The sequence below is a fragment of the Lycorma delicatula genome, chromosome 3 (genome assembly GCF_047948215.1).
Source record: "Lycorma delicatula isolate Av1 chromosome 3, ASM4794821v1, whole genome shotgun sequence".
Taxonomy (NCBI): Eukaryota; Metazoa; Arthropoda; class Insecta; order Hemiptera; family Fulgoridae; genus Lycorma; species Lycorma delicatula.
The window spans coordinates 113,376,349-113,520,527 of NC_134457.1; the positions used below are offsets into that span (position 1 = coordinate 113,376,349).

Here is a 144,179-nt window from a genome sequence, read left to right on the forward strand (position 1 = left end):
GAATAATAAATATATTTGTTCTAGAAAGTAAGTGTATTATTACACTTACTGAAATGCACTGAATTACTAGTGGTAGCAAATAGTAATGAATCACAGATAGACAAATAGTCATCAATGTACAATTTAAAAATTTCAATGAACAATATTGTAGTAATATCATTTTTAACCAATTTTAGTTTGTAATATTAAGCTGATAAATTACTGAAGCATTAATATTACATAAGTACATGTAACTTTAATATGATTTTATTATAAACCATTAATAAATAAGACAAAAATAACATTTTATTGTAATCAAGATTTCAGTTCTATTCATATATAATTATAGTAAAAACTACCCAAATATTAAGTCACAAATATAATATTAAAATAATTAAATAAATAAAAAATATATAAAATATATTTGGTTTAGTATAGAACTGTAGTGATCTGTGCTGCTTTCTAATATTGGAGAAACATTTCTTCTAAAGAAAGAGAGAATACAGTATTATAGAAAAGTTACTGAAGGTCATTATACTCTTACAGGATCTTCCTAATTTTTGGTTATAAAAAAAATATATTTTTTTAAATTTGTAATAAAAATAACAAAACATGTAAATTAAAATTACGAGATAACTAAATTAGTTTGCAGAATTCACATACTTTTTTGTATCAACAAAAAAAAAAAATATATTTCCTTATTTTAGGAAGAATAGTAAATATTTTAAGAGGTACACATCAATAGTCAATGACTGATAACATATGAACATAACACTTCATTATCATTCATAGAAATATCTCTATTAATTGTTTTTGAAATAAAAATTACAATATTTGTTGAACGCAAAATATTTATATGACATATGCACAAAGTAAAGTGAATTAACTATCCATATTAAATAATTATTTTATGCTTTTAGTAATTTAAATAATAATAGATTAAGATTAATTTTCTCACAAAGTTCATATCGCTAATAATTATGAAAATAATGAAGATAAAAACACGCATTTATGAAAAAATTAAAGAATTTTGTTGATCAACAAAGCTAGTTTACAAATAATTACACCAATTCCTAGTCCAGCTTGTTAATGAATAGATATTTTTATTATTTTTAACCTCATGTATAATAGTTCTACCATTACAGGTTGGTGACACATCAAATCATCAAATCATGAATTATTAATCAACTTATAACTATTATTTCATTTTACATATTTAACTCTGTAAACTGGTACTATTATCTCCCAAATATTAACCATTCCTCCTAAACTAACTGTATATATAAAACTTAAAAGCAAAATTAATTTTTTTCAAACCAAATTTATGGCAGCATTTCAGTTAAATCACCTCTTTCCTCAATGAATTCTTAAAATAATGGTACATATCAGGGTTTATAGTACTTATTAAAATTATTATTATATTAATATTATTATTTTTATATTAATTATTATTTTGTAAAGAACTACCTCAGTAGGCCAAGACTGGATAACATACATTTAATAGGCCTTGTATGTTTGAATCCATATAGTTGACATTACCTTGTAGTTCATAAATCATTATCTTACATGTGCATAATAACAATAATATTATGTATAATGGATTAAAACTGTGTTATGTATTTCTTATTTAAAGCTTTTTTATTGAAATTGTAGTACCGTATGCAGACATTATAATAATAAAATATGCATGAGTACCAAAGGTCACATCACAATGTTCATTTTTATACATCACTTATGAGCTTAAACAGTCATTTGAAACTTACGTATGCATTAGATTTGTCATTATCAGTTATCACATTTCTATTTAAATCCTTGATCCATCTTAAACCTTAATTAAAGTTCAAACTTTCTCAAATTTACGCAGATCTATACGATGAAATAACATCACAGCCAAGCTATTTGTTTAATAATACCAATTTTTTTTTCTTCTCGCGTGAACTTAATGGAATTATTAAAAATACATGCATGTGTACTTAACTCGATCTTCATGAAAATGTTTTGCATTTTCTTAAATTACTCACATTAATTAATAATTTCAATTTACAAATGTAATGGTTATTAGATTATTAATATTTATAACATTTTTTTTTATAATAATGAATAACCACTTCTTAGCATCATTTAAGATAAGGTTATGACTAGATATTTGTACATAATTTGGTCCAGTATAAAAGAGCAAGGAATTTTACAAACAGACTCTTTTATGCAAAAGAATGATGAATTAACATACATAAATATATAAGTGTGTTTGTGTGTCTGTGTGTATGTGTGTGTACTACATATTTATACATATATAAATAACTTTGTACAACTTGTAAGTAATTAAAAGACTATTAACATAATTTGGTAATCGAATAACATAATCTAAAAAACACTATTCTTTGTATTATTTTGGAAATAACTTACATCACAATATCAATATTTACTGAATTTCACGTTACAATAACTGTCTTTTCTGTACATGGAACATTAATTAATGCAGTTTTAATTTTATAAAACAACATAAACTCCAAAATAATTCATAAATTATTTTGGATATCACCCAACCAAATTATTATTATTTTCTTTAAAATAGTATAAAAATTAACAACTTATAGATAAACGTGTAATATAATATTTAATCATCTGTACAGATTAGAAACCAGTCCTCCTATCAAAGAGGTTGCTGACCTCTTGTAGTTTTAAAACTAATAATGGCTGGATGAAATTATTACACCGGAAGAAACTTAGTAGCACTGATCAACAGCTTGTGTCTTTCCTTGATAATCTACACAAGTCTTTCATTAATCACACTTTATGGATTCATTTCATCCAACCAAAAATATATATACATATATTATAAATAAAATACGTGCCACGATTTCTAATAAGTATTACCAACCTTTAAATATATAGATATATACATATTCTAAGGTCAGAATTTATACTTATCAAAAGATCATTATTAGTGGTGCAGTAACCACTGACATAGTTTGATGGGGCTAATGTTGATTATGCACTACTTTGTTTACGCGTTGTAGGTGTCGCTGCACCACTGTTAGCGCCACTGTTCCCATCTTCATTGTTGTTCAATTGGGCCAACTGCTTATATATAGATGAATTGACAAACCGTGGATAAGAGTCTCGATGCATCAGTGTGTAGATCTGTAGTTGAGCTTCATCAAACGTATGAGGTGTTGGTGCTACCATATTGCGGTTCACGATTTCTCGCACACGTGAATCAAGGCTTACCTAAAAAAACAAAAATAAAAAAATGAAGTACAAATTATATAATAAAATGTTTAATAATGCAAAATATAGAAACATTTTGTAAATTAACAGTGTATGAATTTGTTAAATATTGCCTAACAAAATCTGCAGAATCTACTTTGTTAAATTTCCCTAAGGTAAAGAAGTAAAATAAACGTTTGAAATAATTATAATTCAAAAATAAATGTGATTTCAATTTTTTTACATTTTGTTCTCAACTCAAGTCTTTTCAGATAAGACTACACCATTTACACTCATACATATCATTTTCATTCATCCTCTGAAGTATTACCTGAATCGTAATTACTGGAGACTAAACAGGAAAAAGAAAGGAGCAAATTTAAGAGAAAGAAAGTAGCAAAAAGCTAGCGTAGAGATGTCTCCCATACATTGTGACTGGATAACAGATTCATCAGTAATTTTTTTTTTTCAGTAGAACTTAAGAAAAAACACAGTACTACAGAAAAATAAGAAGTAAATTGTTTTTGTTTTGTTATGGAACCAATTTTTGCTGAATCATCATTTACAACAGTACATATTCAAACATCTGAGAACATTGAAAGTGACCATTATCAGCTATCATGCATTTGAAGATCAGAATTTCTTACCTATCAGATCTTAGCTTCTGGAACTGATGTAAAATAATGATATGAAATACAATAATATCTAGGATTTTACACATCTGTATTGAGCAGCAGGTTGCATTATCTATATGCCAGTCACATTTATCAGATAATTCATTATAGGATAGCTGCAGATTACAAGAATACATATCCTTGAGTAGAACACCATTATGCATGTAATGGATGTATATTCCATTACACAGAGGTTCATTTTTTTTAGATAAGGGGATCAAAGAGGAAATTTCACTACATCAGTAGTAATAAAAAAATGGAATAGTAACAATAAAATGGAATTAAAAGAATAAAATGAAATAAAAGAATTTTCTACTTATCTAACTTGCCTAGTTTATATTTAACAATTTTTTTTCAGTGCTGATAAGTTAATAAAATTATTCACAGCAACTTTAAGAAAAATAAATTAAGTAAATTAATTACTTTAATCATACCAAAAATTTGTCTCAAGTTTCAACATGTAGTAAATTTTATTTTTCATATACTTATAACTAATCTAATAAAAAAAATCAGTTAGATAAAAAAATTATACAACCTAATTTAAAAGATATCATTATCACGATGAAATTATCTAATTGCATACTTTATCATTTTTACTATAATAAATTTTTTTCTTCACTTGATGTTCTGAATGTATTTTACAAGCAAACAAATAAAAAATGTATCTTTACTTGACTAATTTGAAATACAAAGTTCACCATGAAAATTTTGCAATATGACTTAATTTTTTTATAATTTTTCAAAATAATTTCCACCACACATTATACACTTCTTCATCCTTCGAAACCAGTCTTCAAAGAAACCTTGCCATGTTTTGTTGGAAATCTGGGCACTCTCATTGTCCCAAGCCTTTAAGAGGTCATTATCAATCATAAAATGCCTCCCTTTCAGTCTGTTTTTCACCTGGGGGAACAGCACAAAATTGTGCAAAGTGAGGTCAGAACTGTAGGGAGGGTGCTCTAACAGTATTAATCCAGGGCTGGACAAATACTCAGAGTTGTGCTATGGAACATTATTATGGTGAAGAAACCATGTGTCTATCCTTGAGTTTGGGTGCAGCTTCTCGAGAGTTTCAACAGCTTTAGGCAGGCATTCCTCAGTGTACCACTTCCCTATAATTATTACTTCTCTATAAATACTTGTTCTAAAATTCCTCTCATACTAAAAAGTACAGCCACCATTCTCTTCTTCACTGTTCTGAATTTTTAAACAGCCACAATGTATTCTCATCTTCAAAACCCACAATTTGTTCTGTCACAGTTTGGTTACAATATCATAACAGTTCAGCCAAGCTTTGCCACCTGTCACAATACTGTTTACATAGGGAATTTTCCATTTTCAAACTTTTTCAGCATTTTACAGCACCATGAGACATGTGTGCCCCATCTGATCGTCGGTGAAGTTATGTGCAACCCAAAGAGTAGTAAGATTTCTAACTTGAAGTTGATATCACAGAAAAGCACAAGGAGCTGGTGAATTAATGCCCAAGGACACTTCTATTTGGTGATAGGTCACATGCTTCTCTTCTCAAGCACTTTTCATATTGCAATAATGTTTCCCTTTGTCACAGACAAAAACATTCAACCTGCACATGGGGCGTCCTCAAGGCATAAAAATCTTTCACTCTCTTATCACCTAAATGTCATTATACAATTAGAACAATCCTCTCCAAGCACAGGAGTCATTTCCTCTAAACACTTAACAATTAACCCACATGCGACATTACCTGGTATTCAGTTTTCAACCACGATGGCATCACAACTGCTTTTCATTAAAGCAACTAAAAATAAATGAAACTGAGACACTGATGAAAGTGGCTGCAGTGTAGGTTGGGTCTAAACATGCAGTCTAAACTTGTAATGACCTGTGATGATTTGTTCTGTCATATTGCAAAACTTTCCTAGTGACCTTTGTGTAATACAACACAATAAAAAGTTACTTCACTCAGTATGTGAAATAGTAGTTTCAAATCTGCTTTTACTTATTTCCATGGCACAATCATAATATCTACTGAATGCTCCTAGATGTGCATACCATGTAACAAGTGACATTGGTAAAAACCAAGATCGGTCTCATGTAGTTAGTAAAGTTTCTTAAAATATAGATTATTCATGACAACTTGCTGCAGAAATACCCCAATATGAGCCTTCCAGGGCACAGGATTAATAGAAATTAAAGAATATAACTTTATTTCTGCAGTTTACCTAGCTCTCTCAGACAAAATTTCATTATCTGAGTTTATTCTAATTCATAATTCAAGTGTTTGTAGCACACGATTCTTTAACAGACACAAAGACTTGTTCTTGCATTTTCTTTTGTACCTGATTATCTAAATGTGATTGGAGATCAAGATTCAAAAATTGTACCACCTGCATACAAAACTGAACATGGGGACACTTGAAAGGCAAAGTCATTCATATTATAAAAAGGAAGGACCATTATGTAAGGACACAAATCAATTGTGAACTATGTTATTACAGTTCCACTTTAACTATGGATTATTGAATACACTTTGTATTTCATAGTTGTATTTGTATTTTCTCTCTTTCACAGTTATAGCAATGACTTACAAATTAATTTTCATTCTCTTGAACAATGTTGTATCCAGCTAGCCACATTGTGAACAATGTATTTTTTTAAAATGCTGAACATATTATTCCAGTCTGCAGTATCGAATGCCTTTTCTAGGTCTATAAATGCCAAGTATGTTGGTTTGCTTTTCTTTAATCTTTTTTCTATTATTAATCTGAGGCCTAAAATTGCATCCCTTGTCCCTATACTTTTCCTGAAACCAAATTGGTCTCTCCTAACACTTCTTCCACTCTCCTCTCAATTCTTCTGTACAAAATTGTAATTAAGATTTTTGATGCATGGCTAGCTAAGCTAACTGTTTTGTATTCTTCATATTTATCTGCTCCTGCTTTCTTTGGTATGACTATAACATTCTTTTTGAAGTCTGATGGAACTTCCCCTTTTTCATAAATATTACACACCAGTTTGTATAATCTATTAATCGCTTCCTCACCTGCACTGCACAGTAATTCTACAGGTATTCCTTCTATTCCAGGAGCCTTTCTGCCATTCCAATCTTTTAATGCTCTCTTAAATTCAGATCTCAGTATTGTTTCTCCCATTTTATCATCTTCGACTTCCTCTTCTTCCTCTATAACACCATTTTCTAATTCATTTCCTCCATATAACTCTTCAATATATTCCACCCACCTATCGACTTTACCTTTCATATTATATATCAGTGTACCATCTTTGTTTAACACATTATTAGATTTTAATTTATGTACCCCAAAATTTTCCTTAACTTTCCTGTATGCTCCATCTATTTTACCAATGTTCATTTCTCTTTCCACTTCTGAACACTTTTCTTTAATCCACTCTTCTTTCACTAGTTTGCACTTTCTGTTTATAGTATTTCTTAATTGTCGAGAGTTCCTTTTACTTCTTCATCACTAGCATTCTTATATTTTCTACGGTCATTCATCAGCTGCAATATATTGTCTGAAATCCAAGGTTTTCTACCAATTCTCTTTATTCCATCTAAGTTCACTTCTGTTGATTTAAGAACTTCCTTTTTAACATTCTCCCATTCTTCCTCTACATTTTCTACCTTATCTTTTTTACTCAGACCTCTTGCGATATCCTCCTCAAAAATGTTCTTTACCTCTTCTTCCTCAAGCTTCTCTAAATTCTACTGATTTATCTGACATCTTTTCTTCAGGTTTTTAAACCCCAATCTACATTTCATTATCACTAAATTATGGTCGCTATCAATGTCTGCTCCAGGGTAAGTTTTGCAGTCTACCAGTTGATTTCTAAATCTTTGCTTAACCATGAACATTGCAGTACCACCTGGCTTTTTCCATGAGTATATTCTTCTATTACGATTTTTAAACTGGGTGTTGGCAATTACTAAATTATACTTCGTGCAAAACTCTATAAATCTGTCCCCTCTTTCGTTCCTTTTGCCTAGCTCATATTCGCCCACAATATTTCTTTCCTTGCCTTTTCCAATGCTTGTATTTCAATCTCCAACTATTATTAAATTTTGCTAGATTACAAATAAGGTACTTATACAACTGCACCAAACTTCAAAGAGCAGTATTATTTTTTTTACATAAATTTTAAGAAGTATTATCCTGTCATGGTTATCAACCAATAACAAATGGAAACATTATGGAATGAATTACATCCAGTAGAGTTTAACGTCAGTAATCTGTAAGAATTGACCCAATTTTTAGTTTCTAGGATACTGCTCTCTGAAATATTCCTAATGTAGAACTATTAAGTTGCGAGAAGTACAACTTTACTCTTTAACCCATGACCTAAGTATTATCATATTCATTTTGATTTTATCAATTACTACACATAAACTTTTCTAAAAAATAATATCTTTTGCAGTTAAGAATATTTTTATTTCTAATGATAATTAATTGTTCCAAATTATTAAAAGTTGTAAAAAATCATTAATACATAAAAAAAAAAATTTTTTTAAATAGACAAGTTATACTACAATAGGTAAAGAAAAACAGTAATAGAAAGTATGGACAGTGTTAAAAAATTAGACGCACCGGGTTGGTCTAGTGGTTAACGCGTTTTCCCAAATCAGATGATTTGGAAGCCAAGAGTTCCAGCGTTCAAGTCCTAGTAAAGCCAGTTATTTTTACACGGATTTGAATACTAGATCATGGATACCGGTGTTCTTTGGTGGTTGGGTTTCAATTAATCACACATCTCAGGAATAGTCGAACTGAGAATGTACAAGACTACACTTCATTTACACTCATACATATCATCCTCATTCATCCTCTGAAGTATTATCTAAACGGTAGTTACCGGAGGCTAAAAAGGAAAAAGAGAGAGAGTGTTAAAAAATTAATTAATTTTTATATTGTACATTTGAAACGTTTTTTCAACAAAATCATGATCTTTGTACAGATAAAATAAATTTTCCTCCATGTTTTTTTGTGATGTACCACATCTGTTCTCTTTTTTGACCTAATCAGCGTTTTCTTTAGGTATTCTTTCTGGTGGCATTAAATATTCATAATATCTACCTTGAAACCATGTTACTGTATTGCTGGTAGCTTTCCAAAGTAATTCAGTACTATTTTGCAAATAAAATTAAGACATACTGAGGAGGAGTGGCATATATACAAAAAAAATTAATTATTTTGCTTTTTATTGGATGATGTTCTAATTTATATTTGTGATACATTGAAAGGTATTCAACTGCTACAAAGCTGTTTAAAATTTATATAAAATTTTTTCTCAAAATATTTTATATCCAACAGCAATGATGAAGCCTCTAGTACTACATAAATTTAACTGAATTAACTTTTAACATATAAAATTAAGAAATATATTAAAAATTTTTGAGTAGTTATTTCTCAGTACAAGGAGACAAATAGACTGAAGATTGGTTCAAGTATAGGTATATTAACTGAAGACTGGTTACCCAGAACAACTGTACCAGAAGCCTACGATGAGGGATACAAATGTATTTATCAAGAAGGAAGATTGACTGTCTTATTAGGTGAATTTACATAAAAAAACAGCAGCAAAAAATAAAAACTTAACACAATTATAAACTGAACATTTTGATAAATGTTGTATTATCTTGGGAACTACTACTTTCAAAATCAAACGATGATTATTACTTAAAAAATCATAAGATAAACCTTCGTACCTTCTAAAATTAAAGTTTTTAATAGCGTATTAACATAAACACCAATGTAGAAGGTTTATAAATGCATTTATCCAATTCTACTATCTAGTAATAATATTTTTTGCTTATACATTAATCTTAATATGATTTATAAATAATATTAAGAATATATACCACTCATTTAAATATATTGTAAATAAACAACATGGTTTTACATAGTTTTTTTTTTTAATAATAAATACAGTATATGTACAAATAAATTGATATTTAATTATTTCTGGTTAAATTAAAAATGTTATATTTGAAAAAATTAAATCTTTGATATCTTGGTTGGCGTAATAGTGGTATATTTTCAATTGGTCCTCAAATTATTGCGTAAGCAATTGGATATTATTTCACCTACCATAGTATTCATTTTAGTTTTTTCATTAAAAAAGAAAATTTGCATAAGCATATCAGAGTTACAAAAAAAGGACAGATATGCTTATTATTAACAAGCATATATTTTCTAAAATATGTATGCTGTCCTAGTTTTTTCATGGCAATTCTACATTTCTATCTTCTATTTTTCTCCATGTCCCAAAAAAAATATTAACTACTACAATGTTGCAGTTTTCTTAAAAAGCACAATTACGTTTTTACATTTTTCTATAATGTGTAAGATTATTTTGAGTTCTCCACTGAACAGCTGGCCAAACTGATTAAAATTCTATTTTATTCATTCATTCATTTCAGACTTTTCATGTTTCAGTACTCTTTTGGTTTTGTTAATTTTTGTAACATTAAGTATCACAGAGTACCATTGTTCGTACTCAAACTTACCGTTAATAAAAATTAATTAAAATGTTACCTAAAAGGGAGGTAACAATGCTACCACTTGCGCCATGGAGGCCAGCAAGGCCTTCATGGCACGAGTGGTAGCGTTTCGACATTTCATCCAGAGGTCCAGGGTCAGAATCCCAGTTAGGCATGGCATTTTCACGCACACTACAAATCATTCATCTCATCCTCTGAAGCAATACCTAATGGTGGTCATGGAGGTTAAAATAAAATTGTTACTAATTAAAAGATAAACATTTTATAGTAAAATATCTAAGAAATAAAATAATGTTAAAATTATTTTATTTTAATAACTTCTTTTTAATTTATATGTATACTCATAAGTGCTTTAGTATCAATTGCTACTTCAAATAACCTTTGAATTTAATAAAAATAAAAAAAATTAAAAATTGTTAATTTTAAATTGGCAAGTTTTATAAAATAACTGAAAGTCAGGGATGTATTTTTCCTTTTTTTTAATTAATAATAGTTTTTAAAGTTTTTTTTTATTAATAAATACACCAAGTTATCTGATAAAATGGTGATTGCAAAAAATGTCCATGAGAATCCAAATGTATTAAAAAATAATACGAGTTACTATTAAACTAAAATAATTTTTTGAAATGAAACAGTATTCAAATTTAAATTCTATGCAAGAAGATAAATTGCAGCTATGATTAAAAAACTTTGTTAAAAGTTTTGATCCAAGATCATAATTAAAAAAAAAAAAATATTAATATTTTTTAATGAAAACAAATCTGAAATCAGAAATTTATTTATTAGCAAATGAAAGAGCTAAACATCTACAGACATTTAAAATTGTAATCTGATTTTAGGTATAAAAGTTATATTGTTAACGAGCAAAAATTACATTCAAACCTAATTATAAGAGTTTCATGACTTTTGTTAAAGAATTCTTTTTTTAATCATAACTCCATTTATGCATTTATTTGAAGATGTAGTTTCTCATCTAATAAAATTTATGTATCAGTATGTTTCATTCTCACAATCAAACTGTAATATCACATTTGTATTGATTACCAGGACAGACAGGCATTATTTCACATTTTTACTAACTGGAATTGCATAGATGGTTAAGGATTAATCTTCTGTACAGAAGATTAATAGGCCAGGAGCCAGCCAAACTAGTAATATTCTAATAATAATGGGGTCCTTGATACAGGTTTGATATGGCCTGGTTATCCATAGATTATATAATAATATAATTATAATATAATATAATTATATAATAATTATATTGTTCATTATATGAACAAGGAACTCATATCAACTGTTTAAGACTTCCATATCAAGAACGTTGCAGTAAATACTTGGAGATCTCCTGAATATCATTCAAATCAATACCAACCATTTCAAACTCACAATAAAGGACCCTTGTAATCATATTAAATGGAAACAACAATTTTATTAACTGCAATTTACATGCTATCTCATTCTTTTATATATGTAAAAAATTAATAATTTATCTTCACCTTCCATGTTAAAATTAAGTTAACTACAAATGAGAGTTCATAAAACTAGATTTTCTGTACTGCTCTACATTAAGAAGAAGACAAATTATATTAGATGACCTATTTCTAAATTTTATACATATTTAAAGAAATTTTGTAAGAATTACATTGAATTGTTTATTAAGTATTGCAAAATCTCTCATTTTTATATTGTGCAATGTGGTGAATAAGGAGATGTACAAATTGATTGCTAAATTAAAAATAGAAGAAACTAATATTAGAATGATAATCACTCTAAAGAAGTGCTTTTAATTGAGTTTTCACATGACAACACATTCTATCTATTAATTTTTATTTAGAATTATTAAAGTATTCTTATAATAGTTATAATAGAAAATGGAAACAGTGGATTATGAAACTGTGAAATCAATAAGCCATCCTCAACTACAAAATTCAGTAAAATATGTTTAATTTTCTTATACATGACATGAAATTTGAAAAGAAAAAAAAATTAGTAACTGCCAGAAAAATGTTTTGACAATTTTTAATTTTATAAACTAAACAACTATTATTGTAACTCACATTAAAAAAAATAACTTATATAAAATCCTGCAGCATGTACACTTTAAACACACACGCATGCACATGCAAACACACACACACACAAAAAATCCACATACCTCTTTGGGTGATAAAATTGAGATGTAGTCTTCATAGATAAACCTTGCTTTCTCTTCAACTACATCAGGATTCGTCTCCTTCTTTAGTTCCTCGCATGCTAACCAAAATAGTATATTCTCTTCACTATATTCACACCTTAGGAAGTCTCTGAACACTTTTCGACCCGCTGTAACAGTTGAAATATTAGACAGTTATTTATTATAATAAATGTATGGTAAATATTAATGTTAAATAACATCTTAAGTTTTCGTACGGCTATTCTTCTAAGGAATATACAAACAGATTATTGTAACCAATATTAGGCAACTTGCGCAGATTAACTGTCTTGCTTAAGACCAATAGGATCCTGGGCAAGACTGATATAATAAAGTATAGATTAGGAACTTTAAACATACAGGAAGTGAGATAAGGATAAATTTCCAGCACTTGAAGTCACATTCTTTGCTTACGGTAATTTCCTTGAGAGGGAGAGATTTTCAACTGCCATGTTTGATATACTGCTACATGTTTCAGATTATTACAAAAGAATATTAAAAATACCCAGAATTTCAAATTCAGCATTGCAACAAAAATTATTACCAATTACAAAAGATTAAATTACAAAAAAAAAAAACAAAAAAAAAACGATGAACTCTCAAAAACAATAACTATATCTAGAATTTTCTGTTTTCTGTAAGCATACATGAGTATAAAAAAAATGGATTTGGCTCAATCATTATTAAAAACATGATACAAAAGTTTATTAATACACAATTAAAAAAAACTAATAAAAAGTTATCCCTTGCACATTTTTGTTTTATACATAGATATTTGTATTTGGTTAATATTTAAAGACCTTTCCAATAATGGAATAATATCAACTCATAATAAATATCCTGTAAACATCATAATAAGGTATCCTTATCACAGGACAGCTATCTCAAATCTAACAATACACATATAATTATTATTTTACCACTTTATGTTGTTTATAATGATATAATGTTATCAAAATGTAAAATAATAATGGATTGTACAAAACTAACAATTTTTTTATTATTATTTATTTTTTCAGAGCTAATGAAGGTCACAAAAGCAACTAAAAATGTTACAGAAAAAAAATTGCATTTCTTTTGAAATAAAGTTAATATGTTGACATAAAAATTATGTATAATCTTTACTTTATTGAAAGATTTTTGTTTAAATATCTTTAAATTAATTTTTTTAAATGTAATTTTTGTTAACGTTAATGTATTAGAATATTATATTATACATTCCACTGCTTTGAGACCACAGCTTTTATGGATTATGTGTTAAATTTGCATTTTTATTGCCTATAAATTTGTGGTTAATTTCTTTATATGTAAGTTCTGTTTCTATATAAAATTTACAAAGGTAGATTTTGTTTTTGTATGTAGTGATTATTGGTGAACGGACATCCATTCTACTTAATATAGTACAGTCATTGTGACTTCATATGTGTAATCATGGGTTGCTGAGACTATCAGTGTATATTTTACTAGTTTATCATATGATTTTGAAAAGTTTTTTTTTTTTCAAAAGCATCTCATAACCTCCTGAAAATGTTGAATTCTGGTGTGTTAGTGTTATGTATTTGTCATTAGGTATTTATTTGATTTGCATTGCAATTTTAAGAAAAAAAAGATTTGTCTATGAGAGTGTATGAGTATCCGTTAATGTGAACTAGATATTTTATTGGACTGATTTTTTTTAACATAGCTATGTTCAATGTGGTTATTAATGTCATCCAATACAGCACATACAGGATGATGAACACTATATCTATGCAGTGTTGGATGATTATGTATGTCAGTTGTGGTGAGTGTTTTGTGAATTTCAAAATCATCCTTGTTATCTACTTTGAATGTGGAGAAATTGAAGGAAGTAGAGTGGTTTATTTTGTTACATTCTGCAGTGAACTACAAAAATGAAATGCAACTTGATGAGTTTAAAAAATATAAAACATTATCTTTGCTCAGGAGTATATTATCATCACAAACTGATGCCATTTTATCTTCTTTTTTTCCTCATTACGTTCTACAGATACATATTTGATGTTATATTAAAATATTTCAATTGGCAAATTAAAAGAGTCAAATCCAATATCAGGTCTGAATATATATGCAGTAGTGCTTTTTATGGGAAATAATTTTGCTCTGTTATAGTTTATGATTTCTCTTACTCGTTCTACTGGTGGGTTATAATTTTTTTAGAGATTCCTATAATAAGTTCTGTCACAGCTATATAAGTTCAGACAGACATCAGTCATTCCAAATTTTGTAATTATAAAGTTTTATGGGATGTGAACTTTCCAAACTACATTCATACTCACAACTACACTGAACTGATTCACAGATTCAACCTTTGATAATTGTATTTTAGAAATGAGGACGCATATAAATATGTCAAACATAAAATTTTGCACAAAGTGTATAAAACCCACACTGTGGGTTTTAAAATTCTAATATCATGGAACTTATATGATAAATTTGACAAAAACAGTATGTTATTACTTTATATGCTAATTGAACATGCTGGACACAGATCAAAAGTGCATTCTGAAGGGTTTTCATATTCACTTCAAGACAAGTACAAAGTGTTCCAAGAGTCCCACACCATTTTGCTCTTAATAATTTTGCTCTGTTTTCTAGTTGCAGGACTGAAAGATGTTGACCACTGAAGAGCGGGTAGAAATTATCCTCCTTTGTGGAAGAGAAGGATTCTCTCATAGACAAATTGCATATGAATTTAATGTGAGGCATCCTCAATGAGAGCCAGTGTCACACATAATGATTGGCAGTCTGCTAGCAAAGTTCAAGGCTACAGGTAGTGTTCCTGATGCTAACAGATCTGGACATTCGAGCACTTCAGAAAAGATAGTGGAAGGGGTTTTGGTAAAGTTATCTACAAGTCCGAAAAAATCAATTCCTGGAACAAGCTTGGAAATGGGCGTTTCTTGGTCAACAGTATGGAAGATCTTGCAAAAAAAACAAGAATCATCCATACAAGTTACAGTTACAAGTGTTACACCACATCTCAGAAGAAAATCCTGATCGCTGTATGGAAATATGAATTGATTTTTGACCCAGCTGGAGGAAGATCCACAGTTTTTGTCTAAAGTTATATACTCTGACAAAGCCAACTTTTATGTAAATGGTGAGGCAAACCAACAGTAACCATCACTGGCTTATTGACAGGAAGTTGATTGGGTCATGGTTTGATGCAGTTTGTGGAAAGACCGGATCATTGACCTCTGCTTGTTTGTTGGAACAGTTAACAGCAAAACTTACTTGGCAATGTTAGGAAATGAAATACTGCCAAATCTGAATTTGCTGGGTTCTGGAAAACCAGAATGGTTCATGCAGGACAGTGTATCGCCGCACTATGGTGCACAAGTTCATGAGTGGCTAAATGAACACTTTCCCCAGTGGATCGGTCATTAGGAATGAGTGGAATGGGCTCCATGATCGCCAGATTTAAACCCAATAGATAGTGTTGTGTGGGGATATGTAAAATCCCCACATAGTTTACATAGTCAAGATGAGAGAAAAAAACATCTGCAAGAGTGCATCACAACTGTGTGCCAATCTGTAACACCTGACTTCATGATCAACATTTTGCAGAGCACAGGAGACTGATTTCAATTATGTTTCGACTTACACGAAACCATACTGAACAGATATTATAAATATATTATATATATATATCCCTATGGTGGGACTTTTGGGACACTTTGTACAATTAACAACAGTACTAGGTACAACACCACTGAAGAATGGTCCGAACAACAAGTAAAAAAATTCATCTGGAAGCACAAATACATTTAGAAATGAGTTGCCTAAATCCATTTTAAAAAACTTTAATCATATTTCATCAAGGTGACTAGTGATAAAACTGCATTAACAAAAATTAAAAATAAGATATATATCCAATAAATATATGCAAGTGAATAATAACATCATTTTTAATAATGGTTATGTAAGAAGAAAAAAAAATTATATATATATAGTGCAAGGTTTATTTGAGCACTTTATAAGACTTAATATTAGTGAACAATAAAATTTCCTTTTTCTAGAATAAATAATTACATTTTATAGTTTCTGTTCCTTTGTGATATTTCTGAAAAAACTTAAATTGGTACCGATATAATTAATCTCATTTTAGATTAATGAGTACAGTACATATGAGTACATTATGACTACATTACATATACAGAATACAGTACATATGACTATACCTTATTACTGCTTTCTTTGACAATATCTGACAATATGATAATAAATAATCTTGTTTAAATCTGACTTTTTTACTATTTTAATATTTAGGCAGCTAAAGTAAATAAGCTTTAGGTGTATACTTTACCAGTAAAACTAAAATAAACCAGTTATCAATGAAAAGTATAGTATGAATTTCCCAAATAAACATTCTTCTTCTTATTATTATTATTACTGTTCTCTCAATTATTAATTCATTTCTTACAAAAATATTATCTCTATCTTTTACTTATGCAACATATGCTAAGTTATTATAATTTATTTATCTCATGTTTTGGAAGTTTTATGGCATATATATGTATATATATATATATATATATTTTATTTATTATTTTTTTTCAGTTATTAAAGTTAGTTTTCCTGCCATTTTGGGTGTCACACTTGATTTACAAAATTGATACTTATATTTTCTGCATTTTAGTAAACCTTACATTAATGTGTTTGAACCAAATTGGTAGCTTACACCGTTATTGAGTAATGATTATTACAAAATTTTAATTTTGGTGGCCATTTTTGAAGAGAACCCAAAGAACAGAATCATGAACATTTGTATATTTTTATAATCATCTATGATGCTTAATCTAAATCCGAAATCAAAACAAAAAAAAGAGACAAAAAGTGTTTGTAAACACAGATACATATTGAATCCAATAATGAACTATTCATTTGTTGGAAAGTATTTTTACAAAGTTATCAAAATACTGTCAAAAACACATTTATTGTGGGTTTACCTTCATCAGAGACACAACTGCAAATAACATTAAAAAAAAAATTAAGAAGAAAAAAGTGTTTCTCTTCCTTCTGAGAGTTTAAATCTGAATACTGCAATTCAGATTTAAACTAAAATAAATAGCTGCATTTATTTTATTGTAGATAATAACAGCAGTTTTAATTATAGTATCTTTAAACTGGAATTATACAATCACAGTATTATTTTTGTTTAAATGAAAATAAATGGGAGGTAATTCCAGTTTTTTTTTTCAATTTGATATTTATTTTTATATTACATTTTTCTGTTACTTTTAAGTCATTTTTCATATTTCTAAATTTATGTTTCTTTCTTTATATTTTGTAATAAATATTTGTTTATTGAAACGCAGAATTTTATGATAGTTTCAATTTACAATTTATTATAGTTTCTGTTACCAAATTTTAATTTATATTCACCTTTATTTGGAAACTTTTATTTTATTAAATTCACATAAATTTATTATTGGTTTTACTTTGCACAAAACAAAACTAAATTTAACAGTAAAATATAAAAACAGACAAATGGGCTAACAATTATAACCTCTTAAAGTAGTATTTTATGTTAAATATAAACAGAACATTTGGAAGATGTAATATTACACTCTATACTTCACACAAGTAATATTAAAACACAGTATAAATATTTTTATGAGACAAATTTGAACAACAGTATAATAATGAACACATTATTGTGTTAAATTCATTTAAAAGAAAACTAAACAACACTGTAGAAATAGAAAAAAAAAAATTGTTGAATAAATTTCATGGACGCCGGAGGAAAAAAATCAGTTAAGCATATTTATAAAAGGCATTTACAATCTATCAATGCAACCAATAAAAATATCATCTCATCTACATCAAAACAAGATAGCATATTTTAGGATTACATAAAAACTATTTAATTATGTAAATGACAGTCATTTACTGAAATGTGAAACAAATATAATAAAACATGCAACTCTAAAAAAATGGTTAAAAAGAGATAATAAAATTAAAAATAAAGTTAAATTTAAAATAAATTCACAGTGTACAACAAAGAATAATATTTAATAGTCTAAATGATGACATAAAAGCTATCAGTAATTGCAGTAACACAGAATAAAACTATTAATAATAAAATAATTAATAACAATTTTTTAAATTACTTCAAACTAGAATAGAAAAACAATATAAAAGAATGAATAACACAGATTAACAATACAAATCTAAAAATAATGTATTTAAAATTAAATGAAGTAACTAAAACTGTGATAAATTTTGTTTTCAGTATAAGAAATATGAAACAGAAAAGCTACTGCCATTTTTATGTAGCTTTCAATTAACCCTGTAATAATTAATTCACACTATGTAGTACAGCCACGTTGTAGAAAACAAAAATAATAAATTTTTTAAGATAAAATGTGAAATGAATTGTTCATTTAAGAAAGTTTCTGTTAAAATCAATCATTTATAGGTTACATCCAAAAAATTATAATGTTCAAAATATCCAACCTATTGACAAAATGTTAGCTAAACTCTTTAAAATCCTATTTTTTTTTGGGGATATGCATACATATAACATCCTCTCAGAACATGTTTTAGGTTCTATTCTGCAGCTCCTTTCATCAATAGTGTTGTTGATAGCACTGACCACAACACCTTTGACTTGTGTTTTGTTAATTCATTTAATGTGTCCTTCCATCAAACTCAATAATGTGTCAGTTAGATTTGTTATTGTTTGATTATATACAGCTTATGGCTTTTTATGTATTGCATATAAAATGAGTATATTGTGGTTAATATCACTAAAGAGTGTTATATTTTTGCGAGGTGGTTTACTAAGGTTGAGTCTACTATATTTAGTTCTTGTATTTGTGGATGAAAAGTCTGTCCTCCATTACTGAATCTGTCTATGCATTTTAATGTTTATTCCTGGGCTATGTAGATTGTTAGCCAGGCAATCATATGATTTGATAAGACATCTTCAGAGATGAAGGCATTATTCCTAAAATATATGCAGGATGCAAGAGAAGGATTGTCAGTTAGCATTATTGATGTATCCATAAGACTGGGGAAAATTGATTATTATTCTGATCATTATATTCTGATATTGAAATTACAAAATTTATTCTGATTTTGAATTATTTCTGACTTTTTTTTATTTTTTATTCTGATTTTTTGGGGCGAAATATACTGCCATAATCAATGAGGAATAATATAGCTATATACTGTCAGAAAGATTTATTTAAGAATTTCATAAGAAATTTTTTAATAAATAAATTTTATAAACAATTTTTAAAAATAAGAAGAGGGGCTTATGACATTTTTTAAATTTTATTTATCAGTTTCATAAACTATAAAATTTTCACAAGCTTATGTAATGAATTAATCATCAAACAAAAAAATAGAAAGAAATAATATTGCAACGTTAAACATGTTACACACAAATATTAATAAAAAGGTTGAAATAGAAAAAATCGTATGAGTCAGATCCTTGCCAAGAACTGAATTCCAGACCAGCAACCCAGCACCCATGATCTCATACTTATGCTTAGAAAAATGCATGGTAATGTTTTTTTTAAATTTAAAAAAATGTTTAATACTTTCTGGACTTGGGTAAACCTTTTGATAAGTTGCTTAGAGAGGCACTATGAAAGAAAAATACAGAAAATGACAAACATCTCAATTTAATCCATGCAGTTAAAATTTTATATTTCAATACCAGAAACCATATAAGGGTAGAAAATGCTCAGTCAGGAGACTTTTACAGTACCATAGGAATTTACCAAGCAAAGATGACTCAACATTTATTCATCATTCCTTTAGATTTTATTATAAGAAAGTGCCATTGTACTGTGCTCCACTTATGTTCATAAAATTGAAACCCAATTTACATCTTGAAATTATACAATGTTGATATTGTTATTATATTAGCTTCTGGGAATCAACTTTTGAGGAATTTTGATGTTTGATAGAAAAGTCTAGTAGTAAAAAATTGTAAAAATAAGAATTAAACAAATAACTAAAGATGCAGAATGTAAGAGGTACCTTGACTTTAAATTAAAAGATAGCTACCAAAATCAGAATCGCATAAAGAAAGTTACAAAAACTGAGAAACAACTGAAAACCTTTTATTTTTGTAACTTCTTATTTTTAGTTATAAAAAGATATCTTATTATATTTATGTTCGAAGAAGATTCCTGTTAGAGGTATTTTTTAATTTACTGGCGCAATTCATGATATTAGGACAGTAGGCAATGAAACTAATCAGTCTGATCTGCAATTTAGCAAAGAGAAGATAAAATTTAAGTGCAGAAATGAAAATTATTAGAAACACAAACAATTCACAAAAACAAAAAAAGATGCAGATATAACATTTTAGCAAAAATATTTAGGGTAATCTTACAATCTTTTTTGTATTTGGAAAAATACAGTTTTAGGTACATAACAGTGTTTTCTTATTTTTTAATAATTACATAAATTTAATTACTGTTATTAATATAACGTAGTAATCATTACATATTATAAGTCCTTATTATGTCCCAATAAGTTCTTACAATTTTAATAAAATACTATTCTTATGTATTTTTCAACATAATAGTTATGACCCCTGGAACACAATTTTACTCTGTTAAAGATTGCATCTAAGCTCTATGACATTTTAATTACCTTGATGATAATAAAAATACTGATTAAAAATATCATTGTTTTGACAATTCTAACAATAATTGTGGTCCTTAACATTTAAACACTAACATTAACCAACATACTTCATATTTCACCAAATTCTAAGAAAAAAAAACCAGTTATGTTTATTAAAACTGTTTATTTTCTTTTTGTTACTTTAATTTCTGTTGTAAAATATTTTCCTGGTAAATTATTATTCTAAGATAAAAATACACGTTCATAAAATATTAGTTTGTTTTATGAAAAATCTTAATAAACTGAACTCATAAAAGAAATATAACAACGCATAAATTTCTTTTAAGGGTGACAAATTATTATTTTTTTTATTGCCAGCATACAAAATGATGGCTTGTGGATCAAATAAAATTACAAAATGAAGTCAAAAGAATGTATTTGTTGAATGCCTAACATAAATTAATCAGTATTGTTGAATTTTGTATAATGGTTTAGTAGATAAATTTCAAATTCTCTAATTCATGTTTACCTATTATTTTATTCTGAAATATTACAAAAAAGTATTAATGATATTAAGTATTATGATATTAAAATTTGATGAAATTCAAAGCTATACTGGATAATGTCAATGTTTAAAGGGTAACAACAACAGCCACCATTATGATTAAAATTCAATGATCACTATTTTTGTTTCATCAAAGTAATTAAAATGATGTAAAACAAAGTCAGAGTTCCCATTTAAAATATATTAGTTACCCTGTGTACTCTAAGTGGGATTTAGCTGTCTCCCATTTTTAATACTTTAAATAGATGTAGGAATTTAATTTTTTTAAATAAGTATATATATATATATATATATCTGTCATCAAGTTAGATTTGACTGAAGTTTTATATAAGCACATAATTTTTTTTTCCAACTGTTTAGTGTAGAGTCTTTTTTTGTAAAGTATTTTTCAGTCACAGAATCCTGAACGCTACGGTCTCTGATTCTCCTATGAAGGTTAATATTATGATGTGAACTTGATAGATCAGTGCTATTCAAATATCATTAACAGTGTCCTCAAGCAGTCTTTTTTTTTACTAAAATTGTATGGTTTGCTAAAAATAAAATGTGTGGTGTAATTGAAGGTTACAACACCAATAAGGAAATTAGTAATCATTGAAATCACAGGTTACAATTCTCTTTTGTATAGAGTGATGTTCACAGAAACTTTAAGAACAGTGTATAAATAATGAAATGAAGTTGTAATTATATGACAGAAATACCAGATTACATTATGAATCAGTTTCTGAATCTAGAAACAAAGGCTAAGAGGCTAAACATAACACTAATCACCAACCAACCTGCTGATTTTTATGTAATGCAAATCTGTTACAAAAAAAGGGCATTAAACAAATGAAAATGTGGTAAAAGTCATAAATTTCACACATAATGGTATAATATGGTAAAACAAAATTTCACACATCAGAATTGGTTTTTCCTTGTCTAAAACATAAATCAGACACAATATACAAGACATATTTGATTATACACAAGACATGACTCAACCACTTTAAAACTAATGGGATTAACAGCAGTAAATGGGACTATTGCAATATAATAAAGAACAGAACTGGATTAAATTCCTGAAAAGATTTTCTAGAAGCTTAGACTTAAAAATAGCAGTTTTTTTTTATTTTATGAAATAAAATAAAAATTATTTATTAAAAATCATTTATTTTGATTTTCACAGATAGGAACTCCTTTTTATGATAACAATCTTAATGGTAACATTTTTTAAAAATTTTACATTAAAAATCTTTCCTTAATTTCACATAACACATAAAAATCAGACTAAGTTTCATTATTCTGGAAAAAAAAAACAGTCTAATTGCTTGCTTTGTTCAAAAATATTGGAACAAGCACTTACTTTAATGGAGATATAATAAAAATCATAGGCACAATGTTTTTAATACATTATAACTGCTAAAAAAGAAAATAATTATTCATATTAACAATATTAAATTATTTTTATTTCAGAATTATACTTTCTCATTAAGTAAAAAAGTCACAATAACAATTTATCAGTTTGTCTAGTCTGGTATCAGGCTAACCAGTTTTATCCAGTGCAAAACCAAAGTATGATGATCACTTACCCATTCAAATCTAATTAAAAATAATTTTAAATGAGATTTGAACTTAAGACTTTCAGCACTACAGAACACTATCATGACATTCAGCAAGCTACTACTCACCTAGCCTGTGCTGCGCTAGGTTAATAATAAATAAATATTAGATTTTTTCCAATTTCTGAACTTCTGCTTAAACATGTTATGGCAATAGAAAAATATATAAAATGAATTGAAATTTATGAGCTGATATGAAAAAACTATCTATCGTATAAGTTTATAATGTTCAATAAACCAATAGTTGTAGGTTATCTGACATTATTCCAACTTACTCTTGAAAATGGACATACACTCTCAAAAATAACATTCCTAGTCACCTTTACCAATGAAAGTGAGAAGTAAGTATTTCTTTCTTCAACTCGTTACTCATCAAAATGCCAAGCCTGTGAAAACTCAGGTTAGATAATCAATCCTACAAATGTTTACTTCACCTGTTCACCTTACATTCAATTATTTACAGTAACACCATTACTTTGAGAGGAACTCTTATAGGCGCCTGTTGTTCCTCTGGTGCTTTAAAGCATTACAATTGTGAAACAAACATTTTGTAAGTTGCATCTACTTTGTAAAAAAAATTTTGTTTATAATTTGTTAAACTAGACTAAATTATATCATTCACATAAAAACATGGAAAAAATTTAAGAATTGGATTTTTGAAGGGTAAATGTTTGCGAACTAGTTAAGCTTTACAGGATGATTCCAAAATAACTATTTGATTATCAGGCTAAAATATCTCAGATTTTTTCCCCTAAATATTAAAAGTAAGACTACACTACCAATGAATTATGAGGTAATAATTACTGTATAATAAAATACTGTATGATAAAAATGTCAATTATAAGTAAGTAATGAGGACATTTTTCTATTGATTTTTTCAGTGTATTATATTAAAAAAAATTGTTTACCTCCTTTCTTTACTTTTCACTATTTCTTAGCCTGTTTTAAGAGTAAATTGTAGAAAGAACAAAGTAAAACACAAAGTAAATTATATTTTTTTAATTTCACATAAATGCATGATATTTAAAGACAAAACCTGCCTAGATGTATCTTTAAAAATCATGACTCGTAACCTTAAAAAAACAGAAACATTATTTTATATCAAAATCAGGATAGTTAGACAATATGTTATAAGCTAACAACACAAAGTTATGAATGTAAAGCTGTAAATTTTTTAAAATGAAAATTGTGTACTGATTAGAACACTTAACTGCCCATTGGTTTTCTACAGTTTTCATTTATGAAAGGTAAATCTTACTTCCCACCATAATTTATTTTAGGAATCAGTAGTTATTCACTATTAAAAGAAACTATAATATCCACCTCCATCAAACCAGACAGCAGAACTACTTTCATGTGATACCTCACAATAATTCAGCATACTATGGCCTTATAATGCTTCTAGTGCAACTTTACATTGCCTTATGTACGTGTTTAAAAGATCTTCCACCTTTACTTAAAATAAAACTAACAGGTTTTCTTTTATATAATGATTTACTACTCTGTTGATTTGTTTTTAAATAATGTTTTTTTTTAATCTGACTTTTTTTTCTTCCTCATTTAATTTGTACTAATAATGCACTCAAATAATTTCCATTAATTCCTTCTAGGTAAAAATTATTTACATTAAATATAAATAATAATAATAATAATAATAATAATAATAATAATAATAATAATAATAATAATAATAATAATAATAATAGTAACAACAATAATGAAAAATATTTATAATGTATTAAGTATACAAAATCAATCTAAATATTTGTTTATGCCCAATAATTTATGGACTACTCTTATGACACATCAGAACAAAATTATTTTATACCTCAATAATACAACTTCTTTAAATATAATAAAAACAAAATTCAGGAGATAAAACATTAGTTGTAAAAGTACTAAAAAGGATATAGAATGAAGGGATAAACAACCTCCATTTAATTATCAGATCAATAAGACCAGAGTAAAAAAATTTCATAGATCCTGAAAAAAGCTAATACTTTAATGTCTATATTACCTGAGCTTCTCATGAGTTTATCAAATGATTTGCCCCAACAACGAATTTCCTCCAAAGACGGCCTGTAAAGAAAACAAAACCATTGAATTATAAAAAATAAGATGATATGAAAAATAACAATAATTTTCCTCTTCTACAAACAAGGTTGAACAAAATTATAAATAGCATGATCTAAGGTTGATTGAGGTTTCCTATTGTTTACTTACAATTAATATTGTTTGCAGTCTCTTTCATATTGTTTACTTTAAAACTTAATTGATTAATATCCTGTTGTTAACATTAAAATTGGCATTCTATTCTGTTTTTTTAATCTGCATCGTTGGTTATGGTTTCACATAAATTTCTCTGAAGTTCCAGCTCTCGATTCACTTGTCTCATCACTCAGTTACAGCCATGCAATTTTCAAATAGAAGATTCCAGTACAATAGAACTTCAGTATTTTAAAACAAATCTACTATGAAGACCAGCTATTAAAATAACTATTATAATTAATAAAATAATTGATTAGTTATAAAATAATTGGTGTAGTGAAAAAACTTAAATATTCTGTACATGGAGGACCAAACATAACTTCTTAGCACAGTATTTTTCTTCAGAAATTTAATTTCAATACTATTTTAATCTTTAATATGGTTTTTTCATTAAATAAATTTTTATAAAATATTACTCAGAGTAAAAGACCATAAAAATAAAGCAAAAATGTTAATGATACATTGCAATTTAGATATACATTCTACTGAAAGTAATTTTAGATATCTTGTAAACATATTATATATATATATATTTTTTTATTTGTGTTGATGCATGCATAAATTAGTAATTTCATTCTGCTCTCGACCAAATAAAGTTTTATCATGATAAATGGGAAAAAAGATTTCCATGAGTTTGTATATTTTGATAAGTTATGTGCGTACAAACGTAAAATAAGCCCTTGCAGAGTGCAGAGAAGTAATTATTGTTTGAACAGAGGGACTTGCAGTAATTCAGAAGAGTGAGTGGTATTTTCCAATATTGGATTGGTTGGAGTTGCTGCCCAGGAATCCAATGGGGGTAGCCACCCTCAACACAGCACTATTCCATTTCAAATGTGACCTGTTCGTTATTCTGCCCATTCTCTACTACATTCCTTTTCATTACTTCTCTCCCTTATGCTCTCATATTTTTCAACCTATAGTTCTTGATAATGTATTTTATTTTTTATCATTATATTACAGTTTTTATTAAAGAACATTTTATATACATTTAAATACACAAATATTAAATTAAAAAATGTTGTACTAGAGTACAATAAATAAATTCATTTGAAGTAGACAGAAGATAAATAAATACAATCAAAAACTGATGTCAATTATAACTGCATAAATTAAATTTCTTATTTATATTAAATTCACAGTTACTTATATATTAAAAAAAAATCACCATGTAAATACATTTATAAAAAAAAATTATTAATATTGTTAGGAGCAAGTTACAATTGAAATGTAAAAGAAAAATCTTATCAAATATTTAAAAAATTCATATATATAGCTAGTATATATATGAATTGTATATATCTTGTATATATCAATCTATGCAATATGTAACGTTTATTTTTCTATAATTTTTTTTCTGTCTACGTTCAAGACTTACTCTTCACTAAATAAATTCCAGTTAATTTCTGTTTATATCATGGAAAAGCTTCCTCTGATGACAAGTTTTTGAATTTAGTTTCTCACAGATAGGTAAAGTGAAGATGTTTTAAGTGAAAAATTAAATTGTCTATATATCTGATCTAATGATTTTTATTGTTTGTTGTTATAATTGCTTAGAATTGGATTATTGTATAATAATGATATACATTCTGATATTTAAGCACTTTCAACTAAAAGTTAAAAAAAAAAAGACTGGTTAGAAAATTTACATCAGTGATCTACATAGACAAAATTTAGATTTAAAATCAAATTAAAATCTTTGACAAAAGGGCAGGTGATCAGCTAACAAAAACAAACAATAGCCAAAATTTAAGATTGCATTATCTTAAAAAAACTTAAATTTAGTCTTAACAACTGATTCTTTCTTAATGTTAACTTTCTTTAGACGGTAATTTTTATAGCCAGCTATAGCATAAGCATATTTAAATTAGATCCACCAAAGCATCCTAGAGTAATTCATATCCTTCAAGGTATGTCCACAGATGCTGTGAAAAACGACTATGGTATTTTCATTGTATTATGCATTACGATATTGTATTTTAGTTATGATATTGTATTCACTTAAAATATTTTATTTGAAAATAAAAGAAGTAATTAAAGAATCAGTGACGAAACATAATGCATGTTATGTTTTGTAAGGCTATGAATAACAACTCTTAATACCATCATAAAAAAATATAATTTATTAGAAAAACACTGAACTTTTTCATGTTGTCATTAATAAAAAAAAAAATTAAAATTCATAACCTTGATATACAATAAATAGCCATCCTATAAAGAGGAAAAAAAATTAAAAAAGTATTTTAATGAAGTAAGCCCTAGGAATAATAATAGATCATTTAAAATTTGCTATCATACAAGTATCTCTTAATACCTCATAATGAAACTGAACATAATGAAATTATAAGAATTTTTACAAAAATGTTTGTAACTAAAAGGTAATATTAAAACTGTATATTCGTATTTAAATTATGTAGAACATACAAAAGCAGATAAGCATAATGCAGACTGAATGTCTGTGAAAATTCTGAAATTCTGTATAAATATAATGACAATAAAAGAAATCACATATTGCAAAAATTACATAATTAAGAAAATAAAATTAAAAATGTTACACAAGCAGATTGAACTTTTGGAAGAGATTTTTTTAACTCTATCGTTGCCTCTGTAACGAACAAATTTAAGTTTTAATTATACAGTTCAGCTACAACTACAAAATCATACACTCTACTTTATATAATATTGTGACGAGTTTTTACCCAATATTTTAAGTAAATATCATATTGAACTGGTAATTAGCACAAAAAAGGAGTTTTTACTATATTGCATATTATTACGAATTGCAAATGGAATTTTTAAAATTATAATTATATGAATAATTCATAGTTTTTACAAATAATGGGGTGTATGGGTTGCATGGAGGGATAGCGATAGCACCTTTCCTATGCATGATGACCACATCTCAAGATGGTCATGCAAGACTGGCTCCTACATGCAGACAACTCAACTCCCACTTTTGGCTCCAAGAAGGCTAAAGGATTGTAGCTGGCCACATCCTGGTAAACCATGTTGGTCCATGGGCTAAATATAGTGAGGGTCTCCAGTGATTGCTATTTGCTCACTGGTAAGGCAGCATCTGTTCTCCAGTTTAGGGGCGACTGTGAAAGGCGTCTGTTCCCCATGATAGGGGCGGCCTATTAATATGGTTGGACAACCGTACACCTAGGTGTAAAGCAACAGGAAACTACCACCTTATCCCCAGGAATACAAATGATGGTCCTCAATGTTAAAGAATCCAGAGTTAAAGCTTCCCCTCAATCGGTTCTCCGGGAGGGGGAAACATCAAGTGCAGATAAAATTATAATTGGAACTTGGAATGTTTTGATGTTACTTAAAGCAGGAAAGCTAGAGAATACAAAAAGAGAAATGGAAAAGAATAGGCTGGATGTGCTGGGTTTGAGTAAAGTGAGGTGGGATGGAAGGGAGGAGTTACAGAATGGAGGGTACAAAATCTTTTATTCTGGCAGAGAAAGGAGTGGTGAATATGAAATGGGAATTTTACTGAGCCCACAGATGAGAGACAGTATAGAAAGAGTATGTCGCTGAAAGAATATTTTTGTTGAAATTGAAGGGCAAAGGAAAAGATCTAGTGATAATACAAGTGTATATGCCAACAAGCCAACATCAAGAATATCCTAGAAGAGGTATTCTTCTGGTTCTTCAAGTGCCCGTCCTGCATATTTCTATCCATCCCACCACCCTCCGGAGAGTATCAATTGTCGACCTCCCCTAATAAAGCCGTATTGGTCTGGTGAAAAATCCCCTTAAGTCTCCAATCCTGTACAAATCCTCTCCGCTAGCATGCGTTCATATAGTTTACCGAGGGAAGTCAATAAACAAATCAGCCGATAAGCCACTGCTCAGCTAACAGGAGATGGTTTAGGAAGAAGCAGAAGCCTGCCTCGCTTCTATGGCATGGGGAAACTATCCACACAAAGCCTTGTTCAGAGCCTCTAGAACACGCCAAGGGTGTGTACCAGCCAGTCCTTTCAGCAGTGTGCCAGTTACGCCTCCGAGCCCGGACTCTTCTTGGTGATGATCCGTAAAACCGCCCACTGGAGTTCATCAATTCTGAACCGTCTCATCTTATTGCAGACTACCTCGATATGATCCGATCCGTCGATCAGAAAGAGACCCAAAATTTCCCGTAATGTCTGCCCTCTGGATAGTAAAGGGAGAGGCGTACCAAAACTCTTCATCAGCACTTGGTATGCCCTCTCCCACGGGTTATCATTTAGATCTTCAACCAGCCTCTTCCAGGCCTTCCGTTAAGCTGTTTTAATTACCTCAGAAAGGTTATTACGAGCGCTTCGGTATAAGGACTCCATCACCATAACCTCTCCAGGGCGATCTCTCTGTGCACGCTGTAGCCTACGTATTGCTGCAAGGGCCGCGATCCGTATGGCGGCGATGTCCCTAGACTACCAATAAGCTTTCCGCCTTACCCAGCCTAGCTGCGGTCTCATCCTATCACTCTTCTCCTGCGTGATCCTTGCGTAGTCCTAAGGGCTCCAGGTCTGAAGGCTCTCTATCCGCCGACCAACCACTGAGTTAGATAATAGCAAGGTTTGCGCAGTCCCCTATCATCAGCGATGTCGTCTAACCTGGTGCACCAGGCTCTCAAACGCAAAGCCAAATAGGATCGCCTGGTGATCGCTTAAAAATTCACCTTCAAGTACTTGTCATGAAGTCAGCCGTGATAGAAGCCCGTCCGGAATCGCCGTAATATCTATTATCTAGCCTGACCCCCTACCAACAAACGTACGGACCGCAGGAGCATTCAGAACCACCATGTCAAGCAAATCCAGCAATGCAGATAATAAATATCCCCTGCTTGTCGACCTTGTCTCGCCCAGCTTACACACTCGGCGTTGTGGTCGTCCCCAAGGACCACCGGACGCTCCGCCACCCGCAGTAAGTCGTCCAGGTCCGCCAAAAACTCCTCAAATCTATCGTCACCGCTATTAAGTGAAATATAACAAGATACAAGAATACAGAGTGCCAGCCCCACAGCCACAAACCACCACAGCCAACCACCACATCCACAACAGCAAATCGGTTAGAAACATTTATTACTGCAGCGTCTCCTTCTCTGTCCATCTGACAAACCTCAGAGGAGACTACACTGGTATTTGGCTTTGCAATTAAAAAGAAGTCATCATCAGCATCCACAGCCACAGTTCACACTAAGTCGTGGGTCACCGTTCTCCTGTTTATATTCACTTGCAAACATTTCATGGTCAGTGCTGGCTACAATATAAACCCGGCCTCCGGTCCGTGTCCTCTCATTCCGCAATCGAGAAAATTCCTGGGCTCACTGCACTCACCCATCCTGTGACCCACACCTTCACATTTAAGCATAAGTTGGAGCAATTGGGCCCACAACAATCCACCGCCTTGTGATCAAACCTCCAGCAACTATAGCATTTAATCTCTTCAGTGCGAAGCTTAATGTTGCAGGAGTGCCAGCCGACCCTCACTCTATACGTAACCGCCTACATCTTGGCTCCCCGGGCTGGGAGAACCATAGCCTTCTGAGTATTACCAAACGCCAGCTACAATGATGACACACGAACCAGCATATCAGCTCTCACTTCCCACTTAATTGCCACCAAGACCTTCTTTGAGGTTGCGTCTAAATTCAGTCCTTTTACATTGTACACAACCATACGTACATCCTGGGACCTCTCACCCACCATAGCATCCTTTTCATTTGTGAGCCAAGATGCCTGACCACGTCTTTCCACTTATTGGAGGAGTCCCTGACCTGGATCTCCATTGTTTCAGCACATCCCTTCCTCACAGAGAGGGTATCATCTGCCAGGTCCTCCCCTGGGCCTCCCTTCACTTTGTATCAGCAGCTCAGTATAACTAACTCCTATCTTTTCGCTGTTGGCAGCCAGAAAGCCCCACAATACTACCTTCTTAAACACATCCTTCATCCAGCAAGCCACGACAACCTCCAACACTTATTTTAAATTATCTTACATATGTGTGTTATTATTATTAAAGATTAGCATCTCATTTAACTTTATTTAAAGACATTAGTGTATTAATGAAATATATTATTATATTTTTACTATGACAATAAGAATGATGTAGTATTATTAAAAAATAAAAATAGAAAATTAAAGCCATAATTGCAATATAAAGATACAATGAGTTAATAATATTGAGTATTGTAATTTAAAAATATTAATAGCAGACACGAAGGCATTATAATTCTCCCCTTGCCTACATTTGCATTGTTTTTGTCAACTATCTTATTATAAATTATTTTAAATAATTATATTATAGTGGATTATAATCATGAACACTAATAATGTTACAATGGATATACTAAACATATAAAAAATTAACATAGTTTCTATTATTATTATTATTGTTTACTGTAACGCACAGTGGGGATTAAAATGTTGGTAGTCAGATATTTGAAATACTGCATTCAATTAATAATCGATTATAGTAGTCCTTTTTTAAATAGGATTAACTTGAATTATTTTCATAAAATTACTAGAAAACCATTTTTAAATTATAATTTTTTAAATAAGATAAAAATAATCAGTAATAACATAATAATATCATACAATAAATAATGAGACCTTTAATAATTTTTTTTTTGGATAAGATAAAAAATTGCATGATCTAAAATGTAATTTGGGTCCTGGATAAACTGCATTTTTAATTCTAATCATTTGATAGTTCTGCAACAAATGAAATTTTTCATGGAAATTTTTTGGTTAAATGTAAAATTTGTTTTAAAAACTAAGAGTAAGAATAAATGTGAGAAGGGCATTTCGTTTAACCCATCAGGTCGGTATAGTGGTGAACACGTCTTACCAAATCAGCTGATGTGGAAGTCGAGAGTTCCAGCGTTCAAGTCCTAGTAAAGGCAGTTACTTTTACATGAATTTGAATACTAGATTCTTAGTGTTCTTTGGTGCTTGGGTTCAATTAACCACACACCTCAGGAATGATCGAACTGAGACTGTACAAGACTACACTTCATTTACACTCATACATATCATCCTCAATCATCCACTGAAGTAATACCTGAATGGTAATTCGCAGAGGCTAAACAGGAAAAAAGAAAGAAAGGGCACTTCATTTAGTAAACAGTGATTTTCATTGATTACTAAATTAAAAAATATTAAATAAGTTTCAAAGCCTACTGTTCCTGGTTTACGAGGCTTAACTGATGACAATTTATAAAAGATGCAATAGGTTACAATTACCTAACATACATCACACATTAACTTTAACTGAAAATTTCAATCAATATCTTAAATTAGATTATATAAATAAGAAAATTTTACATATTTTACATCGTAGCATAAAGATGCTACGATTTGCTGATGATATAGTAATTCTAGTCGAGAGTAAAAAGGATTTAGAAGAAACAATGAACGGCATAGATGAAGTCCTACGCAAGAACTATCGCATGAAAATAAACAAGAACAAAACAAAAGTAATGAAATGTAGTAGAAATAACAAAGATGGACCACTGAATGTGAAAATAGGAGGAGAAAAGATTATGGAGGTAGAAGAATTTTGTTATTTGGGAAGCAGAATTACTAAAGATGGACGAAGCAGGAGCAATATAAAATGCCGAATAGCACAAGCAAAACGAGCCTTCAGTAAGAAATATAATTTGTTTACATCAAAAATTAATTTAAATGTCAGGAAAAGATTTTTGAAAGTATATGTTTGGAGTGTTGCTTTATATGGAAGTGAAACTTGGACGATCGGAGTATCTGAGAAGAAAAGATTAGAAGCTTTTGAAATGTGGTGCTATAGGAGAATGTTAAAAATCAGATGGGTGGATAAAGTAACAAATGAAGAGGTATTGCGGCAAATAGATGAAGAAAGAAGCATTTGGAAAAATATAGTTAAAAGAAGAGACAGACTTATAGGTCACATACTAAGGCATCCTGGAATAGTCACTTTAATATTGGAAGGACAGGTAGAAGGAAAAAATTGTGTAGGCAGGCCACGTTTGGAATATGTAAAACAAATTGTTGGGGATGTAGGATGTAGAGGGTATACTGAAATGAAATGACTAGCACTAGATAGGGAATCTTGGAGAGATGCATCAAACCAGTCAAATGACTGAAGACAAAAAAAAACACATATATAATTAAATAAAATGATCAACATTGACAGGATTTTTATAGAAAATGTGCTTATTAATAATTGAATCAGTAACATGTAACACTCCACTTAGTGTTGTTTGAATTCAGTAATATATGGAAAACTGTTATTAAACGTGTCTTCAACTATTGGGATTTTACCCTTATTTCACACACTTTTTTTTCAGTGTACTATTACCTGAAATATTGTATATCTAAAGCAGCCAAAAGAGAGCATTTTATAATTGGCTATTGATAATCATAAAAATACACTTTTTTGATCAGTTATGAACATATAAATTTGTCAATATGGTACATTTAGTATCAAAGGTTTCCTTATAACCAAATGGGGTAAAAATTTTAAACTTGATACCACGTTTTAAATCACTATAAAATAATAAAGAAAGAGAGAATTATTCTAAACAGTTATTGAATAAATTAAAAAATAGAAATGTTCAGAGATATTTTATTGAAAACAACAATAAGATCGCAACTTCAGTTGTTAAACAATCATTATCTATTTGTATATTCTGGAGAATTAGAAAAAGGACAGTACAGAACTAATGGCAAGCAGTGATTGACAGTCTATGTTGGGTGTTTAAACGCTTAGACTCAGATGTCTTAAAATACTCAGATAATCAAGTAACACCTAATGAGATCTCACCCAAAATTTTCCTTAACTCTGAGTCGAACATTGGTTCTCCCTATAGTATGACAGGGTAAGAAAGGCGCTGAAATGCTGGCTATGAAGCCTGGGGCACAGCTTCCTAATCTATTGATGATGGTTGTTTTTTAAAACCGTAAGTAACCTATATACTCGTATAAATACAATATATAGTATATGTATATATATAATTTTCTTTAATGGTTTCTCATCTTTCTTTAATTATTTTTAAAATATGTTTTGAAACCTCAAATATTTTTCTAACAACTTGAAGTTTTAATCTATTGCCTTATTAAAAAATGTGTTACAGAAAAATATGAATGCATTGTTAAAAAATTAACAGAAAAACCTGACAATGCAAATCCCTACATTATCGTTGATCAGATATAATTTGTCAAAATCAGTGATAATTTATTATATGCTATTAACATAGTATATACGAGTAAAATGTATTATTTTCTGATATATTACTTTAAAATTTTGTAATTTTATTTACATTGTTTTGGTAATTACATCAGTAACATGATCTTAAATTCGTTAACATTAATATTTATATTTAACATCTCTATCACAAACAAACAGAGAGTTCTCTAACATTAGGTGCTAATATATTAGGTGTTAATTAGTCAAGTACACTTCAAATGTTTTACCAAATTACACCTTAGCAGTAGAATATTATGTTGTTGAAATAATTATGTGTTTTTATATATAAGTGTTTTAAATATAAGTATATCTGTACTCAATATTAATATATATCTCATATTTTAGTAACTTGGTGTATCACATGTTGACTTCTTTTAATTGCTTTGCAAAAAATAAAATATGAAATGGTTTTTAAAAATAATCTTATAATTAAAAAAAAAAAATATTTTCAAGATTATTTCTTATAAATGAAAAACAAGGTTTTAACTTTTTATAATTGCCTTTCATACGTAATACTATTACAGAACTAGGTTTTCAAGAAATATTATTTAATAAATATTTGGCAAGTTGCAAAAGTTTTAATATTTTGACTTGGAGCAGTTACAGTCTGACAATGTTTCCAGTTAAGCTGGATTCATGAGATTCAAATAAACCTTTTGATATGTAAATAATGAAATTCAGTCTGTTGCTAAATAACATAAAAAATCAAAAATGAAAAATTCTCCTACTTGTATACGTCAGTCAACAATGAATCGTTGTTTTAAACACAATAGATTTATATTATTTGTACTGTTATCGTAACACTATCAACTTGTTTCAAAAAGTATCATTTCATTAAAGGTTAACTGTCTATATATCATTAGACTTACACTTCAAAAAAAAATTATTTTATTCATTGTTTTTTATACTATTTATTTACATCATCACTAATCTCATCTACAGTCATGATCCTATATGTTTTTAATGTTACTAGTCATAATGCTTTTCTTTAATTTTCATAAGATTGAATAAATAAACTAATGCTAATTTTATTAATTATTCTAAAAAATAATTTAAATCAAATGTTAAGTATCAATTATTATTATTAAATAAACAGTAAAGAAAAGTTTTAAGAATAGAATTTTTAGTAATTTTTTTATAAAATTGTAATTTTGAGTATTATCAATTAACTTTAAGAACATGAAAGAAGAACAAATGTTGAAGGATATTTCTGGAGTAAATAAATAAATTTCTACCAGCTACCTCTTGTAATTAAAAAATTCCATGTAATAGGCAAAAATAGAAAAATTTCTTACAAAACTCTTACCGCCTCGATTTTATTTATATGTAATACATATAACGGTTACAAAAATAATGCAATTCTAATGACTATTCGTTGTTAGGTAGATTTCATAAGAAAGCTACCTATTGTAATGAGTGCCATAATTCGACTTCCAGAAAATTTCGACATATCTTCGCGTTTCACATCTTCCAGACCCCAAACCCACCGTCAGTTCAAAAGTTTATGTACTCATTTACATATATTTCACTTTGTTGTCAACACGATAACTGCCGTAATTTTTCGCCAATCACTTCCAAATTGATACATAAAATATCGGTCGGCAAAAACTCGGACCATGGAGGTGGAAATGGGAGGGGCTTTTTCGAAAAAATAAAATATCTCTATAACTTTCTTATTAAGTAAAATGTCGAATTCGTTTAAAGTTCGTTCTATTCTTTGGATAAGGGCCTAAAACTTATATCACCAACCGTTGGCCGAAGGGGTGGAAAAATTGGGTTTCGAAGACAAAAAAAAACATACCTCCCATAATAGGCGTAGTATCGAATCGTTTTAAAGTAGTCCGTTAGTCCTCCAAACATTACCTAAAACTTTTGTCTGAAACAATTGTTGATATAACCAACCCTTACGGCAAGGGATGACCAAACGTTTTCTGGAATTGTAAGAACATGGGGCTTGTAAGAAGATGTGAAACTTTTTTTCACATGCAACCATTGTCGTATTGAGAAAATTTTAAGTTTTTCTTAACTTTAAGTGGAAATCTATTTTACCTTCTACTTAGCACCGGTGAAATTTACCTCTGCCTTCCGGCGTCCCGAAAGGAGTTTTTTAATAAATGAAATGTAACAAATTTTTCTATTTTTTGCTTATTATACGAAACGCTTAAACATTGCTTATCATCTATTACTGCACATCTATTGTCTATTACATATATTTAACAAGTATTTTTTTTAAACAAAATTCTAAATTAATTACAAATTTTGATAATAGAAATGTAGTGTCTTTTTTTATTATTTTGTTAAAAACAGTTTTATTTATATTACAGAAATTTTTGTTTTTTGAGCTTATATTTTTTATTTATTTATTTTTTAAAAGAAAATTTAAAAAATAAATAAAAAATAGAAGTTATATACACTTTTAATTAGTATAGGAGAGAGCAATGTCTTGTTGAGTCCCAACTAACTCTGTGCAAAACAACTGATTTGCAATATTGAAGTTATCATACCGAGTTTTTTTTATTGATTTGATGTAATAGAAATGTAGTGTCTTATCTTTTTTGATATCAGTATCATTTTCTTAAAAACAGTTTTATTTATATTACAGAAATTTTGGTTTTCAGTGAAAGAAATGATATCTGCAAGACTCTTACCGTACGGTTTACAATTTCACTGTAATTATTTGGATATCACTACGTTTTATTAGATTCTTCTTCTTTTTTTTATTTATGAATACTGATTGTTCTTATGTATTCATTATTGAAATTTATTACCTTTCTAGAACAAACAAATATACATTTTTTGAATTTCTCGGCCGATTTTTTTAATAATTTTTTGTTAGTCATATATTACATAAGTAATATATGCATATCAAACATTGATCCCTTCAGATCATATTTTTTCTTTTTTAATAAAACTAGTATAACAACCTTCACGAATCGATTCGTGATGTAATATTGCGCTTATTACTTTGTAAGTGTAACCCTCAATTTTTATCGTATCCGTGGACACACTTTTTATATTATTATTAAATGATTTCTTTTTTTATTTCTTCATCAATTACTTCAAATATTTCTAAATGTAGAATAAAAATTTTACCAATTGAATTTATTTCCGTTTTAAGTAACAAATCTTTGTTGCCACATTTGCAACACTTTCCTGCTGTTCGTGATTTTTGTGTTTTATTAGCGTCGTGGTAGTGTTTATTAGTGTTGTAGTGTTTTATTAATCTCTTGTAAACTAATGCTTTTATTTATTTTTTAAGCGGCGGAAATTAAAAAAACTGTTTCATCTTCAGTACTTTCATTTGCATAAGAGCATTTACTATTAAAACAAGGCGTAGTATATTTTCTTTTAAATTTTTTTTATTTCAAGTACATTATCATGTTTTTGTACGAAATCATTCGTAAATTCAAACAAAGGCGCCTGCTACCCAGTGGCGAGATTCTTAATCCCACCTTTTTCAGGAAAAGGTGACATATTTTAGTCCCGCGGTTTATCAAATGGAAGAAAAACCTTATCTAACAAAATTCGAGGTATTTTTTGAAAGTATTCTTTTTATAAATCTAACTTAACTGAAGTTTCCATACATTATTAATAAGTATGTTTCCATACTTATATTTTTTATTTTTACCACATTTAAAATTTCACTTTTAGGTTAGGTCATGCTTAGAAGTGTAAACATAGTTCGTTGACTTCGCCGTGTTGTCCAGTTCTACGGACTCTTACCGGCGAAGTTCTAACGAACTTCTTGATTAGTTTTTTTTATTTACTTGCTTTTTTGATAATATATTGCTCCTTTGGTGGCTGGTTCTTTTTATTGAGCTTAAGGCCAATTTAGGCCTAGTTATATGCAATTAAATTGAAACTAATTATTCAGAACTTTTTATATATTCTTGTAGCATTTATGAACAACTTAAAGGAGGAAATATCTTTCAAAATATTAATCTGATTAATTGCAGATGAATCTCTGAGATATTTTAAACTTTTGATAGAGTTCAACATTTATGAACCTACCATCAACTGGGTATCAAGCTGAAAGATGTTGGAAACTAATCTACTTTACTGTATTTTTTAATTTAAAAAAGCCTAAAGTAAAATAAAAAACATATACTGGTAAATTTATTTAAAAATTATTTTATTAAAATTAATGTTTGGAATACAACCATTTTAAAAATCAATGATAATTTTATTTCAGTGACTGAAGTAAAACTTTATCTGTATAATTTTAAAGTTTTTCTGAAGAAGTAGTTATCTCTGCAAAAATACTCAACAAAAATTATAAAAAGGGAAAAGCAGCAAATGAAAAATGAAACATTATTTTTAACAACATAATTCTAATTCGCTGCTAGAGATAATTTGTTAAATTATTTAGAAATATACTAACAATAAACACAGCACAAAAGTTTCCAAAAAAATACTTTAAAAAAGTCAATGTGATACTTTTTCATTTAGAACAACTTATTGATCATGCACTGGATTATTAACCGTGCTATATGTATAAACAATAATGGATTTAATTGTTTTTTTTTAAATATGACTCATTATTAATGTTCATGATTAACTTCATTCAAGCTGTTTTTACAACTTATAAGATACAGGCTTATGTGATTTAGTTTATGAATGATTTCAAACCATTCCATAAAACTGAGGTTTTTCAATTAAGACCAATCTATGAATTTTTTTCTTTCACATTTAAATTACTATACTAGTAATATTAAGAACTAATTAAAATGCAATTGTTTTAATTATTGATGAATGAATTAAAAGATTGATGATGAATTGTCTAAAGATGATCATCCTGTACGAGACGGCATGTTTTTAATTTGGTTCATATGCACGATTCATGTGTACCAGAAAGCTGGGAAAAATATGCAGCAACTAGTGTAAAATGTAAAGAAAGGTAAATAATATGTATAAATACTCACCTACTTAATTCAAGCTGTACTCAGTTTACTGAATTTCATAGATTTAGACTGTTTTATTCATACATTTTCCCAATATTCTGAATTATATTTTTTATATTCTATATAAACTTTTAAACAACAGTTGAAAATCAAAAACTCTAAGTTGTTAAAATCAACTTATGACTAAAATATTATTAGTCTGACTAATATGTAATTAGTTAGTAGTAAAATAAGTATTTGAAGTAATTTAATCAATTTTCTTTTAAATGAATTAAAAATTATTAGACAGAAAAAATTACTCAATTTTATAATAAATATTTTTATATATTTTTTTTAATCTAAATAAATTAATTTTACAAATTTATATTATGTTTAAAATATTGAGATAACGGTTTAGGTATTTCTAAAAAAAAAAAAGTTGTCTTTAGCCTAAAATTAATGGTTTGCTTGACTGATCAATTATAACAAAACCATTTTTTGTGGCAAAAGTGCAAATTGTCAATTCTGAATTAGATTTTTCCAAAACCTTCTGTTTTAAAATTTCAGTTTGTTTAGGAAAATTCTATAAATTTTTCTTTTAAAGGTTCTTTAAGATAACAAAGTTTAAAAGCATGTCTCCTTCTGGTTTTACTATAGAATTAACATTTGTTTCCGTTGTTTATCAAGAAACCATACAAATTGAATTTGGAATGTAAAATTAATTCCTTCCATTGTATTTGGAAATGCATTCTAAATTTTTAAATATTTTTCTCTTATCTTTAAAGCTTCTTTAACTTGTTCTAAAAACATTGTTGTTTTAATTTCATATTTCTTTTTCCTTAATAAAAATTATTCTTCTTCCGCTTCTTGTTTTCTTTTCTTTAAACAAAATATTTTAGGTTCGACAAGTGGAGTCATATCTTGCAGGTTGTAACTACTTAAATTGCTGTTTTTTTTTGTGTTAATAAATTAAATGTATTCTTCTGTATTTATTAAACCTCTTTCTGCTAAATCTACATCTTCTAATATAAAAGTTAACTATCTTGTAGAAATATAAAAATATGTTTTATCGGATTTAATGCATGCTCTGTGTGCAAGTTCTAGTTTCTTTCTACCTTTTGGCTTCTCTAAAATTTCTAGATAATTCATTTGTAAAAGATTAAAACTAAATGCATTAATGAAAAAAATAGATTATTTTTTTCTTTTTTGTGTTTTTCTGGAAGCTTACTGCTGTAACCAATAATTTTAGTCATTAAACTGTTAACCCAGTGTGCATAATTTAATAGTTTTATAAACAGTACAACAGTTTCTCGCCATTTTTAAAAATTATTTTTGTGGTGTTATTATGCAGCTCATCCCCAGCTATATAAAAAATTTAATCTCTGCATAAATTTGTTTCCATTTCTATTTTATTAAATATCCCTGTAAAATCCAGAGTAACATCCAAATTCAAAAGAAAACAATTGTCTCTTCTAATTTTTAAAATTCCAGATAAATTTTTCTAAAAGCTGTTCTATTTTAATGTTTGCAAGTTCCACTTTGTAAGTAGTTATTTTAAATTAATTTTATTATCAATCATGGCCCATTGGTATTGCTATAAATTAATTATATAATAATTTCCACTTATCAACTATTTTTATTATTATGTCCGAGCACTTTAGGGATATTAATCCATCATCAGAAACATTTTTGTGTTGTGGATCATAATTATTTCCTTCACAAATTAATATATTAGATGAATTTTGAATTTTTTAAAAACAAAAATTATAAATACAATAACTGATCGTCATAATGTAAAAGTGATGTTGACATTGTCCATCATGTCAGTATGAAGCTCTCAATTGTTATAAATAAAATTTACAGTAAGGTTTAGATTTTTTTAGCCTTTATTCATGTCCCGCTAACTTGTACTTGGAAAATTGACCTCATAAATAAGTTTTACAAGATGCACAAATTTCTTTTTTAACCATTAGTATGTTGTTATTAAGTTCTCCATCCTTTGCAACTAAAATTTTTAAAATCATTATGTTGTCACAAAAAGGATCTGTTAACGATTTAAACAATCCTTCTTGTTTACGGTAGTTTTCAATATAATTTACATCCACTACATCTGTACCAAGATGTCCAATATTTTCTGTAAAAAGTCTGTTAATTATTTCAGCATAGGTTTTTTTAACCCACTTCTTTTCTTTTCCACTGAAAATTTACTTTAGGTTTTTAGGACATCATTACTTTTGTTTTGAAGGATTTAGCCATATGATTATTCTTAATATTATTTTTTTATTATTGCCCTACTTTTAGTTTTGTACTAACGTACTGTTCAGATCAATATGACCCGATGTGTATTTTATATTATATTATGTAGCTTTACCCACTGTGGATGAGGTGGGTTAGGGATATTGTGGTTGTGTATACAGTATAATGTCCCTGTTTGGATGGAAGTTTAATATGCCCAAACTTGTATGTATTATATCATCATCAATTATGAAATACTACTCAAATAAAACAAATGATTCATAAAATAATGAGCATTATGTAATTGAGTATGTTCACAAATTTTACTTGACTGTTGTAATGAAGCATGTCTCAACATGAGTTTTTGTCATGTCACTTGCACACATAACAGGCATGATTCTATTAATATAGATTAGAAAAATTCAGTGTATTTAGTCATGTTTCACTAGTTTATATAGTACAATATGAGTATGGCAAATCAAATAGAACTGAGTGAAGATCAAGAAAACATTGCAGTTTTGGACAGTGAAGAACTGTTAGAGATTGAAAATTATGTAAGTATCGGGAGTGATAGTGATAATGATGACTCTAATGTGAATAGTGGAGCAATGCAAAGAAATTCTGCAGCAAGCACAAGTATACTTTCTAAGGATAGAGAGATTCAGTGGAAGGTAGAGCCTACACAGCAACACAACAACACGACAAGCTGCCTAAAACATTATCAAAAATGCACCCAATGTCACTAGGTATGCATCTTCCAGGATAACAAACTTGATGAGTTCTTTTCGTCTTATTTTCAGTTCTATAAAAAATGAAGTGATAGAAATGACTAATATTGAGTGGTCTCAAGTGTATGGAGAAAAATGGGTGAATTTAGATCACATCCCAATGCAAGCATACTGTGGATTATTGTTACTGAAGGGCTTTTATAATTTTCTTGGGGAATCAACAAAAAAACTTATGGGATTCAGATACTACTACTTGTCCCATATTACAAACAACTATACCTGTTGAAATGTTTTGTTCAATATCTCAAGTTTTATATTTTGATAATACAGTGACATGTCAAGAATGAAGGCATACAGTTAAATTAGCTCCTGTGCATGAAGTTTGAGAAAAGTGGGTAAAGTTCTACCAAAATTATATTCTCCTGATGAAAATGTACAATTGATGAACAATTAGTTGGATTTTGTGGCTATTACCCTCTCAAACAATATATTCCCAAAGTATGAAGTAAAGAAATGGAAATTATGTTATAGTAGTACTTCTTACATACAAAAATTACAGGTGGCCAGCCAGAGAAGAATCAGGTAAAAAGACTTGTATGTGATTTTACTAGTGACTCAGAGATCACAATGTTACAATAGATCATTTTTTTACATTTTATAATTTATGGCAGTTTCTCTAAGACATAAAATAACTATGCTCAGTTTTGTAAGAAAAAAAAAGAAAGAACTGCTGTTGCAAATGATGAATAAGAATGTTCACAGTTCATCCTTCTTTTTTGCTAATAACATAACAGCAGTGAACTATGTTCCAAAAAAGAACAAAAGTGTTGTTTTTATGAGCACTTTACATACTGAAGTAGAAACAAGCCCGAGCACTGACAAAAAAACCACATATCATTTTAGATTATAATGCTAGTAATAGTGCTGTAGATTTTCTTGACCAACTCGGCCACAACAGTAGCAAACATAAAACTAACCAGTGGCCAGTGATAATTCTTTAGAACATGCTTGACATATCTGCATACAATTCAAATGTTCTTTGGATATCATTCAATCCAAACTACATTAAAAGTTCACTAACCAAAAGAAAATTTTATTTACAAGGTTTGGGAAAATCACTAATTATACCATATATAAAATCAAGAAAATATATGCCTAGAACATTGAATTTTCTAAACATTGTGAATAGTAATGCAAGGACAAGTTAAAATTTTGCCTCTTCCAGGAACTTCTAACGGGGAAGTTATAGGGACAAAATGTATATGGTGTAATTTTTCAATAAAAATGTCAATAAAATGAACATTTATTTGTTTTAAATGTAGCAAAAATTTATGCAAACTTCTGATTTTTTTAATTGTTATTATTGAATTATTATTGAGGCATTATATAAGGCTAATTTTTTACTTATCTGAACAGTTTAGGGGGTCAGTTTAGACACAAAATAAATATGAATCAAATTTTATACGTATGTGTTACATGGGCATTTTATAATATATTTTTAGATTATAGACTTTTTCTTTCTTTTTCCTGTTTAGCCTCTGGTAATTACTATTCAGATAATACTTCAGAGGATGAATGAGGATGATATGTATGAGTGTAAATGAAGTGTAGTCTTGTATAGTCTCAGTTCGACCATTCTCGAGATCTGTGGTTAATTAAAACCCAACCACCAAAGAACACCGGTATCCACGATCTAGTATTCAAATTAGATTTTAGGCTGGACAAAACTAACTTGACTGACAACCAGCTTGGACCAAACCAACTGATGATATAGTACAGATAACATGCAACTTGAAAGATTACTTTATAGAAGACCTGAAAATTATTAATGTTTATAGCTGCTTTCACAACAGCTAATGAAAGATTGAGATTGTACAATCTCATATGTTGGATAGACTTAGTGATAATATAGTGTACTATTATAAACATTCAATCAACAAAAGAATCCTTTTTTTCTTGTTTAGCCTCCGAGAATTACAGCTCAGGTATTACTTCAGAGGATGAATGAAGATGATAGGTATGAATGTAAATGAAGTGTTGAGTAAATGAACTGTTGTACAGTTTCAGGTCAACCATTCCTGAGATGTATGGTTAATTGAAACCCAAACAGAAGAATTAGGAGGTGACAATTATATAATGAATTTGTTTCAACAGGTCCTAATAGTTATTCTTACACAACTTTAAAAGGGAAGTATGTGACCTAAGATGCTTTACTTTGAACTATGTAAATTCAAAAGAGTCTGATATGAATGTTAAGCATAAAATGGTTGAAAAAGAAACTGAATCTATAGATGTAACTTAAAATTAAATAACAAGAAAAGTAATGACTAAATATCTTGTAAATAAAAAGATCAGAAAGAAGTTTCAATTTGATTATAATAAATGATTGATACTAAAAGAAAAATATGAAATAATTGATATTTTATGTTTTATCTTTGAGATACTAATTGTACATTAGGATGAAGGTGTAACTAAAATTGAATTTGCATGATTTGAGGAAAGGATTCTAAAGGCTGTGGACCATTAAATATAAAGTCAAGATTATTATAAGAGAAATCGAAGTTAAGTTATATTACGGGAAACTTAGGTAGACAAAGGTACCTCCCAGAATGGGTTCATTCTTAATTGGTGGTATGGTTCCAGGAGGCAGGATTAAAAAAAAGGGAAAGTTAGATGGAAATTTTTTAAGAGAATTCAAAGTCAAAATTATTTTAAGAGATCATGTGGAAATTATTTTTCACTTGAAACTCTCTTGTTGCTCCAAATCATCAGTATTAACTGCATCCACGCAGTAAGGCGCACACACGCGTGCGTATCACACACATAATATTCTTTTTTATGTATTAAATGTAGCTTTTTATTACGTTCAATATTCATTTCTGTTTTTCTATAGTTTCACTTATTTATTCTTTTTAGATAATTGAAGATTTCAATATTTATTTCTGCAATGCTGTTGAAGTTGTTATTAAAATATTGTTGTAATATTGCAATTCTCTTCTTAACAAATATGGAGCCTACGGAAATCAGGACTAAGATTTATTGAGCAATATTAACAGATAGATATTGGCTATTATTTACTTTTTATTAATCAACATTATGATTTATATCAATGAATATATTCAGTTTATTAAAATAATAAGTGTTTAATAATAATCAATAATAAATAAATAATAATAATCAATTTAATTAATTCGTTTTTACTACCTTTAAATTAGTGTCATGGGCCATTAAAAATATTCTTGTATTATAATAGAATTAATAAATAATTATATCGGATTACAATAGTTTCCTCAAGTAATAGAAATCAAACTGGCGATCTTGAGAACTAAACGAATAACTTCGAGTTGCAGAAGTTTTGTAAGGGTTTAATAAATACTTTTATGACTTCAAAAAAAAAACCAATATTGTTTTTCATCAACATAATTTAAAAAGTAAAATTATAACAAAAAATGTTATACAATCTTTCTTACTTATGTTTTACAAAGATAAATGTCATTGTATACAAGCGCAATTCGAATATAAGTGAGACTTAAATCGATTGCAGCTGTCGGCTTCACTACCCGTGTAAATGTTTTCGTTCATAGTTCCATTGTCTGATCGCATCCATTATAGTTAGCGCCCCACGAAGCATACAGTGCGTGACAGCCACATATATATCATAACAAACAAAGACATCCTGCACTGAACCTACGCAAATGTTTATTCAAATTTTCTCTTTTCTCATTCCACTGACTTCTGAGAATAAAATAATCTCATTTGAACGCAAACAACTTATTAAAACAAACTCAAACACAAGGTACCACAACTCATTTCAAACATAATAAGCACATTAATTATTATTACAAAACGAAATTAATATTAGTCAAAGAAAGAAAGAACTTCACTAACATGAGCAGAATCGAGCCTATAATAATATTTAAATTAACGCGTTTCATTTTAAAAAATTATCTCAAAATGTAATAAACTTTCAAAATCCATTTTTTTGGATCTTTTACATTACGGCAGGTTGTATAGAATCATCAAATAAAAGTGTCTATTTATTTATGACAACGTGCGTGCTTACGTTGCTTGAAACACGGAAAACTGTTTTGATGTATTGGACTGTGCTCTGAACGGTCCGAATCGACGCCACCTGATTTTCATTTTTTCCTTTAATCTAAGGCAACCTTTAAATGGAAAATGCATGCAGAACGATGAGTAAGTCCACCATATCGTCACCAATCTGTTTAAAGGAAAACGCGGTGGAATTCTTCAATTAGGGCATCGCCAAGCTCGTCTCCCGACCTCAAAACTCCAAAAAATCAACAGTAATTATGTTCAGAAATGGTTTTAATATATGTTTTCATAGTAAGTACAAGGATTTTGAGTTACAGTAAATTGTTGTCAGTTTATAACAAAACGAATCTTTTTTAAAATCTTACTTTTGTACTTTTGATTCCAAAACAATAAATATTTACTACCTTACAGTCTCCCTATTTTTCTTCCAGTTCACCATCAATACAGAAGAAGTTATTGATAACATATAAGAGAGAAACATGGTCACAATCAAATACGATGACACTATAACATACACTGACAAAGATAAGTTGACTAAATTAAAATGAGATAGTTGATAATAATATGCGTAACCAAAACGCATTGATTATACAAAATTAATATTGCTGAATATGAACAAATGTCTTCATTTGTTCATATTATTAGACTTATTCTTATAAGTCTTGCATTTACTGTCATTAAAAGTAGCTATAAAAATTTTCATATGTTTTGCGGTCAAATGTCACCAAAATACTATTTAATAAGGTACAGTGGTTTTTTTTTCTGGAGGACACAAAATGTATAAAATAAATTCGTTGATTCATTCTTTTAGAACATTTAAACATCTGAAAGCCAAGATAACTGATTAAATAAAAATGCATCATGCAGTGAATTCTAATCAGGGGCCTCATTCTTAAGAATGTCAGGTTTAACGTAGAGCTCTACAATTTATTTAAAAAGAATAAAAAATTGAAGGAAGCTATTTACAAAAGTTAAAATACATATATAAATTATATTGAGACATTAATATAAACATGTTTGCGCAAACAAATGTAGGAAACTTTTATTAAATTATTCTTTCTGGTAATTCTCTTAAAATAGAGAAAGACTGGCGTTTGTGTTCATGATATAGAAATTTAGTCTGCCGCTGAAAGATTAACAAAACACCTGGATGTTTCTTGCTGTTGTTTTAACAGCAATCATCATATATCGAAAGCGTTTATAAAAACATCGTTTATGGCGTTTTCATAAAAGACGCAGCCTTACAAATCGAAAATTACGAGGAATATCGTTATTTGCTGATTTTGAAAATGGAAGTTAACCATTCTGGGAAAATTTAAACCCATTTAAAGAATCAGGATTAATGTTAACTTAGCTTTATAATGCGAATAAATTTTCTCTACAAGTCTTTATTAAAAAAACAACCACGAAGAAGAGAATTACCAGGAAAAAAGTTAAATAAAAGATTTTTGTATTTGTTGTGCAAACACGGACCAGATTAAGGTTCCTGTGATCAGAAAATTCAAACAACCACAAGCTGTAAAAGATATTATGAATTACGTACATGCTACATCCTACAGCTCAAACTTTAACCTTGTATTTTCCCTTATTTATCTTAAATTAAGTAAGTCGATCTGGATAATTTTTTTACTGCCTTGTACGAAGTATTGTGATCGCGAAAAATTTCGATTTTCAGATTTCAACGGACCACACTTACGTACGTATGTATCTAGCATAACCAAAAAAACGATTAACCGTAGAATTTTGAAATTTTAGATTTAGGACTTTTGTAACATCTAGTTGTGCACTTCCCCTTTTGCTTGCAATCGACCCGACCAAAGGTGTCCAAAAAAGCCCAAAATCCAAAAAATTTGGATTTGGACTTTTTCTTAACTGCAGTAATAAGCCATCATTGGGAGATTTTCAACGATATATCATAAGTGGACTTATTTTCATTTGTTTCAGAGTTATAGCAAAATAAAATTTTAATTAATGAAATAATTAGCTCTTACAAGGGGAGGGCACATCGGTTCAAATCCAACTTCATTTCCTTTTTTTTTATTTAAATATTATTAAATAAATTTAAAAATAATTAATTTCCGATTGAAAAAAATATGAAAAAAATCAGAAGTTATTAGTGAAATAAAATTTTTATGTACTTTTCATTTTAATTCAAACATTTTTGCAGAGGTCAATAATTATTAATAAATCAATATATATATATATATGAAGATTCGAACTGATGTTTGTATGGTTACGGATCCCACTTACTCTCACATACACCACATAACTACTTGAGCGATGTGAAACAAAATTAATATATAAACTAATGTAAAATATTGATACGGACTCCAGAAAAAAAATGTGATGCAATGTAGTGTCCACCACTGCAGTTGTGTAACTATCCATTTTGTTAAAGAATTGGAGAATCGTATCTCACTTCAAATGAAATAAATTTAAATGAAGTTCAGCAAGAAAAATGTAAACATGTAGTTTAATAGGCGGAGAAGAAAGTCATGTGGTGTCCACATCAGATTTTTTTTTAAAAATAGAAACTTACACTGAATCAGTTTGTTAAAAATTTAAAAATATATCTTGACGATAAAAATGTTTAGTACCCGATTTAATATTTACTACCCGTAGTAGGTTTTTAGCCAAGTAATAGATTTCTCAATAAAACTACCGGATTTAATTTAAAAAAACTTTGCAATTTTTTGCGTATAATAATATGATTGATTGCAATTATATATTAAAAAAGCGTCGGCAGAACACTTAACTTTAACAATTTTACATGCCACCGGCTTTTTTTTTATGGATATCTTCAATAACATCTGAGAATAACTGCGATAATCTCTCGAATTCGCCATCGAATCTCTCCTTTAATCTTATAATTAGTTTTCTGAATTCTTAGCGTTTGACTTACTTTTCAAGTAAACTCCAAAAAAATAATCCATATGCATTAAACCTCATGATTTTGAAGGTCAGTTGACATGACCGATTCATGAAAGAATTCTTACAAATGGTGATCGTTTCGTTAGCTGTTTAATTAGTCTTGTCATACAATAAGTATGACATCTTGTCATAGTACGTTTGGAACCACATATCATCTAAATCAATCAATTTAGGCTACAAAAAATAATTTATTATTGTAAACTATTCACCCTAAGTCCTTGGTTGTCCATTTTTTTTTTTAAAGTTCACTTATACGAAAATATTCTTAGCTATTAAAAATCATTATAACAGCTTTGTTTTCAAGTAATCAATCAAAAAATGTATCACACCTTATAGTCAACCGGCTTCATTTCTGTAACAACTGAATTTTAAATCCACGTTAAGCATAATTCCTAATTTACTTTTAATCATTCTTAAAATTCTCCATGGTAAATTAAAAAGATAAGTCAGAAACATCTGTCAATTTACCTTTATTTAAAATGGTTTGGTGTTTTGCCTTTTCATTTCAAAACGACCAAAAATTTAAAAATAATTATTCAACATTAAAATCAATTTTTGCATTTTTGGCATTGGGAATGCACGACTGCTATGAACGGCTTGGAATTAAACCCTTTAATCTTCAGCAAACTTTCAATAACTGCGGTTCAGCTGAACCAGAACGCTTATGCGTTTGTATACCATGCACAGACCAAGTTCCTTCAAATTCATACTCTGTATTAAAAATTATTTTATCTGTTTTAATTAAAGAAAAAAATAATAATGAAAAAAATCCGATTGGAGTAGTAATACTTTCTTCTGATATATGATCAGAAAAAAGATGACATAATTGAATAATTAAGTAGAATCAAATGAGATACTTACGGAGGTTCTCCATCGCAGTTGAGCGAGTCTAAATTTGAGTCCTTGTTTTTGGACCCGTTGTCTTGGCTGCCTTTCACTGCCAAACTGGAAAAGAAAAAGAAATATTGACAGAAGGTATAAAAAAAGCCAGTATACTAAACATAATAAATTAAAAACCAATACAATAATATATAATTTTACGTATAATATATAAAATTTGTATCGGTAGATTGTTTACGGCACAACTATAGATTGGTTGTACGTGATTTCATTTGCTGACAAAAATTACATCTAAAAATTGCACAGCCATTCTAAAAAACATCATATGTAAGGCTTACTAAGGAGCTGACGTGCTCCTCACTATTTTCTTCATTGAACCGAATATATTGGTGCATGTCAGCATATTAAGCCCACCGAAGTGCAGGTAATAATATTCAGTCCTACTAGTACAAATTAAATTTTCAATCTGTTCACCTCAGCGAACGACTGCATGCAGAACACAACTTTTTTTTACAAAGAGAACAGCTTTTAATGGTTTGTACCTAAAAAAAATTAATATATGTCGCTACCATAAGAAACACGTAAAATAATTAATTAAATTACAACTACTCGTAATCAAAAAGATATCTCAATTCAATACTTTCAATGTAAAATATTATCACCACCTGCAATGAAATAACTGTTGTCAGAAATTTTTTCAATTTTTCAAGTTGCTTTTTACATAGATTTATGTAAAATTAAATAGTTTTAAAAATATTTTATTTTGAAAGTTCTTATTATAAATATGCTCGTACATGTAAAACGTACATTTATAAAATGGTCAAGACACAATAATGTTTGGAATTTTTAATTTAATATGGATATATCGAGTTAAAGTCTCATGGTGGAACTCTGACCTTTTTTTTTATCCATTCTTTACAACTGGAATTAATGTAGGCACTAGAAGAGCTGAATGAAGTTCAAATGTTTAATATTAATTTGTAACAATTAAGATAAGGAATCGCTATCAAATATCAAAAAATAAGTTCATAGGTTTCACCTAACTTGCAATGATATTGTATACCTATTTGCATTGAAGAATCCATCTAACTACATCAGCCAAAGACGTCAAACCAAACAGATCCTTATACTTTCTATCAGAATTTAAAACCCAACATCAAAATTTTAAATAAAATGATATATTTTGAAAATATTTAGATAATCGGTGGAGGAAACCGTTACTTGATGAAAATCCATATTAGGAAAAGAAAGTAAACAGATATGTTATTTGATTTTACTAAAATTATTTTAAAAAAAAAATATATATATATGTATACATAAATTCTGCCTCTAATACACGAAGAAGATATTGTGTAGCAAAACAGCTATTGTTGGATTTAAAAAAAATAATAATTTTGAGAAAATCAAATAACAAATTTGTTTATTTTCTTTTCTTAATATTTCAAAGTGGTTGCAAGTTTGCAAATTCTAAATCGCTAGGAAAAGTGTCATAAACGGGTATTTTTTTTATAACAAATATTAAAGCAAAGAACCAATAAGGATCATAACGTTATCTGCTCTGAGGTAAGTCCTTTCTATTTTTAGTTGAATATTTGAGCTCTTGATAATTCTCATTTTCTATTACGTAATAACTTATCAATATCAAATTTCACACAAATTCACTAGCTTACATTTTATGAGAAAAAAAATTCAATTTTACACTAAATAAGGAATTTTAATCACGTTAACACATATTTAGCTACATTCGGGTAGCATTCAGACACCGATATTGCTGTTGTGTTATAATTCTTGTTGACATCACTGCAGGCGGTTATATTTTTCAACTGAAATATATATTTATATATTTAAAATATTGTCGTAAAACTGATATGATCTCAGTTGCGGTCCGTTTGTTTATTAGGCTTTTCTTTTTCGTGTTTAGCCTCCGGGAATTACCGTTCAGGTATTACTTCAGCGGATAAATGAGGATGATATGCATGAGTGTAAATAAAGTCTAGTCTTTACAGTCTCAGTTCGACCATTCCTGAGATGTGTGGTTAATTGAAACCCAACCACCAAAGAACACCGGTATCCTTGATCTAGTATTCAAATCCGTATAACAGTTACTGCCTTTACTAGTACTTGAACGTTGGAACTCTCGACTTCCAAACCAGCTGATTTGGAACGACGCGTTCACCACTAGACCAGGCCGGTGGGTTTCGTTTATTAGGCTAGATAAAGTAGATATGATTGGAGTATAACTGAAATTTTCTATCACGTTAGGAATCTATTACTGTACTGTATAAAGACATATTAAATCGGTTTGTATTTAAATCGTTTTGAGTATTTTTACTTCCTTTACTTCGTATAAGGAAGTAAAGGAAGTATTGTGATCGCGAAAAATTTCGGTTTTCAAATTTCAACGGAAACATCCATTTTGACTAGTTTCGGCGTGATTTCTGTACGTAGTACGTATCTCGCGTAGCTCGATTAGCCGTAGAAAGTTGAAATTTTTGATTTAGGACTGTTGTAACATCTAGTTGTGCACCTCCCCTTTTGATTGCAATCGACTGGACAAGAAGTGTCCAAAAAAGCCCAAAATCCAAAGAATTTGGATTTTGGTCTTTTTCTTAACTGCATAAATAAGCCCTCATTCAGAGATTTTCAACGATATATCAGAAGTGGTACTTATTTTCATTGGTTCCAAACTTATAGCCAAATAAAATTTTTAATAATGAAATATTTGGACCCCAGAGGTTCGAATCCGATCTCCATTTTTAATTTTATTTTTTTATTTTGTTTAATTTAATTGATTTTTATTGATTTATTAACCTCATATTGTAAAAAAATACAATAAATAACAATTCAATAATAACAAAAAAAATGAAAAAAATATCAGAAGTTATTAATGAAATAAAATTTTACGTACTTTAAATGTAAAAAAAGTGTGTTTATGTAATTTAATAAGCGTACAAGCAAGTCATGTGGTGTCCATATAAGATTTTTTATATGTAGTTTGTTTAAACTTGTCATGTAGAATATTATTTTTATATATAAAAACTTGTTTGCTGTATATCAAGAAATAGTACCAAAATATAACGAGGATTTGGAAATTATTATTATTTAAAAATATAAAACGTAATGTTTAAACAAATAAAAATTATAGTGCTTTACTATAACATTCTCTTTTTATCATCTTTTTAACCTAGTCTTCCTGAGTTTAGGTGGAATATTTTTTTTAGATTGAATCCTCTTGTAAAAACTTACCTACAAGAAAATGGCGACAGCATATGATGTAAATGAACGATAATCCATTTTTTGTATGCTGTAGCAAAATCTTCAGTTTAGGGAATAAAAAAAAATGTTTTATTTACACCGCTATACGTAATTCTATCGGTAATACCCTTATATTGTATAGAAAAACAAATAATAACTTAAATTAGAAATATCAGAACAACAGGTACAGTGTAAGGATTTTTAGATGCAAGCCTAGTTCAAGATTCGGGTAGGTATAAGCAATTAAAATTCTAAATTCATACATTAAAGAATCTAAAATGGTTTTCCTATCATTTTAATTTGAAATGAACTTGTTTTTATCAAAATATAGATTAAAACTGACATATACTTATAACAATAAATTTAACTATTTAGTACACATTATACTATTAGTACTATTCAATATTATACTATAGTAGTATAATATAGCAATTTAGTATTCTAAATACTATTGCTATAGCTTTAGAAAATTTCAATAAATCAGAAGTCCAATAATCCACACGGAGTATCATAAATAATTATTGGTTGTAAAGAAAAGTACGGAAGTAGGGACAAGTGATATATTCTGAGATATTACAAAAGGAAACAATTAAGTTTATGACTGCAGTACATTATAGCAGTAGTTTTCAAATACTCAAAAATTTAATAATTGAGTGATTGAAGTGAGGAGCTGCTTCAACTCTTATCTTTGAGCATGGGTTTGTTATGAAGTTATAGCCAAACGCAGTTTCTAATTTTTTTGAAAATTTTCATTAAGACTTTTTCTATTAAGGAAAACGACGAAATTGTAACGATTTTTCATACAAGTATTCATATAAGTTTCATACTGTATCGGCCTGCCTTTTTGGAAGTCAGACATGGAAATTAACTAGTGCTCATAATTCAAGGGTAGGGAACTTGATATGTATAAATTTTGCTCACTAGCGTGCTACACGAAGACAAAAGGTACTATCGAGTTAGGCGTGGCAGCACATTTTAGCTAAAACCCCCCTCTACAAACCTGCGATAATGCGTTGAAATCCGTTTACCGGTTTGTTTTCAGTAGCAGTTGAAATGGAGTCGAGTACGGCCAACATATCAACACGGTTAAAGCAGCGCGCAGAATTAATAACAGCAGAAAATGTGAATCCTACGAATATTTTTCTTCTTTTAAAAGCGATTTATGTTAGTGAAATTGTTGACAGGAGTACTGTGAATAGGTGGGCATTGAAATTGTTTTTGGTGAATGTGAAGTTGATAAAGCGACAATTGAGGACGCATCTCGTAGCGGACGCCAGTTTCTGTGACTGACGTGAAACATCGAAAGTAGGTGAACGATTTGCTTCAAAGTGACCGGCGAACCACCCAGCAATGCATTGCTATTCAGTTAGGCATATCTAAAGGACGAGTAAGCCATATTATCGAATAACTGAGTTACCGTAAAATCTGTGCACGATGGGTACCGCGCAAACTCTCTGAAGGCTTTCCATAAGGTAAGGTTTGAGCCCATTCGGCGTCCGTCATACTCGCCAGATTTGGCTCCGTGAGATTTCCACGTCTTCCCTTATCTCAAGAGGGATCTCAAAGGTAATCATTACACCACCGACGATGAGATGAAGGAAGCTGTGGCCACTTGGATCCGAGAAAAACCACCAGAATTCTTCAGTGACGAAAAGAAAAAACTTGTCACACGTTGGGAAAAGTGTATCAGTTTAAACGAGGATTATATTAAAAATAAATACTGAACTTTGTGGGTGAGGTATTGTACTTTTATTCATTTTTTATTTAACTCCAATATATCTTTTTATTCCCATGCTACGCTTATATGTTGAAAATTTATCAGCCGAGTCTCGTATCTAGAATTCTAAGAAAGTTGGCTAAAGAGGAGATGGATGGATCAGTACAGATAGGATATATAATAGGCAATTTCCTAAATAAGCGAAGGGAAAGAAGAAGTCCGCAGTAGTAGATAAAATAATAATAAATTAAATTCGTGATGATACTAAATAAAAAAAATTGTAACAAAAATAAAATAAGTTAAAAGTAGAATAAAGTAATAGAAGAATTAACAGTAATAAAATTAATTAATTAGCATAATTTAATAGAATAAATTACACAGCAGGCGGTAATGAAAATAACTTGAACACAGATTTATATAAACGCTAAACTGAGCCATAAGTAATTCAATATTGTTTTTTTTTTCTATATTAATATTGTTTAAAAGTATTTGACAGAGTAATATTGTTTCTGTAAAAGTGATATATTTAATTGTTTCTGTAAAAGTGTATATTTTAAATGCATTGGTAGGCAGATATTATAAGTAAAGTATTTACAACTGTGGTTTATAAATGTTGTACAAACGAATTTTTTAATTAAATAGGTTTTGAAAAGCTCTAAAATGTAAGAAGAGTGTTGTTCGTTAATTATAATAAACATATAGTTGGTTATGTTAAGATAAAGAAAAATAAATTTAATAATAATAATATTACAATGTTCTTAATTAGATTGTATTTTATTCAAAGAACAATAAAAGACTTAAAGATAGAAACTTACGAATGACATATTGAGAGGTAGCTGATCGTATCTGAAATCGATCTATATCTCATTACAAAATCAGTTTGACATTATGGGTGTATGTTGATCAATTTAGATACAGTAAACAGCTAAATAATTATTATTAACAACAGTGATTATCTTTACATTGGTGCGAGTTGATTTGTCTGGAGATTGGGATTAACCCCTTTGTTGTGTCGAGTCGGGTGCTTCTGATACGACATGAATTCAATACCTATCTGTAACGTAAACTATTAATCCTTATAAATTTACATATTTTATTAATTATTCACAAAAAAATAGTAACAGGTGAAATATAATAAACCAAACAACTTCATAAGTAGTTTACTAGAGGCCTATCTATTATAAAAATATAAACTTTTACCTTATATTAATTAGAAAAAAAATATTATTCTCCGAGAAGGCCTCATACGCAGGAGTAATACGCAAGAGGATAAATACTTTTTAAAATAAACTAATTAAATGATTTTATTTAAAGCATTTTTAAGAGAAAAGTACTGAAATTACTAACAAAAAAAAAAATGTAAACGAATTGACAAGAAACGCTACGGGGTGTGAAGCAATTAATTAGTATTGCTGATAAATTCTACATAGCATGAATATACTCAGCATAAACTCATCTACGGACGTATTAATCCGTATGTAATAGATGTAGTAGAGACATACGTGATACATTTTGGGTCCAGGTAACCGACCTCCGCGGCGCGAGTGGTAGCGTCTCGGCCTTTCATTCGGAGGTCCCCCGGGTTCGAATCACGGTCAGGCATGGCATTTTCACACGGTACTTGTCATTCAACTCATTCTCTGAAGCAATACCTAACGGTGGGCCCGGAGGTTAAAAAAAAGTAACCGACTAACACTGTTTATTAAAATCGGGGACCTACTACGTATTTACAACGAAACGCCATTCTTTTGGAGTACCTGAATACAAGACCTTATTGAAGTTTAAAACTTGCACCACGTTTTTGAACACTTTTGGTTCAATCGATTGTAATCAAAAGGGGAGGTGCACTACTAGATGTTACAACAGTCTTAAATACAAAATTTCAGCATCCTACTGTTAATCGTTTTTGAGCTATGTGAGATAAGTACGTCCGTACGTAAGTACAGACGTCACGCCGAAAATAGTCAAAATTGATTCAGGAATGGTCAAAATGAATATTTCCGTTGAAATCTGAAAACCGGAATTTTTCGCGATTAGAATACTTCCTTGTACTTTGTAAAAGGAAGAATAGAAGAGAAGAATTTGGTAAGTTAAGAGTTATTTACGGATAACACAAGTATAAATACGCAATGAATTCTATAAAACTAACTTGATTATTTGTAAGATACATCGGTTTACCTTCTCCTAGATATTTTTATCTTGAGTATTAGGAGATAGGGTTTTACGTAACAAAAATAATAAAATTATACATTTCAGATTACAAGGGGCTAATGATAAAAGGTTATTAAAAGAAAAATTAACGTAAAAAAATTCTTTAAAAAACAATTATAATCAAGTTTTTAAATAACAACAGATAATTAGTTACAACAGCGATAATCATTAACAAATAACCTAATATCAGTTATCTAATAACTGTTAAAATGTATTGTTTGATCAAATGGCAAAAATAGTTTTAACTGTAATTACTCATTTACTTTCATGTCAAAACTGTCTAAAATATCTACTAAAAATATAATTGATAGCGACATAAAAACCGAAACATAAATAAGTTATTATTATTTTTTTTTTTGTGTGTAAGTTAAAAGATTGTGCTGAGTTATGTGAATTATTAAGTTAGTAACCCCAATCGCATTCGGTGAACATCATGATAATACATCATTCTGCCGTTACTTTGGCTGTAGCGGACGGTTTTTATAATGGTTGTGGAATATACAACGGAAGACCAAAAATATTAATGAAAGAATACAATAAAAAATAAAAGTATCTTAAAATCCCATTGTTGCCAAGAAAAAGTGACGTTCACTTTCATGATTAACGATTCGACTTAAAATAACAATGACAGAAAATAGCAAAGCCGGAAATAAAACAGTGAAATACGAGATATTAAAATGGTTTTATATAAATATAAATACAAACTACAAGAAATAACCGAATTAAAACACTTTTTTTCATACCGTAAATAAATCATTTTAATAGTTTATCATAAACTACAGACGTTGACTATATATATGTAGTAGCCGATCAGAGCTCGCTTCGTTCGCCCATCGCGTCTAACTAGGAGGCTCCGCCCCCTGGAATCCATTGTTTTCATTACCCCCATTCATGTAAGAATAATACTGTTAAATAACAATCAAAACCTGTTCAATTTATAAAAACTATCAGTGTACTGTAATTTCTTCAGAGCAATAATTAGGTCAGCTCGTGACTCGAAACATTCTGAAATATGCTGTTTTCAGAATAGTCGGCCTCCATCTTAAAAATAATAGTAATATCTGTTTACCCATCCTTCGTACGGGTAAAAAGGTATTTTGCACAGTTATTAGCGTTTCCCAACAAATACCAGGAAGTGGTGACCGTACATCAATTCTATTTTTTTTGTTTTTTATGGTTTTAACCTTTTTTCTGTTTTCTGGAACAGTTTGAACAAAATAACCTAAAGAATCAATTTGTACACAATATTTACAGCTTTTATCTCTAGAGTGTATATATAAAGATTGTTCCCACAGGAGACTTATTTTATTGTAATCGAAAAAGCAACTTTAAGTGGAAACTGGAAGGACTTGAACGTGAAGGGCAAGGTCTTAAGGAATGTACCCCGTACACCGTCGCACCCGTAAAGTTATTTTTCTCAAAACCAAAGGAGATATTGAAAAATACAGGACAAACCATTTTTGTTGAAAAATGTAATTTCAAATTATAACACAAGTATAAATACGCAATGAATTCTATAAAACTAACTTGATTATTTGTAAGATACATCGGTTTACCTTCTCCTAGATATTTTTATACTAAAATAGGGCTATCTAAATCACTTTGAAGTTTTCTGAACATATTTTCATTTCCCTTTCTCTTCATACCACTAAAATTACTTTTAGTGTTACCAGCAGTATAACAAACCAACTTTTCTTCAAGTTTGTATTTTTTCATACACTGCAAAAGATACAGAGTCAAATGGTTGCTGAATTCGATTTCATCAACTATTTGACGATAGTAAAGTTGAATATCGGCAAAGAACATAATTGACCCACCGGTTGGTCTAGTGGTGAACGCGTCTTCCCAAATCAGCTGATTTAGAAAACGACAGTTCCAGCGTTCAAGTCCTAGTAAAGTCAGTTATTTATACACGAATTTGAATACTAGATCATGGATACCGGTGTTCTTTGGTGGTTGGGTTTCAATTAATCACACATCTCAGGAATGGTCGAACTGAGACTGTAGAAGACTACACCTTCATTTACACTCATACATATCATCCTCATTTATCCTCTGAAGTATTACCTGAAAGGTGATTAGCGGAGGCTTAACAGGAAAAAGAAAGAAAGGAACATAATTCGGTTATTACCGCAAGCCATTAAAACGGCCATCATCTTGAAACAGTGAAATAATTTCGTAACAGCAATAGTTATACTAAATTTCAGCTCAATCAGTTCAGTAGTTTTTGTGTGAAAGAGTAACAGACGCACAGAAACCACCAGATTCTTTATATCTAATAATAATAATTATTTATATATATATCCGATAATATAAAGATTTACATCTATAAATCATATTCAGATTTAGATTATTGCTTCTTATTCAACAATTTATTGATTAGGCATTATACCTATTCCAGCTTCACACTATCTTTTTCTAGCTTCCCGAAACTCCTTTTACACACTAGGCGATATCAAAAAGACTTTAATGGAATATTGTCCCTCGGAATTCTCTTAATGTATTGAAGCCATCTACATTTATAACTCTTTTAAGTTTCATTTGTTATTAGGATTTAAGTTCTTTGAATTCGAACTATTAAAACACATGTTTTAACTTGTGACAAAAATCTCAGCATTCTACATTCGTTAATTATTGTGTCCTAAATACCTACTACTCATCTCTAAACATGAGTAGTAATAAGTATTTTACAGAGGACGTACCTCTAATTGACTCGTTATCTTTTTTCCAGATAACATCAGATGAAAAATTTTTAAACGAAAAATTAATTGTTTACATAAAAGATTAGAAAATATTTACTTACGTTTTGTTATCCTAGCTTTGAATTGGATTCTTATAAAGATATTTATGCTGAAGTTATTAAATTTATTATCACTCCAAACGTCAAGAAAATTAGTTTGAAAACTATAGATGTAAAACTAATACATATATCCCATACATATATAAACTAATACATATATGCCATACAGCCTTTATTTATGCTTCGTAATAGTCACTTTCAATTGACATTTTTCCTTTTTTTAAGAGGAAATTTCTCGTCTTTGTTTCTTGCAAACGAATTTTTAGACCTATCTAAAAAAAAAAGTCGGCGCCAAATTAAGTAGTAGTAGGTTGCTGGAGGAAGTTGTTTTTTAATTTCATGCCAACTTCAAAAAGTTGTAATTCTTAAAATATTATATTTTACTTTTTAGTGTTTTAGATTTTTTTTTTCATTTATTATATTTTAAGACTATTTTACAGTAAAATATTCTATAAACGTGTATTAATACTTCATCAATAAAAGACCTACTTGTTAGAATGGAACAAACGTAAAGGTTTTATCTTGTACGGAGATCAGCAGATTGAATTCCAGCTGTTACAGTAAACGTTTACTTTTTTAATTTCTCAGTAAAAAATGAAGATATATACTTGACTTTTTTGTGTGTATTATCTTCATGTAAATAACTAAAAACCAATTTCTAGATTTTTTAAATTCGACCTTGAAGTGGTGAAGAAAGGTAAAAAAAATTTCGAACGATTGAAAATTGTTCCCTTTTCCGACTATACTAAACGTAATATTCACTCGATTTGGGCTTGCAAATACTCTTAAAAAAATATCTAAAAACAATTTTCAGGTTTTTTAATTTTAATAATTTAAGAGATAAAAAAAACAGATTTTTATATTTTTGTCTTTTTATGATGCTACCGCTATTATTAAATGAATCTATATGAAATTTTGTAACATTGTAATGATAATTTATGTTTGCAAATCTGATTATGTATTTTGCAAGCGAATTATGTATTTCTGTAGCTACGGGAAATCCAGTTAATGGGTTCTGTACTGACCAAACTGTTGCTCTGAAGAAATTACAATACACAATTATTTTTTGTAAATTGAACTGGCTGTAATTTTTATTTATCATTGTTATTCTCTAATAATGCATAAAGGCTAAACGGGAAAGAGCAGTTAAACATATACACGGACTAAACTATGACAGGGATGCTAGTGAAAGGAAATTAGCGTGAAAAGAATAAAAAATTTACAAATAATAATAGGTAAATTCAAAACTAGAAAACAATTAAAAGAAATTGAAATCTAAAACTCGGTGGATGTTTATATCTGTACTGTTAAACATTTATCAATAAATAATGAGGAATTTGTATTAAAAAAAAATCTTAATGTTTAAAGGTAAATGAATAAAAGAAAAATTGACAAAGAAGAAATTAATCAAATCGTAATTAAAGAAAACTTACGAAAATATCGAGTATTTCTAAAATATCTTTTACCTATATTTAAGGTCTGTAGAATAAAACAACTATGGACTAAAAATTGTGAGGTTTAGCTTTAAACAGTCACAATGAAAAGTGTAAGGGTTACGAGAAAAACAGTCTAAAACATTGAAACTGCAAACTAAAATTGACACTCCCGATTCAGTTTAACTCGACCTCGGATAGACAGAGTTCGTTCGAGTTTTCAGTGTTCAAACTGTTACTCTAACTTTACTGTCTGAAACTATAGTACATAATTTTTGGTCAATAATTTTTGTTTATTTTTGTTCTATAAACATAAGTACAAATTATAATCTCGCAGCTATCAGTATATATTATTTTATTTATTATTATCATTACTTTTTCATTACCATATTTTTAAATTTATTTTTTAAGCGCTTAGTTTCTATTTTAACGTAGTAATTTCCCAATGTTTATTGAATTACACTTTTTAAAAATTTAAATGTTTTAGATTTCACTAGAAGTGAGTTTTTATCTCGGGTTGTAATAATGTTGGTACACCTTATTTTAAAAGGTTTCCTAAAACAGCTGTGAATGAGTTGTAAAATAATTTCAGTTTAGCGAGTATACCTCAGATCGGTCTCGTAACCAATGTTAATTTTTAATTTTCAGATTAATATACCGACAGATTTTTTGTCAGCAGCCAAAACATAGTTGGCTGCTAATATAACAGGTTGCTGGAACTGTTAAAATAGTAATTATTTTTTTTTTAAAGGTAGGTTACTCGGCTCCTGCAGATATACTGCTTATTTTATCATTTCATTTAAGTATAATATTTCATATTTAGGTAATGTGATAATTATAATAAAGTAAAATGAAATGTACGTGTTATATTGCTTTATAAATGTTCGATGTAACAGAATAATAAGCTTTTTTGTAAAGCGTAATGTAAAAAATAATTGTTAAGAGTTACCAACTTTCGAAATGGTATATTTTAGTAAAAAGTATAATCAATTATTGCTAATAGGTTTTCCTTCTAAAAACTTAATGAATAACGTACACATGTGGTTTTCGTTTGTCTTTTTCCAGTGTCATGGTATTGGAAAAGATTTTTTGTAGAGATTTAAGTAACTAAAAATTTATTAACCTATAAAAGGATTATAGATTGACGTAGTATCATGTAAACTTTATTTACAATACTTCAAAGTTCATGTTTAAGGATAAATAAATAACAAATGAAGGATAATAAATAAAGTCTAATTCCACAATTTTGTTTTAAAAGGAGTATACTCTGGGATCCGACAGATATATTACAGTTTATTTCGTGATATCGCTGGAATGGTTAATAAAATATTAATTAAATTCTAAAAATAAAAAATATATTAAATCAAAGTGCAAAGAAGGAAGACAGCGATTTGATATAAAAATGCAAGTTAAAACTGTGATGTTTGCGGTTCACTGGTTACGTAAACTCCTAATTGCATATAGAGTGTAGTATTAACTGCTACAATCAGTAAGTTGTAATAATTAACTTTTATACTCAAGGCTTAACAGCTCTGAAGGCGGACTTGACATTCAACCGATTTACCGCTATTTGATATCTGCGGTGTAGTTTCATGGTACTGCGCTGATAACGGTTATTTTCTTTCACACTGAACGCTCCGGTAGAGTTTTGCTAACTTAATTTCCTATATTAATAGATTTTATTAACCGTACTTCAATGAAAAATACGGTCCAAGTTCCGTGATTATGCAAGCATTGCTGCATAAGATGATAACATTCGAATATCTTTACACTCGCAACTGAAAGTAAAGATATTGAATGATTAACGCGTGTAAGTACTCTGTTTTACCATTTTTTTTGTTTTACTCCCCTCCTCCTAAGAGATATTTATATGGGGTAAAAAGATTCGGGCTTGTACAAGAGAACAACATTTTTCTGGGTACATTTTGATCTATTTTTCAACATATTCACGATTAAGTTTCTTTAAACTTCTAAACACAGCGTTCCACAACAGCGCTTATGCTGTTCGGTAGATGGATTTATCCAACACCTTAAAATAGCCATCTAGTCGGCAGTAAACTTTTATAATTATAATTTTCGACTTCATTTTTAGTCGAAAATCTCTTCCCTCAAAGTCATTTTTTTAGGTTAGGAAACAAATGATAGTCACTGGGGGGAGCCAGATCAGGCTCATCAACCGTCACAAATCGACGTAAAACTTCCTCTGGATTGCGCAGAAAGAGTTCGAGACAATCACTTGAAATATTTTTTCCGCGTGCGAAATGTGTTTTTGAATGAGCGTGAGCAAACACGGCACTCATTTAGTGCACAGTTTGTTCCGTGCCGAAATATTCGTGCAAAATATTGCACATACGTTCTGTTGACATGCCTATAGACTCTGCTAACTCATTCACTTTCAGTCGTCGATCTGCCAAAACGATTTTATGTACTTTTATTATCATTTGTGGCGTAGTCACTTCAAAAGGTCGTCCACTGCGTGGTTCACAGCTTGTGAACCACGCACAATTTAACTCAATTTGACTCAATTTAACATCTGTAACCTAGCGATTAACAGTTGTATTTGGTGGAGTGTCTCCCAAAGTCGTATCAAGCTCTTCTTTAATTTCATTTACACTTGATCATTTTAGAAAAAAGAATTTAATCACTGCAGGAATTTCCAGTTTTTCCATTTTCCACAAAAAACCCTAATTTTCCACTTTGTGATGCAGCGACTTGAATAGACTTGAATATATTAAACTAATAAAGAATAGTAAACTAATGAAGAATAGAATCATGTAATGTCAGAAAAATTAAGCGTACTAACACCATCTCTGTGTAAGGCCTGGAACTTTTCACTCCGCTTAATGTCCGTTCGTCATTGAGGAGAACTATATTCTGCCAGACATTACATTTACATTGAAAAACCAGAGAATGAACACAAACCAAATTCAAGAATATTTTTTACTTTACATATACATGTTATTAAAATATGTGAAATATTACTAATATCATATTATTTTAGGAGTTCAATAAATAATAATAGTTGTATTTGAGTGAAATATTAAACAGAACCTACGACCAGACTATAACATATCATACAAAATAATTATTCATAAATGATATTTTTTTTACGTTTTATTTAAACGTAAGTCATTATTTAATACTGTTTGTTAGAATGATAATCTTAACTACTTTCTTTTTTTTTCTTTTTCCTGTTTAGCCTCCGGTAACTACCGTTTAGATAATACTTCAGAGGATGAATAAGGATGATATGTATGAATGTAAATGAAGTGTAGTCTTGTACAGTCTCAGTTCGACCATTCTTGAGATGTGTGGTTAATTGAAACCCAACCACCTAAGAACACCGGTATCCACTATCTAGTATTCAAATCCGTATAAAAGTAATTTATTACTTTTAACTGCCTTAACTGCCTTAACTAGGATTTGAACATTAGAACTCTCGACTTCAAAATCAGCTGGATATTGATCCTACCAATATTTAACATGTAGTTTCTGTATCGCTATCGATTATGTCTCAACAATCCTGACTTTTATTTAACATGTAAATTTTTTAAAACCATCTTTTCTAATAAAATAATTTTGTGACAAATTTCCAGGGAATACTGGGCTAAAGTCCATTTAATAACCGAGTGTAAATGAAGTGTAGTCTTGTACATTCTCAGTTCGACCATTCCTGAGATGTGTGGTTAATTGAAACCCAACCCCACCAAAGAACACCGGTATCCACGATCTAGTATTCAAATCCGTGTAAAAATAACTGGTTTTACTAGGACTTGAACGCTGGAACTCTCGACTTCCAAATCAGCTGATTTGGGAAGACGCGTTCACCATTAGACCAACCCGGTGGGTTTATTCTTTTATATTTAATACGAGGCAAATGCACATTGCCTCGATAGTTTCTATCTTTCTTTTAGTTTACCCTACATATCCTAAATTGCAGTTACTGACTTTATACATTTATTTATGAATTATAAATAATATACGTTAATTATAAATATACGTTAATATCTCTTTCGATACGTTTAGACTTATCTTTAACGTTTCCAAGGACAGAAGCCAGTTTTCTAGACATAATCCGTAGTAAGATTAAAGTTGTGATTACTTTTTAATGAAATTGTATAGTGTACGAATGATGCCATATCTGACCAGGGTTCGTACCCGGAACCCCAGGATGAAAGCCGAGACGCTACCACTTCACCATAGAGATCAGCGATTTAAAAAAAAATATATTTTATGCCATACTGCTGTACGGAGTGCAACGCGTAATTAATATCCATGCTTTTTCCAGTCCTTTTTATCTGTTTTTAGATAAAATCATTTGCCTTATTTGTTCAATTTTTACTAATTCTCTCCTGTGTGCTTTCAATAGACTTTCTAGTCAAACCATTTTAATCCATACCAAGAATTATACTCTAGGTTAATTTTGAGAAAGCACAGAAATCAGGGTAAAGTTTTTCGCCAGCCGACACTCGCTAACGAAACGTTCCTGAACCTATGTTTGTATGAACTTTATTTTCACCAGTAGAACATACACTGAAAGTCACTGAATCACTCTGCATAATATGAATTATATATATATATATATATATTACGTGTATGTGTGTGTATTCATCATAAAAATATTTTCTTGTCAAAATCCAGATCATGAATACCTTAAACCAATCAACAGTAAATATACCTTAATATAGTGCTATTATTCGATACTTAAAAATTTGTTTGATTTGCGCTCGATATATCAAATACATATTTTATTTATATGAGAGTATAACAACGTATTGAATAGAAAGAAAACACAATACTGGTCAGTATTATAAAGATGATCAATAATAAAACTGGAAAATCCTAGCAGATTGAAACCGGCTATAACAATAACTAGGTTAGTGTACTCATATTGTACATTTATATTTTACAATTTCGTGAGAGTTTTTACAGTCATGCAACCTACTAATTTTCGTTTAAACATGAAGATAGGATCCGTTTTGAATCGTATATTAATAAAACACATTAAAAACAAAGTTAAAAATCAACGAAAATTGATAAACCAAAGAAAGAAAGAGAATTATAAAACAACCGAAAAATGTGTATGTTCGTGTAACAAAGGAGAGCTATTATGTAAATAGTTTGCAGATGTTTTTTTTAACGGAATTACTAGATTTACTGGTATCATTACGAAATTTACTTTCATAATATTGTTTTTTTCAAAATAATAAGATTGCTGACGTATTTATAAGTAATGATTATAATTTTACATTTTTTATCAAGAGCTGAAAAGTATAAAAGAGGTATTTAGCATATTTTTATTTCTTATTGATACGTTAATGACTGTAAGTCAATACTGTCTAACAGCATATTCAAATACAATATACAATGACAAGAAGGGAATTAAATTTCAACTAAAAATAGCTCGAACTGTACAAATCTAACTGGCCTTGAACTTGGATCTTTCAGATAGTAGAATAGCATTCAGCAGATAGGTGATAATCTTATTCGTTTGCCAAACCGATGATTTTTTATTCCATTTCATAAATATATTTAAATCATGCACGGCTTTTCTAGTGTTTTGCTACTACTTATTTAACTTAGTACAAACCTTGGGACTTTTTACATAATATCTATTTAATAAATAAACATACATACAAACTCTGTACAGGGTTTACACGGTGAAGATATTATTATTTTATCAGCAAGTTTTCTTTACCTTCTGACCAACTGCCAAAAAGTCACTTTATTATCGTAGTTGGATGATTTGTAATGTATTTTTCTTACATAATAATTAAACCCTTCTAATCATTTCGTGAAGAATTTTATTTTTAAGTGCTTCTTCATTCTTGTTGATTTTTTTATTTTTATTTACTTCGTATACTTCACAAACATTAATACATACGCACACAATACAATTAACACAAGCAAGAAAACTTAGTCGTTTATACTGGTCTACCAATAAAAGCAACTGTTCGAAAATTATAAATTAATCAGAAAACCTAAAACGTTAAATTACGAATATCTAAACATTTATGGATTAGAAATTCCTTCATGTAATCTTTATATAATTACAGCCAACAGTAACATCATCTTTATAAATGAGAAGAAAGTTTATTAAAATGCGAGCCACTGGGAAAGTTTTTTTAGCCAGACAAAGTAAATACAAGATTTTTCCGGAATTTTTTTCCGACTTTTCGGTCGCAAGGTGGAAGAGGGGTGAAAATGAATTTTCTTTACGTGTTGAGGTAAAAGGAGTACGAAAATATTATTCATGTATAAAATTTAGTGGCTCGAAAATCTATATAAATTTATATATGCTGTAATAGTGTGTTTTAAGTTGTACATGTGAAAATTTGATGTACTTGATGAAGTCGTTCTTGAGGTACGCTTAATTTAAGATCAAAAAAAATTTGAGCGAGACCAGCTACAAGAGTGTTTTTCGTTATGTTGCTGCATGTTGGAAGGTTAACGTTTATTTATCTGCGGTATTTATTGTTAGCCATGTTAAGCCAAATTAAAAAAATATTAAAATATTAAAACCAGATTAAATTAACGAAAAGTTGATCTTCTTGCGCAGTTCTGCCAATTTTTTTTTAATATTTCAATGTAACACTTCAAATTGATATATTTAAACCGACTACTTTCCACTTTTTAATATCCTCAGTGTACTGCGATTTGACCCACTTTTCAAAGTAAGCGGCTGTCTCAGCTTTGAACTCATCATATGAAAAGAATCTTTATCCATTGAATAATTTTTCTAGGCTTGGGAAACGTTATGTAATCACCGGGATCTAAATACAGCGCATATGGGAGCACTACGAAGTGTAATTTGTAGAATTTTACAGCAATAAAACGAGACGTATGTGCAGTCACATTATTGTAGTGAAAGAGCACTTTCATTTTTATCAGATATTAGCCTAAATAGCACTCTAATCGATCCAGTCGTAAAGCATAATACTCTTTGATGATAGGCCTGGTTTTTCCAGGTAGTTTATGATCATCATACCACGAGAATTCCAAAAAAAAACAGTAGTAGTAGCTTTTCCTACAAATGGAATCGTTTTTGCTTTCTTTGGCGCATTTTCACCTACTCCCTATCCATTAATTGATCCTGGTGTGTAATAGTGAATCCATTTTATATCCCTTGTTATAAAACGTCGAAGAAACTCAGCGAAAAAACGTTTAAATAAATCTAAACACCCTTGAAAAAGGTTCAGTCGGATGGGAATTAGGTTGACTGATAACAACGCGGCACCCACGTTTTTGATTTTTGATTTTTCGTACTCAAAACATCTAAATGTACTATAAACGATCTATCGAGAGGAATGCGATGTTGGAAAGCTCGTTTACCTTCAGTAGAAATATTTAATACAGTATTATGCATTTTTGTGACGACATCGTCGGTCGAAACAGTTTTTGGAATCCGGAATGTTTATCTTAAATGGATGTACAACAACTCTTAAATTTGGCCGCCCACTACTATACCGTCAAAAAGCGAAGAGTAAGAGTCTTTTACAGTTGAATGAAATTCTTTTTGTATTTTCGTCAGGGTTAACCCTTTAAAAACAAAGTACTTTATAATTATAAATTCAATTTCATTCATTTTTCGGAAAATTTCAAAACTTGTGTGCTGTACTCGATCGTTAAAAACAAGTAATTGAACGCACGCATATGATATATCTGCGCACGCTATCTAAAGGAACATACTTAACAAATATCATAGTTATTTGTTCATACCTGCGCCAACTTTGTGTCAGGCTGAGAAGCTTCAGAACGACCTAGTACAGATAGGGTCTGAATCAGTGTTTACAAAGTTGTTTTTTATTATACACCAATAATTAAGTATCTGTCCGGGCATTTGCATTGTTGACATACTGACAGAGGCCAAATTGATGACGGAGATGTAATCAAGTCATCTTGACCCGGGGGTCAAGATGACCTCCCGGTAAAGCCCATCAGGGGTAGGAACAGAGAGAGCGGTGTGGCGACCGGAATCGTCTTCAAGAAGGGTGTTTTCCCTTACAGAGTCAGGATGTCCTGGTACTGTGATCATCAATATTTATTTACATTTAACCGGAAGTTAACTCCATATTTCCTACTCCAAAAAAAGTAGTAATTCAAATATATACAGAAAATAAACTGTTAATTATAAACCATTTTTCTTACAAAAAAAAAACCTTTACAGTTCCATTATATGTAATTTGAAGGTAATTCTAATAACAGTTTTTCATATGTAAATGTATATTTTCCTTGATCTACACTGATGATGACGTAATAAAAGTAATGTTACATTTAGAATTACTTCACATCTAAAATCAGATCTATTATCTAGTTATGGTTTTCATTGTATGAAAACTCTTGAGCATTTCCTTTGCAATTTTATTCTTTTATAAAACTACTGTAAAAAATACAATGGTATATTATTACTGCTATATTATTAAAGTATAATTTTTATTAAGATCATACATCAACAAAAACTATGTTACAATTAAATATTTAGGTTTCATAGAATATTTAAATATTACGGTAATAAAATCATTAAAAATTGCATCAGTAGATATTAAGCAGTAAACTGTTTAATAATAAATAAAAGTTGTGTCTACCTATTACACAAAAATTACATTCTTTCCCCTACCATCAATGAATCAGAAGAAAATGTTTGCACACACTTAAATAAAATACTGTAGTGCGTAACCCCCAAAAAAACGTGCTTGCTTGTCTGGCTATTGATGAAAGAAATTGCAATCTATCCTCGTCAGTTTTAGGCTAAGCAAGGAAGGGATTAGTCTACGAAATACAAACTACGTGGTTGAATTATCAACAGGACAACGGCTAAAGCTGCATTGATCCCCTCTACATAAGTACTCACTCCCACATACAGCTTACGTTCCTGGTCGTATAACTAAACCTGCAAGAACGTTTAACTCTCCTTCTAAAACGAAAAAATTAGGTCTGTCACTGAAGCTTTATCTCATCACTGAGAGAACATAAAAAAGCGATTCTTAGCTCATTTTAAACCTCCTTCTTTTCCTAATTATATGTTACCTTAATTTTAGTACGGTTTTGTAAATTTTCAGCCTTCAAAAAATTGAAATAATTATTACTTTTATACTTATCTAATTCCAAAATCTCGTGCTCTAGAGGATAGTAACTTTTATCTACTAGATTATCTTTTTTTCAAAGGACTTTTTACATGATCCTTAATTACATGATCCTTAATTTAATATATAAGGAAAACTAGAAAAACAAATCTAGTATTTTTTAAATTATTATATTAGCAGGAAAGCGGCCTGATTTTATTTGTTTCGGATGCGACATAAAATTGTTAAAACCAAAGAAAAAGTTTTAAAACGACCAATGAACCAGATTTCTTACTCAATGATGAAACAACACCTAGCATGAGAGATGGGATATAATCTTCATATTACGAAATGTAGTCGTTTTAGACTATACATGCCATGTATATACATATATATATATATATATATGTACATATATGTACATGTATATATGTACATATATGTACATGTATATATGTACATATATGTACATGTATATATGTACATATATGTACATGTATATATGTACATATATGTACATGTATATATGTACATATAATACCTCGTGAATATAAATTTCACGAGTAATACGATTTTTTTATTATTAAAAAGGTGTGGTATGTATAATAATGTAGTAAGTAGTATTAGGTATATATAATAATAAAAAAAATCGTAATACTCGTGAAATTTATATTATTTCCATCAATTAACTTATCTCAAGTGCATACTCAAGGTATATTTACTCTTTAATGATTAACTTTCAAACACATCATAACCATTTGACTGAACAAAGTATATTATTTATGATTTTTCTTTGCATAAGAAAGGATCCGCTGAATGTTTTTTTCTTTTCGCAATGTATTATTAAATAAACAAAACGATTAAAGTGATACCTTACTGGAATATTCCTCGAAAGTGAAAAAGTATGCGTAGTTTTCATTCGTTCCTATTCCTAATTGTTTGTTGCCTAGAGATTATAAACGCATCAAACTTTTCAAACGGTATTTCTGGAATAAAGTTCAAAAAAATAGTAATTTTGGTAGAAGAAATTGCTTGAAATCTCAGCGAAAACACCGAAAACATTAAGAAAAAATTAAAAATTTATTAAGGATAAAAATGATTACAATTATAATAACACAATATTATTAATATAATACAATTATATAATTATTATTATTAGTTATTATTTCGACAGGACGTTTTAATAATAATAGAGTTAGTTCAAATAAATATATTAAATTATTTAATTTAATTAAGATTTTATACCTAGTAAATACATATTTAATTTTATTATTCTTTTTAAAAAGGCGCTATTATGTAAGTCTTCTGTGTTAGTATTATATTTAAAAATATAAATATATATAAATTTATAAATTATAAATATATATATAAATGAAATATATATATATATATATATAGTAAATGTAATATATATATAAATATATATATAATAAATGAAAGAAACATCATTATAAACAAGCTAAATAATTTTATTTAAACTCACTTCTGCTTACAACCATTAGTTCTGAGTGAAATTTTCCTCAAAAAGATGGACATTTTATAGCTAATAACGTAAACTCAACCGGATGCAAACACGCCCCTTAAACTTTATTTCTTCCCAAATAAATAAACACTATAGTTCTTCTGATATAACTGTCAATAAATTGAAAGATATTATTTTAGAAAGCAAGCAAGAGACAAACGTTCATAATAATCTCAGTCCTGACACCTCTAATGATAAAACTGAATTTATAAAGATACAAAAGAACGTAATCTGGATATTAATTTTTTTAATAGGCTTAAAATAAATTGAGGAGAGATTCTTATTGTGCCTTGTTTAATTTTTTTATGTTATGATGAAGCCGTACATTTCACCAAGTGAACCGATACGATGATTCCTTTCTATTTATTTATTTGTCTAAAGTAAACCTTCTGGAAGAAGATTTACTTTATGATATCTTGAAAATACTTACTACGGTAGACCCGTAGTAAGTACTAAGTATTTTCAAGACAACATAAATTATGGCTTTTTTACTAAAAAAAAGTACATGGTCTAAATCACAAACGATTTGAATTTCTTTCGTTCCATTATTATAACTGAATTGTTAAAATAATATTTTGTAACAACCTGGTATATTCCTGATATTCAAAATATTTTCATGAAAAACGTTATGAATTCAGATTTTCTACTAAAATCTTATGACATTCTCTACATTTAAAGGAGATTTGATAAACTTTTATGTTTTCATCCTCATACGATATTTGATAGATATTTCGTTACTTATTTGAATGAGAAAAGAAAAAACCAACAAAAAATCAAAATTATAAGTATTAAAAAAAAAGAAGACATTTATCCAGCCAAAATGACGCTGTAGTATCTGATCGTAATAAAAAAAAAGTAATAACAGCCAAAAGATGTCAAAAAACTGTAACAGATGTGTTGAAATAAGCAAGCATCTAACTCCTAGTTGCAATTTTTTTCTTGAAAAGGAACCATATTTTTGCAACAAAAAATCAATAAACTGTAAAGAAAAACGTTATAATGAGTAGTTTTTGCAGTTTTATATTGTTGCAAGAATGTTAATGATCAATCTGACAAAATTTGGGAAAGATAAGTGTGTTGTAAAAGTTTCAATTTTCTAATTTTTAAATCATAGTATTTTACTAAATATTAGGTATCCTACAAAAAAATCTAAATAAGTTATTAAATTTAGATTGTAGCAAGCAAAATAATGTAAATAAAAAATATATATATTTTTTAAATGTAATATAGTAGCCTACACTAAATTCATAAATAATGAGTACAAAAAAAATGTGAAAATTATTTTAAAATAACACATGATACAAATAAACCACTCAAAAAATGGTCTAGATGGTTTTAGACCATTTTTTGAATGGTATATTATTATTGTTGAGTGGTTTAGTGTGATTTATTATTAATATTTTTTTATTGGTTTAATAACAACAACTAAGTAATTGTTATCAAGTTTTTTTGGTTGTAGACCGCTATCAAACAAAGAAAGAAAACTAAAAAATCTCTGATAGGATGTAGATCTGGAAACTTTTATTCAAACCATGCTAATCACTTCTTAAAGAAGAACTTTTTATTTGGAACTTTTAAGACATGATAAATTAATACAAAGAGCTGCAGAACTTTACCAACTTTAATCAACATTAAATGGTATCAATGAACCATATTAAGAAGTAATAATACAAAATTTTATAAAAATCCGTTTATCCAGTTGAAGTTATCAAGAAAAATAATAACTATCGAAAAAAACAAAAATATTAGGCTTATTAACCCCCCCCCCCCCCACACCAGACACAGAATGAAATTGTTCAAGTACACAACCAAAATGACATATTGATGTAATAGATTATCTAATTAGTAGTAAAATTTCGATAAACGCAAACCAGAAGGTCTTTGTGTTTCCCTACTCCTGTGATCGATTGTGACCCAAATTAATTGGCATCAATTCCTCATATACAGAAATCTTCGTGCTAAACTTCATCCAAACTGATTCAGTTTAGTGATACCAAGCAAAAAACAGACCAACAACATATGTACATACAGGTACATCCTTCCTGAAATTTTCAATAAAAAGATTATATTTTTTGGTTTGTGAGGGATCATGAAATATTAGGATCTGTAAAAACTCCGACACGCAGAATTTATTTGATTAGCAATCATTATCTATCAGATTAGCAGTAGTAATCATGTAAGCTTTGGAAAAAATAAATATCTTATTTATAATAATACTATCCAATTGAAATGGAAAAAATCGGTATGTTTTAATATTATATATTTATTTTAATTTTGTGTTTTTAAATTACCTTTAATAAAGTACTTTGTAAATGTTTAAATAATATTACGAATAATTCTTTAAACGGAAGATTAAAATAAACATTTTTTTTTAAATTGTTACTTCGCACAACTCTTTTTCACCTTGGTGTCGTTAACTTACATTATTACTTACGATCAAAAAAAGAACGCGCGCGCGCACACATATATATATGTGTATGTATCTCTTCTACATATAAAATAATATGTTCTGACTGATTGATTCATCAACGCCCAAATATTACTGAAGACAAATTGATAAAAATTTGTATATAACTCTTCTTACGGTGTAAGTTGGCGTTAAGAAAGGATTTTTTGAAATTATGAGTTTAAACGGTTAAAATGGAGTAATAATGATATTTATTATTCTTTTAATTTCTCGGTAACAAATAAAGATATCAAATTGAACTTTGGAGTGTGTAATCATCATATAAATATTTAAAAACTTGTTTCTAAATTTCTTTGAAATTCCGAATTTCAAGGGTTAAAATGGATTTTGAATCTTTTTTGAAATACAGCTATTTTTATTTTTATTTTCTCAGTAACAAATGAAGACCTCAGCTTGATTTTTGGTATCTATAATTTTCATATAAACACCTAAAAATCAATTTCTATATTTTTCGAAATTCAACCTTGAAAGGGGTGAAGAAAGGTAAAAATATTTGAACAATTCTTGCAAATTTTCCCCGTTTCTGACTATGCTAAACAGGATATTCACTACACTGGGGCTTGCAATTACTCTTCAGAAAAATCATTTTCGGTTTTTTTTTAATTTCGTGTTTTAAGGGATGCGACGTTGTACGGTGCTGCGGCTCAACCAACAGAGCCGCTGTTACTGTATTTACGACGCGACTGGCCGCATTTTCCACCGGTTACTTGACTAAAAAACATAAAATAAAAGTAATTAAAAAAAAAAAAAATGAGAAACGAAGTACGGTCACTTCCTAGTGGTGTTTGCCGGGTAACGCTAAGAACCGGGAAAAATACATTTATACCCGTTCTTCGTACAGGTAACCAGTTCCTAATTAATATTACACAACCCACACAGGTTCTTAGGTTACTCAAAGTTAAGGCCTGTACTGACCAACTGTTGCTGTGAAGAAGTTACAGTAGACTGATAGTTCCTACAGATTAGACAGACTCTAATTTTAATTTATTTATTTTTGTTTTTATTATTTATTTATTTTTTTAATTATTTTTATTTATTATTATTATTCTTATCAGCATGTATTTGATGAACACTGAGGGTTCCAGGGAGCAGAGCCCTCTGGCTAGACGGGAAGGGTGAGGGAAGCAAGCTCTGAGCGGCTAAACAATCCCTGATCGCGACAGGAAACGCAAGTAACCATACAGCACGGGCTAAGACGCGACGGGTCTGCTAGTAAATATCATATCATTGGTTATATTCATAATCGACGGGTCTGCTGGTGATATATATATATATATATATATATATGTATGTATGTGACGTAATATATATATATATATATATATATATATATATATATATCACGTCATTGGTTATATTCATAATCAATGTCCAGCAAAAACTACGGAAGATAAATTAATGAAAATTTGTATGCACGTTCATTTTACGTGTAAAAGCAAAAAAAGAAAGAATTATTTGAAATTCCGAATTTAAAGGTTTAACATGAAATAATAATGAAATTTTATTATTTATCTGTAACAAATTAAGATATTAACTTTGATTTTAGGTGTGTGTAATCTATACGTGAATATTTAATAACCAATTTCAAAATTTTTCGAAATTCCAAATTTAATGAGTTAAATTGAATTTTTAATTATTTTTGAAACCTGGCTATCTTTTTTAATTTCTCCGTAATAAATGAAGATATTAACTTGATGTATGTAATCTTCATGTGAATCAATTTCTAACATTTTTTTCAAAATTTGACATTGAAAGAGGTGAAGAAAGGTAAAGAAATTTTGAACAATGACCGCAAATTTTTCCCATTTCCGACTAAATTAAAAGATATATTCAGTAGATTTAAGCTTGCAATTACTCTTCAGATAAATATATAAAAACCATTGTCGGTTGTTTTTTAATTTTGATTTTTTTAAAAGGTGTGACGGTGTACAACGTGGTGGGTTAACCAACACAACCACTGCCACCGTTACTGCACGTGTGATGCGACTGGCTACAACTGCCACGGTTACTTGACTGAAAAACATAAAATTAAAAAAACTGACCGCGACGGAAAACGCAAGTAACCAAATACCGCGGACGAGCCGTGACGGGGACGGTTTAATTTTTTAATATATATATATATATATATTATATACATTTACTCATATAATATATTAATTTGTAAACTACTATCTTCAATAGCTTCTTATACATTTTTCTTTTTCGTGTTTAGTCTCCCGTAATTACCTTTCAGATAATACTTCAAAGGATGAATGAGGGGATATGTATGCGAGTGCAAATGAAGTTTAGTCTTGTACAGTCTCAGTTCAACCATTCCTGAGATGTGTGGTTAATCGAAACCCAGCCACCAAACAGATATCCACGATCTAGTATTCAAATCCGTTTAAAAATAACAAACTTTACTAGGACTTGAACGCTGGAACTATCGACTTCCAAATCAGCTGAATTGGGAAGACGCGTTCACCACTAGACCAAACGGTGGGTTAGCTTTTTCTACGCTTGTTTCTCTATATCTCACACGAAGATTTGGAAGCTTAATTAACTCTCTTAATAATAACAATAAACAGTCTGGAGCGGCTTATTTTATTCTCAAACTCCTTTTCAACTACTATTTGTGAAATTTTAATTTCACTACTGGAAAATGTAGAAAAAATAAAAATGATTCCCAATAGATATTTCTTGAAAAATTACTAATTATAAGAAAACAATTTATTGATAGTTAGTCTAATTGAGAAAGGATTAAAAACGAATAATTGTTGGGAAATATGATTAAGATTTTTTTTGAACGCTTAAAACTGGTGTGAAGTTTGAAAATAGAAAAAGAGGACTATTTCGTATTTCTTTGGTTATATCTTTTTTAATTATTGGTTATTTGATGTTAAAAGTTTTTTTCAGCTAGTCCTATTTTTGGTTTACAGTTTACTTAACTGTCTAGATTCAGTACTATGTAAAAAATAAATATTATTTACGATTTTATCTTGTTAATATGTTTATTTTAATAGTTAAAATATTTAGTATATTTTTATCTTAATGTTACTGTTTTTTTTCTTTTTTAAATAATAAGTAAGCAAATGCTTTTGCTTGTGAAGTTAATCAGTTTTCAAACAAAAGTAATGTTTGTAGTTATTACAGACACATGATTCATTAGAACATACGAAACAGATGTTTAGGTATTCATGTTAATATGATGTAATAATTTTATTTGGAAATGCATCTTAAATATTTTAAATATTAGTGAGAAATAGTTTACGGTTCTGACAAAATAAAAATAATAATTATTTTTAATTACAAACTAATAGAAAAAAAACATTTAGGATAATTTCAAACTGCTTTATTACACAGTGTGGCGGGGCAGTCAGAAAGCATACCACGTAACAGCTAAATTACTGTTACGATTAAAAATAGGTAATCGTGATTTCAAAACTGTAAATATATTACGTTAATAAATAAATAAATACGAACATTAATTTTTAAGTTGCTTACCAAAGAGAATTTACTGAGTGAAAATGTACGAAAACAATATAAAAGTATCCGCTGATGTATATTCTATGGTGATAAACTTTAATTGAGCCACTCTTATCAGAAATGGATGTATTAATAAATAATAAATAACTTTTGTTAATAAAATGTTGCCTTTTTTTTCTTTTAAGGAAACTGTGATAATTTATTTGAATAATTTTTTTTTATTACTTATAAATTCTAGACTTTATTATTCCGACTACAGTCTTAATAATCTTTTCAAGAAAAATAACAATATTTTTTCTGTTTTATAATAGAAATTATAATTGCAATTAAAAGTAATATTTTGTTATGAAATTTATAATAATTAATTAAAATTATAATTGTTATTTTTGAAAATTATGATGAAAAAATAACAATCTTTTATATAGCTAAAATAATTTCTATCCATTTACAACTATCGTTTTCCAACTAACGATGATTAGAAATTAAGGAAGAATAAGAAACTTTACCAGGAATTAGATAGAATCATAAAACTGGCATTCTACGTACATCTGATAAGACTGGATTCAAACAGGCTTACGAAGAAAATTTTTGATAAGTGAAATGGTGAAAAGACAAACGTTAAATGGTTCAAGCAAGTTAAAGAGGATTTAAAGATATCAAATATAAACGTGGCGGATTTAAAAGACAGATAACTTATTATTAAATTTAGATTGTAGCAAACAAAATAATGTAAATAAAAATTATATATATTTTTTTAATATAATATAGTAGCCTACACTAAATTCATAAATAATGAGTATAAAAAAATGTAAAAATTATTTTAAAATAACACATGATACAAATAACAACCCACTCAAAAAATGGTCTAGATGGTTTTAGACCATTTTTTGAGTGGTATATTATTGCTTAGGAAAAAAAATCTTATTCAAAGATATCCAGAAGGAGAAGAAAGAATGCGCTAACCTAAAGTATTCGGAAAAAAGAAGAAAGCGGCACAGTTAAATAATGAAGGAGTACTGGAGAGTTAAAAAAGTAGCCAGAAGTTAACAATAGTGTAGTCCTATAGTAACCGGTGTGGAAAAAATAATTTAGAAATTGGAAAATTAGTTAAAATTATTTTCTACGAAGAATGCCAACATTAAACACAATTTGAGTTGGAAGTTCTGGAAAATATCACGGTTTATCACAAGGAGGCGGAGAGATTATACAGAATAGAATTGTATAGAATCATGTTATATTTGAATGGCCTCTTTATTATAGAATATTAATTTGACGTAATATTACATATTATTTACTTTTTTTTTCTACTTATTCCTTATTTAAAAGAAAATTTATATTAAATAAAAATACAATAATAAAAGAACAAATATACTATTAAACAAAATCAAATTAGAAGACATGAATTACTTCCGTAAATGGGAATAGCCCCCACCCCGAACGCTTAGGAAAGGATTCAAACCAGTTACATTAAATGATACTTCGTTATGATAATATTAATGCCTATAAGATTTTACAAAAATGAAATCTATACACCATAGAAATTAACAAATAGTTATTCTTCCAATTAATTTCACCTTCGTAACGTTTTTTGTTAGCTTATAAATTGATACCGCTATCTGAACTGATACATACTGATGTTATTTGTAGGGTACCCCACCCATTGATGTAACCCGCTTTGTGGGTTAAAAAAAAGATTATGAAAAACTATCAATTTTTAACGAGTTACGTAATTTTCATAAGCAGAAATTCGATCAAGTACGAACTGTAGCAAAAATAAAATGCATTAATAAGTTATTTATAATGGTTTAACAACTGAAATTTATACAAAACCACTTCTTTAGTACATATTTTATTTATTGTAATAAATATATCAACGTTATCATTGTAAAATATACGTAAATAGAATAAAATTTTCGTTTCATTTATAGTATTACGTATAAAATGTAATTCTGCTTTAAGTGTGGTTTAACAGTTTTCAAAAACGTGTAATGTTTAACAGCAAAAAAAAACCATATAATTATTTAATTATTTCATAATAATTTGATTAGATCTCTGTTTTAGCAGTTTAATATTTGAAGTTAATTTTTAAAAAAATTACACATTCTTTAGAACTTACTAAATACATATAATTAAATAAACAACTACAAAAGAAAATAATCCTTTTCGACACTTCGGAAGGCTGAGGTAGATTTCACCGGTGCTAAGTAGAGTCTCCTCGATGAGGGTTAGAGGCAGGCATAAAGTAAAAGATCCAACCGGCGGGCCGACCTGCCTTGCTAGATTTTCAGCTGGTGAACGGGAGGGCCCGTTAGAGTTAAAGGACACTCCCTTGGACTGCGTTATACTATGAGTCCGGCTCTGGGGATGGGATATAAACCAAATAAAAATAAAAAAAATAATAAAAAAAGTAGGGAATAAAAAAGATTTCCACCTTAAAGTTATGAAAAATTTCAAATTTACTCAATACAATGGTTGCATGTGAAAAAAAAGCTTCACATATTTAGCATACGACAAGCCCCATCTTAAAATTTCAGCAACATTTTGGTCATTCCTTGCGTAAGGGTTGGTCATATCAAAAGTTTTTTCAGACAAAAGTTTTAGACAATGTTTAAGGACTAACGACAACTTTAAGCCAATTCTATATTGTGTCTATTTAAGGGAGATATGATTGTTTGTTGTCTTCGAAACCCCATTTTTACAACCCCCTGGACCAATGGTTGGTGACATAAAAAAAATTTACTTATATAAGTTTTAGGCACTTATCCAAAGAATAGCAAGAACCTTAATCGAATTCGATATTTTACTTAATAAAAAAGTTACAGCGATATTTTGTTTTTTTTCGAAAAAGCTCCTCCATTTCTACCCTCACGGTCCAATTTTAGCCGTTAACGAACTCGACCGAGATTTTGGGACAAGTTATTTTTAAGGAAAAATTTGAAAGTAACTGGAAAAAAATTACGGCAGTTTATCGCGTCCACAAGAAAGTGAAATATATATATATATATATATATATATATATATATATATATATATTTTTCCCTACTCTCCCCGACCGGATATCCATATATATATATTTATAAATGTATATATAGACTTTTGAGCTGACGGTGGTTTTGGGGTCTGCGGGATGTGAAACGCGAAGATGTATCGAAATTTTCTGGAAGTCGAATCATGGTACCCGTTACAATAGGTAGCTTTCTTATGAAATCTACCTAAAAAGCATTGTAACAAAGTAACAGTAATGATGATAATATAATAAGAAGATAGTATAATACAGAAAGAGTTCTATGGAACTACGAGAGTAATCTTTAAGAGAGAATCGATTTGGCATAAACTTAAAATGATTTATGTAACTTAAAATCCTTGTTTCTTGAATGAAGATATATCACAAATTATTTTTCACTATAATCCTCGTAAACATTTTGGAGATCAGGTGGAGAACTTAATAATTTCCTCGTTGAAAAACTCTGCCGCTTGTTTTTTGAACCAGTCGATGAGAATTTAATCAACGTCTTCATCGAACTACGCTGTTGTCAGCTGAGAAGTTCCTTAAATTTCAGGAAAAGAAGAAAGAAAGATGGATTCAGATGTAAACTATACAGAGCATGGTCTTGTAGCTCCAACCGAAACTTTTGCTGCTGTTCTACCATGGTTTGACCAACGTGACGATGCTTTTTCTCGTGGAACATCTCCTTAGTGAATAGGCCATCCGAGAATTGTGAATAGTGTGCCGTAACCGTTTATGAGGTTTCGTAATATCTTTGACTGTGTGGTAGTTCTATTTGCGTTGACGGTTTCTCCCTGAGGTAATTAATTATTTAGAAGCATACCTTTTAAAATAGCAGCTAAGCGTCCAGATCTTCATGAAGCATTTATTTTCCCTTTTCGTCGAATAAGCGACACCATTTCAGTACATTTGTCTAGTTCATCATTCCTTTCCCAAACAATTAAATTCAAGCTGTTGAGTAAATTTTTTACTTAGATAGGTGCACAATAATGCGTTAAATGAATCACAACAGAAATGGGTGGTTATAAAACGAGTAAAAAAAATTATCTGCCGCTTTTACCTGGATCGATCAAGGTCGATGATAGAACTTTGATCACAGCAGCATAACAAATTCAAAATAAATTATAAAATAAAAAGCAGGACTCATTTGTGTCCATATTAATATTTAAAATTCAAATATAAGAAAAAATATTAAAGTTAATAAATATGGGAAGTTACTAAATGTATAAGTAGTATTTCACTGAAAAAAGCTACCGAACGCACTTCGAAATCGACCTGATTGACGATTGACATGATACAAAAATGTACAAATTGACGAATAATACTAATGTGTAATTTAAAAGAGCATAGTTATCAATGTTATAAATTAATTTATCAACTAGATAATAACACTGAATTATCAGGTGATTTAATCGTTAACTGAAAATGATGCCGGCTCTGTTAAATAAATTTGTATTATATTCGATTTGCATTTGAGGAAGTTGATTATTCGCCAAAAAACATCTGTGTAAAAAAATATTTCGAAAATAATAATCAACAACTTATCAAAGGAAAAGAGTACTATTTTTCTGTTCTATCTTCTATTACGCATTTTAAATGTTTAAATATATGAACGAGGCTACTGAAACTGAAATATAATTGAACAGCATACGGAAAGTATATTGGCTTCATTCGTTGTTCATACCCCGCAATTTCTAATTAAAACTGGAAATTCGCATTTTAATCTTTAACAAACTATTTAATCACTCTAATTTAAATGTTTAATCTTTTAAGAGAAATCAATTAAATCTTACTAAATGCCTGATCATGTATTAAAATCTTACGAAAAAGAAAACATTTTTAGATAAAAGTTTCAGTCAAAAAATGGTAATTACCAACGAAAATCTTTTCCGTAAGAAAGAAATTCTAAAAGGAATAATTTTTTTTATACTAAAAAAAAAAATCAGACCAAAACACTAGTGATAGATCAAATGAAAGATATTTAAAAAAGTTGATTCATAATAACTGTTAATTATTAAATTATATAAATATATATTTGTAGTGTATACTGTAACGATTGCATTGCACTATATGTTTTAATGATAAACGACAATAATAATTTTTGTTTTGATTTTTGCCCCATAATTTTTCTATCAAACCCAGGAAATTCATTTCCCACATACTCCTGTAATCGATAACCAAATGTATCTCAAAAGTAGGTAATCAGAATTCTAGTGTAACTCGCACATTATTTATAACTCTCGACCGGTAGTGATGTCGCATTGTGTTTGGCAGACTTGAAATCACTTTATAGGGAGCAGGTGTGTAACGATCGGCATATGTGTTCCCCAACTACTTAAATTTGTGGTGTTCAACCCATAAATTTATTTCATTGAACAGAAATATTTATAAATAATCTCCAGTATTTCATTAAAACTTCTAAACTTGAAACCTAAACAAATTGATGTAAATATTCTATAATTTTTGAATCGCAATAGAATGAATTTGCAGTAATTAAATAACATTAAAAGGCGTATTTGCATTTGTTTTTTTTTTTTTTTTTGTTAGTATAATATCGTCGCTGAAGTATTATTTTATTGTTGAGTGCAAGATTAACTGTGTACAATATTTAGCAGCTGAGTGTACAATATTTGCAAAGATAAAGTCGTAAAGAAAACTATAGGAATATTTTGAGTACAGTAAAATCAAAGCAGTAAACATTAAATAAAAAATAGGATAATCAATGTTTCAAAAAGATTTTTTTTAAATACAGAAAAATTATAAATAACTTCGATAGACATTTTTTGGATAAACAAATGATATACGATTACATCACATTTCTTGTACAATAGTAAGTTTTATTTTATTGAGATTCCAGAATATTTTCCCTGAAAAGAAAAATGACCCATCTGTTGGACATTTACAAGTGGTAGGAGATCTGGAAATCTTGTTTAGTAATAATCAATCATTAAAGCACAGTCACGCTTAGTACTTGATGAAAGTGACATCGGCTCCGTTCCGTCAGCGAGTTATTTAACGACTGTAACAACGAACAGTTTATCATTTTCCTTTAATGTGTCTAGTAGTTTAGTGAGCTTTGTCGTTATTAAATATCGTTTATTTTATAAATTATCTATCATTTTCATACCACTCCAAGGGATTGTTGCAGCCCTAGAATTTATCCTTATGCAGTCCACTATTTCCAAATTAACATATTACCTACATGGTATCATCCTACCTATCATTTCTTTGATTTTCCTAATTGGGCCGAATATGAAAACTTTCGTTATGAACTTGTGTGACTTTCCGAACACTTATGTGTACGTTTGGTAATTACCGTCCGGACTTTTTTATTGTTATCTTTTCGGACTGAAAGCTAACGTCAAAATCGCAATACGCGATTAAAATTTTAAAAAAACTTACATGTAACTTTACATTTAAAAAAAAAATTGTCATGAACTTTACTTAATTTTTTTTTTTTTTTAATATCTTTGTGTATTTTATATAACTATTATGGTTTTAACAATATGTAATTCTGTTGTAGTTTAGCTTTATTTCTTTTGTTTAATTTAATTACTTTATTTGTTTCTTCGTAGTTTTCATGTTTAGTTAATTAAAAAATAATTTAACTAGTTTGAATAATTACTGTATGTAAAATTAAACTAAGTTAGGTAATCCTTCATCTGCCTTAACTGCAACACATGTAATCACAAATCTTTTATTATCACAAATCTAATCCGCTTATCCGCAGCATCTAATCGTCCCACACAGTGCAAATACTCAACCATCTATACATATTACAGCGCCAAATGTTCATGCTCATACCCTTGTAATTGATAACTATGCTCGAAATATAATAAAATATCTAATATAGGTTATACACTAGAATTCATAAACCACAAGCTACAATAAGAGTCAGAAAAAAACAAAAACACACCTGGGTGAGAAGGAAATACATAAAGTTCTAATACATCAGATAAAGATAACAAAAAATTTCGTCAAACAAGCGCAAAAAAGTAATAAAGTTCATACAACAAACTACTGAAACATACACAGTTAAATACCAAACCTCTGAATTCTACAAACTATATAATAATTAGACCGTATTAAATGTAAAAGGACACTCATTTAGTCACAGATGTTTATAAAACACGCACAAGGATCACAAACAACAGAATAATTTTAATAATCAAATAATTTTCAAAGTTATTCTGTTGTTTGTGATCCTTGTGCGTGTTTTATAAACATCTGTGACTAAATGAGTGTCCTTTTACATTTAAATTTGATAAATGGCATGACACACAAAAAGACATTAAACATAACATGCAAATATTACATATAGCATATAAAAATCAATGTCTAAACATATTGAACAATATTAAATTGTAAAGAAATCTTCATCACGTTTTCTTTTTGTTCGTTTAACAATTCTTTTGTAGTTATTGAACGTCGTTAACATTTTCATATTTTTCATGTAATTAATCGATTCAGTGTTTGCTCTCTATTCTTTTAAAACAAAGATTAAAATTAAAAAGATTTTATCGAGGAATAATTCCCAGAGAGAAGAAGACGAAGATTAATTATCAGCAATTTTATCTCAAAAATTCTCGTTTAAGTAATAAATACAAACAAAAAACGTGTTACAATTCCTTTTAGATTTTATACACCAATATCGCCATCTTCCAGAGTGCGACCAAAATTTGTTTAAAAAAATTTTTAATAAATATTTTTTTTAAATTTTAATCATAAAAATACCTAAAGGACCATAATTAATGTATAAAACAGTGTTATAAAATGAAAGAAAATAAACAACGACGAAATATAATTTTTATCCATTAATTGCAGCGGACAAAAAAACAAAAAGTTACGTTTTTAAGAAAGGATGGAAGTGTTAAATAAGATGCCAAACCTGATCTTACTCCTTTCCATTATAGCCAAGCAGTAAAATTTCAAACTTTATTAAAAAAATCCTTTTTTATTTACTTTTCTTTATATCTCAAGTTGGGAGTTGGTTTTTCAAGTTTCGAATTTATTTTTAGATTTCAGATGAAATCGCGGTATTCTCCTAAAATCATAAAGGTACATCCCAACCACGTAGAGGGAAGACACCCACCTTGTGATGTTACCGGTCACCACACCACCCCCTCCGTTCCAAGCCCTGAGGGCTTTACCGGAGTTCGTCTATAGACCCTCTAACTGATATATATCTCAGTCATCAGCCAGGCCTCGGCATTTACATCGGTAGATGTCTCGGCAGACATTTGCATCAGTAAATACATATCAAATTTCGCCTTAACGGCCTCAAACGGATATCTTCACATCCAACCTAACATGATTCCCTCAAACTAATTAACCGAAACCGCGGAAACGCGGACCCCACGCCTAGTAGAGATTTGACAACACCGTTCGTGACTGTGAATGCCTAAGAAAACGAACGATTTTAAGGTTAAATCAGTGCTACACTCATACCAATCAAGATTGTGTTTTACGCAACCAAATAAGTCGACCTGTTTAGGTCACCTAACAACAAGGGGAATGCAACCTCATACCGGTCCGCGCAGGAACCGGGGACAAACCCTGCACCTTCACCCGGTCCCATCAAAGTGTCTCGCGTGGCACTACCAAGTCACGATCAGGACCGCTACCGGTGGAGGGAAGCCACGTCCCCGGTCGCACGGGCTACCATACCCCGGCAGCGCAGTCACCCCCACCAGCGAGAGCCATCGAATCAGCCCGATTAACAATTAAAAAAAACTGACGATTCAATATTATTTTTTTTTAATACATGCTTCTGGAGCCGGACATACAATTAAGCATAAACTAGGCTCCGGGAGGTAACTTCACCTCAAACTACCTCGGAAGGACGCAAGGCCCCACCCACACAGCGGGGACTCGGTCTTTTTGCATGCCATGCCTCAAATGCCTCAAATCGGGTTCCCACCCGATCATTGAAGGTGGAAGACCGAAGCCTCCTATCCCTCCCGAGTGGAGCTGTCCCTCAAAGAAAACATGACGTCACTGTGAAGACACATCTACTGATGTAGATGGACTCATGTTGCATCCTAGACCTCCGGGCGCATGTACATACAACTTGCAGGATGTACATCGAGGCTCCTGCTTACAATCTTTACGTATATATCCGGTAAGGCCGGCCATATACGTAACAATGGCCACTTCTATCTGCGTTTAGAACTTGGCCCTATGGCCTGGAGTCCAGCACCTAAAGCAGAGTTTGTCGGAGCCACGCCGCGTCACCCGACAGGTCACCTACCCAATGCGAACACGCCCATCAGACAGCAGTTTGTCCGCAAGGAGAAGCGGCACAGCTAATGTTACTACTTGCGTCGAGCCGTAAGCCGGCCGCATTGATAAAACATCTATAGTGACCGACTCACTAGTTATTTTACGAATTTCCCTGAGAAACTCATCCTGCGTCGTGAGAGCATCCACGTCCTTAACAAGAATGTGGACCCACCTACCTTCCCTTCCAGCCAACACAGTTGTAGGACTTTCCAGTCACGCAGCTTTTTTCTGATGCACGGCTTACGCACACATACACACAACTTAAAATATTCATCATTTTATTTAAATACTATCTGCAGGGCGTGCCTACGGAACGCCTCCACAGCTAGGCCCTCCGGGCGGGCGGCGTCTCGGAATGGAAATATTAGGTTTAAAACTGATAACCTCTTGTGTAAAAATATTTTTCTTTTGAATGATGAAAATTGATATAACGAAAGTTAATTTGAATGAATTTGACAATTTTAAGAATGGATTTGTAAACAAGCTTTCATGGTGATATGTAAATTTATGTGAAAGTCTTAGCTTCAAATAAAATAACGTTTTTTTTTGCCGGTTTTTTCTTTTGCGTGATGAATGGCCTAAAGAGTGGGGTGCAGACACGCATAAGAAAAAATTGGCAAAAACATCAAATTTTTAATTTGAAGCTAAGACTTTCACATAAATTTACATATTACCACCATAGCTTGTTGTCAAATCCATTCTGAGATACCGTCCAAAAATTATTTTTTATAGTGCATTTAAGCTAAGAGTGGTTTTTAAAATTTTTTTTATATATTTTTTTTATTTTCTACGTTTTAGTCTTCATAAGTTTATACTTTACAGCTGCGCTAGCGGACACGTTTGAGCGTATTTAGCGAAAGATCGGATCGGTACGATTTACAGTGGGTGACTGCTATCAAAACTCCGGATAAACAAGATCCGATCGATCATGAGTGTATCCAATACGTTAAAATTAGTGCTCAACCTACTGATTCATAGGCCGTTTGAATCGTGAAAATCGGACGAGTGGTTGCCGAGATATTACGGTGGCACCCCATCGCACCCCCTCCACAATTTCCTAACGGTCTCCCAGGGGCACTGAAAATATTATCATGCGACGGGTATCACTGGGAGCGGATGGGGTTACCTTCACGGGTGGGGTCAAAAAAATTGATCAGAGTACTACGGCCGACCGTTTTCGTGATATTTCCGATTTTCGTCCGAAAATTCGGATGCGGTTAAAAAGCACTAAATTTTCCCAAAACTATATATTTAAATATATATAAACAAGTATACACCTGACCACCACGAGACGTGTACTAACAAATCGAGATTTTCCAAAGAGAGATGCACACACAGAAACACATACAGATGCCGTTCAGTAGGGTAATATCTTTTTGTTTATTTAGTTCAATGATTCTAATTAAAGCGCGCATTATATACGATTTTAATATGTAACTTTAGTAATGTATAATACAATAATATGTCCTACCTACGCTTAAGTTTACGATACCTTATGGAAAGGAAGATCGACAACGAGTAAATAGTAGAAAAAGTAAAACTGTACTCAAATTTCTGGTGCGCAATTTGCATATACGATTCAATCACACTTTTTTATTGAAAACAGCCAAAATCTGAGTTACTTATCCGATTAGTTAAAAAATAATCTGCATCCATGACCAACTATTAATATCATTGTACAATCATAATACGAAAATCTTCCGCCTTCACTTTATCCTTTTCGATACGTAAGTGTTATTAAATTACATTTCTATTTATATTGCATTCAACCTGCGCTGAGATACAAATAAACGTTTGCTGATAACTGTTTTAAAACCCGTAACATTTAGCAACTAAATATAATGACTTCGCATTTTAATTTTTTAAATATAACGGTAGAACAGTCTTTACTGATACTATTTAAAATTCATAAAATATTATACTTCGAAAAAATACTTCTAGCCTATTATAAATTCAAATGAATGAGAAATGGTCGAAGAGTATTGACACTGAAGGCATTCGTTATAAAATAACCACAGCAGCACAAATAAGCGAAAGTACGTTTATTCTAAAAATAATAATGTAATTGTTGCTCGCTGTAATTAAACCTGTTAGAAAAAAATGAACTTGCTACTTACTTTTATCTTATTTAAAAAAATAAATAAATAAAGGCATTTTTAAATAAATTAGAAAGGCATTCTAATAAATTCTCAAACAGACCTGCAGGCTTTATTTTTTACATTAATAGTAATTTGTTTTTTAATTTAGTAGTTCTCATGATTTTAGTATCCATAAAACCACCGACCACCGAGCGGAGTAGTAGCGTCTGTCATTCACTTAAAAGTTACTGGGTTCGAATTGCAATCAGGCCTGACATTTTTATTCGTTACGAAAATTAATCTACATCAGTAACGGTAACATCTACTATTAAAATGAATGAATAAATGTCAATTATATTAGTATTCGTATTTATGTGGATATCAAAGAAACAAAATACAATGAGAATTTAATTTAAAAACAAAAATTGTTTAATTAGGAAATAACATATCAAAACAAATACTTGATTGTAACAAATGACACATTTGTAACGTTATAGCTAAACTATTTCCCTCATTTCATGTTTCGTATAAACGTAAGTAATGTGTTACAAAAGACACGTCGCTCGTCAACATTTTATCAGCTGCCTACATTTCCTTATTGAACAATGCCAAAGGAAATATTGCGCCAGAATAACAATATCGCATTTGAATATAACATTATTCATACAGGTATATACATCTGATTTAAAAACATAATTTTACAGATAAAAGAAAAATTTTGTTTTACATTCATTTTAAAAACAATTTTAATATTTTACATTTAAACGCTTACATATTTGCACGCACGCATACATACACTCAGACACACACAAACATTTCTTTAACATTATATAAAATGTTTCAATGTGATATTTTGCATTTGACTTATCTACATTTTTCAACATCCCAGAACCCTTTAAATCAAATCAAAAGATTATCTGCACGTATAACATGATTTAATTTTACCTAATTTACTATTATATATAAATAAATAAAACACTAACAGATTGTTTTTCAATCTACTGATTAATTTTTATTGAAATTTTCTGAAATAAGACTTAAGATTTTTATATTAAAAATGTTCCTTGTAAAAAAATTAACCAATCGATTGTTAATGAACTTTTTTTTACATATACTCAGAAAACTAGGTAATACATTTTTATTAAGACTATGTTTTTACTAAAGAAAATATAAAAACTTAATCTATAATGTAGTTAAGAAAAAATTGAGAAAGAAATGATTTAATCATCATTTGGAACATTTTAGGAGCACGTTTTATTGATCCTATCAAACTTTTTAGTTGTTTAAATAATATTCTTAAAAGCCTCTTCATTTAATTTAAGCACTGAAAAAAGTACTAAGACAAATAGAAATTTTTTCCCAGGTCATATGCATAAATTGATGAAACTCAATTATTTCTTTGTAATAATACCATTTTTTAATGATTTTATTAAAATATTTAAGGAAACAAGTAACTAAACTGATAGAAATTCTACCTCAAAAATAAGAGGATTTCTAAATCCTTTTAAAAAATAAAAATTTATTTTTACGTAATTAAAAGTGCTTTAATAAAAACAGTGAAAAACTTTGGGCAAATTAACGGTGTACCGCCATATTATCATTAAAAAATAAGTAGATATTGCGAAATATGGTTAAATTTCAATAATGACAAAACGTTTTACACTTTTTTATATAAGTGGAAGTTGTGGAGAAAGCTGTAAATGAAAACAAAAGTTCTAATATATTTAATAATATAAAAATTTCCGATTGATTCAGTTACAAGTTGTATAACACTCTCTAAATACAAAAGAGTAACGATTGTCCACGTGCCCCCTGCGATGGCAAGCATGTAGCAATGGTGCCCATGTATGCCGGTGCATGGGAGCTCTGAAAGCTTCGGTGAGCAGAAGCCTGGAGTCAGTGCAGAGACTGCGCATCCGCTCTGCCAGAATATATGCCGGTTCCACCGGCGTACCGGATCGGACATCCAAGATTAGTAGCCCTGGAGTGGGGGTGTACCCCGGCGGCTAGCCTTTCTACAGAAGGGATTAACACAATGAACATACTTGAACAAACAACATACGAGGGTGTTTACGTACGTAAACACCCTCGTTTAGAAACCTCCGATTCGCCACATGCGAAGAGGAAAAAAGTAAGGAATTTGATAAGATAAAGAAAGATGCTGATAGAATCAGTAAAGACTTACGGAAAAGCTTATTTGGTTATAGTGTACCTAAGCCAAGATTTTTAATTGTTACCAAGGAGAATGGAAACTTTCAAAAAGTTAGTCCATTCTTAATCGTTAGAGAAATTACTAATTCTGCTGGTGATCCTGTTAAAGAAATCCGGAAGAATCAACGACATGCAAAGCCAGAAAGTTCAAGCGTTGAAGAAGATCGGTGAATTTGCGGTATCTGTGCAACCGCTTAGCACCCTTAATACATCAAGAGAAGTTGTTTGTCGCGATCTTCTAAATTGTACAGAAAAATTGTACAAGAAATGTCGAGTCAGGGAGTGATTCAGTGTCGCAGACTAACTATGCGAAGAAATGGTGAAGTTCTTCCTTCGGCCTTGCATGTTTTAACATTTAATAGGCCGAATCTTCATGAAAAGGTGCGAGCTGGCATCCATCGGCTTGATGTACGGGCATTCATACCGCAGCCGATGAGATGTTTTAAGTGTCAACGATTCGGACACACAGCAGCTAGATGTGAAGCACAGGAAATATGTATATGTGGAGTGAAAACACATGAGGGTGACCCATGTAAAGACCCTCCAATCTGCGTTAACTGTAAAGGGCACCACAACTCTCATTCAAGGAACTGCCCTATATATAAATTAGAAACGGCGATTCAGGAAGTTAAAACCCTTCAAATGGTCAGTTATCCTGAAGAAAATTGTTAATCAGCGTACACTTCGATCATCGACTTCTTATGCAGAAGCAGCGGCTGTCCCTTCCACATCTAAAATTAACGTGGAGCAGTTGCTTAACACGATGGCACCAAGTCTTGCGACAATGATTGAAAGAATCATTGATTCAAAGATTGAATCGACTCATCGGATAGAACAAACTAAACATGAGAAGGCTCACTCTCCGTCTGACGCGGTTGACATAAGAGACGCACCAGCGCAGTTTAAAAAACCAGCCAAACCTGCGATTATAAAGCCACCAACTGACTTAAAAATAAAAAATCTTGACTTATCCAGCAAAGAGAAACAGATCACTCCGTCGTCTAGTCACAAGCCTGGCAACGGAAATGGAGGTGCAAGTCATTATTGAGAAAGCACCAGACGTAGAGGATATACAACCTGTACCAATAGAGCCTCCAAAAGCGCAAAGAACAGCTTCGGTGAGACCATCTATTTCAGCAGGACCCAGCACTGCAGTAGAGATAGAATCCAGCTCATCAGCCGCGGAAAGTGCATCGCTTGCTAGATTCCATAGCAACGATGCTAACAGCACCATTGAAGCTTTCATCACCTGATGTAAGCCGGCGAACGTCATTGGCATTAGAAAGAGAAGATGATGCCATGTCCGAGGCCTCGGACACACTGTCATCGGAGGTTGAGGCCGTTCACAGAATGGAAAAACGGTGCAAGAAAGGATGGCCGAAAGGAAAGCCTAGGAAGTAATTTTTTGGATTTGAAGTTATAGAAGAATGTTAAATTTTGAACTTTTTTGATTCATGAGAATGTGAATCACTGAACCTTTTTTGTTTTTTTGTTTTTTTTTTTTTGAAATGGGATGGGGCTAATGACTAAAGTAGTCGATGCCCCTAAAAACCTCAAAAATAAAAAAATTATAAATGTATATAATTATTTAAATGCTTAAATATAGTACGTTTTAATTATCACGTTGATAGATTTACATCCAAAGCCAAAAAAAGTCGCTATTTTGTTTATATTGGTACCATCTTGCTGCTGTCTCAGAGTATGGTTCGTCTACATTTAGAGTAATGCTCTGTAATATGGAATTACAGAAGAAATGACACTTTTCGACAGGTAGAGGGTGTATAAAGAAAACTATTTTATAATTTGAGATACCGTTGTGGCCTTGATAAGCGTCTTTCCTCATACGAACATGAATGTAAACATTGAGGTATTCTGGCATCGGAAAAGAGGCGTAAAGTTGCAAGATTTGTTTTTCTATAAAGCTTTGAAATAGCTCTTCTATTAATGTAGATGTTTGTATTATTGGTCTTTGAGTACCATAAGATAGATTCAGATGTCACATGTCATTTAAATATTTGTAGTCAAGCAACGGGGCCTCTTCGGTTTGTTCCATCGATATAACAAATGAATTATATGACAACAATGATTGATTTATTTGAAATGAGTGTCAACATTTTATTTTGACATAGTAAGATGTTTATTTTTGCAATTTTATTTTACTAGAACATTTGTGTGAAACTGCACACAAATTTATGTTTACTTTTTTTGTGAGTTTTTTTGTCTTCTTTAAAAATGCTCCATCAATAAGTCCCGGATAGGTAGGTGCATATTGTACTTCTACTTTGAAAGTCTATAATATATATTAGGTACGAGACTTCGATGTGTTAATAAAAAAAATACTATGTAGTAATTTTATTTTAGTATTTTTTACACTTTACTTACACTAAATCTTATTTTAGTATTTTTTTGATTGTAAACTAAAATTCTATAATTTCATTTGAATCCTCTTAAATACTTAACTTTATTAAATGGATAATGATCCTGCCAGATTTTTATATATTTATTTTAATTTTTAAAGTTGACATTCTTTAAAACTGCGTCTTCATTATTAATTAAACCAAAAATGATAAAAGTCTTTTACGCATAAATAACTGCAAACTCTTATGTTTTCATTTCTATCACAAGATTCTATTTTTTAGAAAGAAGCAATCATTCTCAAACAAAAGCATCATTTTCAATATTGCGCTCTGAAGTATGTATGTTAGTGAAATAACTGAAAAGATGAAATATCTATGTTAGAAAAAATATGAAACTACTGAATAACTAGTTTTTTTTGACCAGCGATTCCTCTTCTCACTCAATGAAAATGTTATCGACAGAGCGAAGTTCATATTCGTGGAGGACGCAGCATTGTTGTTTTGTTTGGCTATGGACAGAGAATAAGTTACTGTATTTTTTTGAACCTGTAATTTCATTCTGATTACGGTATAATGAACTTACATCACTATATTCATAAATGAAATAAATTTAGAATTAAATTAGAATAAAATTTAAATTTAGAATTCGAAATATTTCTTAAATATTTCGAATATATTCGAAATATTCTCTTCTAATAAAACAACTGTCGAAATCATCTATTTCATATTTATTATGAGGAATATATTTCTTTTTCTCTTTGGCGTTTGAATTAGAGAATCACTAGCCTCTGCTTCGTATCCAAATTTCCTGATGTCAATTACTGCAGACCAGTTTAAGTTTAGCATTCTATAAGCACGTTCGGTCGCTTTCTGTCAGTACTAAAATAAAAAATAAAATTTTTAATTGAAAAATTAAAATAATAAAATTTTTAAATAAAATTTTTAATTGAAAAATTAAAATAATAAAATTTTTAAATAAAAGTTTTAATTTTTTTTATAACAAAATTATATTGACTTTTTAATAATGGAAATACGCTATGTTGGTAATTTCTAAACTTTTTAAAAACTCTAAGAATTACTAATTCTGATTTTGAATTGTTAATGAAAATGACGGGATCGAAAATGAAATAATATATTTTTTTAAAAATGGGAATTTATTTTCATATTTCTCATGCGATTAAATTCTTGCTAACTTTCATCCGTTCAAACCAGTTTACCGGGAATGGCGTTGAATAGTTTTATCTTTGATGAATAATAGCATATTGTATCCAAACAACTTTTATTATAAATCTTTTCTTATCAGGTCCATCATAAGTTTCTTAGCTTCTCTTTGAAATCTTCCTATCAAACACAGCATTTTCTTTTCAGCTTTAGCGTCATTTGTCCCAATTTTCTACCGATTTCAATCCTTGTATTTTGTTTTTTTATTCCTGACTTCATATTCCGAACAGATACAGGTTTCTCTAAACAATTCTATTAATTATACCACGACATCTTCGTTTCATTTCGTTTCTTTAGATTCAATTTTTTTAACATTCACAGATTTCATCATAGTTTAACTAAAAAATGTTATGTGTACAAACAATACGGGTAATATTTTTCACGAAAACGACGGCATTTAATAGCTAAAGGATGAATGAACGTGGCGAACAATGATAATGTTAATGTTTTGAGATATCCTCTTACATTGCTATTAGAAAATTTTTGCAACATTTTAATCTTCATAAACAACTTGTGGGTAACAAGATATTTGCTATAAACAAGACAAATATGTTAACATTTTTATAGCATGTACTGTTAACGGTACGATGTCAATTGTAGCATAAAACTTAGTAACGTGTTGGACGCTACGAGGGTCGTTCTATAATTAAAGAGACAAATGACGACGGCGGAAAAGCTATTTAATAAATTAAGTTGTTTGTACTGACTTATGTTCAAGTTGTCATCCCTGAAATTATCAGCTATTCAAAAAGAATTTTTATTATTATATCCTGTGTTTTTGCAAAATGTCGGCTCCCCTTGAGGCATATACCGCGGGAAAAGAGCATGCTATGATAAGATTTCTATTCTGTGAAATGTAAAACCGGCCAAAATTCACTCGCGCATGTTAAAATAGTACGGTAAAATATATATTACTATAAACGTGTATTACCAAAATTGGAAGTTTCGACTGACGCTCAGCAAATTACTGAAATTTGTAGCGCTACTACCGAAACTGACTAATTATTCATGATAAGTTGAATTACTGGAAGTCATGTTTAAAGGAGATTCCAAGTCAGTCTACTCAAAATCACAAAAATCCGGATTAATACATTTTTAGTTTGCTTAGCTTAGTCATTTTGAACTGGAATCCAAACGTCACAGTATGGAATGGAAACATTCAGTTTGCTCACTAGAAAAAATTCAAAACCTACGCGTCATATTTTTCTGTATGATAACGGTCACCCCCATAAAAGCTTCCGTTCAAAGGCAAGGGAAGCTAATCAATAGTCTAGTCGGAAGCTATCGCCTAATCCACTTCACAATCCCGAACTCGCAATATCAATTTTTTGGGTTTATTTTTACGTGATATCAATGAGCAAGTCAAGGATGACTCATACACCAAGGTAAACAATTCTTCATTACTGGAATAAGAAAGACTGGACAGGTACTTATGAATAAATGAAGCCTGATATGTTGAACAGTAGAGTTAGTTATATTGCCTAATAGTAAAGATTTGATAAAACCGTAATAAATATTGATGGCAATGAAGATATACTGTGGACAGTAAGCAAATAAATCAAGACTTGCTAGGAATTAACTATGGACTATTTACATTGGCTACATTAAACAGAGAGTAGGATACAATTATCAATACTATGTCGGTGTCAAATAAATTCGCTTTGATGGCAACAATAATGCAGGAAGCCTTCGCTGTTAATTTCTACAATGCTACATGAATAGCACAGTACTCTTGAGAAAATTCCATTTATTATTTCTATGCAAATCCAAATAAGTTTTTAAAGCACATATCTTTGCGCTATGCTAGCTACTTTCTTGTCCCATTCTAGGCTTCTATTTGGTAATAATTAGAATTCTTCTTCATCTTTTCTCCTTTTATTTTAAATTGTCATCTATAAATACTGTGTCCAAATGATGTAAAATTACCCACCTATACATATTACCAACGTTTGATATGTAAAGAACTAGCACGATTAGATAAATTGTCTGCGGTCAAGAGGTGTAAAGAATTGACCAGTTCCTTTCTCCTTTAGGAGCATAGCAAAACATTTTAGTATTTACGATGATTTAAAAGAGGATGCTTAAATAAACAAATACTTAATTTTATTATTACTTTTAAATACTACACAGATCTTTAACTATTGTAATCGATGTATACTTATCTGTTTTTCCTTTTATAGAGCTGAAATTTATGTTATTGTAAAGGAATGGAAGAAATTCAAAATAATTTAATAAATTAATGCAAATAATTTTTATAATTAATCATAACCGTCTTCTTCCAAAAGTAATTTTCTGTGTTTTTACTAACATTTAGATTCAATAAAGCTTACAAATTCTCTACTATGAATATTCTTTTATTTTTTTTTATTTTTTGAGGTAGGAACCTCCCGCCCTCCCTACCACACACAAACCCCCTCCATCGCAGACTGAATTTTTAAACAAAAAATACGTTACTAAGGTACTGCATTAACAATATAAAAATTATGAATTGTTTTATTATTTATTTTATAACTAAATTTTACTAAGCCTTTTTAACAATTAAAACATTTTACAGTAAATTAGTATTTAAAAAAAATAAATATTTCAGATGATATTTAATTTGATAATTTCATTATAGAAAATTAGTCTTTTAAGAATGGATCTTTTAATGGTTTACAATGATTCATCGTTATTACTATCTTAAGAGAAAATTAAAATATTTAGAACTACGGGATCGGGTCATACCTTAATAAGTATATATTTACAGTAATGTAAAAACCACAATTTGATTTGCACGTGTGTATGTATATATATATATATATATATATATATATATATAAAGAATTATACCCGGAAAGCAACTTAAAACCGAACCGAGTGTAAAAAAAAGTATATATATATATATATATTAATATATATATATTAATTACAATCAAAATATTTATAAATAATTTAAATACTTAATAATGATTTTAAAACTCCATGTATATAAATCTAACACTATTACATATGCATAGCTGGTAGTAGGTTTGACAGACTGGTAACTTTGTAATCTTTAATTTACTCACTCATAAATAGTGAAAGCGCGCGCGAGCGCGTGAGTGTTTTTTACAAAACAGTAATTTGTTAAGAAAAGACATAGGCTACCTATTACGGTATAAAATTAAATTATCTTAAACAGCATCCCACGACAAAACAAGGAACTAAATATTACTAGCAGATATGTTACATTAGTATTCTAGGAATGAAAAGGTTATTTTATGACAATTATTCGAAAACATATCTTCTTCTTAATTTTATTGTTACTAGACAGAGCAAGCAACATTCCTTTTTCGGCTGAAGGTTATAAATTCAAAATGAAAACGATTAGTAAAAGAATACGAATTAACAAATACGTAAAATTAAATTTATATTAAATGCGTTTGCTTAAAACTACGTTTCCTAAACGTTCACAAATAACCCTATTCAGCTAAAAGTGCGGATTGCAGAATATGTTACAAAATGTGATAAAGAATAAAAATTTACGAATTCAGTACTTCCTACCCGATGGAAAGTCATCAAAAACTTTTGCAAAGTGTTCAAACCTTTTACTAAATCATATCTTACTCTTTCTGCATTTATGTACGACTGTTAGACCTTCTATAACAGAGAAAATACGTTATATGACATTCTGAACGATTCATCTTTTTTTTCAGCTACAGATTATTTTTTAGGTCTCACATTTTTTTAAAATTAGGAACCCATATGAAATAAAAAATTTGGGGTTTCTTAAATAATTTTAAATTCATAAATCTTATATATAAAGCTGAAAGTTTGTGCTCGTTCTCGCATCACGCAAGATCCAGCCAACCGATTGCTTTCAAATTTTCTGGATACATTTCTGTTATTGCAGGGAAGATTTTAGCCATAGATCAAGGCCCTAGTTCCATTCGGAGGTTAAGTTGTGAATTAAAGATATTTATTAAAGAAAAAGAAATTAATCCATTATTATATTTCTGATACTATGGAAGTTGAAATAGGTTTTGGAATTTTCTCGTCAAACGTATGTATACTTAGTTTCCATAGTTACTACTATTCTGTCTTTTGTAATTTAGTTTCTTTTTCATTCAGGCTGAATACTTTAATTTTTACTTTTAGTATTATTCTTACAAACATGAGGTAACGATAAATGCGGGAATCCCTTGGGCTAAACGATCGGATGAGATAAACGAGCCGCGATCGGCTCGCTTTATTTGTTAAATAAAGTTTAAAAAAGTAATAAAAGTGACTTCAAATATTTCACTAAAAAGCTAAAGATAACACTTTATAAATTCTCTTAATTTCTACTTTCTAAGTCGATTCCAAATTAAAGACAGGTGAATGTTTCTAACATAATTATCCTTAGTTTATTGCCGAAATCAAAATTTGAAAACGGATGAGAAAAAGCATTATTTCATTTTCTAATATATAGGTACTTTTAAGTCAATTTCATAATCTCTTTAGTTTATTTTATATTTGGTTTTATTTTCACTTAGAACTTTAGCCGTACAAAAATGGTGCCTATATGATATAAGACTGCTCTCAAGAAAATGCAAGAAATCAAAACGCGAGAAATATTTTGATAAACATTTTATAACATTGCAAAAAAAAGATGTACAGAAACGATGTAGACAAACTGCTGCCGAGCGTAAGCTAAGACTGTCTAGAATGTGGAATTAAGTATTATAATTTTTATCCTAATTTTTCCCACTAATTTCTTGAATTCTTGTGAAATTCCTATGAATTTCAAGACGACATAAGTCTGCATATTAATGTCTACGCATTTACTCCAAAACAAAATTACACTGATACTATCAGAATAAATTCATCTACAAAATTAAAAAATAATCAACCGTTTAAAAAATATATACGATTATACTGAAAATATATCGATAGTCGTTTAAAATGGAAAGCCATTATATTTGTGATGGAAGTCAATTTTTACTCCACTTTTTTTCTGTTTAGCCTCCGGAACCAACGTCAGGATTACTTCAGAGAATGAATGAAGATGATATGTATGAGTGTAAATGAAGTGTAGTCTTGTACAATCTCAGGTCGGCCATTTCTGAGATATGTGGTTAATTGAAACCCAACCACCAAAGAACACCGGTATCCACGATCTAGTATTCATATCCGTATAAAAGTAATTGCCTTTACTAGGATTTGAATCGTAGAATTCTGGACTTCGAAAATCACTTATTTACGAAGACACCATTAGACCAACCCGGTAGGTTTTTACTATCCTTACGTCAACATATCTATTGAAACATTAAGCAAAATATTCGTAATGAAAAAAGAGGGTGCAGAAATCCAAACTATTTTTTTTTTTTTAAATTCTGCAAATCAAAAAATGGCTATAACGGCTTAAAAGTCACTGAATAATATGTTAAACTGTTTTGTTTTTCTAATCGTCACATACCTAGCCCCATATAGCTCAGTCCAGTAGATCAGTTCATACTAATTAATTTTGATTATGATTCGTTGTATTTTTTTACATATTTCTCAACTATCGATCTTTAATTTTATTTTTCTTTTGAATTCCAGAGATAAAATTTTATTTTATTTTGGATATCACATCTTTTCTTCATTCAAACTACATTTTTTTTTTAATGATTAAACTGTTCCTGAAATAAAGTAGAAAACGTTCAGAAACAGGTTACAGAAAATTATTTAAAATCTAAAACTAATGGTCAATAAACAATATTTATAACTAAAAAAGAGTACTTTTTAATAGTACTCGTATTGATAAAATTAATATAACTGTCTAAAAAACTGAAATATCGTTTTAAATTATCATAGTTGAAAATGTAAATTAGCTTAAAAACCAACCTGAACTACTGAAACATCCAACTCAATTTATCCAATCGAGTTTGAAGGTTTCACTGGTTCAGGCTGTTTACCAGTTTACTTTACCCTTTCTACAGTGATTATCTAAACAAATATTTCATCTTCTGTCAACAGTTATTTTTATTATATAAAAACAACTCTTTTGAAGTGTTTCCTACGTACTGTATATTCAGTAGTTAATTATTATCATAATGTTTTGCATCGTTCATTACCACCTTTTTTTTATTCCTTATCTATCTACTGATGATGATAAATGATAAACAAACCAAAATAACTATCCTGTTTTATATTTTAAATAAGTTTTTGTGAACGATTTTTGAATATTTTCTACTTTTTTTTTATCAACGATAAATTTTTTTGATAATGAATTAATTGATATTTAAAAACCTTTTGTTTAATAATTGCAGTTTCCACGAAAATATCTATTATATCATTTATTAGCTTTTAGAAATATATTTTTCACACACAGATAATATATTGCTACCAATCCCGTTAACAGGTTATCGTACATTTATTAAACTATTTACACTAGATACCGAACTCGTGCATTTGAAAAAATTCAAATGCCGTTTTGGAAAAAATACGTCACCGTTTTTATTAGGTTTTTCAAATCATTATGTACCCGTTGTAATTTGCACGAATGAGATGAATTCTCTGATACCCATTTACAATAATCAGTGCAAACGTTCTGGAATTACAGACCAACATAAAAATACTTCCTAAAACAGATTAATTTAACAGGCACAATCTATAATAGTCTCCTCTTATACTACACAATAAATATTCTAATATATTTTTCTATATTTGTTAATAATAATTTTTTTTAAATAGTTTCCTGTGTTAAAAATAATGACTAACAAGAAAGAAGATAATTTTGTGACAAAATTATTAATCCAATCCAATCAAATTTAAACTAACTGCTTTAATTATGTACATTAATAAATAATTCCGATTAATTAATATGATAGTATGAGAAATCTGGAAAATGGATTTTTTTTTTTTTTTATGAAAGAGCGGGCATCTAAAGCTATGGTCATTAGCCCAATGAAATTGACAAAAGATCCATGAAAAAAAATCTAACCCAAATTCGAAGCTGGGGCCTCCACACAAAATGCCGAGACGCTACCTACTCAGCTAAGAAGGTCGGCAAAACTTGATTGTTCGTAAAGTTAATTACTAATCGATAATTTTAGACATAATAAAATTATGAATGATAAAATAAAATAAAATGTAAATTTCTTAATTGAATGTAATATTTTCTTTTTTTTTACAAATTATTACGATTAGTAATAAAAGGACACCAAATAATTTTAAAAAAGTTAAAATTTTTAGTAGAATAACAAAAAAAAAACCAGCAACTACATCAAAATAATATCCGCTAAAAGAGACAGAAAAAGAACTATTTTTGTTTTGGTTCTTTAAATATTTATCTAGGGCAGTAAACTAATAATTAATAAAAAAATAAATAAGTAGCGACTATAGGCGGCTATTTTTAAGATCAGACATTTAAAGCATGTCTCATTAATAATTAATAAGGTTTTTTATAAACGGCCTTGATAATTCAATTATCAAAAGTGCCTTTAGTGAGTATATTTAAAATACCTGTAATGCATAGTTATGCATAACACAATTTTCTATCAGTTTTTAAAATATCAACAGTTTCACAAATTGTAAAAAATGAATTTTCACCGCTTTGCACTAATTTAATAAATAAATAATAAAAAAAGTGTATACTACTTTTGTTTGAGTAACACGGCAACACGATTTCAACGTATTTAATTTCAGAATATAACATTTATAACAAAGGAATAATATAAAAGTAACTATGAAAAATAAAAATATTTTCTAGTTATTACTGGAAAATGTATTATAAATTCTAAAAGTAATTTGAATATTTAGTAACAGTCGGAGATTGGAATGCAAGCATTGGAAAAGACAAGGAAAGAAATATTGTGGGCGAATATGAGCTAGGCAAAAGGAACGAAAGAGGGGACAGATTTATAGAGTTTTGCACGAAGTATAATTTAGTAATTGCCAACACCCAGTTTAAAAATCGTAATAGAAGAATATACTCATGGAAAAAGCCAGGTGGTACTGCAATGTTCATGGTTAAGCAAAGATTTAGAAATCAACTCGTCGACTACAAAGCTTACCCTGGAGCAGACATTGATAGCGACCATAATTTAGTGATAATGAAATGTAGATTGGGGTTTAAAAACCTGAAGAAAAGGTGTCAGATGAATCGGTGGAATTTAGAGAACCTTGAGGAAGAGGAAGTAAAGAAGATTTTTGAGGAGGACGTCGTAAGAGGTCTGAGTAAAAAATGTACGGTAGAAAATGTAGAAAAAGAATGGAAGAATATTAAAAAGGAAATTCTTAAATCAGCAGAAGCGAACTTAAGCGGAACAAAGAGAACTGGTAGAAAACCTTGGATATCAGAGGATATATTGCAGCTGATGTACATAGAAAATATAAGAATGCTAGTGATGAAGAAAGTAAAAGACCTATCGACAATTAAGAAATATTATAAACAGAAAGTGCAAAATAGCGAAAGAAGAATGGATTAAATAAAAGTAATTATAAGTGGAAAGAGAAATGATCATTGGTAAAATAGACGGAGCATACAGGAAAGTTAAGGAAAATTTTGTGATACATAAATTAAAATCTAATAATGTGTTAAACAAAGATGGTACACCGATTTATAATACGAAAGGAAAGATCGATACGTAGGTGGAATATATTGAAGAGTTATACGGAGGAAATGAATTAGAAAATGGTGTTATAGAGGAAGAAGAGGAGGTCGAAGAGGATGAAAAGGGAGATACAATACTGAAATATGAATTTAAGAGAGCATTAAAAGATTTGAATAACAGAAAGGCTCCTGGGATAGACAGGATACCTGTAGAATTACTGCGCAGTGCAGGTGAGGAAGAATTTATAGATTATACTAACTGGTGTGTAATATTGATGATAAAGAGGAAGTTCCGTCAGAGTTCAAATAGAGTATTATAGCCATGATACCAAAGAAAGCAGGAACGGATAAATGTGAAGAATACAAGACAGTTAGCTTAACTAGTCATGCATCAAAAATCTTAACTAGAATTCTGTACAGAATAATTGAGAGGAGAATGGAAGAAGTGTTAGGAGAAGACCACTTTGGTTTCAGGAAAAATATAGGGACAGGGGAAGCAATTTTAGCGCTTAGATTAATAGTAGAAGGAAGATTAAAGAAAAACAAACCAACATACTTGGCATTTATAGACCTAAGTCATTCGATAACGTAGACTGGAATAAAATCTTCAACATTTAAAAAAAATTATGGTTCAAATACAGAGATAGAAAAATGATTCCTAATATTTACAGGTACCAAACAGCAACAATAATTATGGAAGAACATAAGAAAGAAGCCGTAATAAGAAAGCGAGTCTGACAAGGATGTTCCCTATCCCCGTTACTTTTTAATCTTTACGTAGAACTAGCAGTTAATGATGTTAAAAAACAATTTAGATCCTGAGTAACAGTACTGAGTGAAAAGTAAAGATGCTACGATTTACTGATGATGTAGTAATTCTAGCGGAGAGTAAAAAAAATTAGAAAAAACAATGAACGGCATGGCTGAAGTCCTACGCAAGAACTACCGCATGAAAATAAACAAGAACAAAACGAAAATAATGAGATGTAGTAGAAATAATGTAGATGGACCACGAATATAAAAATAGGAAGAGAGAATATTATGGAGGTAGAAGAATTTTGTTATTTGGGAAATAAAATTACTAAAGATGGACGAAGCAGAAGCGATATAAAATGCCGAATAGCACAAGCTAAACGAGCCTTCAGTCAGAAATATAATTTGCTTACATCAAAAATTAATTTAAAATTAGGAAAATATTTTTGAAAGTATATGTTTGGAGCTTAACTGTATGTGGAAGTGAAACTTGGAGATCGGAGTACCCGAGAAGAAAAGATTAGAAACTTTTGAAATGTGAGGCTATAGGAGAATGTTAAAAATCAGATGGTTGGATAAAGCAACAAATGAAGAGGTGTTGCGACAAACTGATGAAGAATCTTTTAGAAAAATATAGTTAAAAGAAGAGACAGACTTATAGGCCACATATTAAGGCATCCTGGAATAATCGCTTTAATATTGGAGGGACAGGTAGAAGGGAAAGATTGTGCAGGCAGAGAACGTTTGGAATATGTAAAATAAATTGTTAGGGATGTAGGATGTAGGAGGTATATTGAAATGAAACGACTAGCACCAGATAGGGAATCTTGGAGGGCTGCATCAAACCAGTCAAAGAATACAAAAAAATTGGATACAATCTTTTTAGCTTGAAGCAATAAAAAATTTAATTTTATAAAACCTCTGTGCATATATACAACAAACAAACTTTTCTAATTTAAAAAATTGTAGAAACAGAAAGCATAAAAAATATGAGTTATAGAGACTTATTAAAGATTAAATACACCAGGGAAATTTATGTAATGGTTGACTGTAAACAATAAAAAATATTGTGTGAAATTTATCAATGGTTTAAAAAATTAATCTCATATCAAGAATAATATTTTTAAATTAACACATTGTTTACTCAGTATCAAATAGAAATAAAAGAATGATAACATATAGTAAAGTATTATTTTGTACGAACGTAATAGTGTTTTCATAAGCAATTTTTTTAATTCACTAACAATTCTAAAATACAGATTATATAAAAACTACTGTATTGATAGCATAATTGCTGTATTGATAATAATAAAACCTCGTGTAAAACTCTCGACTTCAAAAATCAGCTGATTACTGTTTTTTGCTACTTTGTAACCTGGTATACATTCCGTGGCGTGAGTCGTAGCGTCTCGGCCTTTCATCCAGAGGTCCCGAGTTTGAATCCCGGTCAGACATGGCATATTTACACACGCTACAACTCATTCATCTCAACCTCTGAAGCAATGCCTAACGGTGAACCCGGAGATTAAAAAAAAACCTTGTATACATAAATAAAAATATATAATTTCCAACAAATAGAATAATTTACTACACATCAGAATACAACAAAAATAACGCACATAGATGAGGGAAATAAGCATTGTTAAAATTATTAAACCCTTACAAACGTTTCATACATTCTAAAAACTTCAAGTTTGATAATGGAAGAATTAATTCAAGTTTTTTACTTCCTTGAACAAAGTAAAGAAAGTATTATGATCGCGAAAAAATCCGGTTTCCAGATTTCAACGGAAATATCCATTTTGACCATCCATGAATCCATATTGATTAGTTTTGGCGTGACGTCTGTACGTACATACGTACGTACCTCGGCATAACTCAGAAACGATTAGACGTATGTTGAAATTTTGGATTTAGAACAGTTGTAACAAATAGGTGTGCACTTCCCTTTTTGACTGCAATTGACTCAACCAAAAGTGTCCAAAAAAACACAAAATCAAAAAAAAATTGTATTTTGGACTTTTTCTCAACTGCAGTGATAAGACCTCATTGAGAGCTTTCAACAATATCATAAGTGGTACCTATTTTCATTGGTTCCACAGTTATAGCCAAATAAAATTTTAATTACTGAAATATTTCGATCTTAGGGAAAGGCACATCGGTTCGAATCAGACTTCATCTCCTTTTTTTAATTTAAATATATTGATTTATTAATAATAATTAACCTTTGTAAAAAAATTTTTAAGATGAAATTTTTTTTGTCTTCAGTCTTTTGACTGGTTTGATGCAGCTCTCCAAGATTCCCTATCTAGCGCCAGTCGTTTCATTTCGGTATACCCCTACATCCCTAACAATTTGTTTTACACATCCAAACGTTGCATACCTGCGCTTTTTCCCATCTACATGTCCCTCCAATATTAAAGCGACTATTCCAAGATGCCTTAATATGTGGATTATAAGTCTGTCTCTTCTTTTACTATATTTTTCCAAATGTCTCTTCATCAATTTGCCGCAACACCTCTTCATTTTTCACTTTATCCACCCATCTGATTTTTAACATTCTCCTACAGTACCACATTTCCAAAGCTTCTCATCTTTTTTCTTCTCAGGTACTTCGATCGTGCAAGTTTCACTTCCATGTAAAAGCCATACTCCAAACATATACTTTCAAAACTGTTTTCCTAATTTTAAATTAATTTTTTATGTAAGCAAATTATATTTATGACTGAAGGCTCGTTTCGCTTGTGCTATTCGGCATTTTATATCGCTCCTGCTTTGTCCATCTTTAGCAATTCTACTTCCCAAATAACAAAATTATAACAAAATAAATAAATAACAAAATCTATCTCCGTAATACTTTCTCTTCCTATTTTTATATTGAACAGTCCATTTACATTATTTCTACTGTATTTCATTACGATGAATAATAATTCAATAATAACAACAAAAAAAAAGTAATAAAATATATCGGAAGTTTTAAATGAAATAAAATTTCACGTACTTTTCATTTAAAAAAAAAAAGTGTAAATGTAATTTAATAGGCGAACAAGGAAGTCATGAGTTGTCCATTTTAGCATGATATTTAATGATAAAAAATGTAACTTACTTTAGTGCAATTACTCAAATCTAATTTAAGAGTAAACATTTTAATTACTTTCTGTATAGACTGACTTCACCTTAATCCGAAAAAAAATAATTGTTTAAATAAACATTATTTATTAATGAGCGATGTTCGTGGATCCCATTATACTCGCCGTATTAATATAATAAAATCTGCCATATATCGGTCTTAAAATAATGACAGCGATTTACACTACATAGTAAACAACTGGAAAAAAGAAATTATTAAAATTTTTGCAAGACTTGTTTCAGTTATTGTTAATATCATTTAACTGTACATGAAATTCTTTATTTTGAGCGATCACAGCCTGTTGATAGATATACTTCTGTTAGTTTAATGTAAATAAAAATAGAAACAGTAAGAAGCCAGAAACATTTGAAATTTAACACTGACCTGCGAATGGAGTGTACAACTACTTTCCAACGATTGAGCATTTTCAGTCCCTTTTCCTTAAGAGCGTAAGCTCTGGGCATCTTGCCAGTAGTCTTCACATTCCAGTTCTTCACTTAATTCATTTATCATTTATCACTTTTCACTTATTACTTTTATTTAAATAGAGAAAAAATATTTTTTATTTTCATAATAATCATTATTTTCATTCCATAATAACTACCAAATACAACGCATTTTAGTGATTATTTTAAAGTGTTTACAAGAAAAGAATACCATTATATTTCTTTTATTCGTCGGTCTACCTACGATAAATTGAAATATTAAACACGTAGAAAGTTTAAACTGTATTAACGGTATCAAATTTATCTGCAATAAATATTTTAAAAAAGTATAATCTCTTAATTTATAAAATTCAGGAATCTGATAATTTATACAGTCCCTCCCCCCGTGCCAGTATACTGTGCAATTGAAAGGCTGTCTACTAACACGTCATTCCTAAACTGCACAACCGGTTTTAATAAATTTCTTAAGTCGATTTACTATTAGCCTAATACAAATTAATATAAATTAATTTATGTTATATTGTTTTCTATACAGGAAATAACTATATAACAGAGCAGAGGTAAATTAATACAAAACGGGCTCTAATTTTACGCAGTAATTATTTAACGAGTCTACGTATGACGTAGCGGCGATATTGGCCGTCACCAATTATATATATGCCGTAACTTTTCACAAGCGGTTCATGTCAATAAGAAGAGAATTAATAAAAAGAAGAGATTAGTATATTCAAGTACACCCAGATTATTTCCAATGCTAATTAGGTATATGCCATACAACTAAAAACCGAGCCTTAGGCGTCCCATTCTTTCGAAAATAATCAGTTTTCCTCTTTTTCATACGTACGCTCCGTACTCTACTGCGTGAAATATATACTTATTCTACAGGAATATCTTCAATAACTGAATTAATGGGTGAACTATATTCTAGTTGACATTCACTCGTCCGAAGAATTAAGAAATGTTTTTGCTCACATGAACTACGACGGTTGACATCACCTCGCTAGGCGAGTCCAACATCAGAAGTCAAAGCTTATTTAGAAATACTTTGTAAATTAGTAGAAAGCGGATTTATAATATAAAAGAAAAGAAAGATTTATTATGTTTCATAGGGTGGAGACGCTTTTTAGGTACGTATTTAATTAGCTTGGAGACGAAATTCAAACGATATGGATGTAGCATCGCCCCTCTTGTTTCGTTTTTACCATTTATTGCTTGAATGTCTTTATATAATGAATAATAATACATTTAAGCCCTATAAAACGTTGAACAACTTTTTCTAAAAGTTTTTCGGTCGAATGGTATTTGTTTGTGGCAAAGCGACATAAAAAACTTAGTATCATTAAGTTGCAATTTTTTATATCGTGACGATTGCAAAACAGATCGGCTATTTGAAATTTTTTATGTTAATTTTGCTTCTTTTAAGTAAATAGCGACAATAGTTAAGTTATATCGACTGCAAAATGTGTCCCGATGAATTGGAAACATGCAGTACAATAACAGTTACATAAAATCGTTATAGCCTCGGTTTAAATTTCAGTTATTTTATAAAACAAATGTTAAGCAAGTTGAATTCCATCTTTTCGAGAAAGAGATATGAAACAGGCAAAACTGAGATACGGATAGTGTATATACAAATTAAAAAAAAAATAATCTATATAATATTTCATATATGTAGTCTAAATCCGTTAGGGTATCTTTATCCTGGTAATCAAGGGAGTTTGGGAGGAAAAATTGTTTTTATTCGATCATGCGTTATCAGGTGAGTGAATCTGAATGAATTTTCAATACATTAGCCAAGCCATTATAAAACAATAGGTTATCATTTTATAATCAGGTAAACTTATAGACCTAACATCTCGATGTCTACTACGTATCCATACAATTTTTAGATCATTAAATATTAGATATTTTTATAAATTATTTTTTTTTAATTTGAAAATACATTAATTAAAATATCCTGTGAATAATCTTATTGTAACATCAGTATACATGCAGTGAGCTTAATGTTTTAGTAATTTTTCAATTTTTGTCCTTTATTACAAACAATAATTATTATTGTTTCAATTACTACCCTTTGAATAATGATATATAGTGGTTAAATATTTCCTAAGCGAACCGCTAAAGTAATTTAGTTCGGTGATAATTTTTTTCATATTAATTTCGACAAAATTTTAATATTTATACAAAATTTGATTCATTATCAACAATCCTGAATAAATACAAAAATTAACTTTCCCTAAGCTTTTCTTGTGTGATATTTCATTGCTCTTTTCAAACGTCCAACTTTTAACTTAACAGTCTTTATACAAAAAAGATAAATAATAATTTGTATTATGGATTTAAAACTGATCGTTAATTTAAAAAAAAACTAAATCATTAGAATTTATTGATCTAAATATGTTCATCAACTGTAATGTTTGTAAAAATTGTAACTCTTACGAAGTCTAATTATTTGCTAAATGGGTTGTCAGTCTAGATAAGAAGATTGGTATCACAGGCTATATTACAAGCAGACATTTTTCCTTTTGTTTAAGTGATTAGTAAAGTTGATTATTGATTATTTTTATTTATTTTTATTTTTAAATAATTTGATAGTCAGTTTCAATAAAATAGTTATTGAAAGAATTACTATTTTGAGTCTCGGCAAGACAGGAATTTTTTTTTTAATTTTTTTTGTATTGAACTATGTATTTTAACAAAATTATTAAAATCTCTATCGTACGTATATAATTTTTTAGCAGGATGGTTATGGGAAGGAAGAAGAATTTCTATGAAAACTGCTGATAATCACGGCTTTCTATTAGAGAAGAATAATCGTAAGTTTTACGGTAAAACAACTACTCTGATAAGTACAAAGCACTACCGTATTTCTGCATGTGTGAAAGACTTCATTCCTTAATGAGTCGAGGTTACCGACCGAGAGGAAAACTAATTTTTTTCCATCGAGTGGGTTATAAATTATAACTAAGATATAACTTTCCAAAGATAGGCTTTTTCTTTCGAGATAACTATCATAATAATAAAAAAATAAGCGTTTCGCCTTTCAAAACGCATCATCAGTAGTTAGCAATCAATTTAATTTTTTTTTTTAAACATTTGCGTATTCTATACGTTTTTGTACGTCCATCAGTCATTTTGTATTCCAAAAAAAATGAACAAAATATTTCTTTAAACAATGTAAAGTTAATAAATTCCTGATGATAACTTTCTCAAAGGCAAAAATCGTCTTGTTTTATAATTAAATATTCAACAACATATAAAAATTTTTTATGGAAATTATTTTAAGTATTTAAAATGTTTAATAATATTTACAAAACCGATATTCAGTTTTTGTAAATAATCGTATTATACAAAAATATATAATTTTTTTTCATTGGTTCGCAGTTTTTTCCTTTTTGATTATACTTATTATTATCTGTTTTCTATTTTACGACTACTTTTTATTAATTTAATTAATTACAAGTAATGATGTTTAATAATTAAAATATCCGTATGAAAATGTATGTCATTTTCTCTGTTTCAAACGGTTATGAATTTTTAATTACAAGTATTTTATTAATTATGCTAATTTATTTTTTAACCTTTACAAGCCAAGAAAGAAATTTAAAAAATAATTAAATAACTAATAAAAAAGGGATACTAGAAGATATCCTTAAAAACCTTAGAAGATATCCTTAAATCCTTAAAAATTAAAATTTTCCTAGTAATCCTAAAATTTTTTATTTGGCTGTTTTAATGTCACATTCTCACTTACAAATCCGTTTCATACTAAATAATTACCTCCCAGTAATGTGCTTAATTTATACAGTTTTTACTTTAAGATTGTAATTCCTTTGCATCCTCAGAAAACTAATCGATTTTCAAAAGTTCAGTAAGATCGAATCAAAAGTTCAACTGTTATTATTTGTTAAATCTTTGTTTCGGAACATCACAGCCCGCTATGTAGATTTTTTAAATAGTAAGAAAATGTCTGAAAATCATCATTTTAACACCCGAGATGGAGATTATGAACTTATTCAGTTGATTAATGGATCGATATTCTTGAGGTTGTCTTGACAATGAGTAGTAACAAAAAAACTTTTAAAAAATCAATGAAAGGGGTATTACATGCTACTTTAATTAATATATTGTGTTTCTAATTATTTTAAAATGTTATTTTACAAATTGTAGTTTTAAATTTTAATTTATTTATCAGGTTTTTTGACGATTAGAAATAAACCTCTGTTTTTTTAAGATATTACTTTAGATTTCTTTCAGTAAAAATCAATTAATTATAATTTATATAGAAAATTATAAAATTTTAATTAATTATTCAAATTAACTTCAATTCTAATTAAATAAGCTTCAAATTAAAATATAATTATTTTGTATACTTTTTTAATGAATTATATGTCTATTTTGACGAACTTCTCCAGTGCTTTTAACTCGGCGCTAATCGTGTAACAGAAAAATATCTGCTAGACCCTACATCGTAAATTAGTTGCATAGTGTATATCGCCTTCACTTTCAGTTTTTTACCCGACAAAATTCCTTCTACATCCTAATTAACATACCTTAAACATCTTAATATGAGTCCCACTAACATTTCTCTTTATTTTCTAACATTTTTTATCAAGGTTTTCTCTTCAAATCAGCTTTAAACCTCTATTTTGAATTTCATCTTCCAACTAATTTTAATATTCCTAAGACAAAGATTTCTAAACGGAGTATTTTTATATATATTAAACAATAATAATAAATTCATGAATTTTCGTAATCTATGCATAGATTAATTTAAAATAATAAAATTAATTTATAACTATTTTACAGTATCCTATTCGATGAAAAATACAGAATGATAAATGAGCAAAAATAATTGTCATTAGATTAAAATATGAAATTCAGAAATAATAAATTTAAGACAGACTATTCCACTATTAATAATAATGGGCTTACGTTACTTTTGAACGTATTTACTTAAATTATTGATTTATATAAAAATAAAAAGATAAAAGTAATAATAGTTATTGTGTGACGTAAGTTAACGGTAGGTAACTTAATAAAAAGTAAAATAAGCAGGACGAGAGAATTAATAATCTGTTATTGCCGGTTTTCCATTGACTTTATCAATAATAAAATACTTATAAGCTTAACTCAAAGCCTTATATAGTTTGACCCGTTTCTAAATTATTATTCAAATTTAAGTATTTCATTTCAAAAAAATATTTATATTTCAAAAAAAAAAAAACAAAACAGTTCTTTATTTCCTCATTATAATAACAATATTTGTTAAATAATTTTTAATAACGATTAATTTTAATGAGATGATTTTTTATTTTTCAAGAAAATATTTAGCTTGGTAAATTAGGAAAAAACAAGATAAACTAATTTGAGAAAAGATTAAATAAAAAGTTCAAGTTTTTTGCCTGTTTTTAAAACTAGTTAACAAAATAAAATAAAAATTTATTTCAAAAATAATTGTTTTGTGTGTGTGTGTGTGTGTGTCTGTGTGCGCGCGTTCGTGCGCGCACGTGTGTGTGCGTGTATGTTTTTGTGTGTGAGAAAATTTAATCAAATAAATGCAAGTGTCACAATATGGTGAACTGTATAATGTTTATAAAATATAATACCACTACTCGAGAAACATATTGATTTTCTGTCTCGCTTAACTATACTGTACAATAGAAATCTGAATACATTTTAAATGGACATACAATAGTAGTAAATTTCACACTGTTATCTACGTTTGGCACTTTACAAAACCATTAAAATGTAGTTTTAACAAAACAAAATCTTTGAAGTTTATAAAAAATAAACATTTATTATATTTTTTAAGGTTATGGGACAACGTACAAAATTTTCTTCTTTTTTCATAATAATCTTTAACAACTAAAGTAAAACTCTATTTTTTTTTTTTTTTTTTTTAGGTTTTTAGGGGCATCGACTACTTTGGTCATTAGCCCCATCACACTTCAAAAAAAAATAAAAAAAGGGTTTAATATTTCACATTTTCATGTGTCAAAAAAATGATCAAAATTACTTTCTAGGCTTTCCTTTCGGCCATCCTTTTTTACACCGTTTTTCCATTCTGCGAACGGCCTCAACTTCCGACGACAGTGTGTCTGAGGCTTCGGACATGGCATCGTCTTCTCTTTCTGACGCCAATGACGTTCGCCGGCTTACATCAGGTGATGAAAGCTTCAATGGTGCTGTGAGCATCGTTGCAATTGAATCTAAACTTGCAACCGATGCACTTTCGGCGGCTGATGAACTTGATTCAATGTCTAAGGCTGTGCTTGGGCCGGCTGATACAGATGCTCTCGCCACAGTTGTTCTCTGAGCTTTTGGGGCCTCTGTACGTACAGTTTTATTATCGTCTGTATCTGGTGCTTTTTCGATAGTTACTTGCACCTCCATTTTGGTTGACGCAGATTTTTCCTGTACTCTTTTCACAGTATCCTTAGCTATATGACTCGTCATCGGAGTGATCTTTTGATCTTTGTCGGATAAATCAAGATTTTTCTTCATTACGTCTATTGATGGAGATATAATCGAAGTTTTTGCCGGTTTTTTATACTGCGCTGGTACGGGTCTTCTGTCAGCGACGTCAGTCCGGGAATGAGCCTTCTCATGTTTACTTTGTTGTGTCTGATGAGTCGACTCGATCTTGGGATCAATGATTCTTTCTATCATTGTCGCGAGACTTGGTGCCATCGTATTAAGCAACTGCTCCACGTTGATTTTAGGTGTGGGGGAGCAGCAGCTGCTTCTGCGTATGTAATCGATGGTCTAGGTGTACGTAGGTTTACAATCTTCTTCGCTTCAGGGTAGCTGACTTTTTGAAGCGTTTTAACTTCCTGAATGGCTGTTTCTGATTTGTATACTGGGCAGTTCCTAGATCGACAGTTATGGTGCCCTTTACAATTAATGCAGACTGGAGGGTCTTTACATGGATCGCTCTCATGTATCTTCATTCCGCATATACAAATTTACTACGCTTCACATCTAGCTGCAGTGTGTCCGAAACGTTGACACCTAAAACATCTCATCGGCTGCGGAATAAATGCCCGTACATCAAGCCGATGGATGCCAGCTCGTACCTTTTCAGGAAGATTTGGCCTATTGAATGTCAAAACATGAGAGGCCGAAGGAAGAATCTCACCATTTCGTCTCATAGTAAGTCTGCGACAATGTGTCACTCCTTGACTAGACATTTCCTGCACTATTTCTTCTTCAGTACAGTTAAGAAGATCTCGGCAAACAACAACTCCTCTGGATGAATTAAGTGTATTATGCGGTTGGACAGTAACCGCAAATTCACCGATCTTCTTCAACGCCTGGATTTTCTGGCTTTGCATGTCGTTGATAGTTTCGACATGTAATCCATTAAACGTCTTACGGATTTCCTTGACAGGACCACCAGCACAATTTGTAATCTCTCTGGCAATTAAAAATGGACTTACCTTTTGGAAGTTACCATTCTCTTTCGTAATGACCAAAAATCTTGGTTTGGGAACATTATTTCCAAACAAAGCTCTTCTTAAATCTTTACTGATTTTATCAGCATCTTTTCTCATGTTATCACTCTCCTTACTTTTTTCCTCTTCGCTTGTGGCGAATCGGCGGTTTCTAAACGAGGGTGTTTACGTGCACCCTCTGCCACGTTTGATTGTTCAATATTCATGAACAGTGGATCCACCTTCTGTAGCAAGGCTAGCCGCCGGGGTACACCCCCACTCCAGGGCTACTAACCTTGGAGGTCCGATCCGGTACTCCGGTGGAACCGGCATATGTCCTGGCAGAGAGCGGATGCGCAGTCTCTGCACTGACTCCAGGCTCCTACTCACCGAAGCTTTCAGAGCTCCCATGCACCGACATACATGGGCACCATTGCTACATGCTTGCCATCGCAGGGGGCATGTGGACAACGGAAGGGTCTCCGTTACACCTGCAATAACATTGACCCTGGCCGCCACACCGCCAGCTCTAAGAGTGGTATGAATCCATTTCCAAAATCGTTTGTTATTCCATTTCCTGCAGGTAGCCAAAAATCCAGTCCGTTTAGTGACCTGAAGTTGGAACCAGGTCAAACTTAACAAAGCATAACCGAGGAATTTACTCGGAACCCCGTTAGCCAGCTATATGTAATGTACGAAAGTACAGCTGTTGCCGCCCTGGACGTGGAACATAGATGTTGTGTTCCGGACGTGGGGATTATCTACCTCAGGGCAGTAAAACTCTATTTATTCCGCTATAGATAAATTATGTGTACCTGTTATACCAATATAGTGGCACAAAAGTTAAATAAAATTACAGAAATTAAGAAGCTTATATATTATTTCATAGTTAAAACTGATAAAAGATAAACAATTACTTCTATTATTTTAATAAAAATAATTGTAATTAATATAAACAATTAAATGGTTTTCTGATGTGTTTATTTTTAATGGAAATCATTAAAAACGCAATTCATTAAATGATTGAGCGTCTTTCTTGCTTTGTAAAACTTCGTAATGTTTCATTTTCTAGAAAATATTTTTTTTAAATGAATTCGCTAAGTTTCTGGGATTACGAATTTGCAAGAAAGTCATCAATGTCAGTTTATCGGTATTCCCTACTGAGTGGAGGCTGTGTATATAAGCGTTGTTTGCTAAAGTAAGGGGGATATTAATTAAATGCTTGTTGCTTTACACTCTCTATCCCAGTCTGTCTTGTGGCTGTGATGCATATTAAGCATCTAAAGTACAAGTGGCACTAGAGTAATGATGTTCATTATAAAGCCAGACCTCGTAGTGATCAGAGTGGTATCACCTTTAGATCTAAATACTACCTGAATTTCAGTAGGTTTGTTATGCGGGTAATAAGAATAATAACTATGATGTTGGTTACTACATTATAACTAAGTAATTCAAATAAAGAGAAAACACTTCATTCCTCACTTTTCTTTATTAGTCTGGCTTAGAACGCAAGTTTTTTTATGGAAATGGTTAATTTTTTTTTTAAATTAAGGACACGGAAAGATGTACGGTCCTACCAAAGAAATTTTCTAAACAATATGAGTAAAAAAAAAATCATTAAACAATAGTCATAATTAAAGTTATCAAAATATTTGAATTACTCTGCTTTTCCTCTATTATTAGGAGATAGAAAGTACAAAAAGGACAACTATTTTTGAGCAAAACCAGAAACAAAATTTTCTTAATTTCAGCTCTGTAATATGCATCTTTTTATAGTATTATCTCAAGAATTTACTGAAAGTAGACAGTTCACGAACAATTACAAATATAGCGCATAGAGTGACAAATATCTTGAGAAAGGTTTGATTATCGAGATAAATTACTCCGTGAACCAAACAGAACTTTCAAGACAAAATCATACATGCCTACACTTCCAAACTAGTTAGAGAAAAGATTATATATTAAACAAAAATGTTCCATCCCTATCAGTTAGTTGTACGCATTGTTATTCTAATATTCTATTTGTATCCGGTTAAACATCGTTAATACAGTAGTTCATTCGTTATAATGTTGTGAGGAACAAACTACATGTTTATAATAAACGGAAGAATTGTTGGTGATCGTATAAGGTAATTTAAATTACGTGTAATAAAATGTGATGTAGAAAATGTTAATCACGCCTCATTACATAAACTTTATGTACTGGAAACTAATTTTCAGGACTAAAAAATTTAAAAAAAATAATAAGTGTTTCTATTCTTAATTTACGCTGTTCCTATGATAAAAAGGTGAAATTCCAGAGATAGGGAGCTAGCTAGTTGAGTTTATAAAACAAAAAAAGAAGTGCTACTTTTATAGTATTGCTGAAATTAATGCAATTCTAGATTTGAGAACTGTTTATCGTTGAAAATTTTGAAGTCAATAATAGATAATTTCGTGCTAGTTTTCGTTGGTGGATACGATTTTTCGTAAAAGTGGCCTTGAGATTCGAAAAAACTACTCTATCGCAACGTTTATTTCATGAGTTAGAAAATATTTTTTTTTTAAATCTGAAATACACGAGATTTGATTTGTTTCAATAGTTTACCCAGTACTCTATATTTTATAATATGCTAACGATCTTGGTATTAAAGAAAACGTTTCCAAATCAATGCTCGTCATCAATTTAATAAAGCATGACAAACAAAGGTTCATAATTATGTTTTGATTACTGCTAACGGATACAATTTATCTCCATGTTATTCCTTCGCGAGCTGCAATCGTTTGGATCCAGGAGAAAGAGTCTATTGAAATAGCTGAAGCCGATAGCAGGGTGCTATTTTAACGAAAAAAAGCTCTTTAATTCTGGACAGTTTTACAACTCATTTCACTAACCTGGTAAAAGAAAGGCTTCAAGAAAAAAGTATTGACAGTGGCTTCTGGCTGAATACCATCTATAATTCAGTCACAGATGGGTTCATGAATAAATCAATCAAAAGTACTTTTATAAAAGTGTAACACAATGCACCTCATTTTACGTGGGTTGAATATACCAACACAAGTACAAAACTGAAACGACTTTTAGTTTTAATGATATTAAATTGTTCCTGAGAATAGAATACAGTAAAATGTGAGCATTGTAACGATCTGCAAGAAATGTAGTATTTAGAGTAACTTAGGTGTTAGCGAAGTCTATTACCTAAGTTCTTAGGTAACACCTAGATTAGGTTAAGTACCAATTAAGTTACTACTAACTAGATGACAGCAAATCAGAACAATCACAGGATAAGAACAACGCAATAATTAATTTATGCTTCCCAAACAAATGAATGGTTAATAAGTGCTAATCTTATCAATAAATATTAATAAAAAATAAAACAAATATTACAAATATAAAATTTTAACTTAAGTTTTAAAAAAAATTTATCTTTTTGAATTTTCCAAATAGATAAGTAAATTTTTTTTAAGAAGCATTTTTAAAAAAATGTCTAATACGAGTACATTTTAGAACTCTCTCTTTTCGGTATTCCTACTTTTTTTCAATTATTTCTCGTTTCAGCAAACGTCTAAATTATACATTTTTTCTGTGAAATATTCCGGTAAAAAACAGGTGCGTATTACAAAAATATAAGCGCGTATATTTACAAAAATAAGGTGCACCGCCAAGAAGCTAATTAAAAATTATAATTTACTAAAGTTACAGTCGCTGTCGTGGTAAACATCTACTCGTTAGAAGCATCAAGAGCATCGGAATGAGAGCCTAATATTTATTTAGTATACATTACCATAAAAATGCAATTAAATTAAATTAATACTACTTTAAGGCGTACCTAGAAAAATTTAAAATGAATAAACTAACCATTATTGCATAATATATTGACCGGAAATTTAATTCGTTCAAATAACAATGAAGATTTTAAATATTTTCAGAGTGGATTACATAAGATAAAGAATTGACGATGTATGATGTATGAAATACGAATAAGCTAAAAATTAGCACAAGCGAGAAATAAATGGAGAATAACATCAAACCAGTCAACTGATGGATGACTTCAAAAAAAATATATATATGAGATAAAACCTATCTATACAGTTTAGATATATATTGAACTGTAAGTTTATTCTTATTCACATAACTTATAGAAATTTTAATTTCTTAGATGGACAAAATCCGTCGTACCAAAGAAGTGGGTATCAAAATATTAAAACCGATGAAGAACTACGACAGAAAGTCAAATTATAAATATATCGTATAAAAGGTAAAAAGACAGCCGCTTGAAAACATAAAATAAGCCTTAGAAGCGTAAAAACACACCTGTTTTATACTAAATCAAATAAGTCTATAATAAAACAGTAAAAAAATTACGAATATTTATAAAAATTTTATTAGCCTGCAGAAGGAAAGTCAACATTGCTTTCGAATTTAAATTCATATTGCTGTAATACATCAAAAATATTTTTAATAAGTTAACATTATTACGCATTAACGTAAATTTAATATGCATGTTGTATCGCTGAATGATATAATTCTGAACGGTAAATTTGTAAGTTACATATTGAGCAACAATTTTACATATTCTAACCTTGCATATGGATACTGAGACGAGTTAAAATTTCAGTATATATTTTTAGCTCATTTAATTTGCTGTATGTGTTTTACTACTGTTTGTTAGAATACACTAATGAATAAAACTTTTTAGTAGGCAAAAATTCCAAGTCTTACAGGGATTCGAACCAAGAAAAATTATTAATTTATTACTAATACGAATATTATTAATGGAAATAAATAGCTTAGTAGGTAGTTATAAATACTCGTATATAAAATAGTAGTTGTAAATCTGTAAATTTATATTACAATGCAAATTGCTATCTGTACTAGTTACTTGAGAAAAGCAGTTTTCATAATTTAATTAATTATTTCAAAAGAAAAATCTTATAAAGTTATTGTATTTTTTTTTTTATTGAGAAATATTATTATTTGATATTACATTGCATGTAAACTCAATAGGTTTACTGTTATTATAACAGGCTGTAAACCCAATTACAGTTCGATGATTGGTCTTACCCTGCCATGTTCGACACAGTACCGTTAACTAAAATTCAACGATTACATACAATTGTATTTTTATAAATATTTTATTTACTGTCTTTCATTTTATTTCATACTAATTTTAACAATATTTTGTTTGGAGTCTGTCAATCTTGCATTGATCTGTCTTGTCTTAATTTTTTTTTTGTTAAGGAAACCAACCAGTTATACTATAATGAAACAAATTTTTTGGTCGGTTTTTTAATAGAAATAATAATGTAAAGTGTTATTATTTACATATATATTTTTTATAAAGAAGAAATATTCTAGGCTAATAGATTTCTTAAATATTAAAACTAATTTTTATTTTTTTAATTTTTCTATAATTATCCCAGGCCCATAAATAATGGAGCCTGGGATAATAATATTTTATTTTTCACTAAATAGTTTTTAATTTAATCATATATTAATTGACTAGAGTAATTAAATTTCATTGTAATTTTATATCTAGTTGAATGAACTAAACTAGAGGGTTTGTTTATTTAATGGTTGTAAACAAACTATTTTTATCAGTTTAACCTTTTTTGACATTCGTTCATGTTTCCGTAACAATTGAAACCGCTAACGTTGTCAATTTAACTAGTTTCCGTAACTGATTATGTTAAAATTTAGAAAAAATTGTTCAATCCACATAAAAAAAGTTATATCTCTTGCGTATTAATTTATTTATAAAAAAAAAATATAGTATATGTATAATTTTTATATGAACCACTAAGTAACAATATTATTTTATTTTAATAAACAAAAATAATCGTTGAGCAGACACCACATTAGAACATGCAAAACACTATAAAGAAAAAAAAGTAGATATAATATTTTCAATTTTAGAAAGACAATAGACCAAGAATATTATTCATTAAAATATTAATTTACATATTTTTCTTTACTTTAGATAATTATTCAAATTTATTTTAAATATAAATGTTTTTTTAAGAAAAAAAATTCCTTTAAATCATTATATAAGTGCAATTAATAATTTAACCTCAATGAATTAATTACTTAGTAAATCATTATGTAACTGCCATTAGTAATTTAACCTCAACTAATTAATTAATTAGTAATTTTACTCTCAATTATTCACAATGCACTTAAATTTACATTCTTTAAAAAAAAAATTTAGGTATAAGAATATTATTTTTTTTAAATGTATTTATATTCATATAAATGTACTTCAAATATATTTATATTACATACATACAAACGTATAGCAAAATATATATAAATTATACTCGTAAATATAATTTAATCATAAAATATTCTTAAAAGAGCAATCTTAAAGAAATTTGTTTTAAAACATTTATTAAATATACATTATAACATTGTCACTAATAATACTACACCCGAACGTACACATACAAGAACCTTTCTTCGTAATACCGCCACGCTGAACTGGCGCCGTGGCTTAGCGTCGAGGCGCTACAGAAGCCAATGGTCACGTGATCTACTACGTCATACATTATAATGCGCAAGTCCTCCCTGTTAGTATATTCACTAGCGAAATAACATGATTCTTTTGGTTGCAATTATTGTAATGCCTTAAATATAGATTTTCTTAATTCGAACTAAAAATACAGTCTAATGTGATATTTAAACTATGCTGTATTCAAATGATTATTTTTTCATTAAATAATTGATTTTATTATCAATGTATATACCTTAGAAAATAAATTAATAGTTAGATAAATGTAACTAAGTTTATTCACTCGTACGAATCCTCGTATAAAAAAAAAATATAAACTGCCATAAAATATTTAATTAATTTTATTTAAATATTATTTTTCTAATTTATAATATTAAAATAATATATAATTCTAATAGTCATCTTAAATTTTATTTGCAGTCGTTAAAACATAAAAATAATTTTTTTTTATCACTTACCAACAGTTTTTCTTCATCATTATAACAACCTCAAAAAACCTTTAAGAAAAGAAAATTACTCCGCACAGATAGGTAGTCAGCATTGTTAACATTATATACATGTACCCTAAATTCGTTCTTCACCATTTTAAGTTCCACGGATTTGACTCGGATCCTGGTACCCCTCTTGAAGTACAATTTAACACAATGATTCTCGATTTAAAAAAAAAATTTGAAAGATCATACACTCTTTTTACCCTTATAATTTTCCCATTTTGTACAATTGAAATATATAAATCTTGTACAAATAAATAATTTTAGAACTATTTTTCTTGCTCTATTATTCGGGAGCATAGTTCCAGGTGAAGGTAGCAAGTAGGAGAAAGGCCTTTAGAATGATGATCAACTAGAACTAGTGAACAGTACGGAGAGGGGAGCAGTAATAGCTGTGGCATGATGAGTGGTGTCTACGAGGAGAGCAGTACATAAAATGTCACAAAACCGATAAGGATTGTAGGAGGGGCCGTTTCAGTCATCCGTTGAGGCTTAGATCGAGGCAACATAATCTTCATCCCTTTTAGTAACAGATAGAGGTGCCGTAGTTGTTACCATAACGAGTGGATACCTACTAAGAGGTCAGATCAAGAAGTAATCCTTCAAAGAGGGCAGCAGCCCTTTTTAGTAGCGGTGGAGGGTGTCAACTAATTGATGATTATGTGACCTAAATAATAAATTTGAAAATTGATCTATTTTAGGCTTTGAATACTTCCCAGGTAAAAAGTAATAATAAAAAATTATGGCTTTATATTTTGAAGAAATGTTTTCTTCACAGTCACTTTTTTCGTTTAATTAGTTGAGGAGCTACAAATTTAAGTAGGTGACGGAGATTGGAAGAACCCTAATACGAAGGAGATAGTAGAGTTGAGTAAACACACTGATGGAAATGTTTGCCGATGCATTATTATCGGTTGTATCCTATAAAGACCAAACTGATGATTGTGGTATGTAATCAGATAGTGTCTAAAAGACGACTTCCGGTAAAGCCCATCAGGGCCATCAGGACTAGAAACGGAAGGGGTAGTGTGGCGACCGGGAATGTTCAAGACATCTTCCCCTACGGTGGGTCAGGATGTTTCATTATGGTAAAATATTTTAGAGGAAAAATAATCATAAGTTGGAAATCTGGGTAGGAACCCGGATATTGGCTTCTGGAGAAAAGGTAAAAATTGAAATTTTTTGAATGGGAGCATGGAATATTAGAAATCTAATTAAAAGCGGTAAGTTAGATAATTTAAAACGAAAAATGGATAATTTACAGCTAGATAAAATAGGAATAGTGAAATGGAAAGTTGAACAAGATACTTGGTTAGGGAGTTGTAGAATAACTAAAATTAACACATAATTAAATAATGAACATGCAGGAGTGGGAGTTATAATGAATAAGCAAATAGAGCAAAGAGTGTATTATTACAAGAAAACAGAGAAAGAATTATTTTAGTCTGAATACGTTAAAAACAACGACTGCTACAAGAGTTCAGATTTATATGCCAATTTCTTTACTAGAAGATAAAGAAATGCAAAAGACATATGAAGAAATACGGGTTATCGAATTAAATAACTAAAAAAGGTTCATAAGTTTGTAGTAAAGGAAAACTGGAATACTGTGGTAGGAGAAGGATGAAAAGGGAAACTATTTGAAACTAATAACTACCACACTATTTAAAAATGATAAATAAAAACGTACACGTGATAAATACCAGAAGTTAAGAAGGGTATATAGTAAATTACGAAATGGTTAGACAGAAACTTCGGAACAAATCATAGACTGCAAAACTTGCCCAGCAGCAAACATTCACTTCAACCACAATTTGCTAACGATGAAAGAGAGGTTGAAGTTTAAGAAATTAATTTGAAAAAAGAGAAGAGAGAATGGGTTGTAGATGGGCTAAAGAAGATGGATGTAAAGGTTAACTTGAACAAATTCAGGTACAGATTTTGAAGTTACCATAAGACAGAATTAACTGAGAACGAGAAGTTAGTTAAAAAAGAAAATATTTAAGGCAGGAGTAGAGATGTTATGTAGAAAAATAATAGAAAGTAAAACAAAAATCATGAATAACGAAAAATATACTAGAACTAGATAAGTAAAAGGTTATATTAAAAAATTAAACGATGAAGGCAAAAAACTGTGTGACAATAGAAATAAAATTAATAGGAAGTGTAAAGTAGTAAAGGAGAACAGTTGAAGAAGAGAGACGTGCTAAGAAAAAGAAAAGTATAATTAATGGAAAAGTACGTTAACTTAAAGAAAAATAACAGAAAACTTCGGGGAAATGAGCTCAATTTGAACTAGACAAAAACGAGTTCATTTTAAAGAACACTGGTGAAAAGGTTTGGCTCTGAAATCAATCTTAAGAGATGGAATTTTAAAAAATTAAGCCATGTACATGGCAGTAACAGATTTGGAGAAGAATCTTGATGAGTAGAGTGAAACAATTTCTTATTTTTTAAGGCAAATCGGATTAACCTACCGGATTGTTGTAATGGTGAACGCGTCTTTCCAAATCAGCTGATTTGGAAGTCGAGAGTTCCAGCGTTCAAGTCCTAGTAAAGGCAGTTACTTTTAAACGGATTTGAATACTAGATCGTGGATACCGGTGTTCTTTGGTGGTTGGGTTTTCAGTTAACCACACATCTCAGGAATGGTCGAGATGAGATTACTAAATTTTTCAATATTTTTATCCGTTTTTGATGTGGAAGGACGACCCGGGCGAACATCATCTTCAACGTCTTCTCGGCCATCTTGGAAACGCTTAAACCACTCAAAAACCCCCGCACATGATAAATACTCATTGGCATATACCTTTTTTAATAAATTATAGTAAAGAGGTTTTTCCAAGTTTCATATGAAATTTCACAATTCTTTGCTCTAATAAAACACATAATTATGTCAGCAAAAAAAAAAAAAAAAACAGACGTTTTCCAAACGAAGAAGGCTACGGCCAGACTAATATGTCTACAGAAACTGGAGTGGCAACAATCAAATCGGTCGTACGAATTTGGCGCATGCGCAGTTCTTTTGTAGCAGCATTAGTCTCCTTATTTAACAGCCACACCTCGTATACTGAGGTTGAAACAAATAATTTTAAATGTTAATTTACAAATTGTAATTGAATGACAAATAGATAATACACAGCTTCCTTTATTGAGAACAAAAACCAATAAAAAATGTCTATAAAGTTGAATTTTAATTGTAACCAATTAATGAATACTTTTTCTGCGTTGTTCTACAAGTGTGACAAAAAAACTACAATTGGCAACAAGAGTATCACTCAACAGGTAACGGTCTTCTAAAGTTGGCAAAGAAAAACGACTGTAAAGATAGTTTTCTTTCCACCCCAACCCAATTATTTCTCAATCTAGTTAGCAAACTACACATAAAAAACATGCACTCGTAGTTTTTAAATAAGTTGTATCACTGTAGACAAAGGCTACTTAAAATAATATCGTTTTTTTCTTAGTATAGAATAAAATTGTTTGAACTCAAAATTTAATAAATGGACTTAATTTATCTGAAGGGGACTACAAGATTTGGATATTTTGTTGACTTCAATTATTAAAGTTGGGTAGTGTTACATGAGTTACTTTGTGTAATTAATTTATTTATGTAATAGATGTGCAATATTATATAGCCATATAAAACACAGATAAAATGAAAACGTGTATAATTTTTTCCATTAATTTCCAGGATTACAGTTTAAGTTATTATAAACATATTGTAATTCTAAAACCAATTTGAATATCATTTTTTATGTATTTCACATAGATTAACTACAAGTTCAGATGAATATTCAGATTATCGATTAAAATGTACAATTTTGTATTGAAAATTTAATCTAAAAATCGCTCATTTAATGCGACATTTGAAAACTATATATCCCGAAAATTTAAACAAGTTCATCCTACTAAAAAACTAGGAGAAATAAAATATTCTATTTTTATTAATGAAAATGAATGAAAATCGTTAAATAAAAGCAAAGATCCATATTTTAATTATAAATTTTGTGGGTTTTTTTTTTTAGAAAAGATCTAAAATATGTATAGTCATATAGGCTATTTAGTGTGTAAATTAATTTTTTTTTTTTTTGTAAATTTATATAATCTGTTGATAAATTTTTTATAGAAAAAAGTACAATTTTCTTGTATACTTCATGTATGAATCTGCTGATTAATAAATTTCCCAACCCTATAAAGAACTGAAAACAGAACCCCTCTATAGAAGTCAACAATGGTAACGTTACTAAAAAAAAATCCCTAAACCACTTAAAATATTGTAGCATAATATTAAAAATTAAATTTCTGCAACCAGAATACGAACATTTATGTAAATAAAAAAGATAGGCCTGTACATTTAGACCTATCACCTTTTTAGTACGTAACATAAAACAAACCTGCTCATTTTTATGATTAGAAAAATCCACTGAACACCAATTTCCGGACCTCCTTTAACCAAAACTTTTAACTTTTTTTTAAAAATTATTATTTTAAATTAAATTTATATTACTACTAATGTTTCACTGTAAAAAGTACATGAAACATTTAAAAATATAAATAATTTTACTGATAATTTTTTCGAAAAAGCACTTGATTAATTTAACATACAACTAAGAAAAAAAAAACATTTTTTAAGTATTCACTTTCGAGGCAAGTAGAGAAATAAATGACGTTCAAATTTTACTGTCACATTTAAAAGTTGAAACATAAATTATGGAAAGGTAGTAGTAACAAACTGTAATATTTCATACAACTTAAATTTTAGATTGCATTTCGTCGTCATCTTTTACGTGTATAAAATTTTATACCTTAAGTTATTAACGTAATAGTATTGAAGAAATACTACTTTGCAAAACTTTTTAAATTTACGTTTAATTAATTTTTAGTTTAACAAAAAAATAATTAATTGAATTAACTTTGCAGAAAATTAACAGGAAAAATTTTAAAGAATTTGAATTCTGTGAAAAATCCATTTTTCTGGTCCTTTTTTCCAAAACGGTTCCTTATTTTAACTACAAGAAGCAAAATCTGATCAGACTGGAGCTCAACTGGAAGAATGTACGGAAAGTATTTCTATAGTTAATTCAAAATGAAGCCCTTATTTTTCTACCGCTTTACTTTATTCTTTTTTTAAAAAATAAACTCCACCAACTAAATTTAAATTTAAATTTCTTTTTTTAAGCGGACGAAGGACACAAAACATTAGGGAAGTGATTTTTCAGTTATTCTAGATAGTAGTCATTTGAATTAATGATGGATTGGCGTTGTAACTATACAGTAGCGTAAAATTAAAATTTTACGCTTATATTATAATATGGGCAAAATATTCTTAAAATAGGAATATATCCTAGAAACCAGTTTTTAATTTATTTTTTACTTCCTTGTACGAAAAAAAGTATTGTGACCCCAAAAATTCCGGTTTCCAGATTTCAACGGAAATACCCATTTTGACCACACCTGAACTAGTAGACTAGTTTCAGCGTGACGTCTGTACGTACGTATATATGTATGGACGTATGCATCACGCATAACTCAAAAACAATTAGCCGTAGGACGTTGAAATTTTGGATTTAGGACTGTTGAATGAACTGTTTGAACTGTTTTGGATTTAGTGCAAAATCCAAATGTTTTTGGATTTTGGACTTTTTCTTAAATGCAGTAATAAGTCCTCATTGAAAGCTTTTCAACGATATATCATTGGTATTTATCATATGGTATTTTTATAAATACCATAAGTGGTATTTATTTTCATTGGTTCCAGGGTTACAGCCAAATAAAATTTGAATTAATGAAATATTTGAATTTTAGGGGAGGCACATCAGTTCGAATTTAACTTCATCTCCTTTTTTCTTATTTAACCTTGTTTTTATTAAAATATATTAATTTATTAATAATTAATAACCTCTCATTGTAAAAATAGCTTTCCGATGAATATTCAATAATAACAAAAAAAATATCAGAAGTTTTTAATGAAATAAAATTTTATATACTTTTCATTTAAAAAAAAAAAAAAATGTAAATTTAATTTAATAAGCGTACAAGGAAATCATGTGTTGTCTACATCAGATTTTTTAATACACTATTTTTTTTTTTTTGTAAATCGTAAATTTATCTGAAAATTAACAACTTTTAAACAAATTTTTAAAGAAAACAAAGCTTAATAAACTTTATTGTGCGCTATAATCACGGTTTGAATTTCACTTAAGATTTTTAAGCTTTGAACATTATTTGAATACAGTAAAATTGATACCAAAACAATTGGTACCACAACAGAAATCAGCTATTTCTTAGATAATATTAGCAATTATTAATTTATTTTCAAAATATTTCTGATCATAGTTCCACAAGAAACTTGGAATTTAGAACAAACGTTGACAATGAAGAAGATGAGAAGGATCCAGGTTTCCAATATGAGAGTACTGAACCTCAGAGAATTATTCAAGCAAAACTTAATTATCTAATTGGTGATCTTAATCTGTCTAAAATGCAGTCAGAGTTATTGCCTTCAATTTTAAAAGGCTGGGACGACCTCAAAAGTGGTACTAAAATAAATATTTCATTTTAGGCAACTAGAATTTCAGCATTTATTTTCCTTACAAAATAATATAGTTATTGCAATGAGTAAATTCTTTGTTCGATTTACTAGGAAAGCATCATCACAATCCTACCGAATTAAGATTGTTTATGGATTCCTCTAAAACGAGTTTGAAAGCTGTCCTTTACAATCCAAATGAAAAACCAACAATTCCTCTGTGCTGCTTATGCAGCACAAATGAAGCAGATTTATGAAAACATGAAATTTTTACTGATATCGGCCTGAAAAATCATACTTAACAAGTTCTTGTGAATCTGAAGAACGTTATCATTATTCGTAAAACTTAGTCCGATAAAATATTTTGTTAAAGAAACTGATCGTAATGCCTAAGGTTTCTTGTACCATCAGAATGTTTTTCAGGATTAGTAAAGCAATAATCAAAGAAAGAATATGTGTTGGTCTACAGATATGTAAGCATTCGCACTTTGAGAGGAGTGACAATGAATCTGGGAAGCAACACAATATTGTGAAATTTTGATTTCACAATATTATTAAATCATTCCTGTCCAAAAAGAAAAGAGTTATACAGAATTGATGAGTCAACTTCTTGAATACTACAAAAACTGAGATGAAATATATCTCTAGAAATATACATGATGTCTTCACGTTTGGACTTTTATCTGCCTAACCTTGGTGATGTGATGAGCACTTACATCGGCATTCATCGATGAAAGTGCTCATCACTGGTGAATGCTTTCACCAGGAGATATTAACGATCAGAACACGCTAATAAGGAAAATGTATCATCTATGCAGCCCGATTACTACTAGAGATTGGAAAGGGACATTCCGAGGCTGAGTACAGAAGAAAACCAAAGAAAAGCAGATACTGGTAAAATAATCTTGTACTATACAGGCTATATAATTCTATTCGAAATCAGATTTTCTTTAAATCCCTATTACTTAAACAAATTCTGCTCTCCATTCAGTTTTGGTTTGCAACTTTTAAATTAGCACAAAAAATATTATAAGACATACCTTATTGAACCCATGTAACAGAAAAAACCTTTTTCTTGTAGACCAGTGTTATTAATGCGCTAAACACCATAACTAACTTAACAGCTAAAAGCATTTAGATAACTAAATTTTCTTGCAGTTTCCTAAAACAAAAATTAACCAATAAAAACATAATTTCAAAATAAACAAAAAAAACAACAATGACGGATACATTATTAGCGATACCTCAAACTACACAAATTCAAATAAACTACCTCCTTATAGAATATGATTAACAGATCATTCAATACATCTACCGTGTTACCTAAAATTCACAAAGAAGAACTCTACATGCTAAAATATCTAGTACACAAAGACAGATACAACAGCACATTCCTCATACAATCTTACCCAAAGTAAATACAAATAAAAATAAGTTTAACGAACAAGAAATAAATCACTACGATGCGTACATCAAGTCTTTCATAGTTTACCAATTTAAAATAAAGCTGAACACAATACAGTCTTTAGAACAAAACCCCCATTATACAAAAATTACAATTAATAACTCAATACTCTTGGAATACATATCTGAACTAATCCAATTTTATAATATTCTACACTGGACAAACCGGACTTACCTTCAAACAAATATACAATGAAAAACCTAAAAGTATTTCATATCAACATACGGTAGTTAGTCAAATATCTCATAGGTGTAAAATCACAATAATTATGTTGTAATTATGGTAATTTATATAGCGTGCAGAATAGACAATGCAAAAAAATCCACATCTTAACGTGTTCTAATATTATGAAATATACAAAACTACACTGTGATGAGGTAAATGAATAGATTTTATTCAAATCTAACGTTTTTGGTCTCGGACCATTTTTTTAAAAATTCAACCTGAATTTTGTAAATTGGCCATACCTATCTTGCAAAAGTAATGGCTTGTTGCTACCGAGTCGTTTTCACTACGTTAGATCATTACCATGAGAGGTAATTCGGGCCCAACTCGAGGTGATGTATAAACGGATATTGTACAGTCGGTGGAGCAACTGATTTGAAGTTGATTACATTAAAATAACTTCAATAGGTCACTTAACAAGCCATAGTTAAGAATTAATAAAACGAATATGACTATTTTAAAACATGTACCATTTTAACAAAGAAAAGAAGATTTAGTAAAGAAGTTATCAAATTATTTGTAAATAAAGAAACAAAATTTGCATGAAAATGAGCTACGTTACATTTTCTTTAAAACAAAATTAAATTCTGCAATATAAAAATATTGGCAATCCTAAATTAAAGCTATACGTAATTGTGTAAATATGTTTTTGTTTAAGGAATAAATAATAAACGAGGTTCATAAGTAAAATTTTCATATTGTGTTATTTTATACAGAACTAGCCAGTTAGGGCTCGCCCTTTCGCTCGCCCTTTCAGTCTAGCCAAGGGGCACCACCTTCTGTGTTCCCCTCCCGTGTTCATTATTCTCAAGCTTATGAGAATAATACTGATAATTAGCAATTAAAGCCTGTTCAGTTTATAAAAACTATCAGTGTACTATAATTTCTTCAGAGTAATAGTTCGGTCAGCATAGGATTCGAAACGTTTAGTGATCTGAAGTATTCGGGTTTCAGAATAGTCGGCCCACATCCTAAAAAATAGTAGTTACAGCTCGTTACCCGTCATTCGTACGAGTAAAAAAGTATTTTGCATATTTGTTAGCATTAATCAACAAACACCACGAGAAGGTAAAGGTACTTGGTTTTTGAGTTTTTTATCTTTTTTTATTTTAATCAAGTTATCGGTGGCAAGTGCAGTCGTGTCGCAGACAAGTAACAGTGGCAATGACTGTATTGGTTGGCTGTGTCGTCCGTCGTACATCGTCGCACCTTTAAAGCTACTTTTCTCGATAACCGAAAGAGATTTAGAAAAAGACAGAGACCTTTTTTATAGAAAATATAATTTCAAATACTTCAAGTCGTCTCCAAATTTGATTTGATCAACTGTTTGACCATAGTAAAGTTAAATATTGATAAGGATATAACCGGTTGTTACCGCAAGCAATCAAAACGACCACTATCTTCAAATAGTGAAACATTTCGTAACTATGAGTATGTTCATGCAAAATTTAAGAGTAACAGACTCAAAAAACTACTAGACATGTAGTCATTTGTGAAATACGCCGACAGAAAATACAGGCTGGCTGTGAGAGACAGGCATATTATACTACTCTTTCTGTACATTGTGCTCCTACATCAACCGTGTCTTTCTCACGAGTAATTGGTTTTAGTAATAAATAAAAGTATTTGAATAAATGAAGATAATTCCTCTTGTATCATTAATGAATAACAAATTTTATCTCAATTTTACTGTAAGATAAATCTTATTTATATATTTTTACATATTTATTTTTTTATAATAATAATAATAATAATAATAATAATAATAATAATAATAATAATAATAATAATAATAATAATCAAAAGCATTTATTTTAAAAGTTATCTTTATAAATGAAAAATAATATGTTAGTGCAATTTTATAATTTTCTTTAGATATTTTTGGTGTTTGCTGGTTTTTGTTTCTCGAAACAAAACATAAATTAATATTATTGTGAGAGATACGTCCACCTCTTCCTGCTAAAACACACTGGTATTTACATTTATTTGACAGCTGAGCCCCTATTTGTGAGTTTCTACTTGTGTGTTACTGTATGTCATCATATAAGCGTAAGCTATGTACGACACCCACCGTCTAGGCGAGACTATTGTACTTTAGTGTAATTTTAACTCAGGATTTATCTACAAAGTGGAATCTGTTAATCTTTGTGTGCAAGACGGGAGAGGCGCGATTCTATCTTGTGGTACAAAGTCATGCAAAGCATCTTCGTACATTTTGTTCTTTCCTTCCCTTCCCGACCGACCGAAGTGCACGCTTAAAATGACCAGTGCATGATCTATGATTAAAACCTCACCCATCTAAGCGAGCCTTATAAATGGAAACCTGATTGATCTACCTACAACAGAAATTTGTACTTCATACCGTATTTGAAGCGTGAAAAATCCCCACCTCCTTCATGAGCCTAACTAATTTATGTTAAGTTTCTGACATAACAACAGGATCGGGGGGAGATATCCTCTGTAAAATTAACTTAAAATTTATTCCAAAGACAAAAGTAGTTCTATGTGTGACATCTGTAACTCCTATTATAGAAATGAGAATTTATTAACAAAGTTTATGTAGCAAAAAAATTAATTTACTTTTACTTTATTTTTTTTACTGTTGAGAAATTTTTTAATTCTTTTATTTCGATAAGTTATAAAAGAATTAGAATTTATTAATTAATCAGCCCTATACGTTCCTTTCTCAAAGATCAGAATAACGAGTAATATTAAGATACATTAATGATTTTTTTAAAAGTAAACAACCGCTAATAGCTAAGTTTTGGAAGACATGGCTTCTATGGGTACGCGCATTCACTGCGTACATTTGTGTATAATTGCCTACCCCTTTCGCGCACATACACTCACACGCACATATATTTATATATTATATAAAGAGGAAACGTCGTTTGTATGTTAGCAAAAATCTTAAGAACCGCTTAACTAATCGCTACCAAATTTTAACAGTAGCTTCATTATGTAATTCGGATTGTCATAGATTTTGAGATGAAAAATTATTTATTAAAACGTGTAAATAGTAAATAATCCGTTTCTCTACTGCACTTCTGCACTTAGAGCTGCTAGATAGCGGGCCGCTAAATTCTCACGCGCCTTTCTTATGGGAGCTGCTTCTAAGATACTTTTCAATAGTGGTCTTATTGAAATGTAAGACCAGGTTATAAGTTGTGGTGAAAAATATTTACGTGATTTCTGTTTACCAACAACAATTCGTGATGAAAAAGATAATGAAAACCCTTATGATACAATGTTTTGACATTCTTTTAATATCAATGAATATCATGCTGCGTCACACCTTGCTGAGGGATAGATCATTCAATTTTTTAATTTTCCGTAAATATATCATGTGGACAAGGGTCAGTTTACGCTATACGTAAAAATGTTCCTCATGATAAAATTTTCCAAGATACAAAACGTACTGTGCGGGATGAATGCACTCTGATTCTCCGAGCTCATATTGAAGTGATCAACCATACTGTCAGAGATCTTGGGCCGTGTGATAAGTTGATAGGAGGCATAACTTTTGTCTTTGTTGGACATTTCCGGCAAACTTTACCAGTCCGGGCAAAGCCGCGACGGGGGACACTAGTATGTATATATATATATATATATATATAAAATCAGGAATAAAAAAATTATTTTTCTACGGTTTGAATCAAAAAAATTCACGCAAGTTATTTTTCTAAACATATTTTCGCATGGATTTAACACTAATAAAATCCTTTTTCAAGCTAAAAAATTATAAAAAATTCACTTTGAATTATACTGAACAAGAAAATAAAAATTCAGAAGCACAATTCCTTCATAAATTATCCTGAATAAATGAATTTAGTTTCATTTTTAGTGTCTTGTAAGGGCACTCGGGCTGTGTTACCAATGCACATAATAAATACTTGCATTTTCTTTCTTAAATTTTGCAGGTTTTATGATTCTTTTTTCTTTAAACGTTGAAGTGTATTCAAAAATGGTTGGTTTTGTATTTTATTATTAACAATGTTTTTTTGTTTTTTTTTTTTTGGCTTGTTACGGTAGAATTTAAATCTGTAATTAAGAATAAAAGATTTCATAATCAAGCACGTGAAATTGCCAAAAATATTTATGGTTTAATGAAAGAAGAATTTTATGAAATGGGGATCTGAAAAAATTAATTCATAATCATTCTACTTAGTCAATGGTGGATAACAATAATGCCTCATTACATAACTCATTAGCTGATAAAGCTTCGAATTTAACTCAAAAGAATATTTACAAAAACAATTTGATTTGTGTTTTTAAATCGGTTCAGTCAATCATTGCTACAAACAAACCCTTTGTATCCAATCTGATCAGTAAATTTCCCTGCCTGAATTTTCAAAATTGTTCCATTTATGGGATCGTTTTTACTCGCCTCACTTTTAACACGTAATAAGAGCTTCAGCTAAATAATTTTTTTTTCATTCATATAGTCTTATCTTCTTTACCTGAGATTGATTTTTTCAAAAGTTAACATTAACTTATCACGGTTCTTCCAGATTGTAGAGTGAAGTAGTGGAAAGCCCATGAATTTTACTCACGTCAGAATTAGATCGCCCGTTTTCTAATTGCTCAATAATTTTTCATTTGTTACAAACTGAAAAAAATTTTCTTTAAACCCCCGAAATTACTTCTGTGCCGCAAACATTTATTAAAAAATACCAAAAAAAGGTCGTAGGAAATATACTGAATCAGCCCGAATTACACGATTGTATTGTACAAAGCAGCAACAAACCCGTTTAAGAATCAACTACCTGAACCACTGTAAAATTACCTACACTTTCCATTGCGGTACTACCTGCATAAACTTCATAATAGTGGACAGATGATTTTCACCAGTATTCAGAAATATCAATGTTAATAATTAGCCACAGAAAATTATACATGGCTTAATAATGCATTTGGTTGTTTCTTAATACACATTTTCACTTCTGTGAAGAAGTGAACAAATCATTATGACATTCAGTTTACAAGCATACAGTACTAATGACTTCAACATTTTCCTTCTGTAACTGTATTTTAAAATCATTCAAGTTTTTATTTATTTAGGGAACAATTTATTGTTCGAAAAAAAATAATTTGTTCGTTATAACCGATTTCTAACTTCGTTACTAACTCGTTAAAACAAACTTTACTATTCATTAACAATATAGGAAACTAACCACTTTGATTTTGCTCTTTACAACCGGATTCTTGTTACAAACGACTTCTACTGTTATATATAATTACATATAAAATATTTAACATATTTTATACGGTTCACAAAGTGTTGAATTCACATAATTTACTCTTTTGAAATCATTATATTTGGTTACTCCATTTTAATATTGATTGTAATCTTACAAAAAAAATATTTATGTTGATAAACAACACAAATAAATTAAATAAGACGTAAAAGTGTAAACTATTTCATAATCTTAAATTTTTCAGGTACCATTGAATTTATTACATTAAAATAGTTATACTTAGTATATAAAATAACTTTTTAATTGTTATTAAAATTGATTTTTTTTTATGAGGCAATTCAACCAAAAAAATCTAATATTCCAACTTTAAAAGAAAATAAGGGGTTACTTGAAATTCTTATATATATTTGTAAATATATGATTTTTATTGTACTTCGTATTCAAAAAAGTTATACAGAAAAAATTATAAGAATGATTAAAAAACGCTCCACAGGGAGAGGTATTGTTGTAGTATTGGAGACCCCTTAAAACTACTTAGATCTTCCTTACTTTCTTTTGCTATTAATTTATGGAAATATAATTATAAGTAAATCTAATAAAGATATTATTATAACAAAAAACTATAATCTGTTGTTTTACACTATCCGTCGAAGTTTTTCTCATGAGCAAAACATCTGAGACGCAATTGGTACTAGTCAAAGTTACTTTTTCTAAGAGTAATAATGTTGATTATACTCTTTGTTGAATAAAGTAAATCTGCCATTTGCAAAGTTAAATACTACTTGCATTTCGATAGGCTTGGTACCCTGATAAGCAACATCCTATATGTTTGGCTTGGAAAAGATGAAAACGAGGTAATATTTCATTCCATATTAAGCCAGTCGTGAAATATTGTCATTCTTAAAATTGGCTTATGTTAGTCTTTTTCGTAAGTGTCACACCACTTACAAGCATTTAATTATGATACAATATAATAAAATAAAAAAGATATATATATATATATGTATGTATGTATATAAGAAGTTATTGATCGATAACTGTTTATTTAGTGTGACATATTATTATTATCATTATAACTATCATTATCATTATCATTATTATTATTATTATTATTATCATACATTTACTGTAATAATACTCATACACAGTCGCTGTGCAGAAGCAGACAGTCGCTGTGCAGGGCATTGGATAGTGGATAACGAGCGGAGGGTAGGTGATATTTTTTTTGGGTGGAGGGTGAGTGGAAGCCCTGAACAAGTTTAAGATAATATTTATTGTACGCGTGATTTATGAAGAAAATAAAAAGTTAAGCTTGTGAAACAGTTAATAATGTATACGATTTTATGAAGAAGAAGCTATAAATTTAGGAAAATTAGAAGATGACAAACATTTAATATGCATTCAAAAATGTGAAAGAACCGCTGCAACTGTAGCTTGAGGGATTTCAAAGTGACAAGTTCCAAAATTTCGAAAAGAAAAGCAGGATCTAAAATCTAAATTGCAGTCTTGCTCATTCAGAACACCAAAAAAGTATAAACAACTTTCATAACAAGTTAGTGGATTAGACAATTTTGATTAAGGCGTTGTAAGGCGAATAGTTAAAAGATTTTCACACAAAACATAAGGAAATGTTTAAATTAAATTAATTACGTACAGAACTTCAAAAGAGTATTCAATTTAAAGGTTCTTGTTTTACACTAGCTGTATTTCTGAAAAAGTTAGGGTTTAAGTGGTACAGAACTGATAATAATAAGAAACATTTGATTGAAAAAGAAGATATCCGGTGGTAGAGGGAGAAATATTCAAGAAATATGACCAATTATAGAAAAGAGCATTTTTCGATTGTTTATTTGGACCAATCCTATATTTTCCCGTTCCATTCAACGAAAAAATCGTGGTCGGATGACACTGTTGCAGGAGTAAAAGTACCGATTAATAAAGGTGATCGGTTAATCATAATCCACGCTGGAGGAAAAATGGGGTTCATTCCGACAACTTGGAAAACTCTTTTCAAACTTGGAAAACGAGTTCAAAAACCGAAGAATATCACAACAGCGTCAACAACAATTTAATGAAGTGGACATCTGAAAACAATTTCTGGTCTTCCCCCTAGTTAGTGGTTGTTATCGATAATTCGCCATATCGAAATTCACTTCTAGAGAAATTTCCAAATAGAAATGACAGGAAAATTAGCATGATTAATTTGTTGGAAAAGAACAATATTTCATTTAATAAAGTAATGTTAAAACCACAATTGTATGACATAATTAAATCACATAGAAATTCAAATTAAAGTACCATTTTGATGAACTATTATAAAAAAGGGCATCAGATTCTGTGACCTCCTCCTTATTATCCCGATTTAAATCGAATCAAAATGGTATGGTTGGCTCTGAAAAGATATGTTGGTAGTAATACATATCGTAACAAGACCGGCATAACGGACGTTTTTTTTTCTTCCTACACCCCTGGACCGGATCTGCAGTCAAGCCTGACTCAGTCCAGGGGTGTGTCCATGCGACTCTAACGGGCCTCCCCGCCTGCCGAAAGTAGGTCCGATATGGCCAGTCGGTCCGCCGGTTCTGGATCTTCTTATTTTAATTTACCTATCTCTAACTTCAGTGGCAGGAGGTAAGCAGGCTTAGCTATGCCAAGATGGGACAGATGGGGCGGGAACCCGCCCCATCTGCCGGGACTCGGTCTTTTCTCCATTTTTCTTTCTTTTTTTAAAAAAAAAATAAAGAAACCCTTTTAGTAAAGGTAACAGGTCCATTTAAAAATCGTCATTTGTAATACTGCCCACTGACACACCTAAACAGATGTCGTTCCGTGAGAAGAGTTACCGGACTAAGGTTGGGAATGCGTGGGAACGAAAGGGCTCGGTCGATCGTCTTCACCCTCAACTGGGGTCTGATCCTGCAGGTAAAGAAGATAGAAATACCAATACTCAGAGGAATACCTCTTGAAAATTTTTCAGCGAAATGAGTCCAAGCGAGACATTAGAACGTCAGTCTGCGAGATGTGAGTTCTGCGGAATCAGTCTGAGCGAAACGTTATGATGTGAGTTTGCGAGGAGAGTTCTGTGAGATGTCAGTTAACGAGAGCATTCTGCGAGGATATCAGTGAAAAAGCGAATCTCTAGGCTTACACACGTTCGACGCGATTAAGGTGATGTCATCAGTAACTCCAGTATAGACGGTACATGAAAACGGGAAATGGTTCGGTGAATTACTGTTAGACTATAAGTAAGAGAGATAATGTACTAAATTTCATTCATAAATTGTTGGGGTAGTTTTATTTGTGAACAGCAAAGGTATTTGCAGTAAAAGAACTTAATACTTCTCTTATCGTACTATTGTTGTTAACACAAAACTAGTGGTTAAAAGTGTTAAAACTAGTGGTCATGCTAATGTTTTTGTCAGTGGGACTGAATTCTGGTTTTCATTATTTATTTACCTGTAAATAAATCTTGACAATTACTTTAAATTTTGTTTTGTATGTAATTACTGTTTATTATTATTGTTATGTTTTTTTTATACTTTGTTTATCCCCCCCCCCCAAAGCCGAACCCGCAATGAAGCATAAATATCAGCTCCAGGGGGAGGGGACATCGACTCAAACTACCTCGGTAGAACTCAAGGTCCCACCAGGTAGCCGGGACCCGGTCTTTCGATTAGTCGCCATGCCTCAAATGAGTGGACCTCGAAGGGATCCCCCCACCGGGACTCCGATCTTTACGCCTCGCCTCTTGTGAGTAACCCCCAGAGGGATCCCCCACCGGGACTACGGTCTTACATTCCCCCTTCTTGCCTCTAATAGGGAACCACCACTGGGACTACGGTCTTATTTACCTCTCCCATGGCTCCGCCAGGGGTCCCCGTCCACTCATCGGTGATGAGACGCCGGAGCGCCCCACCACTCCTGGACGAGGCTATCCTGCGCCAGAGCCACCATAATTTTATGCTCCACAGCAAGTATACCTCACTTCCGGTGTACATTTCTGCAACATCCCCCCCCCCCCCCAAAGCGTGTCCAGAGGTTTTGAAGGAAATAAAAACCTCAGGAAATAAAATAATACTAGCATTATTTTATTTTCTAACAGAGAAAAAATTAATAAGTTCAGGGGTAAATTAAATTTAATATAAATATAATTACATTAATATACTGAGAAAAGTAATATTTAAATTAAAATGAATACTTTTTTAGATAAGTCGGGAATACATTTTCAATTTCTTTAAAATGCTTTTAAAGAAATATTTAATATCATTATAAATACATTAAAAACATTTTTGCATCCTGTTATGTAATACAGTATTTTAGCAGAGATTAACGTGGAAAAAAAACATAAAAACCATTAATATACTTCATATAGGGTTACAGTACCCGTGCGTGTCATTTATTTATGATAATTAATACGTGACTACGCTTATAAACGAATAAAATCACTTAGACAGAGCTAAAAAAAAGTAATTTATTCTAATTAGCATTTTTAGCAAGGTTAATAGGTATTACATATTCCCAATAATACGTACAGATTAGAATAAAACAATACGATTTAAAATTACGAAATATTTTAACCTTTATAAAAAGCTTAGTAATTTATAATTGATTATCTTCATTCCAAAAGTAGCAAAATTCTGTTTAATAAAATAAAATAATCTTATCATTCAAATTTTTTAGTGGCCCGTTGCTGCTTCTCAGCGTTATTATAAAAAAGTTATATTATATATATTTAAAACAATCTGCTTAAACCTATTCTATTTACAACAATCCTTACCCCCAACACACTTGTTTCTCTCTTTCCTTTCCTACCACAGGTAAAATACGTGCTCAAAACCTATTTCCAAATTTTTCAGACGTTTTAATGGTTGGGTCGGGGTGAATTCTTTTTTATTGTGATCGGAATGGTCCAAAAATATGTCATCAAGCATCGAGGGACCTTCATAGTGATTTTCTAAGAGTAACTACCACGGAACGTTCCTCAACTACGGAATAAATGAGGATTTTTGGAAGACTTTTTAAAAGAAATTCAAGTTTGGGGTCCGATATCGCTTGATGACGTATCTGTGTGTCACTCTTGAGTACAATAAAAATAATCAGCAAGATCCGTCCAGCAGAATGCCCAGACGGACTGGAAATAGATTTTCAGATCAATTATTTTAATATACAAGGTGCTTAAAACATAAAAATAAATTTTTCCCTTAGATAAAGGGAAAGTTTGCCATTTTTCCCCATTTGAAATTACATCCTTCAGCAAAACTGACTTACTTTACTAACTCTACCGTATTAAATGTTTTTAAACTTGAACCGAGTTCCTGTACCGTACAACTCGACCAATAATGGGTTGATTATTTTTTTCTGAATTAAAACTGGCTTGCTCCATGACTGCAATGAATATATATTTAAAAAATAATAATATTAAAAAATAAATACAATTAACAACCTCCATATAACCAGAACACAGACTGTTTTCGTATTACTGAACAAGAATGGTGTTCAAAACAATTACAACCAGCGTGTCTGAAGCACTGAAATATCAGTGGTCTGGAGCGACACGTATCCTCATGGTACCTTCCAAAGTAGCCAATAAAGATTTTTCCTGAACAAATGAGCAGGAATTTTTAATGACTATCTTCATTCACCCAAATCTTTCAAATGGAGAAAATTATCTTGCTCATTTAACCGAAAATCTTTCACATTTTTTGGAAGATAATTAAGAGGAAATGTGAGGTTTCACCACGATGGAGCTCCAGCACATTCTAGTCAGTTACTATCAGATTTCCTGCATGAAACTTTCCATGAAAAATGGATAGGCCGCGAAGGGCCAGTGCCCTGGCCTGCCTGACTTAAACCCTCGTGACCTACCTCTGGGGTCATTTGATACATATTACTGTTTATTCAACTCGACTTTGAGGATCTTCAACAAAGAATCCAAAATGAATTTCAAGAAATTAGGATTACTCCCAGAATTTTTGAACGGTTAAGACAATCTCTCAGAAAAAACTGGAGACTTGTGTAAATTTCTAATGGTGGACACTTTGAACATCTCATTCTGTTCAAAATAAAAGGCTTAATATATTAGAAAATAACATAAATTCTGATAAAACTAACGTTTACGGAGATATAACGGTTGCAAAATAAACATGGCCGCCATTTTGTAATTTGCGAAGGTATTATTTAATTTCTGGTTTTTTTCTAATTTTAAAACTTTATTACCAAGACGCTTACCAAATATTAATGCGATTCGTGTATCCGAACTTGAAATATACATTTTCATATAAAAATAACAAAATGACGAACAGAGTGAGAACGAAGGAGAAATCGCCATTTTTCCAAAAAATATATTTTTTGTTTAGTTTTACAAGTAGAATCCGAAAAAGTATAGCCAACTCACCATTTTAGAAACACTGTATACTCTGAATATGAGCCAAATCGGACCATAAATATAATTTTTCGAAATATCTCGACCCCAGCGCCACCTAGCAGATCCAAACTAATTCAGAAACCTCCGCGGACGTGCGCATAATAACTCACCGAACTTTCATTGAAATTAGATGAATGGTATAGAAACGGGACAAACAAACATTCATTTTTACATACATTAACATTAATATGTTATTTTAAAAACATGTAGGCCATAAAATCTGTATTTTATTTTTTAAACAGTTTTATATAAATCATACTTATTATAATAAGAAGATAAAGAAAGAAAGTTTTGTTTAAAAATGAGAGGTCATTTAAAAAAAAAAAATCATTAGTGATGAAGTTGTACGTATTAGTTAACAAAGATACAGGAAAATCAGCCGATCTTGTAATCCGTATTAATACTCTATACGGCTTAATGCGAATTTTTATTCACTTTTGTATAAGAAGTGAATAACTCTCTACCCCATTTAAGGTTTCTGATGAACACGTTTTTATTTACGTTATGAAGGAAGTGAAAAATACTTCTGGCATAATCCGAGCTTTCGTTTCTTTAAACAGTTAACCGAAGTTAAGTTTCTTAAGCACTCATAAGAATAAGCACTTTCTACAAATAGTAGGCATAATTTCCTGAAAGAAAGCTGATATCTATTGTTTATCCACTGAACATTAAATAATGTTTTCTTTAAAAAATTAAACTGATCTAAAACATTTTGAATTAAAGGTTGCGATAGTTTAAGAAGTGTAAATTATGTTTTAAAAAAAGGTCATTTTTTAACTTTTGTCTTCACGAGAAGAAAGGTAATTTTGATTTTATTTAAAATGTTACGATCTAAAAGCTCTTTTAGCCGATATCGAAGTTCTAATAACTATTTCTTGAAAAGTAAAACTATGTTTTTTGTTTAACAAAAATATAAGAATTTACCTAACTAATTACTGTTTTTCTTTAAGTCCATTATACTGGTCTAATGGTACACTTGTTATCGCAAATCACTTGCTCAACAGCTGATTTTTTAAATCGAAGGTTCTCAGGTTCAAATCCTAGGAAAAGTTGGTTGCTTTTATACGGTTCTGAATATTAGACAATGGATACCAGTGTATACTGGTGGTTGGGGTTTAATTAACTACACATCTCAGGAATGATCAGCTTAAGTCTGTACAAGACTACACTTCATTTACAAGTCTGTACAATATTACACTTCATTTCCATAATTATCGCTAAAAATTACCGTAGATGTAATTAACCTACGGTTAAATATTACATCTAAAGTTAAGCATTACTATATGTATTGTTCAATTCTTGTGATAGACTGATCACTGCGTTACACTAGTTGAATAGATTTACTTTCCTAGTTGAACAGATTTACAACGTACACGTTAGAAAATAAAAAAATTACTGTTTTATAAGAATTTTTTTTTATTATTAAATACCAGTAATTTTTTTTTTTTTTAACTACAAATTAAACAAATTTCTGAAGAAATAAAATA

At 29.8% G+C, this 144,179-nt stretch overlaps 1 protein-coding gene across 1 annotated transcript; it reads right to left on the minus strand.

Annotated features, from left to right (window-relative positions):
• Window positions 1–420: 420 nt before the first annotated feature.
• Window positions 421–108,483, minus strand: Dhit (regulator of G protein signaling double hit). Its single transcript, XM_075358951.1, has 5 exons — window positions 108,372–108,483; window positions 50,502–50,585; window positions 25,344–25,405; window positions 12,515–12,681; window positions 421–3,210 (listed from the first exon to the last, which is right to left on the minus strand). Exons 1-5 carry the CDS (start codon window positions 108,449–108,451, stop codon window positions 2,971–2,973), a joined length of 633 nt encoding a protein of 210 aa, XP_075215066.1. The 5' UTR covers window positions 108,452–108,483; the 3' UTR covers window positions 421–2,970.
• Window positions 108,484–144,179: the final 35,696 nt, after the last annotated feature.

Coding starts and splice junctions, on each gene's coding strand:
- Dhit (XM_075358951.1), bottom strand. CDS start 108,451: ATGCCCAGAGCTTACGCTCTTAAGGAAAAGGGACTGAAAATGCTCAAT. Junction 25,406..50,501: donor AACTGCGATGGAGAACCTCC/GTAAGTATCTCA, acceptor TTTTCTTTACAG/GCCGTCTTTGGAGGAAATTC. Junction 12,682..25,343: donor TAAACTCATGAGAAGCTCAG/GTAATATAGACA, acceptor CAACTGTTACAG/CGGGTCGAAAAGTGTTCAGA.